The sequence below is a fragment of the Miniopterus natalensis genome, chromosome 10 (genome assembly GCF_054644295.1).
Source record: "Miniopterus natalensis isolate mMinNat1 chromosome 10, mMinNat1.hap1, whole genome shotgun sequence".
Lineage (NCBI taxonomy): Eukaryota > Metazoa > Chordata > Mammalia > Chiroptera > Miniopteridae > Miniopterus > Miniopterus natalensis.
This window is the reverse complement of record NC_142090.1, coordinates 50,234,493-50,378,671: the sequence shown is the minus strand read 5'-3', so window position 1 is coordinate 50,378,671 and position 144,179 is coordinate 50,234,493.

The following is a 144,179-nucleotide window of genomic DNA, read 5'->3' as shown; positions in this document are numbered from 1 at the left end:
TAGCAATGTCTTTGGATTTATATGATAACTATAAAGAAAATAATTTAATTCTTGCAAAATATGGTGTTGTAAAGTACTATAAAAGTAAAGAATTTTCAGTAAAAATTGATCATAGATTGGTTTTTCTAATTATGAAGGATCCCGATATATTATCTTTTCTCATGAAAGGGCCCTAGAGACTTTAGTTGGGATATTAAAATAACAGTGTAGTAAATTTAAATTAGAGCAGGAGACACGTTCTTACACTTAAAATCAATACTATTCATAAATGCACACTATGTTTATTTAATGAATTTAAAATCAATGACTAACAAAACATATATTTTATCTTGTCATCAGTCAACTGGGCAAGCACCATGAATTTATTTTTCCAAAATGGTAACCCAGTCAGTGGATTTATTGGTGCTATCTTATAATTCCTTCCTTACTATGAGGTAAATCGTGTCCTCCCAACCTTCGACCTCTTCTTGGAGCACTTGACCCAAGTGCAGTCTGGAATAGTGAGACCTTTTACTGTACAACTTTTACCTTAACTCCTTCCATTATCAACCCCATCCCCTGTGTATCCACGTGGTTAGTTTATGGTAAACAATTAACTGACACTGAACCACCCAAACAGATTTTCTAGCCTAAATATTTAAATATATGGAAAATTTAAGTTAGTTGGCTGTGATGAGTTTACTGTGAAGAGAATCAAGGGTGAGGACTGCCACTTTGGGGCAATAATAGTGAGAGGGTCTGCAAAAAAGGTCAAAAACTGATGACGTGCCTGAAGGAACAATCTTGAGATCAGAGAGAACATAAAGCCTAGGAGGAGAGAGAGCAAGTGAGTGGGAAAGAAAACTCCATGATATTCGAGTTTCCATTAGAATCAGTCAGCTGTGATTACAATAACTGTTTAATGATGTTCTTTGTACTCTCTTTAAAATACAATCAGTTTTCTAGAACTTCACTTAATAAGTTTTTATTCCCTGTAACCAAACTAAGGCTACAATACCAAGACAGTTTCATAGCAATAGCACACTCTTTGGCTATTGTGGGGCTCATTTGCGTACTTACTGACAGTCTGTAGTCTGGTGTGATTTGTGCAATCAATAGAAAATGGAAATTGATTTTTGGTTGTTTGAAAATATTTAAAACTTTTTCTCTGTTTGATTGGTAATATGTAAAAAAATATAAAGCTAATTTAATGAGAAATTTTTGTCAAGAATTTTTTGGGAAATAAAATGAAAAAGAAAATATTGGAATACAGAACAACCTATAAGGTAATATTTACAACTATATTAATGATTCATTGTAATATGAGAGGTTCTATCTAGCTGCTCGGTGCCACCCACCTTCTATAGACCTCACTCTGCCATCAGAGGGTGACTGACTCAGGGTCCCTCAGAGCCCTTTGTTCTCCTGGAAAGCCCCTACCAACACCCACATCTTTATAACAATAACTATTTTCTTTCATCTTTCCTAATCAGTCCTGTGAATATTCTTGATGATTTCTATATACTCGGAAACAATGCTTTCAATCATGTCATATCACCATTTCCACACTACCTCCTTGCCAATGATGTCATCCCCAACTTTCCTCGGGTGTTTAATTTCATGGTCATAGGTAGATTTTGCTAAAAATTATCCTGACTTTTCTAGGATCTATAGATTTTCACTGGTTCTCACTCCTGTTTTGTTCTTAAACCCAGCAAACATGGATTAGATTCCATGGATTAGCCCATTTTTCTAATAACTTCCTCATATGCCTCCCCAACTCCCTTGCAAAAATATTTCTTCATAACATCATACTGACTTTAAAGTCATGACTATCTAACATCAGCTTTGCTTTTACAGTTATAAGCAACCTAACTAAATTTCTTTAATTGATTTTCTCTCTGACTGAAATTTATTTCAGAACTTCTTCTTTTTCAAACATCTGTTAATCCTTCCCGTGTCCTTGTTCTCAGCCTATTAATTAGCCTCAGAAGCAATCAAAGAGAATTTCTAAATACTTCTCTCCACCTTTATATTACTGTGATGATTGTTATAAACCATGTAAGGGCAACCACTCCTTTCTTGACTACCTAAAGATTTTAGTATTGCAGTTGTCTCTTCTCTCCTGAAATGTCATTTTTTCTTTACACAGTAGTAGGTTCCCCTCCCCCTACAAAGGTGTTGCAATATTTTTCATCTTAAATTTAAAAATGAAAAGTAGCCCACAAAGTTGCACATAAAATGGCCTGAAGACAATTTAGTATTATAATTCCAAACAATAAGTTAAACTGAATTCTTTAAATAGTAAAATGTTCCAGAAAAATAAAGACTAGCAGTCTGTGAAAATTATTCATAACCCATCCCATGAACACAATTTTTACATTTCATTCATACACCAGTAAATTTTTCATTAAAAACTAGCAGAGAATTATTACAAATCAGCATTTTGTAGAAATATAAGAATAGCATGAAAGTTAGGTACAGATATGATATGAGCAATTTATAGGTCATTAAAGGAAAGTATCATATTCTAATCCAATGCTTCTCTTTTTACCTTGTGCTGAAATAAGATTTTTTAAAAAATTTACAACTTTTATATGTACTTAGGGTAATCTTTGATGTTGGTCTAGTCTCCCTGCATTTTTAGTAAAGCAGTTTTATTATTTTAGAGTTGGTGACCAATGTAAGTTAGCATACCTTTATATGTTCCTATTAGTCTTGACAGATTAATTTTTTTTTAATTTATTGAATGTTTATTTCTTGAAATATCATTGAAATAGATATGAAACATAATTTAGTTTCTAGAATCTAAATCCAGAATTAAAACCCTGTATTACTTGCTTTCTTTGGTCTTTCTCTGACTTTCTTAATATGTTATTTTGTTCACATACATAATCTTTCTATGCCAAACATAGATAAGAGGGAAGGTATATATGCTTTGAAATTACAAGATTAGGTCTCATTAGGACAAAAATCAGAGATTTTTATTTGTTCAAATTCTCTCCAAGGTTACTTGAGCTTTAAGCAAAGAATGTAGAAGTCTGGTCCATTCCCATTATCAAAGGTATTTAATAGCTTAATAAAATTTTATTATACTTTTGTATTTTAATAAATCTTCAATTTTGAGTGCTGAGTATACAAAGTTCACCCTTGAACAATGTGGAGAATAGGGACTCTGAAGTCCCACACAATTGAAAATCGACTTTGACTCCCCTAAAATTTAACTAATAATAGCCTACTATTGACCAGAAGTCTTACAGAAAACATAAACTGTTAATTAACTGTATTTGGTAGGTCTTATGTATTATATACTGTATTCTTACAATAAAAAAACCTAGAGAAAAGAAAATGTTGTTAAGAAAATCATAAGGAAAATAAATTTACAGAATTGTATGTATTTATTGAAAAAGAGCATGCATAAGTGGACCCATGCAGTTCAAGGGTCAACTGTATAAAGTACACAAATAAGAGTTTGTAAAATGCCTCTAAATGGACTTCTGGTTCTGGTTCTACTTGTAAGTAGATTGGAAATCACCCTCTGTCTTAACAATGAGTAAAAGTGGAACAGACTGATAAATCCACAACTTTTCCTGGATCCCTAAGAGAAAAGAGGTTACAGGACAAGCCACTGGCCCAAGACTGAAGAGACAGGTGAATACATGGCATCATGGCCTACTTAAGAAGAGATTCATGAGTGGAAACTGGTGCAATAACCAATGCTGGGTATAAAAATATGAACAGGTATCAATCAATCATTAGAAGTTCAGTGTAGACAGTCTGAGAGTTAAATATTCTAAGGATTCCCAGTCATAGAGAAATCCCATAATTTTGTGGGACTTACCTCCAAGAGCTCAACCAGGTTCCCACAGTAAATATCAGAGAAAAATCCCTGTGTGCTTTCAGCAGAAGGAGAGAAAAAGGATCCATTTTGTAATATGCCAGAGCACTCTGTTCTCACCAAGGCATGAACTCAGGAGAAACTAGCTGACCAGCACCTAACCAACTGTGGTATTATCAGAGCCTAACTGACCCAGAGGAAGGAAAATACCCAACTTCAGTCAGTACTAGTCATCTTGACTCAATTAAGGGTGGAGGGAAAAAAAAGAGACAGAAACACTTGTACAGATTATAGTCCAGAGACATAGGGTCCCTAAAAGACTGAGACCTAGTCATATGACTACAGAACACTTCCCCTCCACCCCTACCTCACCATCACATTATTAAAGGCCTATTTATAATAGTTCTTCTTACCAGGTACATCATATCTGGCTATAAAGAAAAAATTAAATATATACTGAACGATAAAAGCCCAGAGCTTTAAAGAGTTAGTGTAAGCATCAGAACCAGACATGGCAGGGATGTTGGAATTATCAGACCAGAAATTAAAAATAATTGTACTTATTATACTAAGGGAGATGGATAAAATAGGTAGCATGCAAGAACAGACTGGTGATGTAAGCAGAGAAATGGAAATCCTAAGGAAAAAAAACACACAAAAAGAAATGCTAGAGATAAAAAATACTGTAGCAGAAATGAAGAATACCTCTGATGGGCTTATTAGTACAAAGTAAATGGCTGAGAAGAAAATCAATGAACTTGAGAATATATTAACAGAAATCTCCAAAACCAGAAAGCAAAGAGATCAAAAGCTGAGGATAACAAAACAGAATATCCAAGGAGTGTGGGACAACTACAAAATGTATAATGTATGTGTAATTGGAATACCAGAAGGAGAAGAAAGGAACAAAAGAAATATTTGAAACCATAAGGTCTGAGACTCTCCCCAAATTACTGTCATATAGCAAACAATAGACCCAAAAATCTCAGAAAACATCAAGCAAAATAAATGCCAAAAAGACCCCACAAAAACCCAAACAAAACCTAGGTATTTCAAACTACAGAAAATCAATAAAAAGGAAAAAATCCTGAAAGAAATCAGAGAAAAAATATATCTTATCTATAGAGGAACAAAAATAATAATTACATCTAATTTCTCCTGAGAAAGAATTTAAGTAAGAAGAGAGTGGAGTAAAATACTTAAAGGGTTAAGAGGAGAAAAAAAGAAAACCACAAACCTAAAATTCTGTACCTGTGTAATTATCCTTCAGAATTAAAGGAGAATTAAAGACTTTCTCTAACAAACAAAATTTGAAGGTATTTGTCACCAATAGACCTGCCTTGCAAGAAATGTTAAATGTTCTTTAGAACATGACCAGAATCCTCGAAGCTCACCTTCATGCCCACTCTAGTCACCTCCTCTTTTTCCAGAGTAACCACAATGGGTCTTAATTGCCAACTGCATAGATTCACTTAGCCTGTTTTTGAACTTTGAATGCTTGGAATTACACAGTGCATTCAGTTTGTGAAAACCCATTGAGCAATACACTTAAGATGTATGTACTTTTTAGTTCAGTTAATAATGTACCAACATCAGCTTATTTGTTTTGGTATTAATCCAAAGGACTTGAAAATTTATGTCCACACAAATATCTGTACATGGATGTTTATGGCAGCTTTATTTATCGTTGCCAAAATTTGGAAGCAGCTAAATATCCTTCAGTAGATAAATGGATAAATAAACTGTGGTATATCCAGACAATGAAATACTATTCAGCATTAAAAAGAAATGCATTTTCAAACCATGAAAAGGCACTGTTACAGAACACAATCTGAAAAGGCTACATACTATATGTTTTCAACTATAGGACATTCTGGAAAAAGCAAAACTATGGATACAGTAAAAAGATCAGTAGTTGCCAGAGATTGGGTTTGGGGAAGGGGGGATAAATAAGAAGAGCACAGGGCTTTAGAGCAGTAAAAATACCCTGAATGATACTATAATGATGGAGCCATGTCATTATATGCTTTTCCAAACCCATGGAATACACAACATCAAGAACCCTAATGTAAACAATAGACTTTAGATAATTATAATGTGTCAATATAGGTTCATCGATTGTAACCAATGTACCGTTTGAGTGGGGAATGTTGATAATGGAAGAGAGGGTATGAATGAAGGTAGCAGATATATGGGAAATGTCAGCACCTCCTTTAAAGTTTACTGTGAACCTATTACTGCTCTAAAAACTAAAGTCATTTAAAAAAAAAAAGAATGTAGGCAATTATCCTCATTCATTTACAGAAAATATCAATCCTAACTTTGGCTTCAGCGTTCTGTTTAGTGAATAAAATATATCAAAATATGCAGTATGGAGTCACTTTCTTGATGTAAAAATTATTAAGTATAAATAAAGCGTACTTCTAAAATATTTAGATATTCATATAATCATTCTAATACCATATATATGCTATTTAGCATGAAAGGTTGTCACTTTGAACAGTGTAAATTTAGTTCCACATGAAAAATTAAATAAAATAAATTTTTCTTGGCATCTTGTCATTGCAAGTAGCCCCAGTACAAACTAACACAGCATAAAACTTAACGCATCAAGAGGAAAAAATTTTCCAAGTAAAACAAATATTAAAATTTTTAAAACTTAAATATACAAATTTAACAGCAACAACTAGAAGAGATAATCAATGTTTGTAAGTATTTAAAAATCATCAGTCATTAAACTTCTAATTTAAGACTTTAAATTTCTTTGTGACAGATTACCTAAAAAATATATATATATTTATTCTCACCCAAGGATATATTTATTATTTTTACAGAGAGAGGGAGGGAGAAAGAGAGAGAGAGAGAAACACGATGTGAGAGAAACATCAGTCAATCGCTTGCCACACGCACCTCCACCAGGGATCAAACCTGTGGACTGGGTATGTGCCCTGACCGGGAATCAAACCTGCAAACTTTTTTTGGTGTCCAGGAAAATGCTTCAACCACCTGAGCCACCCAGCCAGGGCAGAATTATATTTAATGTAGCATTTTTTTTAAAGCTTTCAAGTTATCCTAGAAAAATAAAAGGATTTACTAGTTAGGGAATAATGAAAGCTTTAAAAAATGGAATAGTGGAAAATTATAATATTCTAAGATGTTTCACTTCTTTTTTAAATTTTTTAATTTAATTTATTTGGGTAACATTGGTTAATCAGATTATATAGGTTTCAACTGTACAATTCTATGATACAGCATCTGTATATTGCATTGTGTGTCCACCAATGTGAAATCTTCTTCCATCTTCATATATTTGGCCTCCTTTACCCTTTACAACCCCATTGCCTACCTTCCCTCTGGTAACCACTCTCCTGTTGTCTATCTCAGAGTTTTTGTTTGTTTGTCCTGTTTGTTCATTTGTGGTTTTCAGTTGTATATCCCACATATGAATGAGATCATATGATTCTTGACTTTTTCCATTGGACTTATTTCACTCAGCATGATATTCTTGAGATCTATCCACGTTGTTGCAAACGGCAGTATTTTATCTTTTCTTATGGCTGAGTATTATTCCATTGTATATAAATACCACATCTTCTTTATCAAAATCCTCTATGAAAAGACACCTTGGTTGTTTCCATGTCTTTGCCAAGTTGAATAAAGCTGAAATGAACATAGGGGTGCATATATCTTTGTCTATAAATGTTTTCAATTTTTTTGGGTAGATACTCAGAAGAGGGGTTACTGGGTCATATGGTAACTCTATTCTCAAATTTTCAGGAGCCTCATTACTGTTTTCCAGCTTACATTCCCACCAGTAGTGAATGAGAGTTCCTTTTTCTCCACAACCTCTCCAACACTTTAATTGTCTTGTTGATAATAGCCATTCCAATAGGTGAGAGGTGGTGTCTCATTGTAGTTTTGATTTGCATTTCCCTAAGAGCTAGTGAAGTTGAAAGTTTTTCATATGTCTGTTGGCCATTTGAATGTCTTCTTGGGAGAAGTGTCTGTTCAGGTCCTCTGCCCATTTTTTTTTAAAAAATTAATTTAATTTAATCTTTTTATTTTTGTTTAAAATATTACAGATGTCCCTTTTTCTCCCCAATGACCCATTCCACCCCATCCCACCCCCTTCCCCAGTCCCTCTCGACACCATTGTCTGTGTCCTTGGGTTGTGCATACATGCATATAAATTCTTTGGTTAATCTCTCCCCTTCCAGCCACCCTCCCTCCTCCATCCCTCTTGGATTTGTCAGTCTGACCCATGCTTCCATGTCATTGAATCTATTCTATTCATCAGTTTATTAAGTTCTTTAGATTCCACATAAAAGTGAGATCATGTGATATTTGTCTTTCTCTGCCTGGCTTATTTCGCTTAGCATAATATTCTCCAGGTCCTTTCTATTTATATATTATTTTTAATGTATTTATAAGTTATGTATTTCTCTTATTTAAGTTGATCTTACATATGCATAAAGTTTTAAATAAAATGTTTTCCAAATTATCTTATTAAAATGTGTACTTAACATTAGAAAATTGAAAATATTTTGAAATGTTAAAAATCATTGTACCACTTTAGTATATAGATTTTATTCACCCCATTTCTGAATTCATAAATATGATCAATAATAATAGAACAGTATAAATTTTCAACCTATAATCCAAATCTTCCCCATATCTGTATTAAGGATACTTCTAAACCAATACCTGCATTATAACTGGTCTTTCTAATTCTAAGTCCATTCTATCCAATTCTTTTTTTTAAGTAATCTTTATTGTTGAAAGTATTACAGATATTCCTCTTTTTCCTCATTGATCCCTTCCACTCCAAACCCTCCACCCCCCACCCAGGCTTCACCACACTATTGCCTGTGTCCCTGGGATGCCTATAAGTAACTTGGTTAATCTCTTCCTGCCCCCCACTTCCCTTTGAGATTCATCAGTCTTTCTGTAGTCCAAATCCTTTAAAGAATCCAATCCAGTGAAGTTTATTTTGATTTTACTATTTTCCTTATCAGCTACTGACTCTCTAATGTCTATAAACTTAAGTTTAACTTTAGTCTTTCATTCCAGGCACCAAAACCTCTCTAACTAAATCAAATTTCAGAAGGAATCCACTTTGCTATCACCTCTAAACATGATGGTTTCACATCTTTTATTCCTGTTCTTATCATTTCCCTGTTTTAAATGTTTCTCAATATCTCAACCACATTCAACCTTGAGACAAACTCCATTCCCTGCTTTTTCCAGGTGCATCTTTTCTGTACTACAATATACCCTGTTTTCTCTTCCTCTGGATTCTCAAGAACTATATGAAGATCCTGAAATATCCATTATTATTTTGTTGTCTTTTAATTTTCCCTGTCTACCCAAATCTAATTTACAAAAAATTGAGATCAGGTAATACAGCTTATATCTCTTCACATCCTGAATTATCAAACACATATTAAGACTTCATTAAGGTTAAATAATTATTTAGTATTAAATAATTATATAACTAATTTATATTTTGACAAATCTACTTTTTAATAGGCTGTATTCCATGTGTGATGACTTCTAAAGTCACTAATGATGAATTCATCTAAACATTTTAATTTGCTGAAGAGAAAAATACTTAATTATAAATATAACTCTAAAACTAATGCTCTTTAGCTGTGATGATATAAAGCTATTAGTTATTACAAGATGAAGACAATTATTTGTATCAATCATTCATTACAACTGGGAATAATAAACAGATTTTAATTATAAGAATGATTAATAACTTCAACAATTGTCAAAGTTAGGTATGTTTTACCAAAAACAAACTAGATTTAAATGCACCCCATGTGCCTTGATTCTAACACCAAACAAAAAGACCTCTTTTTTAAAAACAACAACACATTTTATAGATGGCTTCATGCTCTAGTACTATTAATCCTTGAAAGTCTACTGTGATACTGAATGATGTTTTGACAAGGATTATAGTATGAACTCATTATATTACACTAACCTATACAATTGAAGATAATAAATTTCTTGGTGGCTATAAGTAGCTGTAGTGAACAGATCTCTTAGAGAAATACCCTTAAAAAGTTAAAATTATCATCAGTACAATCATTAATCCTCATTAACTCAATTATGAATTTAAAATAATGGAATCATTCATATGCAGAACAGGATGGGCACACTGGGGCAAAATTCACTTTCAGTCTCCTAAGAAGTCATTTCTATTAATCAGGGGTTTCATATACGGACTTCCTTTCCTCAGCCAGCTTTTTGTTTTTGCTTGTTTTTGTGTGTGCCTTTGACATGGGTTTTATTTTGTAATTCTTGATGAATGATTTGGTCAAACCACTAAAAACTCAAGTAATTCCAAACATAACATCTACTAATTGGATTGTTCAGTAGTACTGGCCTTACGGCCATGTTTTTCTTTACATTTTATTTTCTAAATAAGTCTTGAAAATAAGAGACTTTTACAAAACACATAAACCACTCTTCCTTAAATGACTCAAGACTATGGACATTTCACAAAAGAGCCAGACATTACAGTGATGCGAATTGACAATCGAATCAATTAAAGTTCTGGATAATTCTTAGAACGCTGGTTCTGTAGATTGACTTGATAAAACATGATACAAAAACACACAAATTATGTCAAAATGAGACACAAATTTCATTCTAAAGAGAACAAATAGACACAACAAGAATTTTCATGGTCAGCTATCAAAATAGATATATATTAGTATAGCTAGTCATCAAAATATAGCTGTAAATTTAGGATTACTAAGACTGTCTTAAAGTCAAAGAAAGTGAATCTAAGATATTTTGAATGGTCTGCCATGACCACATAGCTGGTAGTATATCTACTTCCAGAAATAAGGTAGCCTTCTATTAAAGAATGCATTCAGCTTAAAAGCCTTAAGTGGAAATCAACCTTAAGTTGAATGTACTCAGCTCATCAGTGGATCTTGTATTTGGAACATATGTTTTTAGTATCCTCTAAAATTTATTTTATTAAACTTAACTTGTTGCTATGTTATCACCTTACATTCCAAGAGATTTTGATAAATGACCGTGAAAATTCTTGTTGTATTTAGTAGAGGCAAATATGTTGAAGACATATATTGTCTAACTAGATCATATGCCCTCTCAACTCCATTTCCCCTCTGTTTTTACATGTAGAACTCAATACTCATCTTTTAGTTCTCATGCTAGATTTAACTTCCTCTAACGATGGCTTAAAGACTTCCAAAGATAGGAGGGCCTTGTATTCTTATAACATACGACTTTAGCTGTATCTCCCACTCAAAGAGAAATACATATTAGAATCAAGTGAGAATTTTTACCCAACTGCACCTCCATGAAATTTCTGATAAACATTCCACTAAAATGATATTTTGCTCCCTAAACCCTTGTCCCCTGCCCACCTTGATTGATAGAATCATTGTTCCAGTGGGATTGTCACTGATAAAAACATGTGTCCCCACAGTGGGTTGGAACGGATAGTAGACTGATAACCTCTGCTCAAACTTATTTCGTTTCACTGGAACCTCTTTAGGAGAGCCTTAAATTCAAAAGCACAGTCTGAAAATATATAATATATGCTTGTTTGAGGTGGGGAGGTTTGGATGTAAGGCAACCATCTTAGTTTGTCCTGGACTCTCAGTTTTAGCATTTGCAAAGTCCTGTGGCCCAGGACATTGTAAAGTCCTGGGCAAATCGAAACGGTTGGTCATCTTATTTAGATGGAAAATATTCTATTTTGTTTTGGTTGAATTTGAAACAACATTTAAAAATCAGATGATTTGACATTTTTAAAATTTAGGATTTTTAGTTTTTCTTGAAAAAGCAGATTTGGCAACTTTGCTGGTCACTTTTATGTTTCAACTTGGCTAGCGCAGTTATTCAGTCAAATGCTAATCTAGGTTCCTGTGAAGGTATGTTGTAGACTTTAATTCTGTGCATGCCTGGTCCAGTTACTTGAAAAGATTTAAGAGCAAAACTGAGATTTCTCTGGGAAAAAAAATTTATTTTTGGACAACAGCATCAGTTTCAGCTGGTCTTTCTTGACAATCTGCTCTACAGGTTTTGAATTTGTTTAGCCATTTTCCAATAATCACATAAGCTAATTTTTTAGAATAATTCCTTTCTTATTCTTCATTTGGGTGTAGGGGAGAGGGGGGGTGGTGGATTTTGTTGGCTTGTTTCTTTCCTGGCCAAAATAGTAATACTACCTGAGTATTTCTGCATGATTATGAATCATCTGGAGCTTTGCTTCTTCTTTAGAACAGGTACAAGCTCTTGAAATTATGGCATTGCAACTCACCATGGAAATTACAATATTTTTTTTAAGTTTTTTTAAACATGTTTTTATTGATTTGAAAGAGAGAGGAAGGGAGAGGGATATATATAGAGAGATACTGATGAAAGAGTAACATTATCAATCAGCTGCCTCCTGCACACCCCTTACTGGGGATCGAGCCCACAACCCAGACACATGTCCTAACAGGGAATCGAACCTGTGACCTCTTGGTTCATGGGTCGATGCCCAACCACTGAACCACACTAGCCTGGAAGAAATGACAATATTTTTCCTGATATAAAAATATCTCTATTGTATAAAAAAATTGCCTCTCCATTTCATAATTAGAGATTGAACTAATAAAAGAGTTAAAGATAATAAATGTTGAAACAAACAAAAATTATTAAATGTTAGGACAGTAAAATACCATCACATATATTACAACATTTCTGGCAAGTTTTCAGATGTAGATAGAGATGAAAATTTTGAGTTACTACTTAGGAAAGTTCTGAGAAAGAGGATAATAGTGAACATTCTTAAGGAAAGGGTCATACAACAGACTTGTAATCGGACAGGAAAAGATCTTAACTGTGGAGAATCTGATATGCATGATCTATCCTTGAAAAACCAACAATTGCAGCCAGAGTTTTAAAAGTGACAGAAAAATAAAAAGTCACTTGGAAGAGAGACTCCATGCACCCTGGGTACCATGTAATATTTTTTAAAATTTCCATTCATATTCAGGGACAGCCATGTAGGCTTATTGTGTATCCACTTGACTATACCACCAACCCCCCTCCACAAAACCAACCAATCCCCTCTCCTTTCTATCTATATATTCTCACAAGCCTTCCTAATCAATTATCTAACAATGTTTCAAGTGTTACGATGTTCATTGCTTGGTTATGATAAAAGCTAATAAACTTATTATTAATAAGTTGGGAATTCCTCATGGTTAAATTACAAGCATTTCTTCACACACTGAGGCATGCTACCTCATGTTCGGTATTTTCCAAAACATTACTTGCCAGGCTGATTTCTGTCCTTATCTCTATTCATCTTTATTCTGAAATTTTAAACTATGTCCATGTCATGTCTTTGAAAAACCATAGATTATATCCCCTGTTATTTATTCATGTCAAATATTTAGTAAGTCAGCTTACTCTTTTCCTATGTCTCTCACAGGCAGCACTTCGTTCTGATCATTTGTAGTACAAATTATTCACATTCTTTGCTATGGTCCCAATGATCAACTAAATATTAAACTCTTCCATTACATTCCTCCACTCCATGCTTGAGAATGCATTTTTCCCCCTAAAAGAAATAGAAAAAGGAAAATAAGAATAACTTTACATCATTGTATTACATTTTCCTTTATGAATACACATTCTCACTAAAAATGAGTTAAAATATTGTTTTAGAACACAACACTTACAATTTGAAAATGGTGAAGGGTAAATATTTTTATATAAGTTTCAGAGGAGGACAAGTAGATTGTCCTCTTGTGGACAATTACAGTGGACAACTTGAAAGTATCTCTCAAAATTTAATATGCATCATTTTCATCTAGTAATCCCATTTCTAAAAATTTTTGTTACAAAAGTACATACCTAAAATTTATGTTTAAGATTTTAAACTTCAAATTTTTGTAATGCCAAAAAATTAAAATAACCTGTGTCCATCAAAAAGCAAATTTTTAAAATAAGTTGGTATACCCACATTTTAAAATAAAATAGTATGACTCCAATAAAACAGATACAGGTAATAAAGTAAAATTTAAAAATATGTTTTTAATGAAATGATAATAAAGTAACATATAAAATAGTGTCTATTTCTAAAAGACATTTGAGTTCATGAAATGAAAAGATATTTAGATAAGAAGATAAATATTAAATTTTTGACAAAAAGCTTCTTGGGAAGATAGCAGAATTATAATTAAAAAAACATTAAATATTTAGTACATCTGCATACCTCTATTTTATTTGAATAGTTTTATGATATTCATAAATTTGAGATTTTCTGAAGTTAGATTAATAATAAAATATATTAAAAGAATAAATGTGCTTATAGGTGACATAAATTCTGCTAAAGAAATATATTATAAGCAAATAAGTGTAAGAATTCAGTGTTCTCAGCTAAAAATTCAGTTGGTAATCATCACCCTATCTATCTAAATTCAGAACAAATGGCTGATTCAGGTACTTTTCAAAACCAAGTCGATTTATGTGACATCATGTAGCCATGCTGACGAACTGACTGACTTTTCAAATAGGTGCTTTGTTATAGTGCCAAGAAAACTTTTTTTTTTACATTCTCAATTAATGATCCGTATAACTCAAATCCAGTAGACTGGATTTCTGAATGTGCAATGAGCCCAACTGTTTCCATTTCCACATGTTACAAAAATGAAACTTTTTAAAGCCATGGTAGGAAAAAAGATCCAGTGGAGCATCAAAGAGATAGTCAAATTCCCATTCATCTCCCAGTGTGTGCAAAGGGTTTATCTCTGTTGGTGCCAGCTACCAGGAGAATCCTCTGACGATCATCTCTCACCTGAAATTTTGATGATACAGGTAGGAAGGGATAGAACACATAGGAAAATGGGAAAAGAAAGAAATCTTAACTCAGGAAAGGTGTCAACCAGAACTAAACACAGACACAAGAAATCTATATCCATTTTAAGCACATATGTCATACGAGGGAGAAAATATAAGTTCAGATAGAGGGTGTGGTAATTTCAAGCAAAGCGAGAGTACAGCAACAGAATTTTCCCCCCAAAATGGGAAGAGAAGCCTGTAATTCAGTTTCCCAAAGTGAAGTTTTTGGCAGACACCAACTGAAAAAGCTGGTTAGAAGGCAGGATACTCGAGGTTTGAAGGCTGAGGTGGAGACTGGGGTGAGAATAGGCATTAATATCTCACTATGACCAATTTCAAGCTACCAATAATTTACCGTTTGGTAAATTTCCTGAAAATGTAACAATCACTCCTGTAAGCCAGTATGTACTTGATCCAGCATACCACTTGTGGTAGGTGTTAGGAAAGTTATACACACCCCTGTGACTCAGGAAGGAGGCAATAATGAAGTTGGAATGCAATGAAGACTATGCAAGAGGCTGCTGTCTGTTAACACAGCTGTGTAGGCAAAGAGCAAGTCCACTACTAGAAAGGGAGTGTGAAATGTGAATATTTTCTGTTAATTTATTTAACATTCCATGGGAGAATGCAGAGAACCTTGCAGACATTGATTGCTCACTGCAAATAGCTGTGAAGGGGTTCGATTGACACAGGAACGACAACTACTGCCTTTGACATGGGTCAGAAAACATGTAGGAATGTCTCTAGATGCTACCAAAGTAATACAAATATTTTCATGCTTTGAATGTACCATATAAAAACGGCAGCATATATAAAATTTAAACTAGTCCCTCATGCTCTCAGTATAGTACATACTTTACCTCCTATACTGAAAAACATAATATAAATATTTAATAACCCCTAATTCAGCCGTTGGTTAACACTGCACTGAATCAGTCTAATTGCTCAAGCACCTGGTCAAACCAATGAACATGTTCCTATTTTGTTGCTTTGAATAGGCCTTTTTGAAAATTCAGTAACCAGCCCTGGGTTTCTCCCAGTCTAACTCCCAACCTGAATAACTTAATGTAAAAAGTCTTCCTTTCAATTTAACTAAATACTAGAATTTCCCTTTTCCCTTGCTTCAAGGTCATTTCTCAATGTTGTAATCCGGCTGAAATAAAACCTTATTCTCACTCTTTTACTCCTGGTTTTCCTGATATTTTATGTCATTAGATTTCCTACTTTTATGCTGTGGCCAATATTTATTTGAGACATCCTATTTTGAAAGTTTCATATGGTAATTGCTTATATATCCCTTACCAATATCCTCTCTGGATTTTGTATAAAACGAAACAAAAGAAGAAATAGTATTATGGAAAAGAAATAGACATAGGGATAAAAGAAGATCAGGTCTGTACAGATAAAACAATAGTAACATCGTGACATTCTTTCCTAAATTGGCAAGAAAAAAGTAGAGTTACTGGGAGTTCAGTAAAATAACTATTTTAACTTTTTTTTTTTTTTACAATAAGCTAAATGTTACAAAGATGGAGAAAAAATTTAGAGATACTAGGATGTGGAAAGATGTGGAGGCCTCCACCCAGCAGCCAGGAGAACCTGAGACTGGACAACAACCACATGAATGTGCTTGAAAGCAGTTTCTCGAGCCCTAATTGAGCCTTGAGACAAAGGCAGCCTCAGCGGATAGCTTGACCGCAGCCTCAGTGAGAAACCCTGAGCTAGAGCCACCCAGCTAAGCCACTCCCAGATTCTTTACCTACAGAAACTATGAGATATATGTTCATTTTTTAAGTTATCAAATTTAGGGGAATAGAGAACTGTCCTTTTCAGGTCAGCAGAGGTGAAAACATAGCATTGTTATTTATCAATGTTGATAGATCATGTTTGGTGGGTTAGAATAGAAAACCACACCGTTTTATTAGTAATTTGAGTTAATTACCTGTTTTTTTTTACCAGATACTTTATCAAACAAACAAACAAAAAATAACAGGCAAAGGGGTTGAATATGTATGCAGTGGTAAATTATTTTGTTTACATGTGGCTTAATAGAAAATGTTTATGAGGCTGGAAATTAGAGATTTAAAACAAAGAACAAAAATGAACCCTCTTAACAAATTCTTATTTTAAACTAGACCCATGATGACAAATTGCAGAACAGACAACTGAAGGCCAAGGATAACAGATTGGATCAGACTGCAGAAGGTGGTTATTAATGTGAAAGATGCAGATAAAGCACTTGGAATGTATTATGTGCTCAGAAAGAAAGCAAAATAATGACTATCTACAATACCCTGTACATTTTTTTCTGTTTAAAATAGATTTCAAAACTTACATCTCAGCAATACAAATCTTGCTCCCTTTTAAATAGCAGCAAAATATATAACATAAGAATGCAATATATCTTATTTAACCAATATTATAATGTTGAATATTTTGGCTGATTTTTGTAGCATTTTGCTATAACAATAATGTTGCATATATTTTGGATATACGTTCAGTGGGAAAATACCCAGATGTGATATTGCTATAACCAAACATACATGTTCAATAAAATTCAATGCATATTTTCAAAATTAATGCAGAAATATTGCACCAACTCACATTCCCACAGTAGTACGAGACTGGTCATTTTTCCCATGGTTTTACTATCACTTATTATCAAAACTTTTAGCATATTTGCTAATCTGATAAATAAAACCTACTTTAATTTGCATTTACATATTTCAAATTTCTTGAGTGGAATAGAGCCACTTTGGAATGAGAGAGATAGCTTAGATGAACACTGGTATCTTTGAAACCTCAACTTTATTAGGAGAAAAAATTCTCTATAAACCATGTCACTCTTTTTATAAAAGATAAAATAGCATCTACTTCCCTGCTTTGGCAATACCTATTTCCTAAAGGAATGAAAAAAAAGGTGTTTTTACTACTTTAAGTATATTAAAAATGGGATCTTATTTTTAGATTAACTTTTTTTAAGCTCAGCTGTGTACAAATGAGCTAGAGGTACAAAAAGAAAACAACACAGAATATCTAATCAAAGCAACCGAAATCATTTTTAAAATGAAGAGGAAAAACATAAGGTGTTTTCATGGCATTTCCCCCCCCCCATAAACTATTGCAATTGGCATTTAGTTATCAGTGGAATTTATTTTATTTTTTATATATGTATTAGCCTCTAGGATCTCTTTTTCTATAAAGTGCCAGATTGTTCCATTGCCCCTTTATGCTATTTGATTATTTGCTTTTGTCATATCAATTTATATAAAATGTTTGGTATATGAGCTATTAACTAAATTTTTGTCAATGTTTAGCTTGTGTAGGTTTTGTTGTTGTTTGGTTGATTTGGTTTTAGCTATGCAGACGTTTTTTAGTTTGCTTGCATTTCAGTTGAATTAATCAATCTTTTAAAAATGTTTTCTGAGATTTTGTATCTTACTTAGAAGAAACTTCCAGATACTAAGTTTATAAATAAATAGAGAAGGAAGGGGTAGGGGTATATAGTACTGGGACTCCAGACCTGAATATATCTCATGGATAGAAGTGGAGTCAATATTGAGAGATTCTCTAATCTTGAGCCAAGTAAATTTTATTGTCCCCAAACAGAAAGCCTTGAGAAATTTTTTCTGGAACCTGCAGACTATGCATTCATCAGACAGTGAACACCACTCATCTCCACAGTGTGTTAGTTGTTCTATGGCCACTAAAGGAAGGCTTCTCATTGGCAATTGCCCAATGATTATGCCATAGAACTGATGATGAACATTGCTCCAAGATTCTGCTCAATTTTTAAAAATTATTCTTTCTAGAAAACTATATTTTTCTATAGTCTAGAAAACACACATTTTCCCAGAATTAATGGTAGGATATGGACATCTAGAGAGACAATAAAGGTGTTATAAAGAAAGCAACAGTGCCTGCATTGTGTGGGATTGAAGGAAACCTGAAAATGATGTCCAGTTTATTAAGTCAGTGTGTCACACTCTTTACATAAACTTTTAAAAAATATCAAGTGTGTTTAAAAGTATTTATTCTCATATTTTCTTTATTCATTCAGACTTCTCTTCATCAACTGCTTTTAAAATTTTATTTATAATTTACCAAAGCCATGTTTTTCCCCATATGCTTTGAAGCTCTGACTTGTGTGTCCATAAATCTCCCTCCCTCCCTCCCTCCCTCCCTCCCTCCCTCCCTCCCTCCCTCCCTCCCTCCCTCCCTCCCTCCCTCCCTCCCTCCCTCCCTCCCTTCCTTCCTTCCTTCCTTCCTTCCTTCCTTCCTTCCTTCCTATCCTCTCATGCACTTGACGTTTGTTGATTTATTGATAGTAGCCATTCTCACAGTGGAAAGTGGTACCTCATTGTAGTTTTAAGGTGCATCTCTCTGATTAGTGATTTATTTTTAAATCCTCACCTGAGGATATATTTTTTCCTTGCTTTTCAGAGAGAGTGGAAGGGTGAGAAACATCAATGTGAGAAAGAAACACCAGAGCCAGGGATTGAGCCTGCAATGGAAAGTAAGTGTTCTTGGCTGGAATGGAACCCAGGACCCTTCAGTTTGAGGGCCAACATTCTAACCACTGAGCAAACTGCCTAGGGCATGATTAGTGATCTTGAGCATTTTTTCATGTCTATTGGCCACCTTTGGAGTGGTGTCTGTTCAGGTCCTTTGCCCATTTTTTTTTTTTTTTTTTTTTATATCTTTATTGATTTCAGAAAGAGGAAGGGAGAGGAAGAGAGAGAGAGAAGCAACAGTGATGAGAGAGTCATTGATTGGCTGCCTCCTGCACGCCACCCAGCAGGGATCGGCCCACAACCCCAGTATGTGCCCTGACCAGGAATTGAACTGCGATTTCCTTGATCGTAGGTTGATGCTCAATGCTGAGCCATGCGGAGGGGCTCAGTTTTTAATTGGATTGTCTTCCTGGTGTTGAGTTGTTTGAGTTCTTTATATATTTTGGAAATTAACCCCTTATCATATGTATCATTGGCAAACATGTTCTCCCATACAGTGGGCTCCTTTTTCATTTTGGTGATGGTTTCTTTTGCTGTGCAGAAGCTTTTTGGCTTTATATAGTCCCATTTGTTTATTTTTTCCTTTGTTTTCCTTGCCCAAGAGATGTATTGGCGAATATATTGCTATGAGAGATGTCTGAGATTTTTCTGCCTATGGTTTCTTCTAGGATTTTTATAGTTTTATGACTTACATTTAAGTCTTTTATCAATTTTGAGTTTATTCTTATGCACAGTGTAAGTTGGCAGTTTAGTTTCATTTTTTGCATGTACCTGTCCAAGTTTGCCAACACCATTTATTGAAGAATCTGAATTTTCTTAATGGTATGTTTTCTCAGTTGCATTCAGCACTTAAAAATACTTTTTGTCATGTTCTGTAGCAACATTCTATGTGGTTTTAACATGAGTTAATATTCATAATCAATATCTTTTTTCTGAAAAGTGAAAAAAGTAAAGTGTCAAGGAACATTGAGTTATTTACATATTCTTTCATTCTTAAGATAGCATGATGGCTGATCCTCAAGTTTTTAATGTCATAATATTTTGTCAGCAAAGTGAAAGAGTAAGGTATCAAATTATTGAACATATTTCTAACTTATACAGAATCTATCACTTCAAACAAGAGAGTATATCTCACTGGAGAATATTTGCCTTAAGATACATAGTACTGCGTTTCAAAGTTATCTGACAAAATATACTTTCCTGCATGTATATGTTAACCTCATTTTTTTCTTTTCAATTTTTATAAGTCAAATATGTAAAAGTTATATGATTATATTAAGTAAAATTGTACTAAAATATTCTCAAAGTCTTGCTCTCATTCCTATTATCACATGTAATTGTTTGTTTTTCCCATCTTGAGTGCATGTATAAATTTGTACATGTATATGTGTGTGTGTGCAAGCATCTACACAACATAAGCAAATATAATATCTATATAATCTTACTTTCCCTTTTTTGTTACAGTAAGAAGACACCTTACATTTTTTTCAAATAAGTACCCTTTCAATGCATAAATATTAGAAAATCTATTTTGGAATGAAAATAATAGAGCATTTGGGCAACTCCTTTAATTCAACAATCTCTTACTTGATAACAGAGTTTTGATAACAATGATTTACAACTACTTTATCCAAGTAGTTTACCTGATTGCAATGAGAGAGCAAATATTTCTTGAGTGTAAACAAGCAATGGAAACGAAAGGTAAAATTATAATAATATCCAACATTTTTTAGTGTTTAATTGCCATCTACCATTCTGAGAAATTTGTGTATTTTATCTCTTGAAATCCTTACAATCACCCTGTGAGATAAATGCTATGATTAAGCCCCATTTTTAGTTAACTGGGTCAATGATAGGTTTAGTTACCTGCACAGTGTCACAGAGTAGAGTACAATCTAAAGTCTTAACATGTAATTATACTGCATCCCAATCAATGCTGAGTTACAGAAAAAAAAGTATACATATTTTAAATATATATAATAGTAGCTTAAATATATACGGTAGTAAATTAGTAGCAACAACCAAATTGAAATTTAGAATTAACATAGCATCTTTTTTTGTCTTTTAAAATTTTATCTTTATTGTTGAAAGTATTACAAATGTTTCCATTTTTGCCCCGTCATAAACCTCCTGCATCCCACTCCTGCCCCCTCCTCAGTCCTTCCCTGCACTATTGTCTGTCCATGGGCTATGCATGTATGCATATAAATTCACTGGTTAATCTCTTCCCATCCCCCTTTCCCTCTGAAATACATCTTATAAGTTTAAGTAGTTTACTTTTAACCATTTAAAAATCATACTGATAGATGTTTATTAAGACAATAGAAATAGCAATTAAGTTGTACATAAATATTACATATGTATATTTTATATACAATCCACAGTCTTTTTATTATAGGTGGATATACATGTCCACCTGACCTTTTATACATTCTCTGTAGAAAGTGCCAAATAGAACCAGATGTAAGAAAACTACATGATCAAAGCTTAAAGAAATTGAATTCTTAAATAATATACACAATAAAAAATAGAATCCAGCTGTATGCTATTGCAAAAGAAGTGAGCACACAAGAATAGTTTGTTTCACTCTACTTCATTATTATTATTAACCCTGTAAAATGAGATTAGGCACTCCACCTTAGTATTTGTTTTCTTGCTAGAATTGTACCAGATGGAAGAATTTCATGTAATTAAAAACATTGATTGGTATGTCCTTCTGTTAAGATACATTATCACCAATATAATTCTACTTTTTTTTTTGTATTTCAACAAGTATTATTTTTTTCTTTTTATGTCATGCCATATAGCTCTTTTTCTATTGTTATTATGTCATACTATGTAACCATTTCAAAACAGCCTTTTCATATATTCAGCACATGTCTTTTCAAAGCCTTGCAACCCATGAGTAATATATCAACACTGAATACTGAAAAAGGATAACCCAAAATGCAATCACATAACCTAACCAATCTGCTATGCAAGAAGCCAAGGATATAGTAAAACTGAAAGGCCTGCCATTATATTCTCAAATAAATATTTATGGGAAAAAGTTTGGGGTAAGAAGTTTCTAGAGGCTCAAAAAGAATGCTATAAGGAGACACTAAACTTAACTTCATTTAGATGTGTCCAAAGGGATATGGGGAATTGAGAAGTCAATACATCAACTGAGGGGTGCAAGAAGTAGAAGTGGGGGTATGAATGGGAGTACCTCATGAAGCAAAAATGTAAAATTTCAAATCACAGTTTCTTTAAACCTCAGATTCAAAGAAAAAAATAACTTGGCAAGTTCAACGCTGTTGGGCGTGCATCATCATATGTACACGGATAGCATCAAGCAAAGGATTCATGTGTTTGTAATTATGGATGGTTATGGATAGATTTATTAAAATCTTTAATCTAAAAAGGTCTCACCCATATATTCCAACAGACAGGAATACACTACATTTAACATTTGCAGACATAAATGGAAAATCTATAAAATACCAAAGATAGTCAGTGCTCAGGTATTCCGACTTCATGGTATAAATTAATTGATTACATTTTTGTTTCGTTTGTGTCTTGTTTTCTTTTTTTTTTACCCACTCCTTTACTTAACATAATTTATTATAGCTTGTATTATTTTCTTATTAAAATCTATAGAGGCTCACTAAAATAAATTACATGCAATAAATAAACAAGCCCATACTCATAGGAACAGAGACCCAGGGGATAGTTCCAAGAGGGAGGGGATGAGGGCATGGATGAAAAGTGGAAGGGAAATAAAGTCAACAATATTGTGATAAGTTCACATGGTGACAGATGGTCACTAGAATTAGTGTAGTGATCACATTGTAAGGTATAAAAATGTTGAATCACTATATTGTACACCTGAAACTAATATAACCAATATAAGATTATATACCAACTATACTTAAATAAAAATAAATTTTAAAATGTTTATCAATAAAAAAGAAAACATTAAAACTATCCATATTACCACCCAAAAACAATTGTTAACAACCAATTATATAAGTACACACATGCATGTAAGTTGCTACTGTATGTATGTATGTATGTATATATGCGTGTATGAATGCACAGCCTTATTTCATGCAAGGTCATTCTTAATACATTTGATCACTTAAAAATAAACAGCATAATATGCACGTGTTTCCATGATAATAAATACAACTACTTACTGTTAAATGTAACCTAAGTATAATTGCATAGAATTAGAATTGTTAGATCAAGAGACATTTTTATGATTTTCAGCATTTTTTTTTTTTTTTTTTTTTTTTTGCTCCTTGAAAGACTTTGCCCTCCATTATCCTCTCACTGGAATGTAGTAGGATAGTCTTTCCTCTGCATCCTTGATAACCTCTTAACACTTTTTCCAATATAATGCAAATAAAATATTTTATTTTAAATTGTATTTTTATTATGTTTTTGAGTATTCATTTTTGTTGTTCTCTTTTTGCAGTGTTTGCTAGTGCCTTTCACTCATTATTGACTTGAAATATTTTTCACTTTTTGTTTTGTTTTGTGAGCATGTTCAGAGACATTTATTGTTTAGAATAAATTAAGCAAACAATTTCTTTGGTTAATTTTTTAAGATTTTATAGTTTGTGATTTTTTTTACTCACAGACAACCAATATAAATTTTTATATAGTTAAAATAATATTTTCCTTAAGATTTTCTACTTGTGCAATTATTCCTAAAAATATATTGACATATATATGTATATATATCTTATATGTCAAGATATATATATTATTTATTTATATTATAAAATAATAACAAAGTATATGCTTACTTATCAATTTATACAGTTTGCTTAATCATAACATAGTCTCCTCAATCATTTGGCTTCTTCAACTTGAACTAAATTTTTACATGTACATTGTTGCTACACTTTCTCTTCTTGTTTCTAATAAGTACAATCTTGCAGATTATTAAACATCACATGATTATAGCTCTTATTTATTGAAAACTTACACTGAACCACACTCAAAATTGCTCTCAATTTAGTTAAAACTCACCATAAACTATAAAGTGTGTAGTAAAATCCTTTTTTACAGATAAGGAAGCACAGCAGATTAAATGATTTAAATGGTTAAATGAGGTTTTGATATAAGGTCTGTTTAATTTTTTTCTAAACACTATGAAACATTGCCTTATAAGCTATTTTAGACATTTTAAAATAAAAATCTATAAGTTAGGAATGTTTTAGACATTTTTGAATAAAAATCTGTAAGTATATTAATAAATAAGTAAAATGATTCTGATTTGTGGTATAATTTATGGATAAAGTCATATTTTTTCTTGTCTAACACTGATCCTTCCCACAAAACCAAGGAATTGCCTTGAATGCCATTAAAGTTCCTAATTGCTAACAGTAATCAAATAAATATGCTATTAAGATATTAAATTAGAAAGCATTTTGCCACATTGTCTGATAATTTATCATATACACAATTATTAACAAAAATATTGTAAAATTTGGGGGGAAGATGTTGTGTAGATCTTTGTATGTTCTATAGTGAATAGAGCTTACAAGCAAATAAGGTTTGTTAAATTAGTGAATATGGTAGCAATAATGACTTCATTGATTTTTCTACAATACACAATTCTGGGAAAACCAAAATCAGTTTTGACCACCTACTTTCAATGCACATAAGCAATTTTTAATGAATAAATTAAACTAGTTCTGTTAATATTAGATCACTTATTTAGTGGAGGCTGTTGATCCAATTCCTCTCTATTTATATCTGCAAAGCAGTATTTTAGTCTCATTCAGTCCTTTCTTCCCTCCTATAATTTTTTTCTTTCCGTCATTATTTATGCCTGCCATACCCTTTCCCACCTCCACCCCTCCATCACCCCCTGCAGTCTCCACACTGTGTCTGGGCTCATGAGTTCTTTCTCCTTTTTTGCCCAATCCCTCCACCCTCACCCCCCCCAACACCTCCCACCCCAGAGAAAGTTCACAGGATGCAAGCTATCCATGCGGCAGGTATGTACAGTAACGGAGCAGATGAATTCCAGCCCCGTGGGAATCTGTAGTGAATGAAAAGGCTTTTATTATCCATCTAGGCAACCATTCAGATGAATGTCAGAATTCCTGATTTTAAGCTTATAAATGAGACAAACTAAATAAACAACTTTATCCCCAACATCTTAAATAGAAATCTGAGGAAGAATAACCCAAGAAAAACCTATGAAAGAGTCTGTATAACACAGGAAGGAATGTCAATTTATAATCTACTTGTTTTAGAAGAATCATTTCTGTTACTTTGCTTCTTGTATAATAAATAAAGAGGTATTGGAAAGAAATTTTAAGTATGAGAAAGTTTAAAAATCTTTGCAATCTTAAAGTGTAGGAAAAGGCCAGCAAACAACAAACAAACTCTGAAGGAGTTGGGTAGCAAGCTTCCCCAGAATCGCAGAAATCCCCTTGAAAACGAGGGAGACATTTCTGACAGGAACTGAAAACAGACCCTTATCGATCTGGGAAGCTTGCCCCCAGGAGGGTTATGGCCTTCAGAACAAATGTGAAGCATTAGCACAAAACAAAGCCATTTGTTTATGCGCATTTTATAGTTTCTACTGATCACTATCTCTCACACCTGCCTTTCTGTAGCTCACAATAAAAATCGCTGGATGGTGAGGAGGGTTGTTGCAGCGCCTCCAGAGCTTCAACCCTCTGCATCTCCACCTAAATTCTACATTCCCCGTGTCTCTAGTTTTCTTCGCGTCCCGCGAGCACAATTGGCGCAGCGAGCAGGGTCCATAGCGAAGGTCTTGTAAGTAAGTCAGGGGGAACCGGAGAGGGAAACGTGCGCTAGAGGAAAAGCGAGACAGGGAAAGAGGAGGCAGAGTCATGGGGAACCCCCATCCGCCGAGACGCAGTCCACGAGATTGTTACAGAGCTTGCTGGCGAGCTCTGGGGTAAAAGTGAAAGAGAAACAGTTTAAAGAGTTATTCATGGCTGTAAAAAGACATTGTTATTGGTTTCAACCAAAAGGTAAAGCACAATTAAATTTGAAAGTATGGAAACAAGTTATGCGGGCTCTTAGAAGAGCACAGCAGTTAGGGGACCCTATTCCTATGGGGGTGTGGTCATTATGCAATTTCATCTCCACGGCAATTGCCCCGTTTCAGTCAGACTCTGAACACAATATAGATTATGAGAGACCTGTTTTTGAAAGGGATAAACAAGGGAATGTTCTGTCGGGAAACTACAGATCGGGCCCCAAGGCCCAGGGCCCTGAGGAAAACAACATGGGCTTCCAACAATGCCAGTCTCAGGGGGAAATCAATTACCCCTCCATGCCCACACCAATGTTTCAGAACTAATGCATGCTACCCAGGGGAGTGCTGCACTGGGCCTTCCTAGTGCACACAATGTTACACTAGTCCCGGGTGCAGGAGCTCAGAAGTTGCAGACTAATGTGTTTGGGCCTATTCCTAAAAATACTGTAAGACTATTGTTAGGTAGAAGTAGTTTGACAACACAGGGAATTTTAGTGCATACTGGAATTATTGATTCAGACTTTTTAGGTGAAATCTTGGTCATGATTAGTGTATCTAAAACTACCAATATTAATGCAGGGCAAAGGATTGCACAATTGCTTATATTACCATATATTAAAGGGAAAGCTGCACCACTCCAAAGACAAGGAGGGATTGGAAGCACAGGCAAACAGATCTTCTGGCATACTGTCATTAATGATATATGGCCCCAAATAAAATTGAGGGTAAATAATAGGGAATTTGAAGGGTTGTTGGACACAGGAGCAGATGTGTCTATTATAGCTTATCAGAATTGGCCAAAAGAATGGCCTTTGTGAACGGTTAGGACTCAATTTACTGGGATCAGCACACTAACCAATGTATATCAAAGTACTAAAGAATTACAGTGTGTCGGGCCAGAGGGACAGATAAGACATTGTCAATTTTATGTGGCTGAGATTCCTTTAAATTTGTGGGGAAGAGATTTGTTGGCTCAATGGGGAGCCACTTTAGAGATTCCTACTATATCTAAATCTGAAAGACAGTTCATGCTCAATTGTCATAGTTCTGCAGCCAGAATAGCATTTCCAAATTTAGAGTAGGAGCCCCTGTACAGCGCTTCGCTTTACAACTCACCTGGAAAACAGAAAAACCCATCTGGGTGGAACAGTGGCCCCTTCGTCAAGAGAAATTAGAAGCGCTGCATGACTTAATACAAGAACAATTATAAGCTGAACATATCGAACTTTCCTCTAGTCCTTGGAATTCTCCTGTGTTTGTGATAAAAAAGAAATCTGGAAAATGGAGAATGCTGACTAATCTTAGAAAAGTTAATGAATGTATTCAACCCATGGGCCCTTTACAGCCAGGAATGCCTTCACCAGCTTTAATTCCACAAAAATGGAGCATCATTACTGTAGATCTAAAAGATTGTTTCTTTACAATTCCCTTGCATCCCAAAGATAGAGAAAAATTTGCCTTTACCGTCCCTACACTTAATAACGAGATGCCTAATGAAAGATATCAATGGAGGGTTTTGCCACAAAGCATGTCAAGTAGCCCTACTCTGTGTCAACAATTTGTGCACCAGCCCCTACAAAAAATCAGAAAAGCTTATCCTGATAGTTTAATCTATCATTATATGGATGATATTTTGTTTGCTCATCCAGAAATGCCTGTTCTACAACAGGTCTTTAACATGGCTCAGCAGGAATTAACAGAATACAGGTTAATTATCGCTCCTGAAAAGGTTCAAACTACAACACCCTTTAAATATTTGGGTCAATTAATTGAGTCTACTACTATCACACCTCAAAAGGTGACCATTAGAAGAGATAGTCTAAAAATGCTCAATGATTACCAAAAATTATTTAGAGATATCAATTGGCTACGACCATCCTTAGGGATCCCTACATATGCATTGACTCATCTCTTTTGAACTTTAGAAGGCCCACCAGAACTAGATAGTCCACTGGAATTAACCCATAAGCAGAAACAGAATTAAACTAGATCGAACAGCATGTTCAAAGGGCTCAGATACATCTTACAGAGTCAATGAAAAATTTCCAGTTGCTAATATTTCACACCCCACATTCTCCTACAAGATTGCTAGTACAAGCTATGAATATTATTGAATGGGTATTTCTGCCACATCGTAGTCAGAAGAAAATGGAAGAGTATATTTCAAAAATATGTTATATAATTATCCGAGGTCGCAATCGTTTAAGAAATTTAACTAGGAGGGGCCCTGACATAATTATTGTGCCATTCAATAAAGCACAAATTCTAACATTGTGGCAATTAAATGAAGATTGGCAAATTGCCTTGTCTGATTTTCTTGGAAAAATTTCTAATCAATATCCCAAAGATAAATTATTTCAATTTCTAAAGAAAACACAATAGATATTATCTACTATAGTTCAAAAGGAACCCGTTAAGGGTCCTACATTTTATACTGATGCTAATAAGGCTGGAATGATTGGGTATTCTGGGGAAAATATTTCCAGAGTAGTAAAAACCTCTCTAACCTCTGTCCAGCAGGCGGAAATATCAGCCATTATCCTATTACTGCAAGAGCAAGAACAAACACTTAATATAGTTACTGACTCACAGTTAAACATATAGAAACAGTCACTGTTATTGAGGATTCCTCGCCAATTAATTTATTATTTTTGCAACTACAGCAATTAATTCGTGCACGTAAATGCCCACTCTATATCACCCGTATAAGGGCACACACACAACTTCCTGGACCCATGGCAGCAGGTAATCATGAAATAGATCAGAAATTGATTGGCTCAGTTTTAAGGGCCACAAAGGCTCATGCCTTGCATCACCAGAATGCAAGGGCCTTAAAAGATGATTATCATATTTCCTGGAAGCAGGCTCGTCATATTCTGTGTCACTGCCCTATCTGTACACAAATCCAAGGGCCACGAATGCCAGAAGGGGTGAATCCTCGAGGTGTTGCTAGTAATGATTTGTGGCAAATGGACGTAACACATTTATCTGAGTTTGGAAAGTTGCGATATATACATCATACTATAGATACTTATTCTGGATTAATTTGGGAGACCCCCTTGCCTAATGAAAGAGCTGATGCTGTTATAACACATCTTCTTGAGGCTTTTGCAGTGATGGGACTTCCTAAAGCCATTAAGACAGACAATGGGCCTGCATACCTGGCAGGCAAAACGCAACACTTCTTTTCTAAATATCATATACAACATGTTACAGACATTCCTGATAATCCACTGGGGCAAGCAATTATTGAACAAGCTAATAGAACCCTCAAGGAGATGCTGCAAAAACAAAAAGAGGGAATAGGGACTCAGTCACCTAGACAGAGACTTGCAAGAGCTCTCTTTACTATTAATTTTTTGAATAAAGACACTCAGGGTGCTACTGCAGCTGAAAAACATTGGACTCGCAAGAGTTCTCCGGAAGTACATCAACCTGTATTTATAAGAGATGTTTTAACAAATACCTGGATCCCCGCTGAAGTTTTGCGGTGGGGCCATGGTTATGCTTATGTTTCCACAGGTCAACAGAAGTATTGGACTCCCGTAAGGGAAATCAAGATTAGACATGAGCAAGTGAAGGGGGAGTGAATTTAACAACTTAACTCGAAGCATGCAGAAGTTAGATCTTTATGCACAAACCATCACTGTCCCTTTGCCCCAAACGCAAAGGGCTACAGTTCCTACTTGGGGCCAACTAAAGAAGATGAATCAGAAGGCTAAACAAGCGTTGCAAGGGGCTGGACAGCCAGTAAATACAACTACCCTTTTCCTTGCCGTGCTTGCTGTTATTTCCACACAGGTAATGCCTATCCAAGCAGAAAACCACACTTATTGGGCATACGTCCCTAATCCACCCCTAAACAGGGGAGTGGGGTGGCGGGATTCTACTATTCCTCTTTATACTAATGAAACATCCTGGATGCCAGGACCTTTTGATACCCGAGGCCCAATAGCTCCTCATGAAGAGGGGATGATTATTCCCTTTTATGAAGTAGGAGTAGAGGGTCTACCCATATGCACAGGAGTTTCTGAGCATTGCTTAAAAGTACGGACTGCTGCCTGGGTGTCTATAGTCCGAAATTCTACTTGGAAAGATGAAAAATCAAGGAAATTATTTTTACTCCAGGGAAAAACCTTTAGTAACAACATCAGCAGCAGCAGCCTGCCCTCTCCTGAATGGCCACCATGCCGTACTACAACATCTTTGAGTGATTGGGTACATTGAGAACAATGTAGAGGTGAAGTAGCTCTGGTTCTTATTAATACTTCCTATGGGAGTGTCATTGATTGGAGCCCTCATGGTTCTGCCCAAGCGAAGGGTCAAAGTTCAGACTTACGGTGGCATTCTGATGGTCAGGGTAATATATCTACACATGCTAATGGCGCCATCCAATGGCATGAGGGAGGCATGTCTGCAAGTGCCCCACATCTAATCGGTGGGCCCTTTCAGTCCCACCTATGGAAACTAATGAATGCATTAAACCCTATGTATGCTTGGAATGGGAACATATGGCAAAACATTACAACTAATCAAACTCAGTTACAGTTTACAAGGAACTTGACGCATTGGACACAGGCTTGTGTCCAATTGCTATATGAATGGGCAGGTACTATGGAATTCTACTAATTATACTCTAACTTGTCATAATTGTTCTTTTTATACCTGTGTGAATTTCCCCACCCCCTTTAATAGTTCTTTACAGGACATTTATCTGCTGAAAGCGCGTTCTGGGATATGGATACCAGTCCAACTGTCCCGTCCTTGGCAAGATTCTTCAACCATGATGTTGTTTCAACAATTGGTAGAATATATGAAAAGAGGCAAAAGAATGATTGGCATGATCATTGCCCTTATCATGGGGCTTATAGCTGTCACTGCCATGGCAGCTACGATGGAGTAGCCTTGCACCAAAGCAGGCAAACTGCACATTATATACAACAGTGGCACACTAACTCAGCAGTTATGGACGTCTCAGAGGCGGATTCACTCAGAAATTAATGCTAGACTAGGACATTTAGAACTACCTGTAGTTATGTTAGGAGATCAAATAGTTAGTTTACAACGTCAGATGCACCTTAAATGTGATTGGAACACATCTACCTTTTGTGTCACTCCTGTTCCTTGGAATCAAACACACCTTCCTTGGTCTATAGTACGAAAACATTAATATACCACTCACATAACATGACTGAAGAAATTGGGGAATTACAAAAACATATTTCTACTACTCTTCAAAATCAACTACAACTAGTTTCTGGGGCTGATTTGATACAAGGGATGCAGGAAGGCTTACAAAAGTTAAATCCGCTTAATAGTCTTACAGCACTGGGAGGAGGTGTGGCTGGAATTTCCATTCGCTGTTGTGTTGCCTTCTGTCTCTACACAGTCTGGAGAGGAGCTCGCCGATCGCAAAACTTAATCACCAAAGGACAGCAGAAGGCAGCTGCCTTCTCTATCCTGCTTCACCAAATTCAGCAAAAACAAAAAGGGGGAAATGTAGGAAAAGGCCAGCAAACAACAAACAGACTGAAGGAGTTGGGTAGCAAGCTTCCCAGAATCGCAGAAATCCCCTTGAAAACGAGGGAGACATTTCTGACAGGAACTGAAAACAGACCCTTATCGATCTGGGAAGCCTGCCCCCAGGAGAGTTCTGGCCTTCAGAACAAATGTGAAGCATTAGCACAAAACAAAGCCATTTGTTTATGCGCATTTTATAGTTTCTGCTGATCACTGTCTCTCACACCTGCCTTTCTGTAGCTCACAATAAAAATCGCTGGATGGTGAGGAGGGTTGTTGCAGCGCCTCCAGAGCCTCAACCCTCTGCATCTGCACCTAAATTCTACTTTCCCCGTGTCTCGAGTTTTCTTCGTGTCCCGCGAGCACAACGTTAAAGAATCGATATTATTTTTCTAATTATTTTACTGATGAATAAATTGAAGGTTACAGTTAAAGAGCTATTTAATGGCAAAACTCTCAGCTCATATCCATATTTAATATTAAAAATGCTCTTCCACTTTACCATAAGGACACTTACAGATGATTCCATAAAAATAGAACTATGAATATTTGCTAGCTGCACACAAACTCATTTTAATGACATTACAATAAAAGTTCATAAAAGATCATAAATTAGAATGTCCTAAAATATGTTAAAATAAATATGAACAAATAAGATTTTTTAAATGCACCAAATAATTACGGCAACTTCCAAAATTTACAGTCCTTTAAACATTCCTTGCAACTATTATTTACTGCTACCTACTAAATATAGCAGCAGTCATCCCTAGAGCACTTTATTCTCTAGATGCAAAAACAAACAAAAACAATGCCTTTTTATCCTAAAAATTTTAGATAAATACAAAACATACTAAGAGCTAGGACTGGACCTTCAACATTTAACTAGAGTTTTGTAAGATTTAAAAAATAAGCATAAAAATAAAAAGGAAATACCCAGAGTTAAAGTATCATCTTTCAGGTTTTAGCTGTTGACTTTATGTTATTCTGGATCCTATTGTCAGATTCTCATTGTATGAAGGTCAAAGTTAGGAAGAAATATATACATATGTCAGGAAGTACATACCTGTGCATAAATCTCATAGAAACATAACATATAGGATGCATGTTGTAATCAAAATGTCTCCCAATTTGCTTTTAAAATGTGTTTAATTGATAAATCTTTTCCTGTAGCACTGGGTGAAATATGGGCAGGTCTCTCCACTTTTTCATTAATTCTTTTTTGGTAATCAAGTTTCCTATATTCTCTTTTGGTGAATACAGAGAAGTTCAAATCAAAAATTGAAAATATCCAGTCCAAGATGTCACTTAATCCATAAATCTTTGTTATAAACAGAGACTTATTTTCCACCTTGCCAGTAGGGGGGTAGTCTGACAGCTGGAAAGAGCAGTGCTTGGCTTTTCAACCTTCCCGTCTGCCTCCCTCCAAGTACAGGAGAGAGGAGAGTAGTGGGAATGAGAGAATTTCACTTCAACTGATCACTGTTTGTTGCTATTATAAACTAGTGCCAGGCCTGATGAGTATTTAGAATCATCTCTTTTCCTAGTTGGACATCTTAAAGGTTCTTCTGAAATTCTCCTGGTGTTCTTTCTACCTGTATGTAGTTCCCTTGACTCCGAAAGCTAAATCCCTATTTCAGAAAGTAGTTTGTAAACCCTCCAGAAGCCCCTAGAAAGCTTCATATCCTCTGCCTGCTTGCTGCTTGGGTCTCTGCTCCTGTACATGAGCAACTTCATTGGCCAGGACCCAAGAAGATTCCACACTGGCCTAAGTGCATGGCTCATTTCTGGTTTACAAGAAACACACATCTTTTGCTCCAACAAACTCAGAGTAGCCTCTGATTCCAACCCTGCAGCAGCTATCCTGGCCAAAAACCATAGAAGTGACTCACTCTCTTTATCCTCAAGAATTCTTGGGTCAGACATTCCCCAAATTATAGTGGTCACACACCAAGTTCTTAAGTGAACTAGTTAAAGCACCACCGCCTCCCGCTAGGCTTCATGTGACAAAGCTGGCAAATGCCCCTTTGGGTGGAGTAGGAAATGTAGCTCATAGAAAAACTTCTTTAGGAAATTCACTACCTTCTACATGTTCTAATCCAGCTTTCACATACTTGATTTCACTCAGTTTTCTAGGACATGCACTTTTAAGTCCCACATTTTGATCTGGGCTTATGCAGCACCTATTTATCTTGGTACCAGGTGGAAATTTCATTTATAACATTGGGTTGCACAAAAGACTCACAACTTCCAAAAAACAAGCTATTTTGATGAAATGAGGAAAATACAAAAAAAATACTTTTAAAAAATGAGCTTAAAGCAAGTCAGATATTTAGACCTTCATGATGATCTAAGCTAAAGATATTCCTAGAGACAGTACATTGATAAAACTCATATACAGTTTGTATATAAGATATTTGCGGAGAAAATGTTATTAAGAATCATATCATGTAAAAACTGTGTCAGTGCATTCTCATTGATTTACTTCAACCGGAAACAGATTAAAATACAAACAGACAAACTATTAACTCTCAAGTTCTAAGCTAATTTGGGAATAACAAAGATAAAAAGCACAGGTGCTTATGTTCTTGAAATGTTGCTTTAGGCTATGCAGGCAATTGGTGTAGGTAGACATTTAGAAACAACAGTGAGAGTATTTGGATCTGCTGGATATAATTTTATGATAAGGAGGAAATTGTTGGCTAAGTAGAATTGAAATAAGAACCAACACCACACCCTTTCCAACCTTCTCATTCTCTTTGGCTTTTTTTTTTTTTTTTTTCCTGTCAGGAGGGTAAAATAATTGCTCTAGTAGGACTACAAGGTTTTTACTATACTAGCTTTATATATATATATATATCTTTATTGACTTCAGAGAGAGGAAGGGAGAGGGAAAGAGAGATAGAAACATCAATGTTGAAAGAGTCATTGATCAACTGCCTCCTGCACTCCTTCAACTGGGGATGGAGCCCGCAACCCGGGCATGTGCCCTCACGGGAAACGAACCCCGATCGCCTGTATCCTAGGTCAGTGTTCAACTGCTGAGCCACATCCAGCCGGGCATATAGTAACTAGTTTTATTCTTTCTTTCTCCATGACAGTCTCAGAAATACTGTGAACATTGCTAATTCATAGTCTTTCTCTTTTTCAATCTCTCTTTTTCACAGGTAAACACAAACATCTTTTTGTGCTAACTCTGCTTTATTTACGTCTTTAATAAATGTCTACAAATTACAATCCCGAGATAAATTTGTGTCTAGTATGTTCTGTCAGCAGGCTGACTCTGAATCTAAAGGTAGTCTAGATAGATGACCACGATGATGTCCAGTAGTTGACCTGATGGTGAGCAAGTGCTTACAAAGTGTGACATGGTCAGTGTTACTGGAGCTGAGGAAAACGGTGCCAGGAGGAGACATAGTAGCAATTATTCTGGTCATGACTTTAGAGAACGTACCTATATTGGTAACTAAATCATGCAGTCTAACAAAGTTTATAGCTCTTAGCTGAAACTACGCATTTTTTAATCATTATAGGCCCAGCACAGTGTTTTAATTTATTAAAATGAAAGCACCAATTTTTCCCAGGCCCCTTCTAAGCTCTAATAATATAACATTGAGCTGAGTTAGTGTCTCTTCTCATTTATTATTTATTTATTTATTTATTATTTATTTATTTATTTATTTACTTATTATTTATATTTCAAAGAGAGGAAGGGGGAGAGAGAGATAGAAACATCAATGATGAGAAAGAGTCATTGATTTGCCGCCTCCTGCACACCCCCTACCGGGGATTGAGCCAGAAACCCAGGCATGTGTCCTGATAGGGAATCAAACTATGATCCCCTGGTTCATAGATCGATGCTCAACCACTGAGCCATGCTGGCCAGTTCATATAACTTCTGTTTATTGAATAAAACAATGGTAGAGATAAAAATTAATATTTATTGAAAGTTTTATAAATGCATCGTGCATTTAACATGCACCACATATTTTTGTAGTATTTGCTAAGTACTAGGTATATATGTTTAGAAAAGCATGGCTTACAAGTAGTTAAAGTCCTAGGCTAGACTGCTTCTGTTAAAATCCTAGTGCCTTTGCTTACTCTGTGACTTAAGCAAGTCAAGCTCTTTGCGTCTTAGTTTTTCATTTGTAAAATTGAAATAACCATATTACCAGGACCAGGAATTTATCATCAGGACTAAAAGATAGAACACCTGTAAAGAGCTTAGATCATACCATAGAATATTAAATTCTAGCCATGATTTAACCTATGTATATTAATAAAAGGTACATGCTTATATATATCTTAAAAGAGGCATCTTAAAATGTGAATTAGGAAGTTAATAAAAGTTGTGGAATGTGCAGCAACAGTCCAATGTTTTTGCATTAGTTAAAAATATTCCTGAAGCAATTCCTGCTATTTCCTGATTAATGGGCATTTCTTTAGGCTATATAAATATACATTTAGAGAAAATTTGTATGTGTAGATAGATAGGCAGATAGATAGATAGCTTCTTAGTTGAGAATTTTTCTCTCTTAATTTCTTTCCCATCTAGAGTCTTCTAATTTTTAGAGTAATTTAAAAAATTATTTTCAAATGAAATATGTGGGATATATATTTTCTGAACTATTTTTTTAAATTTCCTTAAATATTCTGTGTTTACGAGGAAAACATAACTTGCCTAGTACATGATTCATTTGCCTGATATACGATTTTTAGTTTGGAAGAGTGAGAGATGCTATTCATTGTCTTCAAACTCTTATGGTTTCAAATGCAAAGTCTGAGGCCAGGCAGAGAAAGTAAAGAATACCAATGTTTTTGGTTTAGGCAGTCAAGAGAAGAATAGGGTTCCCATTTACTGAGATGAAGAAGAAATTTAGGAGGAGCAAGTTTGGGAGGAATTACTAGAGATTTGTTTTTGTTTTTAGATGTGATAAGTTTATGGTATCTATCAGACATTTACATGAAGGTGTAAAGCCAGCAGGTGGATATCTGAGCCGAGAATGCATAAGAAAGATTAAGCAGGAAATATTTGAGATCTAGAAACCTATAAATAAAAGCCATGAGGCTAGGTGAGATGAATTAATAAGTGGTTGATGATGGAAAAGAGTTGTTTCAAGGACTGAATCCTGTGACATCAACTTTTGGTGACCAGAAAGAAGAGCTGAAAAGAAGAAGTGTGAGGAAAGGAACGTTGAGGAAAACTAGGCTAGTGCTGTGTACCAACGTCAAGTGGGAAAAAAAATTGTCAAGACTTCAGCAAATTCTGTTTGTAGATCAAATATGGTGAGAAGAGAGAATTGACCACTGGAACTATCAACATAGAAATTACCAGTCTCTTCATCAACATCACTTTGGATAAAGTGCTGGAAGAGAGTGAAAGTCTAGTTAGAATAGATTTAGGAGACAAGATAGGAGGGAAACTGAAGACAACCAGTGTAGATAATGTTTTCAAGAGCTATTGATGTCTTTTATACAACAGAAAAAATGTGCCCTGTAGATTCCTATTTGCCAAGCTCTTCCCATTCTCTGCTCTCATGTCTGATCATGCCCTCCATTTGCCCAGCCTGCCAGTGGAGCAAGCTGGTACTATTTCTCTCTTCTAATCCTCATTTCATCACAACAAATATTCAGATTTCACTTATACCTTACTGTCCTGGGATGTATCAGAAATAAACATTTTTAAAAATTTAATTGAAAATTTTGAATTTGAATCATAAAAATTGTAGAAGTAGAATTTAGAAATTATTTGTTCTAAACCAGTGATTCTCAATATTTCCCCATCACAATGCATACATGTAGATGAAATAATTTGTACATCACATTTATGAACCATTTTTTCTCTCACTCCGAGGACCAAAGAGAAAATTTTCTAATTTATTTGAAACATAGAAGTAAATAATTTCAGAAATTATTAGATTCTGGTTAGTAATAAATTATTTCCTCCCTACTTCACAGCTAATCATGGTACTCTATGTGTTGACACAATGTGAGAACTGCTTTTATTAGTGATTACATTTGGAATGTGAAATATGTGATCTGAAGAGCTAAAGCAACACACTAAAGCCACCTAACTCTGAAAGCAAATAGCCTGGACTACTGACTTAGCTCTCTTAGAAGACAGAGATAGCAGAAGTTGCAGGTAGTGAATCCTGAAGGAAATGAAATGAGCTTAGGAGTCATTTCCTGATGGGAAATTCTTTTTCTGAGAGGGAATTGGGAGCCAAATCTGATTAAAGCAAAAGGGTTTTTCTGAGATCTTTAACCTTTGTAAAGTAAAGTAACTAACAAAGAACTGTTACATCTGGAGAGGGAAATCAGGCCAAAGCTGCATGCTGCATTTGTGCTAGAAAATGCAAATATCAGAAGCTAATATAGATCCACAGATTTTTTTTTTAAGTCCCAACAAAGGACTCCATGTAAAATTATAATATTTTACAGCTTAATAATAGAGCTTTCTAGCTTTCTAAAGGTTTTCACAAAATTTTATTTGATCCCCATAACAAACTTTGAAACAGGCAAATTTTAACTTTTTCATCTCACTAATGAGAAAATAAGACACAGGATATAAAACATTTGTCCAAGATCACAAAACCAGCAAATTGTAGAATTGAGACTGAGCCCAGCTCCCCTGATTATAAGTCTAGCACTGTTTTCACTAAATAGAGTTGTAAGTCATAACTGAGAAATGGAAGACTGCCAAGAGATTACATGATTGATATAGCAATTGGTAAAAGTAATCTAGGGACAATGTCTAAAATTTAATTACGTTAAACCTGTAGCTATTCATCTTCCAACAAACTAAAATAATATATCAATTGAAGTTACTGTGCTCTTTCGTTTTCTACTCTGGAAAACAGGCTCTGACTGCTTAAGTCAGCAATTTTCAACCTGTGTGCTGCAAGAATTTTTAAAGCATGCGATACCTGACTATTTAGTCAGGGGCACTGACCTCTTTTCCTTTAGATAGTCAAATAAAAAATGACAACAGCCAACACAGCAATAGCCCTCTGGTATAAATGAATCAAAATTATACTTATGTTTTTGTCAGATCAGCAAAAAATATAATACATTTTTTGATGTTTCACAGGATTTTAGTAACTAACTTTCTAAATTTATATATACCATGAAATGAAAAAGGTTGAAAGTTGTTGACCTAAGTAGTTAAGGGGATAATTTGGATTTTGTATATTAACATAGGCCTGAAAGATTTCTCTGCCACCCATTGCCATACTATTTCACCATTTAATAGCTCTATAGCCTTGGATGTATTAACTAATCTTGATTCAATTTTTTAGTCTTTAAATTAGAGAGAGTTTTAGCTACCACAAACCATGGATATGAATAATAAAGATTAAAAATTATAAAGTAAGTACAATAGAGGGATCAATTATAATTAATGGTTACAATAATAAAGGTAATCAATTGTAATTGATCAATTGTAATGGATGGTAACTAGACTTACTGTGGTGATCACTATGTTGTGCATACAAATATTGAATTATAATCTTATACACCTGAAAAACATAAAATTTTGTATATCAATTATACCACAATAAATAAGTGAGTACAATGTTTGTTATAAATTATAAATGTTCATCAATAAATGCAATTATTTCAGTTTGGACCCCCAGTCACACCACAATGGCTATACCAGTTTAGCCTTAAAGGATATACATATGCTGAAGATTCTGTCCTACAGCAGTCACAGTAAAACAATTAGGAAGAATGGTTTAGACCAATGAAAATTTTAAATTGAGAATTTGAAAATTTAATGTAGAAGAAACAAAATTTCAAAGCAAGAAAGAAAAGACAAGCAACTTTAATATTAAAAAACCCTGAGTAATAAGGGAAAGTCATATAATGCCAAATAAGTTATTTTATCTTATTAAATTTTTTTTCTGATACCTTCAGTCATAATTTCCAAAAATTCAATGAGACAATAAAAATATATAAAGCTATATTTCAATTTTGTTTTATTCATCATTTATACTGGTAAGTAATTCAGGTTCTCTACCAAATTTCTGGTCATCCTGAATTCCTCTCTTTTTCTCACAATTTCCATCTAAATCTCAGTAAATCTATAACTTTAATGTACATCAATAATAGGCCACATCTACCTCTAACACTGCTAACAATCTGCTCAGCCATCATTCTGAGCCTTCTGTGGTTTTCCTGTTACCTACTCAACTCCTCACTGCCCACCTCACACTCACCAGGCTCAGGACTTCAAGGCTATTGACTTGCCTTTGCTGCACAATCTTAGATGGATCTTCCCAGATGGTTACACAGTACATCTCTTCTTTTTCATAATCTTGCTTCTTTGTGAGGCCACCTTGAGTTCTCAATTTAAAATTGTGGCACTGCATGGCTCTAATTTCTAGAGCCAGTGCCATAGTACCATATTTATATATTTATTTTATTTTATTTTATTGTTAAGAAGTAAACTTCTATAAGGGCAGGAAGTTTGGTCTGTGTTTGAACTGCTGTATGCCCACAATATGTAACAGCACTTGCCCAGTAGTAGACGATTAGTATTTTTTGAAACACATCAGCTTTTAAAATAATAGGAAAAAAAATAATTTTCGGAACAATATAAATCTTTACACATCTACTAGTTCATTTCCATGTTACATTTTCATATGAAATTTTCTACCATTAAGTATTTATTGAAATTATCTTTAAGGATACCTCTACAGAAAAAAATCATTTTAATTAAATTCATTTTCTTAATATGTTTATATGTTTGTTTATATGTTTGTTTTCTGAGGCAGTATTAGCCTGAGGTGTCAGATGACCTTTTATTTATGCTTTAGTTGTACTTTAGAGGCATCTAAACTATAAAACTATTAAGTTGGTATACAATTAGCTGTGGGGACATACCAAAAAGTAAATACCAACAAATCAATGCCCCAACCTGAGGACATAATTAATATTTCACAGAGGTTGTTTCATGTTCGAATCAAAGATAGATTAGACATCATACACATTTGGATTTCTGAGCTAGGAGCAATGGCTTGCAGAAGCCATGCTTAAAATTCAAATTGATCTTTGTTATCTGGAAAAGGATCATAAATAAACATAATGAAATTAAGTTACAAGGCATTGTAATACATCTACATAGGGGAAAGGAACTGAACAAAAGAGGGCAGAAAATACAATTCAAGAAAAAGAACAAAATCACTTAACCTAGACTATGCTATCTATTAGCCACTGTCCTAGACAGAGCATAGGATATACAATGAGTAAGCCATAAAACGTACCCCTAAGAGCTTTTTTTCCCACTGCAAAGAGGCAGAAATAAGCAACAAAATAAAATGTAAAATGCAAGTTCAAAAATGACTTAAGTACAAAAATAGAAGCATATAAACAACAGGAACACAATGGAAAAAAATAATTATCAGCGAGACCATTAATATGTGACTTTCCTCTTGGCTGCAGCACAAGCAGCCATGCCATTATCCCTGTCCCCTTGTTCCAAACTATCAGGACACGCAAATGCACTGTCTCCATTAAGTCAAAAGACTGGACACCTGCTGTCCAATTCTGCTCCGCTTGGCAAGGCCTCAGGAGCGAGGGCTGACACAGAACAGCGCGCTCACAGGCGCAGTTCCCGAAGGCGGGCGGGTGCACTTCTCCCAGAGAGGGGTTTGAGCAAAGCAGACCCCCAAACCCTGAAGCTTGACAAAGGCCCTCTATATATTATCTCTCAATGCTGAAGAGAATGGATGAGAAAGTGCAGAAATTCAAGCCACTGGCCTGCTTTTTCTCCCTTAACAGGCACAAAAAACAGTATTCATCGCTTATCCAGTCAGTACGCTGGCTCGTTTCTGCTGCCCACTTGCACAGTCAGCACACTCCTCGGGAGACTTTGAGCCCCAGAGAATGGAAAAGAAGATATTGTGCTTGAGTCACGGGGAATGTTCAAAGATAAAAACAAATTACAAATTTTAAGAGGTTAATCTGAAACACGAGAACAACCTCTCTTCCATGATTGGGCTCATTATTCAATGAGAGCAGCAAGATGGGGAAGATTCAAAGCTTTAAAGGGAACCTCATTGTTATTTATAGAAATAGGTTTTACCTGAAACAAGGAGGGGTTTTTTCCTATAAGAGCAAACAAATTCAAAAGACATTAACGATACTGAGTGGAACTCACAGAAAATGCAGCAAATATAAAATGTAAGAAGTATTTCTGACATAAAGACCTAAAGAAGGTGATTTTTAAGTATAGTAGTCATAAAACAGATATGAGGTAGAACAACACCAGATTCAAGTATCTATCCCAAATTCTCTTGTGGGCCTCAGGTAAATCACTTAGAAATCTCAGCTGAGGGAACCTGCCATTCTGCCGAATGACGAGGAAATGACTAAATGATACCCCAGTGTCCCTACCAGAACTGTTATTTCTGTGAAGAAAAACTAAATGTATCAAATCAATTCTCAGGATAACAACTTACTCTTTACTATTATTTTAGTTTCGGCTTTATAATAGAAAAATTCCTTTTATGGTTCCAAAGCAATCTTACTACTGCATTTTCCATACGTCGTTTGAAAACGTTTATGTTTGGATAGTTAACAAGTCCCCAGGGACTTTGTGGATCAGAAAAAGCACCACCCTAACAGTAAGCCCATGTTTTTATAAAGAGTGCCTGCTGTTTAAGGTCATAAGCTGTGAAGCTGCGGTTAGTGAAGAAATTAGTCATGAAAACACAGCCTAGCACAGCAGGGATTTATTATGCATGAACTGCTTCCATTTTTTTGTTTATTTGAAATAAGCTAGATTGTGAAAGTGTTGAAATTTCCTCCTGGTACATAGCTTTAGGGGAGTGCCGCTCTCTATCCACAGCACAACATGCTAATGAGATTATTCAGAAGATTCGCTCTTCGTCCAAAACTAAAAGTAAGCAAGGATTGCAACACAGGGAAAATTCCAAATGTGCAAACATGAAAGCTACCACACCCAGAGCTGAATATTCGGTTTGTTTTCCTGAAAATGAGAACACATGTACTTCTGAGTTTTAAGCTTAGAGCGGATATTCCTCCCCAAACATGAGTAAGAAATACTGAGTGTGGTGCAAGCAGGCCCTCTCAGAATTTCAGATCCTAAGTGGGAAAACTGAGAAAACACATTCAGTATTCCTCAGAGGAATAATTTGCAGGTTCCTGTAAAGCTTTTAACATACTAATAGGCTTTGGAGGAATTTAGTAAACGGCTTAAAGCTTTTAGAACAAGTTCCGAATAACTCTGTTGAATTTGTAGTTATTATTTGTTTTCTTCTACACTGCCCACGGTTCAAGCACATCTCCTTTCCAAGGGTGCACAAGTGCATCTCCGCTTTTTTATTTTAATAGCATCTCAATACACTCAGAGAATGGACACCTTACTTTAGAGTACATTGTAAAATATTTCATATCACATTATCACCTCACATTGTAGTTATATTTACTATTCTGTAAAAGAAATTATTTTTCAGCTGTAACTAACGTAAGAATCATGAAAGTCTAACCTACCTTTATAATGATGAAGCGAGCGTGTTCTGTCATGTGTGTTTTAATAAATAATTCCCTTCTCCCAAATTATACTTTCACCTCATAGGTTTCTTCTTTAAAATGCAGAAATTGTTTTAAAAGTTCCTTTTTAATTTTAGAGAGTGCAAATCCTACAAAGACAGTAACATTAAATCAGGAACACCTTGTGGGCATAAGTTTATATGAATCTCTTCCTTTGAGTCAAGGTTAGAGTTGCACGAGGGCATGGAAGACTGGAAGAAAAGAAAGACTGAGGTGGGAAAAAGATTTAGAAAAGGAAATGGAGATACAAAGGTTATAATGCACAGTGATTTATTATAGCATTTGTTCCTTAATTGAGACAAAGTAAAGTTTACCAATAAATTATGATATATTCATATAGTAAGCACCCTAGAATAATGGGGGAAAATAAGCTGATCATATATATGCAATGTATATCAATTTCAAAGATATAATATTGAATAAAAGAAGCTAGAAACAAAAGAGTACTTATTGTATGGTTTCACTCATATGAAGGCCAAAAAGACAAGAAAGTAGTCTATAATGGTAGAATTCAGAAAAATTATTCATATGCTATATTCATATAGAATGTTATCCCATATAATGATATATAGTTATATGTAACTAATTTATCTTAAATACTCTGAGAACCAAGTATGGCAGACAGACTTTCAGATTGCCTCCTTTGGTCCCTACCTCTTGCTATTTATGTACTTGTGTAATTCCTTCCCACTGAGTGTGGAGTGAACCTAGTGACTTGTTTTTAATAAATATGTTTTAGAAAATTACTTCTGTGTTTAGGTTACGTACACTATTGATTTCAGCCTTGCTAGCAGACTCACTCCTTGCTGACTGTGTTAAAGCAGATTGACACCTTGGGGAGGCCCTTGGCCAGGAACTGAGGGTGACCTCCAACCAACTACAAGAAAGAAACTGAAGCCTTCAGTCCAAAAGCCCTAAATTATGCCCAGATTCCTGACCCATAGAATAAGAGATAATAAATGTGTGTTGTTTTAAGATGGTAAGTGTTGGGCAATTTGTTACATAGCAGTAAATAATACACAGAGCAAACATGTCTGTAACCTAAATTAACCAATAAGCTGCCAGTTCTGGACAACTGAAAAGTATAGAATGGTATAAAGCAGATTATTTGAAGTCACTTTTTTCCTACAATTATGTTATAACTATTAAAGTTAGATGTACAAATAGTCATACTTCGAGTTTGCCTTAGAGTAAGGAGTTTCCCAGGATGTGTGTCTTTCAGTTTTTTTGTTTTGTTTTGTTTTGTTTTAAATATATTTTTATTGATTTCAGAGACAGGAGGGGGAAAGGAGAGAGTTGAAACATCAATGATGAGAGTCATTGATCGGCTGCCTCCTGCACGCCCCCAACTGGGGACCCAGCCCACCACCTGGACATGTACCCCAACCAGGAAACGAACCGCGATCTCCTGGATCCTAGGTCGATGGTCAACCACTGAGCCACTCCCTGCCAGGCATGTCTTTCAGTTTTAAAAGCAGGATGGTCTTGGGCAAACCAGGACAGCTCTTCACCTTATACACTGACTATAAAAATCATTTTCTCTGTGTATTCTGTTCTTAAAACATAACAGAAGTTTAATATTTGTTATATGGATTAATTTTCCAAATAACTATTTAAAAAACAAATGCTTCTGGTCTAAATTACGAGATTCAAGAAAAGGAAGTAAAAAAGATTCTTTTTCTTTTTTCATCTTTTTTCTTTTCATTCTCATTCTCTCTTTCACTTTCTCACTTGGCAAGAAACCAAGATATGAGAAATCAGTGATTACAATATTTCAATAAAATAAAACTGTGGGGCCCTATTTTAGAGAATCTGTCGGAATACATTGCTGTTAATGATGACAAAGCCTTGTGCTGCGATGTCATGAATCAAGTAAGTAAAGGTCACTTTTGACCAGAGTTGTCATCACTAGTCAGTCTCAGTGCAACAATTTTCATTTTGATGACATTTAAGGGAGGAAAAAAGAAATAATGAGCTCTCCAAGCACAACTGTTCTTATAAAGAAAATAGCATCTTCTACTATAAAACTTATAGAAAAAACTAAGTTATTTATTTGTCATCATCTTCAAACACACAATCCATCTCTCTCCCTCTGTCTCTGCCCCTCTCTCCCCTTCTGCCATACATATTCACATAAACACACATATACTCCAAGAACCTGTTTTTTAATTTCACATACCTCTTTATTACATGTTTTAAATATGCACATGCACTCTTACTAAGAGTAGAAGGCAAACGTTAATTGCTCAATGGTTGCTATATATCCTTACTTATAGTAGAAGAAAACACAAGTAAATCAAAAATGAATGACTTTAAATTTATGTCAACCTTCCAAACATATATGGTTTCATTTGTTTGTTTAAAAAATAGTGTATATTATTGAATATATTGAAGCTGATGACTTTCTAAGAGAGCTACTAATTTAACTTAATAATGACAATAAATGTGGAGTTGAAGTCTCTCTGCACTGGGTGATTTGGATAGCACTCAGTCCAATTTTCTTATTTATTCCATTAACCTGAAGGTTGTCTGAAATTACTACTACTATTATTTCAATATCTTGGGTTGTGATATTAGAAACCAGAGAAAATTAACAAACCCTATTAAAATACAGTTAGATCACTTGGGAGAGAACACATATTTAGCCATGATTACCCATTCACTCATTAGTAAAAACAAATTAATCATAAATGTCCTATTTATACCCTGGAAGAGAATAAAGCTGGAAAATGAGAAAATAAGATCAGTGCATTTTTCCGAGAAGGAAAATGTGAGATATATGTGGCTTTTTGCTGGAGGATGACATAGGAAGCATTAGGAGCATCTGAAAACTGGTATGGATGATTCATCCCCAGAGAGGACAGTATTTAATATTAAACATAAAACACTTGCTTTATATTATTCCTGAATTTTAAGTTTTATTAATACATTCTTCACATGAATTCTTCTGTGATATTGGATTCAGTTATGCACAGGTGGAAAACAGAAACATAGTCTTGAATCCTGACATAGAAAAGTTCACTTGAAGGGGGGTTGGGATCTCCTCAAGAATAGTTAATATTTCAACACATGTTCATAACACCTTGTAAATACTCATACAACCTCTGTTTTTTTCCAAACCAAGCAGCACAGTCTCTGATCTTCCTGGCAATCTGGTGAAAGAAAATCATTTTCCTTTCTGAACTAAATTTTCAGAACCCTGGAGTACACAGGGTTAACATTTTAAAAAGAGGTTTAGATCCCTTGGAGCTGAAGAAACTTAAAAAGACAAATTACATTCCAGCAGTAGCATTATTAAATTATCTAAAATAATTCACAATATAATAATCTCAAGCAAAAGCTTTTGAGTAACTTCCTTGATGGATTGTGATACTTACCTGTACCCAGTGTAAAGACATCCAAGTAGCTCTATGAGAAGTAAATGATCACTGTCATTCACAAAGGAGTAGGGAACAATGTACACCCTGCAGCACCTGGAGCCACTGCCAGGGTTCACTGTCCAAATCTGTCAGTTACCAGCTGTGTGTTCTTGGGAAGGTCACTCACCCTCTCAATTTCCTCATCTGTCAAGAGAACCACACTTGTTAAAAGTCTGAATGGATTAAGTTAGCACTTAGTAGGAGCTTCCAATTGAACAAAATGGCTGAGTGGGGAGGGTAATTTGTGAAATTAAAACTGTGCTCATCTCAAAGCCTGATAGGCACAATCTTAAATGGAAAAGTAAAGGATCTGAAGGAGTAGACAAAGAAATATAGCAGATTAGAGAAGTATACTATGAAAAGAATGGTTAATAATGGTTATAGTTACTGCATATAAAAAAAGAAATGAAAATTAAACAGATAATTTGCTAAATTTCTAGAGAACTATACTGACAACAGAGAGACCATAAGAAATTATACCCTAAAATAACCACTGGACCAATCTTCTAAGAGCAGAAAGCAAGCTAAGAAAGCTGATCAGCCTTCAAGGTGCATTTTGTCGCTTCATAGTCACTTCAAGTGTGGCTTACAGATGAAAATCTCTGAAAGAGAATGATGAAAAGAAAGCTACTTTCACTGTGCTTCACCAAAAACTCAAAGGACGTTTCCCAGCAAGCCCTTAAAATTCCTGCCCAAAAAAGATTTCAGGATTTTCAACAACCAGTTTCTGCTGTTTCTCTGATTTTTCTCATTCTTTATAGAAGTATTTGTTGAGTTTTTCCTGTCCCTGTACCACCATTATATATCAGCTGTGTTGGTGGCAGCACAGCTTGTGTTTTTAGTTCAAAGTTCAAGGAGAGCCATATGTGAGCCTCATTTTGAGACTACTGGGCATTATCCCCACAGGTGGAGTCTGCTGTGAATTACCCAAGGATCCTGGACTTTGATCTTGATTTCATGATTGAATGGGGCTTTTGTCTTTTCTTCTCTGAGGAGAGAGAGTGTATTTGAAACAAAAGCAAACAGAGAGAGAGAGAGAATGAGAGAGAGAACATGATGCATTGATCAGTTGTAAAATATTAGTTCACTGAGTTATGCAGCTCTGCCAAAGAAGAATGTAAGAATGTTGACACATTTTCTTACACATCACCGCCAATCTCACCAGATAAGTCATTAAGTATTGAGAAGCTATCAAGTGTAAATTAACAGAACAAGTTTCTCCAATTTTGTTGGTTTTTTTGTTTTTCTCACTTAGAAGCTCAAGTTTATCACGGGCAACAATCATTGTTAAGTCTTGTTAAGCCTCTGATTCTGTTCCATGGGAGTAGCTTTCTTGTTCGTAATTCTTTCAGAGATTCTCATCTTTAGCCACACGGGGAGTGACATATGCCCCTTGGAGGCCATACAGCTTTCTTTGCCTGCTTTCTGCTCTTAGAAGCTTGGTCCAGGAAGATAGAAACAGTGACTCCCTTTGGACATAAAAGAACTGGGTTTCATAAACTCAGGATTCCTCTCCTGTGATGTAAATCCCTGTGAGTGCAGGTATCATCTGGACCTCTTGCCATTGCCTTGTGGGAATACAGATAAGGGGAACCAGTTCACGCAAATGCTCATACTCTGCTTTCTGCTGTTACTGTGAGTAATAAATTGAACTTTTATCTCTGACCCAGGAGTCTTGTATTTTTCTACTCTTTAAAACTGACTGGCTAATTTGTTAGCTTCAAGGAGAATGAAAGTCTCAGACTCGTCGCAGATTGTTCCTGTTATATTTAGGGCGTAACTGATGTCATTTGGTAGGGCAAAGCATAATCACCTCATAAAAAGTTGTCACATGAAATTGTATTCTCTGATTTTATCACCCTATTTACTTTTATCATATGAATGAATTCCTACAGACATGTGCTGAAGCAAAATGACTACATCATATACATACATCAGCTCAAACCTCATCAGTTGTTTTAATATTCCATATCCTCACTGATTTTTAAAATTCTTCATTTATTCATTATTAGAGATGCTAAAATCTACCAAATAGATGCATTTTTATAACACTATTTTAGTTCTGTCAGTCCTTTGCTGTATTCATTTTGGCCTGAATTAATTGATATGTAGAAATTTTAAAACTTTCATTTGTGAATAAGTCCTTTTATCATTATGTAGTGACCATCTTTATTTCTTGATTTGAAGTATAAAGGAAGTATACAATTAGTATAACTATATCATCTTTTTTGATTAGTATTTAACTGATAAATATAAAAAATATGCATTTATATATGTATATGTGTATGTATGTGTGCAATTGTTTTACTCTCAAAATTAGCTTACCTTTATAGATGTGTTTCTTATAAGCACAATATTGTATCGATTTAGCCCTAGTCTAAAATATTTTTGAGCAATTAGACTCATTTATTTGACACATTAATTGGGGTTTATTTCCAAAATATTGCTGCATGTTTTATTCGCCCTTCTTTTTCTATTTTATTTTTTAAATTGTTCCTTCTCTTCTTTGTGGTTGATTAAATAAGTTTTTAATTTAATTTTTCTCTCTCCTAGTTTGTTATACATTCTATTTCTATTCTTTTTTTGGTTTTCTTAGAAAATTTAACATGACTATTACACATCAATATTTAAAATTAATTAATAATTTTACCCTCTATCACATCACTATGAGAATGGTAGAAAACTTTAAGCTATGTTCATGGCATCCCAAGTCACATTCTATTTTTTCTACTCTTTTTGCATTTTAATCTTTAAAGACTTTAAAACTTGTTTTGTATGGAAAATGTTTATCTATGCCCTGATGTTTACTGGTTTCCATGCATTGTTTACTCAGCATTGTTCTTTGTACCTCACATCTCCTGCTAGAATCCCATTCTTTTATTCTGAACTGTAGCTTTTAGTATGTCTGTTATTGGTGGTCTTTAATGGCAACCCTTATTATGTTTTAGTATTTTCTTGAAATAATTTTATTTTTACCTGTTCTTTTATCTTTCCCTTGTTCCTTTTTTGGAGAAGTAAATTTTACAATATATTCAATGCTAGATAATGGATGTTTCTCTCATCACTTTGAAGATTGTTTTCATTTATCTTTCACTATTGTTGAGAAGTCATTAATTGTCATTCATGTCTTTTTATGTAATATGTTTTTCTCTTTGGTGGTTTAAGATCTTAAGATAGTATTTTTTTCTTTGAGATTTTGAGGAAACACTAAGCTTTTTCTGTAATTGTTTGTGTATGTGTGTGTGGTTAACCTGCTTGGGCATTATTTGACTTCTTATATCAAAATATTGGCATCTCTTATCGATTCTTGAAATTTATCAAAAGATATTTCTTTAAATACTGCCTCTCCACCGTTTCATCTCTCCAGGCTTTGGAACACTGGTTAGATATTAAAATTCTTCACTCTATTCTCCATGTAACTTAATATCTCCATATCTTATGTGGTAGTCGGAATTTTATGACAACCCCAATATCTCTGCCCCCAGGGATTACAGACATCCTGCATAATCCCAGGGGGTAATCACTGACATGATTAGGTTATATGGCAAGTTGACATCAGAGAGAGAGAGAGATTAACCTGGATAAAACTGGTTAAATCAAATAAGCTTTTCAAGGGAATGGGTTTTCCCTGAAGAGTTATAAGCTATAGAAGCATTGGACACAAGGGAGATTCTCTGTTGCTGGCTTTGAAAATGGATGGTGCCATGTAGCAAGGTATGCAGGGAGCTTTTAAGACCTGAGGGAAATCTAAAGCCAGCAAGAAATGAGTACTTCAATTCTTATTTCTGCCAACAACCTAAATGAGCTTTGAAGAAGACCTCAAACTCCAGGTCAGAAAACAGCTGGCCAGCCCCTTGATTTTAGCCTCTGGAGACCAGCATAGAGAATGTTGTTATGCCACGACTGAGCTTCTGACACACAGGCTGGGAGCTAACAAATGAGCCTTATTTTAAGCCACTAAGTTGGTGGTAATTTGTTACTCAACAAAAGAAAGCTAATATATTTATTTCCAGATAATTCCTTCACAGCTGTATTTCAACTCATTATCTCTTTAGTTTTGTTTAATCCCCTGCTAATAATCATAAATGTTGAATTTATAATAACAATTATAATATTATATTTTTTCATTTCAAAAGTCTTAGTGTTTTGTTATTTATTTATTTCACTTTTTATGGTTTCTCACATCTTAATGATATATTTTAAATTCCTTTAAAATTTATTTTTAAACACAAAACTTTATCTATGGAAATGTTGAAGTTTAGATTGAAGACTGGTTCTTCAAAGAAGAATTGCTTGTTCTGCCTAGCCCTTGGAGGAATTATCAGAATGAGAGTAATTTCAACTGAATTTTTGACTTAAAAATTTGAGTACCACTTAGGTGCTATTGCTTCTACTGAAATCCTGGGTAAAGATTGGCAAATGGTTACAAATTCTCAGAGGACTCTACTGCTTCCCCAAGCAATACAAATGTTTGAGAAAGACACTCTACATTATTGCCCTGCTGGCAGGATCGTGATTAGGGTGAGGAAGATGTAGCCCTAGTTTATTCTTACAAAGAGGATATAGCCTTTTAGGCTCTAAGCTTTATGGAATAAACTCTTCTATTTGATTCCTCACATAGGATTTGTTTCCTATCCCCTATGTTCTAACTTAGGTTGTGAAAACACAAGTGTAGGTCAACAACCTTGAGAAATTAAAGAAAACTGAAATCAGCTACATGGGCATTTACCATGAATAAATCCAAATTTGTTGCTTTGTTTATCATGACAGATTCTAGTCCTTAGCTGCAGGTTTTTGAGATTTTTTCTTACTTTTCTTAAATGAAACTATATTTCTTTGAGTAGTGTTACTATATTTCTAGGTTTTAGAAAACTAATATGATGATCATCTGCACAGTTTCTATTTCATTCCAGCAATTCATAAAACATATACACTAAATATTTACTATATAATATTTCAATGCCTTAAAAGTGACATTGATTGGAAAAATAATATTTGTTCTTTATATATTGATAATTTATTGATTTTATTACTTCTAGATTCCAATTTTTAAAAAAATGGGGAAAAAATAATTAGCATCTTTAACAATAAGTTATTAAAACATGAAACCATAGTTAAAATACAACAGGCCTTATACTTACCTGATTATAATTTGTATATTCTGCGTAACACTGTTGTCTTTAGTAAGTGACCATACATTTTTTAAAAAAATTAATGAATCTTAGCAAATCAATTTTCATTGCCCTAGAAATGAAAGAAAGAAATATTGTTGGAAGCTATATCAAAACATTTTTGAAAAAAGAAAAAGTCAGTCTTATTTTTTACCAGATCAATCAAAAGATCAATCTTGCTATATTTGCAAGAGCATGGCAGTAAACTGAGAGAAATTCAGCTATAAGAATATAGTCATGATGTTGAAACAATACCCTCACTCTTCAGTGAGAAATAAGAACCAGAAGATTATAAGTCCCCAAACTAAGAACTGAGTTAAATGTTGGGTGTGCTGCAGAGTGGTCCAAAATGAAGAGCTGTGATGATCTACGTTGGGGTTAAGAGTATTGCTTAGAATTTTAGAAATGGAGAATGATGAAAAGAAAGAGTCCAGCTTCTCTTGGCGAAGGCCAAGAGAATACCTTTAAGACATGAGGATACCTAGAAAGGCCTATCTGTAACAGCTCAGCCTCTGTAGATAAAATACTAAGACTGGAAGAAAGAAGAATTGTAAGATAGCCCTTGTGACTAATCTACTAATGTGGAGGCAGGAGGATGAAAGTGATGCAAGAGAAGAGAAGGATCCTTCTCAAGACAGGTAAAGTTAAATGAAAAACTAAACAGTTGCTTAGAATTGACTGCTTTAGTCCAGAGGCCACAGTTTAAAATGAGTATTTTATTTATTAATTATAGAACAACTCTGGTAATTATTTGGATTCTGGTTATTTTCATATTTCATTTCAATATATTTTGTGTGCATTGTCTAGGTAGATAGGTAGGTAGTAAGTAAATACTTACATGTATATATACATTCATATACATACACACAAATATAGAAAGAGAGAGTAGAAAAGCTGAAAGGCTAAAAAGACACACGAATACTCTAAGATGGAACTTGAAAATCTCAATAGAAAAGGAAATTTAAAAATGTAGGTTTTCAAAGTTATAGAACAAACTTCACTTCTAATATTAAATGTCATCTGCCTCTTTTTCTTCCCACTCTCTTTCTGGGATAGTCTGAGGATCTTTACATATTCAAAAGGCAGGTTTAGACTGCATATCTGCATTTTATTTTCTCATAATCTAGTGGTTTGAATTTACTCTGATACCCTGCATTTGACCTTCATAAGAGAAAATAAATTTATTTCCTGAATTATTTACTCACAATTCTTTAACACCATATAATTTGTGGATATTGAAGAGGTTTAATTCACAAAGATAATATAAGTTAAAATAAATGAAGGGACTCCTCTCATCACACCTAATACAATCTAATTGAAGTCTTGGAAAATAATCATATTGGATGATAAATATCAAAACACATTAATATTTTGGAAACAGTGCAGTATGCACATTAGCATTCTAAAGTTGCATATCAAAGGAATGGCATCAACTGCTCAAGGGCATTTAAATACCTAACCACATAGCTACAGTTATATTTTATCCACATGTTGCATTCCTTTGACTTTTGGCTTTGTCTATTGCTAAAAATGTATTCCAGATGCCATCATTATGGTTATAGATTCATTTCAAACTTTAGAATACCTAAGCTAAAGGAGAAGAATATTTTAAAATAAAAAGTTTAAGGTATGAGCAAATAATTTTAGGGGAAAATTTAAGAGATTGTCTTGCATTTATTTCCAATTTTATGCAAATACATAAAATATAAATGCATTAATTGCTTTTTTGAATGTTTATAAGGCTATGATGTATGTTTTCACATTTTTACCAGTGAACATTATTTCACAGGGTAAAAATAATTTTTTAAAATTTTATTTTATTTAATTTATCTAGGTGAAGAACAATAAAAAGTCTTGTTCATACAAAATTGTAAATAAAGTAAAGGAAATGTTAAAATAGTATTAAACAAAATTAAATGCTAAAGATTTATTGTTACTTCACTATATGCACTATAAAACAATGGTTAAATTTATTAGCATATACTCATAATAATGCTTTGTAGGTTGATACTTTAATCCTGGTATTAAATGATAAATAAATCATCCTTCTTTTACTTTTAAAGGAAATATTTGACATTACAGCTATAATAAATGTGTTAATAGGTGTTTTCATTTCAACTCTTTAATTTGCATTACTTCCCATATATCTTTTGGTGCATCACAATTCTAATATAAAAAAAAAAAAAAATGTCAGAATTACTTTTTATTTATTAGGGCTTTTTCTATTTATATAATGAATTAAAATATTCAATATAAAGCAAAAACTAATGCTAATTTTATTTTTTAAATGGTTAACTTAATGAAGTTTTCATTATGTATCTGCAAAGTACCCAGTACTATGTAAGTCTGAATAAGTTCAAAGAAACATTTGAATAATAATAATTGAACAAGTTAAGCTTTGTTGAACACTTAATATCTTCCAGAACTGACCTTCTAGATGTACTAAATTATCATAATAACTCTATAAGATAATAACTCTTTTGTCTCCCATTTTACAGATAAAAAATAGTATTTAAAGATATTGTAATCATTTATTACATAAACTAAGTAAATTTACTCTCATATATTATTTATTTTGTGCTCTTCTGGCAAAAGTGACATTTCAATCCTAAGGTAGAAAAGGTCATTAGCTTTGACCTATTGAGGATTTTAGTGAGAGACTGAGATTATAACTGTCATTTTTTCTACAATCATGCAAAATTATACACTTTTTTCTGCAATACAAAATTATAAATCAAAGTAACTTTTTTTTTGTACAAAACATATACTAATATTGTATATGATAGTCTAAGAAACTAAAGAAACATAAAAATCATGTCTCCTGCTATCAATGTTGGTAGGGGAAAGCTCAAAACAAACAAATGGAACAGTGTGGGACCTGGTTTAGTCAAGTAGCAGATTTGCTCAGAACATTAATAACATTTGAGTTTCTTTGCAGGTGAACTGACTAATAATGGGAAGTCCAAGAAAAAATCGTGTGTGTTGACACAGAAAAGTAGTCAGTATGTATTTTTTAAAAAGTAGTCAGTATCATGACCTGAGCCTCTTAGAGCTCTGGGAAAAATAAGGCCTCAGTTTTGGAGAAACCAGGTTAAAGACTAAGTTACTAAAGCAGGAACTAAACTGTAAAAATATGGGTGAAGGAATCAAGACCAGATACTAAAGAAAAGGACTGTATTACCAGAAGGTCAATCCAAAAACTCAGTAATTAGATATGAGTTCTAAGTTCAGATTTGTACTCATTTTTTATAGTGAATTTCATTCTAGGTCACCTAAGGTGAGTCCCTTAACTACCCAGAAAGTGAGGACAATGACAACAGGGTTGAGTCTGCTGAGGTGTTCAGGTGATCTCAGATGAGGTAAGTGGAGGGAATGGAATATACTTTTATTGTTTGGGACTAAAGGAAAAATAAAATTTAGACTAGCACAGAAATAATGGTTTTCAATGAGATATTTCTTTCTCATAATCTAATAAGTAACAAAATTATGTACTTATATAACCAATAACTCTCTTATATGGAAATCAAACAGAACAAAAGTAAAAGACAGATTTCATATACACATAACAAAACTACTATCTTAACTTTTTACATGGTAGTCCACAGATTTGCTATCTTAATTAGGAGGAATGTGGTGGGTGGGTTATGGTAGTTATTTAAGTGGCCATTCATTCCTTAAATATTGAAGTGTTAATTCAGTTAAGTATTAAATTAGCAACTGCCAAATATGCTTTAAGAATACAAAATAAATATTAGTAGAAAGAGCATGGGACTGAATCCTAATTTGCCCACTTCCTAGCTAGGTAGCAAATTCAGACCAAGTTGGACAAGTTGCATGACTTCTGTAAGATCCAGCTTTCTTGTCTCTCTCTCATAAGGCTGTTTTGTGAGACTGAACAAGGTAATGGATTCCAAGGAAAAGCAGGCTCTTTATGAATGAATGGTTGTCATTATTAGAGTGCTGACCTTGAGTTTCCAACTCATTAGATCTGACTTTATTTTCTGATTTACCTTAAAACATATTTTTATTTTTTATTTTCATCTTGTTAAAATAAAACTTCTTATTAACTTCTTTTATTTAAAACCTATACTCTATCCCTCTAAAATTCACCATCTCTAAATACCTCTCTTACCACAATCCACATATCCAGTTAGTTGCTAATGTCAATCAAATGCAACTTTGACTTAACCTATATTTGTTGGTTGGGTCAGTGTCCTATCTGTCTTGGCTTTTCATTCCCATTGCTTCTGACATGGTCTAGACTACTAGACTGTTCAGTAGATGCCTTTAATTTTTATATATCAGTTCTCTCCTTGTGTTACTGTTTTATCATAGACAAAATCATTCCACTGTGGAACATGGGAACTCCACTTACACCCACTGCCAGGAGAATAAGATCCAGAGGCATGAAAGCGAGGGGCAGACTGAGGAATCTCAGAGGGAAGGGGGAAGGGGCAGGAAGAGATGAACCAGAGAACTTCTATGCACAGATGCATAACCCACAGACACACACAATATTGTTGTGAAAGCCTGGGGGGGAAGTGGGGGGATCAATAGGGGGAAAAGTGAACATCTGTAACCCTTTCAACAATAAAGATAAATTAAAAAAAAATAAAATAGAGTAAAAACTTCAGTAAAAACTTCATGATCTTTGTAAATGTTCAAATTATTTTTTGACCTTAATTTATCTATATATTTTTATTAACCTACATTTCCTAAAGTACCCCAGTCACTCCCTGGCTTTAAGCATACTTAATAGTATTTAGCCCTATTGCCATTATTCATCATTTGTCTATTTCCAGCCCAAATATCAGCACATCTTTGAAGCTGATCTCAGGGTCAGGATTTATTTGCCCTCCTTCTATTTTCAAACAACAAATTATCCAAATTAAAAGGTCACTTTATTGTGCCTTTAATTTATTATCTGTTCTGCCTTCCATATTCTGTTATATGCTCATTGAGGCTAGGGAGAAACTAAGAAAATTTTTAAATTTTTAATTCTTGCACAATAAGGCATCTGATAAACATTTGTCAAACGGAACGGTATAGATGAGATCACAAGGTCTTCAATAGTATTCTAGGTCAGTGGTATTGTAAAACAATAAAACTAATGAAAATATGAATTCTATTTATGATCTTAAGAAAGATAAAATAAAAACTAACCATAAAATAATTGATAAATTCTATTTCATTAAAATTCAGAATTTCTGTTCAAAGAAAAACAAATTAAGACAGTAAAAAGGCACAACTGAGACTTGGAGAGTGCATTTAACATATAGTATAATATAATATGATATAATATAAATTATAAACTTACTCATATAAATTTATTTATGTATTTGCTTACATATAAATATATACTATATGTGTATGCATACATATAATCTTCAATAAAGGACCATATCCAGAATACATGAGGAATTCCTACAAATCCATAATAAAAGAAAACTCATTTTTTTTAATGTGCAAGAGTCAAAAAGAAAGTTCAAAAGAGAGGATATCCAAATGGATAATCAAGGTATAAATATATACTTGCAATTTATTGCTATCAAGAAAATAAAAATTAAAAATTATTATGACACCATTCCATGTACAGAAGGAGGCACAAAACCTGACAGAAAGATAACAGCAAGCTCCGATAGGAATGTGGAACAAGAAGGAAGTGCAAACGCTGCTGCTGCTAATATAACAGCAGGCAGACACGCGGGAAAGTTGATTGCGCCTACGGAACTTGAACACATGCATCCTATGACCTCGCAGGGCACTCTTGGGTTTGTGTAAAACCCAAATGAGTACATATACCTACCAATTTACAGACACAAGAATGCTCATATCCACTTCATTTACAATAGGCCAAAGCTGGAGCTAATCCTCATGTCTTTTAAATGTCTGTGAGTCTGTTTCTATAAAGTTTGAGAACAGTCAAAACTAATGTATTGGTGATAGAATTAAGACTTAAGACAAGAGTTTATCTCATAAGAGGACAAATTGATTCATAAGCTTGAACTATCACATGTCAATCAAGCTGCTGATTACACAGACATACACATATATTAAAATTCAACAAATCATATGTTTAAGAAATGTGCACATTATCAAATATACATTATACCTCAGTATAAACATTTGACATAAAAGACTTCACATGTGAAATACATTATAATCTCCCACTGTTATTAACACCCTTTCAAAAGTAACATCTAAAAAATAAATAAATAAATACAATTTATTTATAAAAAAACAAAAGTGACATCTATTTTTTTACAACAAAAATTTACTATCCTATTATAAGATTCTTAGATTATATAATTAAACACAAAAATTTAAGAAAAATACTACCTTAATTTAATATAAAAACAGAGGAAAATGAAAGTAAGAGCAAAAGTAAAGTAACATTCAAAATATTAGTGTTTGGGGATGATTAACGGGAATACATGTTGAAGTAGTCACATGCTTGAACTCTTATGTTTAAAATGCAAATACTATCAATGCCAACTGATTTAGCTGTGTAGACAGACACCAGGCATTGCTTTATCTGTAGTAAGATGATTTGTGAAAGTAAACCCTGGTAAAGTTCCAAAAACTAGATAATCTCCCCTTTATTATACATGATACTTACATTTCTAGGATTTTAGTGTACATAAAAATTTTTCAACATTTATTTTATATTAATGGAAAAGACAAAAGGGATCCAGACTCATGTAATTATAAGTAAATGATTTACCTACGTAAATATTACGATGGCAAATTGAAAGTAATGAGGGGACTGTGCCAATCATTTCAGGAAGATTAACAAATCTAGCCCACCCAATCTTTAAATGCCACAATGAGCCTGTTCACTGTAACCACCCCAAACTCTTCCTATGTATTAAATGGCCTCCCTAGGAGGTGATGTACATTACTGAGAATGACTGCTTTATGAAGTATCACACAATAGACTTACTGTCATAATATCTTTAATACAAATTAAAAGTCCATAGTACTCCTATACTTATTCTTCCAAGGGTGAATTCACTAGTAAAATATAAGATATACAAAAGAGAAATGACTTGAGAGTAGAGTGACTTTCTACACCCGAAAATTTATAGTTTTAAATAATCTGTAGGATTGTGATAAAAGTACATAAAAATAAAAACACATTGGGAAGAAAAAGCTTGAAGTATTGTGATAAGTAAACATGCATTTCAAGTTTTCTTCCTTGAAATTGTTACTTAATAAGTAGGTTTAGTTAAAAATTTTATACCACAAAGTTTATCAATAAAAACAATGAAAATAGATGATGTTCTTTACATTTTTAATGAAACTATATTTTATTTTGTTGACATTTTTGAATGCTTAAAAAGATTCTACATAGCTTTTGTTTATATTTTCTGATAAAAATTTTATGACATACTTTTAAAACAATGTAACTCAACAGTATATTATTCAAATCCATTTTGATGACATGTTTATATGTAGCTACATATCACAGTAAATATAACTGCAAAAGGTATTATGTGAAAGGTAGTGAAAGAGCTACTGTATGTCAACTGTAGCATTATAAAGAAGAAATCAGTTACAGTATGTTTAATATTGATCAGACACAAATATCTTTTTGAACAGGATCTAAAGGTATAACTTGCACTCCACATGTGCACACCACATGAGCAGGTGCATGAATGAATGCAGAAGTGTGATGACAGTTCTCTGCCCCAAATCAAATTACTCCAATACGTATTTCTGCAACTGTTATAAATCTAACATTTTCTTTTAACTAGTACTTTCAAGATATTTAAGCAAATTAATTTATGTAGTTAAAAGAAATGTGATCTATTTTTCTCCATATATTTTTGTATACCATACAAAGCTGCATGCAAATACAGTATTGTGGAATATTTAATCTATGCAACTCAAAGAGTTAATATAATAGTATATTAATTTAGACCATAGATGGCAGGAATAGTAAAAGCAATGTATGGGAGCAATTCAATTCTATATCACTGTCCCAAATACTGTAAATATCTTTACTTTATTTGCAGGTATGTCATAACATTGAATATATAGTACTTATTTTTTTCACACAATTTGACTCAACCCATTCACTTAATTAAATAATCACACAGTTTGATTCTTAAAATTGAATAGGTTTTTTTCCACCTTACAATCTGTTGGTGAAGAACTGTTTAGCTTATACAGTCAAACTAACCCCATGAAAATCTACCTTGGTCTTTTCAGTAAAAGTGATAATAAGCAGTGTTAGCTTCAATTTTCTTGAATGAAAAGGCCTTTAATTCTTTAGCAGATCTTTTTAAAAAATCTCCAATTATTATGAAGTCAGATTATGGAATTGTCAATGTTTTAACAATTTGAATTACCCTTGAGTTTTATAAATTCTATTGGAAGTTAACTGTGATATAGAACATGCAAAAGACTTTATTTTTTTTCCAGTTATTAAATTAGGGGTAGCACTCATTTATTTATTTTGAGTAAAATATGGAATAGATCAGCTGTTTTCTGTATACTAATTTGAGATAATATAGTGGAAAACATATTTGATTATATATACAAAATATTTCAATATTTTCTCATGTCATTAAAAAAAATATCAACTTCTTATAGATTTCATTTGATATGACTCCATAAAAATATTTCTTGTATTGTGCTTTTGAATAGGGCTATGGAGTGGACCTGAATGATATAAATTGATTTGTCAATGTACATAAAATCACTCCCCACTTAGGCCAATGCCAAACTGAATGAAATGGCATAGATTTCACTGGCTCCTTAAACATACTAATGGTACTAAGATAAAAAACTATTAACAACTATGATCTCTTCAAAAGTTGAACTTTAAGACTAAAATAAGACAAATATATAATATTCTCTATATGTTAGGCATGAAAAAATACTTTAAACAATATAATTAATATAATTATTTACCCTGAATTTATAGTTGTGATATCTGATAATATATGCCTAATAAGTAAATCTTTAAAATAGTTAAATCTCTCTCTCTTTCCCTCTCTCTGTCTTTCCATATATATACACACACACTCACACAAATAAACACACATATATACTCTGGTATATATATTGCTATAAACTTATACATGAATATAAAACATATAACTTAAAAATATGTATATTTTATATATTCTGGGATAAAATAAATATATTTTTTAGTTTGATCAAGCTATTTCCCTTATGCTAGTAATAATCACTTATATCACTATTATTAAGAACTATGATAAATCATTTTCAATTGTATGGCTGGGAACCAACCTACACCAAATTTATAGTAGACAGGTGTTGAGACAGTAGTGCTTTTGATGATATAAATATTTTAAAAAGGAAGTAACCAAAGTGGCACTGTAAAAATCAGAATAAAGAAATTTCAAATAGACTATATTTATCATCAATTTAACTTGAATCTGTCACCCAATGTGCTTTAATATTTTTGTTAAAGTTTTAAAAAAATACCCTGTAGCTTCAAAGTGACAGCTATATATCCTGAAAACTGTATGCAAATAGACCAGCCTGAATGAAAAAGAAGGATTCTATTCTGGCACCACATTTATCATATCTGGTGAGAGCTATTTTAAAAAACTGACTATAAAATAAATGTATTGATTGCCAACAAATTGGATGTATTTCCAATGAATTGGATAAAGAAATTTGAACTCAATTTTATCAAGCTTAAATCAATACACAATACACTTACACATTTGCTTTATTATTTATTATTTATTTATTTATTTATTTATTTATTTATTTATTTATATTTATTAAATTTATTAGGGTGTCAATGGTTAATATGAACATATAGGTTTCAGGTGTGGGTTTATATGTTACAAGACCTGTATTTTGCTCTGTGTGCCCACCACCCAAAGTCATATCTTCTCCTATCATATATTAGGACCCCCTTCACCCATACCCTGTTCCTCTGGCAACCACCACACTGCTGTTTGCATCCACAAGTTTCAGTTTTATATCCCACATATGAGTGAAATCATATGATTCTTAAGTTTTTCTGGCTGACTTATTTCACTTAGCATAATATTCTCAAGGACCATCCATATCTCAAATGGCAGTGTTTCATCTTTTCTTATGGCTGAGTAGTGTTCCATTGTGTACATGTACCCCATCTTCTTTACCCAGTCTTCTATCGTACGACACTTTGGTTGTTTCCATGTCTTGGCCAACATGAATAATGCTGCAGTGAATATAGGAATGCATATATCTTTGCGAATACATGTTTTAGAGTTTTTCAGGTATAAACCCAGGAGAGGGATTGCTGGGTCATATGGTAGCTCTATTCTTAAATTTTTGAGGAATCACCAGACTGCTTTTCATAGTGGTTGTATCAGTCTACATTCCCACCAGCAGTGAATGAGGGTCCCTTTTCTCCACAACCTCTCCAACACTTGTTATTGCTTGTCTTGTTGATAATACCCACTCTAATAGGTGTGAGGTGGTATCTCATTATAGTATTGATTTGCATTTCCTTAATTCTAATGAGGTTGAACATCTTTTATATATCTATTGGCTGTTTATATGTCTTCTTGGGAGAGCTGTTTGTTTAGGTCCTCTGCCCACTTTTTGATTGGGCTGTTTGTTTGGTGTTGAGTTTCATGAGTTCTTTATATATTTTGGAAGTCAAGCCTTTGTTGGAGCTACTGCTTGCAAATATCATCTCCCATCTGGTTCACTGCCTCTTTGTTTTGTTGTTAGTTTCTCTTGCTGTGCAGAAGCCTTTTAGTTTGATATGGTCCCATTTATTTATTTTTGCCTTTACTTCCCTTCCCTTTGGGGTCAAGTTCATAAAATGTTCTCTACCACCAAGATCCATAAGTTTAGTACCTATATTTTCTTCTATGTAACTTATTGTTTCGGGTCTGACATTTAGATCTTTGATCCATTTTGAGTTAATTTTTGTACATGGGGACAAACTGTAATCTAGTTTTATTCTTTTGCATGTGGCTGACTTAATTCACAAAAGAAAATCAGGAGGGTACCAGAATTAACTAGTTTCTAATTCTCTGTTGTGCCTCTTGGTTAACTCACAAAAGAGTAATGACTTACTTAAAGGTGCTTATACCTTGGAAGTACAGACTGGAAAATGAATTAGACTAGCAAAGTATACCAATTTTTGCCCTTGGAACCAATGAAATTCAAGCCAACATGGAGCCAGAAATAACTTTTCTTTCAGAACCTACAGGAAATCAAAGGCAGAGCTTCTAGTCCCTTTTGAGTAGGAAATGGATATCATGAGGGGCTGGTGGAAAAATCAGGACAATCTGATTTAATGACAGCATTTATGTAATATGTACTTATTTTAAAATTTAAAACTGCATTAAAGAAGAAACTGGGCTATTTTCACCACCTCCTTCCACATGAGAACATAGCTTAGTAAATATTTGTTGAATAAATGGATAAATAATACAGGAGCAAAGGATTCAAGAAGAACCACTTCTTTCTCATTGATCCTTTGTTCCTTCAGTCTCTCCTGCAAGTGTCTCCAGATTTCTATCATCAGGTCTTTTCTCTTCTAGCTCTCTCCATGAGACTTAATTTATTTCCATTACTTCAACCTCTTCTTATATGGATATTTCTCTTAAATGGATATATCAATCTTGACATTTCTCTTATGTGTCAAAGTCATTTGAGTGTTTTTGCTATAACACAATATATGTGTGACTGAACACACTTCATATTCTGCAAAATCATGCACTAAAAATGACAACACTTAAGGGAAAAATATGGTTGGAGTGTACCACTAAAAAATGATTTTACTAGCACCAGAGCTCTAGCAAAACTATAATAATTCCAATAAAAATAGCTAGCAGTTTAAAAGAGATGTAAAATTCCCAATAAATTGAGAAATATCCAGATAATATGGGATGTGGCCTTTCAAAATGGCAAAGTAATTTTATGGTAGTTTAGAAAGGTTGAGTCTGCTGAATTACGGGGAGTTGTCAAAATGAAGGGAGTAGAGAAACACTTTCAAGGAAGAGCATGCGATCCAAAGAAGCATAGAATGAATGACCATCATGTAAAGTAATGCATTTAGCTGAGTTAGTGTACATTGTATTCAGGTGCATTTTCTTTGCGTTGAAAAACATTAATGAGTGGGAAAAATTTCCTTGTGAACCAAAGCAAATTTTGTGTTATAATCACATACATTCTACTTAAGCAATAGAGTGAAAGCTAGTTTGTGTTACGGAAACAGTAACTGAAACAGAACAAATAAGATTTCTGTTTATGAAAAAATTTCCAGCTAGATATTTGATAGGCTCCTCAAACTCAAATGAGCCCAGGGTGAAATTCATCCCTTATAGATATATTATTTCTCATTTACCACTTGCCTGGGGAATAGCATTACTGCCATTTAGGCTTGAGATAGTGCACAAGCAAGAGTGGAAACCACTATGAGAATTGTTGGAGTTTGACCAGGTTTACTCCCAACAATACCTCTATTCAATTGTGAGCAAATCATATTATGTCCATAATCGAAATCCACATCTACTAAAAGGGAATAACTTTTATATCATTTTTATTGTTAGCAGTCAGTAAAATTATGTTTGAAAGCATTTTGACACAATGCCTAACATTTAAATGCCCAATAAACAGTAGTGGTGATTACCTTCAATTTCACTTTATTACTGACATGATGAAGTGCAATATGTCTTTCACTCTACTTCCATTACCACAACTATAATATGATGCTCATGGTCTATCTCCTAAACAATTATTGAAATAGGTATCTAAATTATCTTGCCATAATGATTTCTACCCTTCCAACATACATTTTCAATATTTTTACATTATTCTTTTTATTTAAAAAAATCTAACCATGGCAGTCCCTTGTTCATGTTATTTTACACAATAATAATATTACATTGTTGACACCAAAAATCTGAGCTAAATTGCAAATGGTCTATCTAGATTATGATATTTATGTGCATCTTTTTAAAAAATGTGTAAGCCAATGAAATTAAGAACACTTGGGTTTTTTATAAACTATTCTTTCATGCTTTTAAAATCAGAGCAAAAGAAATTCTTCTAAGAATAATTTATTAAAACAAAATTAAGATTTTCAGAAGTCTACTGAGATTTAAACCAGATGTTTTTTTAAGCATGTGCAACTATTGTTAGTTGCAAGTTTCTCTTATGTGGTTTCATGAGTAGTATCAATGACAAAACCCAATGTTTGAAAGCATGGAATCAACATGGTATTAAAAGTAACTCAGGGAAATGTCTTCCACTTTCTGTTCTTCATCTTCTATTTTTGATTTCCTCCAACATATTAATATGGAAGCTTATGTACACACATTAGTTATACACACATTGTTTCCATCAAGAAAAAAAAACACCTCTGATTACAAGACCTGGGAGTACTGGCTTTTTCTAGCATTAGAATTAACATAAAGTCTAAGAAATTATTATGTGAGGTACCATCTGTGAACATAATTAGATAAATTTGTCTATCTTCCATCTATTCCCTAAGAGCCAAAGTGACTTTCAGAAATAATGTTAACATGTGCTCACTAAGATTATATTTTAGTGAACATTTAAGTAAAATTGAAAAAAATCAAGTAAAAAGAATCATTTTTCAAGTTGAAAAATATATTTATGAGTGAACTTTTAAAATAAGATAAATAGATAATATGTTTTAAATTAACTTTAGGTATGTATTAATGCTCATTTTTCACATGTGGTTCTTGCAAATGTCTGTGCTGTTGGTAAGTAGATCTAACATAGAAATTGTCATTATGTATTATCTTAATTAGTTAGTATGTGCACCTCCATTAACAGACTTTTATTTTTTTGACAATAATATGTTTTAATTATCATGACTGAAATAGAACCTTGAGTAAAACTGCTATTTATAAGTGCTTGCTGAATAAGTGAATAAATGATTCAATGGAAAAACAAAATTATCTGCTGTCTTAAATGATTGCTATCATAAGATTTCAGCATATGTTAAACTTTGGCTGAGTTTTTATTTCTTATCTCTTAGTATAATTCATTTTTTAATGCAAGTAGATCTGTCTCTCCTTTTGGGATGAATCATAGTTAAAAGTAGAATAGAAAATGAAAAAGGAATAAGCAGTGTGCTAACCAAAGTATGGGCTTAAAATTCAAATATTTCTGGTACAAAATAAAGACATGTACAGTCTCTCCATTTTGTCTTGCCTCCAACTCTAAGGAGATTATGTTTAAAAACAGATACTAAATTATGTGCAATCAAGGGTGTCTGCTGTTATAATTTTTTTAGAGCCCTGTCAGACAAACAGGACCAAGGAGTAAAAATTATAAGGAGCAGTACCTGATTTTAGTTCAGTTTTGTTAAAGATTGCACAGCCAATACCTAGAATAATATTTGGCATGTAGTGTACATTTAATAAACATTTAAAAAATATTTTTCAAGATCCTTTATGTTGAAGAGAAATAAAAACCTCATTAGGGACTTCTTCGTTTCAGCTCAGACATGTGAGGAGCTTAGAATTCTCACTCCCATTCTTAGGAGTAAAAACTAAAGAAAGTCAATGACTTTTCTTGGAGCTATCAGAAAATTGAGTTTACCAGACAAATTTATACATTAAAATCTAGACAGATAGGCAAATCCACAAATTCACAGTGAGGATCTGCTTATCTGAGGCAGAAGGCCTTGGAGCTGTACAGTGGCAGGAAGATTTAATGGTAATTTTCATGACTTGCTAGAGGCTGATTTTGGACTAGCATGAGAATGGGAAACTCCTTGGGAACATGTTTGTAAGGGTGTTCCCACACTTTCATAAGATTTTTCCCCAGGAACTTGATCAGGGTCTCACAATGAATAGCTACAAATGATCCCCTGGAAGGTTTAGCAGGTGAGAGGAGAGAAAGAATCATTGAGTTTACATCAGAGCATTCTCCTCTCCAGGTGAAAATATTTTTACCAGATTTTTATTCTACCAGGGGGAATGGCATGTCTCCCACTTCAGTCCCCCTTCTAGCCTTCCTGCTTCACTTTAGATGGAAAAATACTTAGAAACATTAGTAAAGATCACAGCCCAAAGGCAGAGGTCCACTAGAAGACTGAAATTTAATTATAATCACAGGACACTTCCTTTCCCCACACCTTACCACCACAGCCAGCGGGGTACAGTAAAATAACAGAAAAAAAATAACCAAGACACAAACTTTCAGGAAGGGTATCTATGGAAGCCCAAAACCACAAGGGAGATAAAAACAAGGACAACAGGAGGACATTGAAATCTCTGAAATATGTAATTACAGCTAACATTTAACAGCACAACTGCTTGCATAATTAACATAAAAACTCACACTAAGACCTATTACTCAGTTCCTGTTACTCAATGCAACATGTCTGATGCTTTTTTAAAATGTTTTTATTGATTTCATAGAGGAAGGGAGAGGGGGAGAAAGAGATGAAAACATCAATGATGAGAGAGTCATTGATTGGCTGCCTCCTACATGCCCCCCATTCTGAGGCACGCCAGCTGGGCAACTTGTCTGACTTTGAACAAAATATTACAAGGTATGCTAAAAGGCAAGAAAAAAAAAATCAGTCTCAAGAGACAAAGCAAACGTGTGAACCAGATTTAGATATTAAACAAGTAATGGAATTAGCTTACAGGGATTAAAATAACTATGATAACACAAATTATTTATATAAATGAAAAAGGGGGACATCACTACAGATTCCATGGACATGAAGAAGATAATACAATAATATTATAATAACTATGTATCCCCAAACTTGGTAACCAAGATAAAAGAGACCAATCACTTGAAAGACACAATCTGCCAAAACTCACACAAGAAAAGATAGATGTCTGAATAGGCTTATATTTATTAGGGAAATTGAATCAATAACTAATAACCTTTCAAAACAGAGAGGACCAGGCCCAGATGAGTTCACTGGTGGGTTCTACTAAACATTTAACAAATAATTTATGCCAATTCACTATAATATCTTCCAGAAGATAGATAGAAACAGAGGGGATACTTTTAAGCTCACTCAATGAAGCCAGCATTACTCTATAAAACAAAACTGGACAAAGGCATTACAGGGTAAAAAGAGGAAACTATAGACCATGATGAACATAGATGCAGAATTCCTCAACAAAATATTAGCATGTTGAATCTAACAATATATAAAAAGAACTGTACACCATGACATAAGTATTCAAGGTTGGTTCCACAATAAAAAATCAATTAATGTAACACATAGCATCAACAGACTAAAGAAAACACACATGATCATATCAATAGATGCAGAAAAGCAACTGATGCTATCCGATATCTATTCATGATAAAAAACTCTCATTAAACTAGAAATATAGAACTTTTTTAACTTGACAGAAAACATTCACAAAAAACTAAGAGTTAACATCATACTAAATGTTGAAAAACTGGAAGTTTTCATGCTAAGATCAGAAACAAGGAGACAACACCTCCTCACACTACACCTTTTCAACATTGTACTAAAATCTCTAGCTAATACAATAGGTTAAAAAGGAAATAAAATATGCACATATTGGGAAGAAATAAAAATGTCCACAGAAGACATGTTCACCAATGTAAAAAAATCTGAAATAACTGACAAAAAAACCCTCCTAAAACACATAAGCAATCATAACAATTTTGAAGAATACTAGGCTAATATACAAGGTAAATCTTTTTTTATATACCAGTAACAAAAAATAAAATTTTGATTTTAAAAATATATATATAATTTACATTAGCATCCCCCAAAATGAAATAATTGGGTACCAATCTTGTAAAATATATACAAGGTCTATAGAAGAAAAACTACAAATCTCTACTGGAAAAAACACACACACAAAAACTAAATAAATGGAGACATACTCCCTGTTAGTGGGTAAGGGACTCAAACATTTCCAAGATATCAGTTCTTCCCAAATTGATCCATAGCTTCAACACAATCTCAATCAAAATCACAACAAGGTATTTTGCAGATGCCAATAAACTGATTCTAAAATTTATATGCAGATGTAAAAAACAAAACAAAACAGAATAGTCAACACAATAGCAAAAAAGGACAACATTTGACCTCTGGCACTACTAACTTTAAGACTTACTATAAAGCTACAGTAATCAAGTTAGTGTGGTATTAGCAAAAGACCAGAGAAATAGATCAATGAAAAAGAAGAAAGAACAGAAATAAGCCCACAAAAATATAGTTAACTGATCTTTGACAAAAGAGCAAAGGCAATACAATGAAGCAAAGATAGCCTTTTCAACAAATGGTGCTGGAACAACAGGACATTCACATGCAAAAAAAAAAAAAATGATTTTGACAAAGACTTTCCACTCTGCACAAAGATGAACTCAAATGGATTATTGACCTAAATGTAAAATGCAAAACTACAAAGCACTGAGAAGATAATGTAGGATAAAACCTTAATGACCTTGAGTATGGTGATGACTTCTAAGGTAAAATCTGAAAGATATGATTCATGAAAGAAAGAACTGGTACACTGGTTTTCATTAAAATTAAAAACTTCTGCTACCCAAGCATGCTGTCAAGTGAATAAGAAGACAAGTCAGAGACTGGGAGAATATATTTGCAAAAGATATATCAAATGAAGGATTGTTATCCTAAATATATGAAGAACTCTTAAAATTCAACAATAAGGAAACACACAACCCAACTAAAAAATGAAAAGAAAAAGACTTGAACAGAAAAAGACCAAAAAAGAGACACAAAAATACATATATCAATCATCACATTATATACTTTAAATATTGTCTGTTTGAGCCACTATAACAAAATATCACAGAATAGGTAGCTTATAAATAGAAGAAGTGTATTGCTTACAGTTTTGGGGGTTAAAATTCCAAGATCACAGCACTGGCATTGTTGGGTGAGTGCCTTCTTCTGGGTCTCAGATTTCTCATTGTATCCTCACAGGGCAAAAAAGAGTCACTATTATAAGGCACTATTCTTATGCTTTTTATCTTAGAGGCTATTTTTTATGATATTAATATAGAGACATTTTTGAAAATTGATGTTTAGATGGTTTAACTTTTTCCTACTTTTATTTTCAACCTTACATTTAAGTTGGCACATATTTTAAATATAGTCATATTTTTAATCAAGTCTGAAATAGTTCATCTTTAATTGAAGCAGTTCTTTCACATTTAATGTAATTATTGTGCATTTAATTTAAATATAACATCACTGTATGTGCATTGTATTTTCCCAACCTATATGTTCTGTTTTTCTTTTTAATTATTAACACATGTTTTTTATCATCCCACTTTCATTCCTCTTTTTGTTTGGAAGTTATAAGCACTTTTATTTTATCAATAATCTTAGTCACCATAACACATATATAATGTACTGTTGACTTACAAAAGTCTACTCTTATTCTTTATTTTTTTCCTTTACCTATAACATTTAAAGTCCCTCAAAACATTTTAATTCCATTTATTTTTTTACTGATATAAATACCATGATTGTAGGAATTTTATTTGACATAGATTAAGCCCCATATTACCATTATTGCTTTATAGATAATTGTTTATATTCACACACATTTATCATTTTCTTTTCTGTTTCTTTCCTTCATACAACCCTGTTCTCCCATTCCAGATAGTTTGTTTATGTCTAAGAACTTTTTTTTAACTTATCTTTATTATTGAAAGGATTACAAATGTCTCCCTTTCCTTCCCATTGATGCCCTCTACCCTGTACCTCTTACTCAGGCCTTCACCACAATATTGTTTGTGTTCATGGGTTATGCATATATGCATATAAGTTTTTAGGTTAATCTCTTCTCCCCACCCACCTACCCTGCCTTCCCTTCAGCCTGTTCCATGCTTCAATATCTCTAGATCTATTTTGTTCATTGGTTTATTTTGTTCGTTAGATTCCACATATGAGTAAGATAATGTGATACTTGTCTTTCTCTAACTGGCTTACTTTGCTTAGCATAATACTCTCCAGGTCTAACATGCTGTCTCAAAGGGTAAGAAATCCTTCCTTTTACAGCTGCATAACATTCAAAAGTATCAATGTTTGAGAAGATGTTTTATATGATTTCAAACTTTTTGAACTTGTAGAGACTTGTATTGTGTCCTAACAAATGATCTATCTTTGAGAATGTTCCATGTGTACTTGAGGAGAATGCATATTCTGCAGCTTTGGGGTGAAATGTTTATAAACATCAATATAATCCATCTGATCTAGTGTGTCATTTATAGTCACTGTTTACTTATTGATTTTTTGGAAGATCCATCCAGTAAAGTCAGTGGGGTGTTAAAGTCCCCTACTATGACTATATTGCTGTTGATCTCTCCTTTAAGTCCTCCAGAAGTTTGTTTTTTTCCAATTTTTTTTTCCCCAGTCTGTGTGAGTCTTTTGTTCTGAGGTAAGTCTCTTGTAGACAGCATATATTTGGGTCTTGTTTTCTTACCCATTCAGTTACCCTATGTCCTTTGTTTAGAGCATTTAATCAATTTATATTTATGGTTATTATTGATATATACTTATTTGTTGCCATTTTTTTATTTATACATATGTTTCTTGTTCTCTCTATTTCAACTTATTATAGCAGTTCCTTTAACATTTCTTGCAAAGCTGGTTTGGTGGTGATAAAGTCCTTTAGCCTTTTTTTGTCTGGGAAGCTATTTCACCATCTATTTTGAATGATAGCCTTGCTGGATAGAGTAGTCTTGGTTTCAGATCCTTGCTTTGTATTACCTTGAATACTTCATGCCATTCCCTTCTGGCTTGTAGAAATTCTGATGAGAAATCAGCTGACAGTCTTATGGGAACTCTTTTACAGGTACCAAATTGCTTTTCTCTTGCTACCTTTAAGTGGAAGCTACACAGACACTCTCCCAGGACCAAAATGGAACTAAAACATAGAAAAACCACCCTGAATAATCAACTGAAGACTAGCCTCATAACCCAGGACAAAAAGTAGAGACCACATAAAGACTGGTAGGAAGTGTGGAGGCCCGAGAGGGGTGGATGGGCTCCCATAGGCATCAGCTGAAGGTCTGGGGGGATATCTCAGCTGTGGGGGGTTCCCACTGAGAAATCTGGGACCTAACTCCAAGCTGGATTTCCCAGCCCAGAGCACTAGAACTGAGAAAGGTGCCCACAAACAACTGGCTGTGAAAAGCAGCAGGGTTTCTGTCTGTCAGAGAGAGATTACTGGAAATTAAGGCACCCTCTTAAAGGACTAACACAGAAGTTGTGTGCAGCCACTCACCTTGGGCTTTGGTGGAAGGAAGGCAAAGTGGACTAGGGCAGTGTGAGGAGAATCCAGGGGTCCTGGCTGGGGGAATGGGGCTCAGAGGGCAGCCATTTGGATTCCTGTGCTGAACCATTCTCCCATATGGCAGAGGACATCTTTCTCAGGCAGACATTTACCTTCTAAGCAGCTTTTGCCTGGGGGGAAAGAAATTGCCCAACCCTGCTGGAAAACATCTCTCCCCACCCTGTAGAGTTTTTACAGCCGGAGGCTCATTAAGAGACTGAATAACAGCCTCTGTATGCTTTGAGGCTTTGCCTGATTTGTTTCTGAACCCAAGGCTTGGAAAGGCAGACCTTGCTGCATGTCTTGGTTCTTTGCAAACACACCCAGCCCCAGCAAAGAAAACCACAAGCTGTAGAATGCAGAAAACTTCAAATAAGATACTCAAGGCCAGTCACAAGCAATCTCTGACCTTGGCCTGCACAAGAGACCACCCAAAAGACTGGGGTCCTAGCAGATCTAACTAATAAATAGAAACAAATCCAAACAGGCAGCCAAAATGGAAACAAGAAAACTAGCTCCAAATGAAATAACAAAAGAATTCTCCAGAAGAAGAGCTAAATGAAATGGAGATAAACAATCTATCAGATAGAGAGTTCAGAATACTGATCATAAGGATGCTCAACAACATGAGAAAAGAAATGGAAACTGAAGAAAATTAAGAATGACATAGTAAAAAAATAAATAAATAAATAAAAAATTAGAAGGAATAAATAGGCTAGCAGAAGCTGAGGACCAGATCAGCAAATTAGAAGACAGGGTAGAAAAAAAAATCACTCAATCAGAGAACCAAAAAGAAAAAACAATTAAAAAACAAGAGGGTAGTTTAAGGGAGATGTGGGACATGAAATGTAACAATATTTACATCATAGGAATGCTAGAGATATTGAAAGTAAGCAGGGCTTAGAAAACCTGTTTGAAGAAACAATGGCAGAAAACTTCACTAAACTGGTGAAGGAAAAAGTCACACAAGTTCAGGAGGCACAGAGAGTCCCAAACAAGAAGAACCCAAAGAAGCCCATGCTCAGATACATCATAAATAAAATGCCAAAAATTCAAGACGCTCTAAAATTTCTGTAGTGATGGTTGGCTGATGGTAAAATCGTTCAACTTTTGTTTTCTTAAATTATTAACTTTGTTTTCATTTTTTTAAATGTCTTTATTAATTTCAGAGAGGGAGGGAGAGGGAGAAGGAGAGAGAGATAGAAACATCAATGATGAGAGAGTCATTGATTGGCTGCCTCCTACACTCCCCCCCCCCCAGGCCAACTGGGGAAAGGAGCCGGAAACCAGGGCATGTGTCCTGAGCAGGAATAGAACCTCAACCTCCTGGATCATGGGTCAATGCTCAACTGCTGAGCCACACCAGCCAGCCTGTCTTCATTTTTAAAGAATACTTTTGTAATTTTAATTTATAAGTGGCTATTTCTTTTTGTAACTCTACTGTTTGTGTCTTATTATTGCTTTGTAAACTGTCAACCTATTCTCTTCTGAAATAATCTTTTTTTTCTCTGGCCCTTTGGATACTTTCTTTGTATTACTTTCTGGCATTTTCATTATGATATCTGTAGGCTTTAATTTTTTCTATATCATCCTGAAGGATTTTTTGGTTTCCGAAATGTTTATGATGTTACTCACCAATTTGAGAATGTTCTAAGCCATTATTTCCACAAATGTTGATTCTACTTCTATTTTTCTCTTCTCTCTTTCTATAATCTGTTATAGAGACATTACTCTTGGCCCCTTTTATCCTTTTTTCCATATATACACCTTTCCTTAAAGATGAAAGCAGACAATTTCCCTTAAATTGAAAGCAACAATTTAGCTTTGTGGCATCCACTGTAATATCTGATAAAACAGAGAAAGAAGAAAGATGAGAGAATGACCCCCAAAGAAGAAACAGTATTGTCTTTCTATCAGTTTCTATGGACTGAGGCCGATCCTAAAGAAACTTGGAAGACTCTGCCCTTCCTACTCGGCTGAGCAGGGCTAAGTTGCCACCAATGATCATGGGAACAGATTCAGGAAAGTGTAATAAGATTTCAGAGACCAGGCCTGAGTGTATTCAACATTACACATCAGTGTTAGCATGTATACTAGAAAACTTAGCATTTATTTATTTTTTTTAAATATGTCTATTGATTTCAGAGAGAGAGAGAGGAATGGGGAGAGAGCTAGATAGAAACATCAATAATGAGAGAGTCATAGATTGGCTGCCTCCTGCACACCCCACACAGGGGATCGAGCCCACAACCCAGGCATGTGCCCTGACTAGGAATTGAACCACTATCTCCTGGATCACAGGTTGAAGCTCAGCCGCTGAGCCATGTAGGCCAGAAAAAACTTAGCATTTATTAAAACATACAGGAAATCAACTTATTACAAATAAGACAACCCTACAAGTAATAGAGTATCCAAGTCCTGAACTGAAGTTGGTGAATTGTTGTAGCACCTCCATCTCTCATTGGTTCTCTAAATACATCTAAGAATGGTGCTAACTGTTTGTCGAGGCTGGTGTCTCAGAATTATATTCACTGAGACAAGGCAGCAGAAACCATTTTATCATCAACCAACCTGTGACCTTTGGATTTCTCATGTCTACCCTCTTAACCCTTGATACTTTAGTTTTTTGAATCACCATCATCATTTTGTTTTTCATTATTTACTGTCAAATTTTCTTCTCTAATAGTCCTAGTTCCCAAAAGATGACTTTTGTTTTCCTGACTCATGCTTAGATTAGGATTGCACTCTCGCCCTACAAAAGTTTACAGCTTTAGAGAGCTACCTTTCAGGAGGCCAAATATATGGTGATGGAAAACAATTTGACTTTGGGTGGTGGGCAGATAATGCAATATAGAGATCATGTATCATAGAAATGTACACTTGAAAGTCACATAATCTTATTAACCATTGTCACCCCAATAAATTTAATTTGAAAAATAAAATTAAAAAATAAAACAAAATAAAGACATATCATTTTGGTGTATCATTGCAGTCTCTTCCTCATTTTGTCTTTTCACATCTTTTGATATCTTTCAATTCACTAATTCTCTTTTCAGCTGAGATAATATACTTTTAAGCCATCTTTTTATTGTATTTTTCAACATAATTTTACTTGCTATTTGTTCAAATATGCAGTGTTTCTTTTGATAATTTCCACTCAAAAATTTAAATTTGGTTTTTATCTCTATAAACATAAAAAACAGTTTTTTTAATAATCTGTGTCTAATAAAATGATGTCAATATCTGAACTTATTAAAGGTGTATGTGTGTTGCCTCTTGGTTCTGTTGAGTGATTTATTTCCTTTTTTTTTTTTTCATATCTACCATTATATTTGGTTGTTTGCTAGGTACAGTGTTGAAAAAAATACTTTGAGACACAATTGAAAGACTAAGGTGCTTTTCTGCCTCAGAGAGGATTTTTGTTTTCTGTTGTGAGGCACCAGAGGGCACTAGCAGTCCAAGACCAAGGCTGGTCTTTGGTTTTGTACCCTGACTTACCAGGTCTTACTTTCACAGTACATGAGACTGTTTCATCAGGAGCCTTCTCATTGGTAGCAGCTGACTTTAGTTCATGTTCTTTCAGACTGCTAATCTGCAAAAAGAGTAGCTCCATCTCTACATTGGCAAAGGCTCTTGAGATAAAAGCAGCTATTGGGGTGTAGAGGATGGGAGAGAGCTCTCTCTGACCATCATGGGAATAAAAGGGGTTGGATCCTAACCTGTCATGACATTGAATTCCGTATTATCTCAGTACAGGGGTCCCTCGCTCTTTGATTAACGCTTCAGGAAACATTTTAAAGAGAGAAGTGTTGATGCAACTACTTAGTCTGCGGCAGGTTAGCTAATCAGAATTGTTCTTCAAATGATTAATCTGTCATTTCAGATTGAAACATTACTGACTGCCACTTGGAATCAGTGCTTGGCCCTGCTTCAGATAACGTTTCTTGTGGACAAATACCCTCATGGTCAGTCCCAGCACTGTAGGATGATGAGTGATCACTAGGGCTGCCAGATAAAATATGGGATGCCTAACTAAATGTGAGTTTCATATAAACAATGAATATTTTTAAAATATAAGACCCAAACATTGCATGTAACATAAATATTTTAAAATTTTTCATAGTTGATCTAAAATTCAAATCAAATTGTTTTTTTTATTTTAATTTGCTAAACCTGGCAAACTTAGTGATGGCTGGCAGGATAAAAGTTGGCTCCAGTGAGAAACATGTTTCTAGGAATTCCAGGAGTTAAACACTTATTTAAATTTATTGCAGCAATTAGCAGTGAGATCTAGCTATAACATATGTTTAGTGATGCTATAATGCAATGTTTGTTTCAAGTAGAATTAAAGAATCTCAGCATATAAACTACAGAAGTAAACTAATATAAACTATTAATGTCCCAATTAAACAATTTTAAAAACTAGATTTTTGAGAGGTTCTGGGTAGAGATTAAAATGTAGATATCATGAAAAGATTGATACCATTTGCTAATACTAAAATAATTATAAAGCATTCCATGTTATGTCTGAAAAAATTATATTGAACCACATTTTGAACTAAACTACATTAAAAAGACTTTAAGAATCACCATAAGAATTCATCCTAGCAAACCCAATCCTCCTCTCCCACCAAACCTCTCACCATTCAGGAGAGACACTGAATAAGAATTTGGAATTTTTCAGTTGCGCTCAATATCTTGTGTCAACTAGTTTCCAAAATATTCCCTTTTCTTTCTCCATGTAGTTGTGAATTAATTATATCCATTAATGAAATTATCTTAGATACCAGTTTAAGGTCTGCCAGTCAAGTGATTATATTCTCAAGGAGGTATGCACATGAAGAAATAATTTATGTTATTAATTCTATGAGGGTAGTTTTTACTTTGAGGTAAAGTAGCTACAATAATTTTAATATAGTCATGACTTTAAAGATGATATTTCATATTTGTAAAATACATTGTCTTTTTATTTTAAATCTGAGTTTATTTCAAACTTTGCATGTAATTTCTTTACCATACAAATTACACCCTGTCACTCCCTTTGCCTTGCATTTACTCCAGCCTTCAAATTTGTGTATCATCAAATTAAATATATTTGCAGTTGGTCTCATGTCCAGATCACTTATACAGATTAGAAACAGAAAAAGAGCTGAAACCTAGGGATCTTTTGAATTCTTCTCAGTATTTTTAAAGCTCTGACATACTTCCTTTAAATGTATTAGGCTTTATGTTTTAGAAAGTTATTTTTCTATAGCCATGTTTGCCCTAAACAATTCAACTACCTGTCTCCCATCTCTCTGTTTAAAATTGTTCAGTGTGGCAAAGATTGAAACCATAATTAAAATATTGCCCACCATAAAGGAAAAGACAGTTGAAAAGAATCATAGGTTTAATTTCAGTCCAAAAGTCTCTAATTATTTTTTAATAATTGAGAAAGAAAGGTCTTTTTGTTGTTGTTTTCTAGTATCAATGCTTAATTATTATTAAGTAAATGCAATGTCCCTAGAATCCATTCAAGATGACGCTATCTGAAGGTGTATTAGTTAAGATACAGATTTTAGCTACGACAACAAAAATGCAGATATTACAATGGTTTAAGAAAAAATTTTTCTCTCATGTCAAAATAGGAGGTAAGTAAACTATGCCTAATATTTACCTCTACAATATTAAGAATACCAGTTCCTTCACCTTTTTACTCTAACATCCTCAATCTGTAGCTCTCATTTTCTGTTCCAAGAGTGCCATGCCAGTTCTCACCATCACACACATGTCCTGGCCACTAGCAAGGTAAGAACTTGCCCTTTCAACTTAAGGGCACAACTCAGAAGTTACAGCTGTGCTGCTTACATGTCATTGGCCAGAACTCAGTCATGTGGACAAACCTAGTTATAAGGGAGTCTGGAAATGCTTTTCTTGACATTCATGTGCCCAGCAAAATTAAAAGTATTCTACACTAAAGGACGGGAGAGAAGTGTATATTTGGAGACCACAAGCAATCTCTAGTGAAGTAGAGGTAAATGCTTTCTTCATTTACTTAAATTTGTCAAATATTTATTATTTGCTCTTATATACCTGGTACAGTGCCAGATGGCTGAAAAACAAAGATCACAAAATAAGGTTCTTATTCCCTAATAGATATTGTTTCCATCTAGTTAGTTAAACATATGCTATTTAAATAAAATACAAATCAGTTACATTATAGATTAAGTTTTATATGTAAAGATTTTAACAGGGAATCTTGAAAACAAAAAGTAAGATTGGCCAAAGAAAAGGGGAAAATCTTTCCATGGAGAGAGAACAGAATAAGTTAAAGATCTGAGAATAAAATAAATTTGACTTATTGATAAACTTAAAGAATGTTAGTGTGAGCTATAGCAAAAGTGTCAATGTAAAGATTATTTTATTCTTTTCTAAAAAATAAAAATAAGGCACTGAAGAATTTTTAAGCATTTCTTCTTTGTCATCCGTTAATCTAGTCCACCAGTGAACTTCTGCATTCACCAAATTAGGCCTATAAAACCCTTCAAAGATGTCGAAACAAATTTAAGATCTCTACCTTATTTGGTTACTAAATACAAAAATTTTCAACACTTTACTCATCCTTGGATTTTGCTTTTTTATATTTTATAAATGTTCTTTCAAAATATGGCTGTGCTGATCTTTAGACGCTCTCTTCAGTTTATTGGCATTATTCATGGTTATATAATCAGAATATTATTTTTTACTAGTTGTGTCTTGATCTCTTCATTAAAAGCCATCTATCTTTGAAGTCTTTTCCTAAATGTTGGGACTAAATCTGACTATATTTAGAATTCCTTGATATAATACAGTCACTTTCTCCAATGTTAATTTCATAAAATGCACATAAATTTCCAGAATATTAGAAAATTCTGAAATTGAATAAATTATGTTTGAAAACAAAGTGCAAATGTAGTAACTTCAATAATTAAGGATACATTTTAAAAGTTGTGTAGTTCAAAATTAACTCAATTTGTAATTTCATAAATTAAGTTGATAATTTGAACATTGAAAATAAGGTAATTAAAAATCACCTTTTTATGGATAAATAGTACAGTGATGCTTGTTAAATCCAACTGGTTTTAATGCTGGCAGCCGCAAACCTAAGTGAAAGCAGAGTTCCTTATTAATCCTTTGGGATGTATTGGAACCCTTGGTCCTCACTTAAGCATCGTAAATAAATAATTTACTGCTTTCACCAAATCTATAAGGGAAGGTACAAAATCCAACTCTATTTAAGCAGAAGATTCAAAGGTAAAAACAGTGGGGGGAAAAAAACCCACATCTTCTACTGAGCTCTTAAAAATTATAAAATGTGGGTTAAATGCCACCCAAAGAAATTGTTGTGTTGAAAATATTCAAGACTACCTGGAGAGAAAAGCTTAAGTGTTCTTAGTACAAATTTTATAAAAATTCTCAAAATTTTTGAGCATTTACAAATAATTTTCAAAGCCTCAAATTATTTGTGTAAAAATATTTAATGACCATATACCAAAGGTTTCTTTTTCTTCTATTATTTTTAGATGTATTATTTTTAGAAAAGGGAAGAAGTAATATATGACACTAAAGGAAGGTATATGTTTGTAGAATAATGAATATATTAAATTTATAATCTTGGCAACTCATGTTCCCAAATCTGGCTGCATATAAAACATGAACAGAACACATTAATGCAAGAATGCAACAGCACAGGTTCTTGCAGCCTAGATTATTGACTGTTCAATTTTAACTGTATTTTAGCCCTGTCTCCATTTCACGTAGCTAACTCTTCTTTTTCTCTCTAAGAACTCAAATTGAACATATAGTTTTAATAAAAGGCATCTGTTTTCACTTTTTTCTCTGTTTCACAAAGACTTCTAAGCTTATGAAATACGAACATACCTAGGAACTGAACATCAGAAGTATACGATAGGATTCCTCTGATATTTATTAGTTTTAATAGATTAATCACCATTTTGCACCAATGAACAACACATTACTTTGCTAATGATTGAATATATCTCTGGGCTAAAAATAAAAGAAAAAAATCAAATTGTAATTTACTTTTTCAACTCTAAAATTGCACAATAACAAAGTTTTAAAAATTTTAAACAAAATAACCAGGAAAGCAATCTCTAACATTCCTATGACACATCACACTATTTTTAAAATTTAGTATATGAGGAACTGTTTAGTATATGTTTTTTAACATTCAAAAAAAAATCTTTGATCTAATTAACCTTCAACCAGTATTTTTCTTGGTAATAAAATATATACATTGATATGTATAAAATATATATACAGATATATATATAAAATTTATATACTAAAAATGTACAGAATAATGGATATGTTAACTAATTGATGAGTGTTTTCTTTTTTTTAATTAATTTTTTTCTATTACAGTTGATATACAATATTATATTAGTTCTAGGTGTACATCCCAAAGTTTAAACATTTATATAATTTTTGAAGTAATTACCCTGATAAATCTAGTACCTATCTGACACCATACATAGTTATTACAATATTATTGACTATATTCCCTATGCTGTATTTTACATCTTCATGACTATTCTGTACCTACTAATTTATACTTATTAATTCTTTCACCTTTTCACTCATTTTACCCAACCCTCCTCCCATCTGGCAACCATCAAAAGGGTCTCTGTACCTAGGAGTCTGTTTTTGTTCTGCTTGTTTATTTTGTTTTTTAGATTCCACATATAAGTGAAATTGAAATCATATGGCATTTGTCTTTCTCTCTCTGACTTATTTCACTCACCACAATATCTTCTGGGTCCATCCATGCTGTCGCAGATGACAAGATTACATTCTTCTTCATGGCTGTGTCGTATTCCATTGTATGTATGCACCACTTCTTCTTTATCCATTCATCTATTGATGGATACTTAAGTTGCTTCCATATCTTGACAATTGTAAATAATGCTGCAATGAATATATATATGTGCATATGTCCTTTTAATTTAGTGTTTTGGGTTTCTTTAGATAGATACCCAGAAGTTGAATTGCTAAGTCCTTCATTGTCTCTTGTTTTAAAGGTTTTGTTTCCTTTGTTTAAAAATATATTTTGTCTGATATAAGTATTGCTAACCCAGCTTTTTTTGGTTTTCATTTTTATGAAATATCTTTTTCCATCCATTACTTTCAGTCTGTGTGTGTCTTTTGATCTAAAATGAATTTCTTGTAGACAGTATATGTAAAGGTCTTGCTTTGTTATCCATTCAGCCACAGTATACTTTTGATTGGAGCATTTAATCCATTTACATTTAAAGTAATTGCTGATAGATATGTGTTTATTGCCATTTTATTATTAATATTTTTTATCTTTCCTTTTTCTTCCTAAAGAAGACTAACATTTCTTGTAATACTGGTTTGGTGTGATGAACTTTTTTAGCTTTTTATTGACTGGGAAGCTCTTTATCTGTCCTTCAATTCTAGATGATAGCTTTGCTAGGTAGAGTAATTGTGCCCGTAGGTGCTCGATGACTCCACATCTTGTGTCTGTTGCTCATGGAGGTGGTTGGGTGGTGCTTCAGCAAAGTCCGAAGCTGTCCAACAGATGTGCTTGCCCCGGGCCTCTAGGGAGGTGCAGGCCAGGATCAGCGGCTGCCTGTGCCCTGCCAGGGGCTACTGAGAATGAGCTACAAAGCTATCTGCAGGTGGCTGCTTCTTGTGCTGAGCTTGGAGGTGTCCCAGAGAAGCCAAGCTGTGAACCAAGGCCAGCTGCCGCTAGTGCCAGGCCTGGGGCAATTTAGCAAAGGGCATGCTGAGACCAGATGCTGCTTGGTTGAGGTTTGTGAACCTTTGAGAGATTTTAGGAAAGTCTGCAGCATGAGCCAAGATAGGATGTTTGTATGGATGAACCACTGAAAATGGCTTTGGTAAGCCTGTAAATTAGGTGGGGTGGGGCCTCAGGGCATCAGCAAGCCTGGGCAAAGAGTGTTAGCCAGGTTGATGTTTTATGAATGTGGGGAGCGAACTCAGCAAGGAACGATGGCTTCTGCCAGCTCTTCTGTCTTGGAGAAAACTGTCCTTCCAGCCCTCTTACCAGTGCCAGACTATTCAGTTTCTCTCCATATGTCCCTGGCATCTTTTGAGCTGCCATCGCAGTGCTAAAACTCAGAGCGAATGAATCCAAGTCAGTCCATGCTTGGACCCTTTATGAGTTATGTCTAGGACTCCAGCAACCAGCCTCATCTGTCTCAATGAGTGTTTTCAATGATTACTTAACACAGCTTAAATAAACGCCATGTTTCATCTAATCTAAGATGCAGATTTTTTTCACATTTCTGAAATCAAGGTATGTCTTAACAAATCACACCAGACAGAAAGTGATTGTGACATAGTTGTCATTGCCTTCCCAGGTGAATCAAAACAAGCAGCAAGGTGATTCAGGCTTGAAAGTGCAGAGATAACAGAGAAGCACACTTTTAAGAAATGTTGCATCATCAACACTCAAAGTCACACAGCACAATTTACATAGAAAAACAAAAACATTGACAACTCTGGATCAATATACCATTCAGAATTGTCCAACTTTGAATAAGAAGAAGTTTTACAAATACATTTTCTAATTTATTTTACCCACACACACATGTGTAGAGGGTGGGAGAAATTTAAAAATCTATGTGTAAAAAATCTAAAAGTTCCTCCTAAATAACTATAAAATTTGATGTCTTAGTGATTTTTAAAAAGAATTATACACACAGTGTAATTGACAACTTTATTTTCTTCCTTAGTAAGAAATAAAATACTGGCGTATCTTTGGTACAGTAGGCAGTTGGGACACCCATCCCCCAACCTCTTGATCTAACTCTGATTTTACCTGCAGTTGTAGTAATGGTATTAGTGCTCATTGACAATGTTCAACCTAAAGATTCTGGCTCCATTTTTGGATTAACCCAAACTAAAACAGACAGTATCCTATCCTGGATTTGATGACTTGATTAATTATGATAAATGAAATAAAGAAGTCTATTTTTTTTCTTTTCTAGACAAAGGTAAATACAACAGTTTATATAGTAAAATAAATATATCTGAAAATTATCCATTCAAATTACTCTTTGCTTATAAAATTCCTGTTAACATAAAAATATTAAAGCCAGCTGCAATAACTTACTATTCCCACCCCTGTAAATGCCAAAAGTGTACTTAATCTCTGACATCTATTATAACTAATATCTCCAATTAATGGAGTACAGGAGTGATATATAATTTAAAACACTTGAATATTATACAGTAATAGGATACAGATTTTAAAAGCACATTTATATGTGCTATAATCACAAACATTTCATAGTGATAAGAAAATGCCTAAAATAGTGAGTCATTTGTAAAAAACAAATTCTTAAGCATTGCACTTTTTTTTTTTTTTAATCTACCTCTACCCTTTCATCCTGGTTAAACATGGAAATCAAAGACTTCTTCAGATGTGCTTATAGTACACACATTTACCCATAGTAACATGACCAAAAACATGTGCTATGCCAGTTTCATAATTTTCACTTAACATCAACAAATTCCTTTTGCACATGTATCATGTTCAATGTAGTATGTGCTATAGAAACTTCTAATGAATGATAAGAAGCGGTCATTATAAGCATTCATGTTGCCCACTGTCGATAAATGGCATAAAATAATAGAATACAACTTTCAAAATATAAATAAAATGTTATTAAAAATCTAAAATGAATGTCCAATGAAGGAAGAAATCATATCTGTTTTGCAAATTAAGGAAGCTTTTCTGGAGGCTGTGACATTTCAGCAGCAACATAAAAATGAGTAGACACTAGCCTGGCCTGGTGGTTCAGTTGGTTGGAGAGGCATCCCATAGGCCAAAATAGTTGCTGGTTAAATCCCTGGTCGGGGACCATAGAAGAGACAACAAATCCATGTTTCTCTCACATTGATCTCTCTCTCTCTCTCTCTCTCTCTCTCTCTTCCTTTCTCTCTAAAATCAATAAAGATATCCATGGGAGGATTAAAAAAAAAAAGAGTAGACACTAGCCATAGGTAGAAGGGAGAAAAATCTGTGCTAAAAAGATATGAACTGTGAGCAGGGACGCCAAGATGATGGCAGCAGGAAGTTCAGCAAACCCAGAGCTGCTCAGTGCTGCCAAGACACGAAGTGAGAGGAGATGAGAAACGGTGGTGAGGACCTGTCACAGAGGCCCTGCATGTGAGACTGAGGGACTGGTGTGACAGGGATGGGCAGCAGGAGGTGAGTAGGAGGAGTGCTAGGTAATGCAAGATAAAACAGTGTCAAAGGAGAGGGGTATCTGAGGAAGAGGAAGATGATAATGTCAAATGCCACAGAAAAAACTGAGGCTAAAGGTGACCGACAAAAGGGTCCTGGCTTCAAATGTCTCTGTTCTCTTAGAGTAAAACTTTATTTATAAAAGCTGCCCTTCGGGACAGCATGGATGGACCTGGAGAGGATTATACTCAGTGAAATAAGCCAGTGAGAGAAAAACAAGTACCACATGATCTCACTTATATGCCAAATCTAAGGAACAGAATAGATTGATGAACAAGATAGGACCACAGACATGGAAGCATGGAACGGATGGACACATCTCAGAAGGAGGGCAGGAAGGAGGGTGGGAAGAAATTGGCCACAGAACTTACAAGCATATGTGCACAGCCCATGGACACAGACAACGGACAAGTGGGGACCTGGCGTGGGGTGGGAGATGGGTGAAGGGGCTAAAGGGGAAATGGGGGACATCTGTAATACTCTCAGCAATAAATAAATAAATAAATAAATAAATAAATAAATATTCACTATGTTCATAGATGGAAAAAAAACAAAACCACTCATTCTAGAATATTTCTTTAGGTTAACTAGATTATTTTTAGGTTAATTCTTACATACATGTGAAAGCTTTTATTATGTATGCCTTGCCATCCAGAAAATCTGTACCAAATCACACTCACACCACCTAACACCCTTGCCGAAACTGGATATTTGGGGAAGGGGGTTGCTCTTAGATATTCTAACTTGTTAAATTACTGTTACTTAGTTCTTTAAGATGAAAGGAATAAGAATTGATCACTTTAATTTTAAATTTGAAATGTTATTTTAAAAGGTGAAGAGATTACGCAAAAAAATATATATATGACACATATATATGATACATAAATAAATATACATATGACATGTGGACAACAGTGTGGCGATAGAGAGAAAGAAGGGTGGTGGGAGGTGGATCTGGGCAAATGGGAGGATAAGTGTGGATGGAAAGAGACTTGATTTTGGGTGGTGAGTGCACGATGCAGTGAGCAAATGATGTTTTATTGAGTTGTACACTTAAAACCTGTATGGTTTTATTAACCAATGTCACACCAATAAATTCAAATAAAATAAGTAAATAAAAATAAAAACCAAATAATTTCTGTTTATTCCTAGAGGAGAAATCTTCATCCTATTTAATTCTTATTAAAAACTTTCCATAAATTAAAATTAGAAGAAAAGTGAAAATGATTTGAAATCTTATTTCAATTCTAGCATGTTTTCTCTAAGAAAGTATGTCTTTTTGTTGATCACATTTGAAAAAACTGACACCTAGAACAGTGCCTGAAACATGGCATCTAATGATATCCGCCAAAGGAATGAATAACGTTAATTTTAGTGAGCATTCTTTTTGTAGATCTCTCAATACATACATATATACACATAATAGAACAGATGCTTTTAACCATATTTGCTTACATGACTTTTTGCCTCCCACCATGTTGTTCTTACTTTCCATTGCACCTGGTGCCTAGAGAACATTCCTGTCCATGGCCTGGTTAAGTGTATTCATATGCACATACTGAGAACTATAATTGTTTAACAAAACCACTTTTCTATTATATAGGATTCTCAGATTTGTTAACTTAATTTTTGTTCTTCTCTACTTATTTCCACTAGGTACTAATGTTGTTTTGCATATCTGTTTGGTCATTTAAATTCACACACATTCACAGTTTTCTGGATCTTTCTTCCTTCTTCCTTTCTGTATCTCCACAACCTTCCCCACTGGTGGATGGTAGGGGTATATTTACTTCTCCCTCTCCAAATATTTCCATGCTGCACAACTCTAGCAGATAACATTGATTGAAACCACTATATCAACAAGCACCCCCAAAGCCACACTACCCTAGTCATGAATTCATTCCTGTCCTTTGAAGTATCAACTTATTCTTTGGAGGATCTCTTATTTGTCTCCCCCAAAGTCTTAACTCTGCTCCCATTTTCAAGTCTGACAAAACCAAAGTACACATTTAAGTGAAATCAAAAGAACTTTTTGTGCATTAGGGCTTTTTTTCACTCTCTGGGTTCCTTTTTGTGTTGATGTTTGACTTGGTGAAGATTATGATCTTGCCAGCTATTTAAATGACTCAAAAAGTTTAAATAAGAGGTTACTTACAAACTGCTCCAAGCCTATCCTGATTCCTGACCTCTCTCTTCTTCTTCTCCTCCCTTTTTGCCCCTCCATCCTTAACTATTACTTGTTGCTTAGAATTTAGTAGCCTTAGTTTCTTATCATTTATTAGTTTTATCCTTACAATTAGTTTTCCCTTGCAATTTGTTTTTCACTTGTATTTCAAGAATCTTTATTACAACTATAAACTCATATTCACTTTATTAGTATTCACTAGATTTTTTAAAAATATGTTTTTATTGATTTTTAGAGAGGGATAGATAGAAACATTGATGAGAGAGAAACATCGATCAGCTGCCTCCTACAAGTCCCTTACTAGTGATCGAGCCCCCAGCCTGGGCATGTGCCCTGACCAGGAATTGAACCAGTGACCTCTTGGTGTGTGGGTCAGTGCTCAACCACTGGGAACACTGGCCAGGCAAGTATTCACTAAATGTTTTTGAAAAGAATATTAAATTAACAAAATATTAAAATAATGTTCATGAAACCAGTACAAAAATACATTGCCTTAAAGAATTATAATGTAAATTCTTTATTTTTTGAAAAGTAAGTAACAGGCAAATTTGGAATCCCTAGATGACCCTCATAGGTCCAGTCCCCATCCTCTATTTTCAGAACAGCTACTATCATTAATTATCCAGGCCATTTTTTTTTACTTCACATAAGTGTATTTGGAAATAATATTTGGCACTGTGTTTTTGTATCATATACTATAAAACATCCTATAATTTTCTTTTTCTTTTTCACTGAACATTTGAGCTCTAGCCATGTTGTTAAATATAAATTTTATTTATTCATATTAATTGCTTTAAAGTGTTCCACCACACAAATATGCTGTAAGATATATATTCATTTTCTTATTGATGACATTTGAAATGTTTCCCATTTTCACTGTTATGTGTAACAAGCTTGCAATAAGAAGTCTTCATATGCATATGTGCCAGAATTTCCCTTGTATATAAACCAAGGAGTGAGATTGCTGGGTCATGGAATTTGCACATTTTCAGCATCTATAAGGAATGCTAAGCTGAAGCCTACATTACCAACATGTGCAGTACAGAAACATCCAGTTACCCCATTCTTTTTTATCTGACTTAATTTTTGAAACTCTAATGAGTGGGAAATGTTTTGTTGAGAATTTTTATGCTAATTACCTTTCAGATTTTTTTCTTCTCTGAACTGTTTGTTCATCATCTATGAGTTTAGGATGTCTAAGTTATTTCATGGTAATATACATTAAGATCCACTGAACTATATTAAATAAATCTTGAATCCATGCATGTTTAGTCCATTTAAGATACTAGAACAAAGTACCACAGACTGGGTAGCTTATAAGCACCAGAAATTAATTTCTCATGGTTCTGGAGGGCGGGAAGTTCAAAATCAAGTTGCCAGTATGGTTGCATTCTGGTGAAGACCTTCCAGGTTAACAGATGGCAACATATTGTGTTTTTCTTTTGCATGGGAAGGAGCTAATGAGATCTGTGGGGTCTCTTTTATAAGAATATTAATCTTATTCCTGAGGGCTCTACCTTTATGACCTAAGGACCTTCCAAAGGCCCTGCCTCCTAATACCATCATATTAAACATTAGGATCTCAACATATGATTTTGGGAGGGCACACAAACAGTCAGGCCATACTACATGTTTTTGCAGTATCATATATTGAAAAATTGGAAAATACAGATTCACTCAGTTTCAAAGTATTTCATTATACAACATAAAAACAATACTCACACTATTAAATTGCATCCAATCAAAAAATACATTAATTGCTGAAAAGTTCTAAAGCACAAAGTGACAGAAATACATTTTCTAAAATTCTAATTTTCACTTGAAAGTTTAAATGTTATCATTGGCAAACATGTCAGTTGTTTTTCTTGAAAGGATAGGTGTACTTTGTTCATTGTTTAATTTTACAGAAATATGTGCCAAATACCCAATGAAAAATGGTTAGTTTAGATGGCAACTCAATCACAAAAAGTACTTTTCTTTAATACAGACATTGCATTTCACTATACAGCAAAAAGGCTCTATGTGTACTTATTTTGCCACATGGATTGTTTAAAAGACTCATGTCCTTCAGCATTAAGATTTAATAATTTAACATTTGTACTGCTTCATCAAGAATATTGAGTGAAAATACTCTTTTACTGTGACTGCATGGCACTCATGAATATAATAAATTCATTTGGTTGCCACTGTAGTGTTTACCTACCATAGCTTGCACAGCACCAGTGTAGATATCAACACAGAGAAAAAAGGCAAATAACATGTTAGCACTACTATGAAATAGTTTTAACCTAACAGAGCTTCATGGGTCCAGGGAACATTCTATGATCTTTACAACTCTTTTATCAATACTCCTATTAATATATCAAAGCACAGGTCTTTCAGGGAACATGTTTTGAAAAAATTGTGAGATCCCAGAGAAAAACTCCAGTTGTAAATTCAATTCCTTGATCCTTTAATGACTTTCCTTCTTAAAAAATAAAAAAATTAAAAAAAAAATAGTGTTCATAACTTGAATCCCTTGTTCCTAAGGGCTATTTATTTAAATTTTCTGTTTACTTCTCCCTAAGTACTGAAGGAGATTTAGCAGCATAGACAAATTCTTACTCAAGATCTTTAATTTAAGATCTTACCAACTTACCCATTTGTATGTATGTCTACCTTATGTATTTAGGGACACTTGAGTTCCTTTGTTTTTCAAAATTTACAGAAGAAAAATATTTACAATCTAAATGAGCAAAATACTTTTTACAGGACATATTTTGGCAAAAGTCATTTCTTATAGCTAATCTTAACAGTTTCAACATTTACATTCACCATCTATAGAAATGTTAAAATAACCCTTTTATCGTTACTTAAAAGCTCTTTGCCTTCCTTGACAAATGTACTTAGAAACTCAGATCTATGAAGATATAAAAAATATAAATTTAACTTAAAATGTATAGTGAAAAAGGAATGCAATAGTTTGCTAACTTTTTTTATTGTCTACATAAACCAAATATATAGGCTAAGTAATGGTTTTGTCTTTTACAAGCATCTGTGTCATTGTCTTTCACATTCTATTCAAGGTTCCTCAGTAAAATCTTAACTGAAATCTGTTTGTGGCTTCAGTTGTAATTTCTAGTCAAGGATAAATTAATATAGAAGAACTTATATAAATCCTTTTCTATAGTTGGGGATTTTCCAAGAGAAGTTTCAGTAGAGCAACCCCAGCAAAAGCCTATTGGAGAGAGATGTAAAGGAATGGGAAGAGAAGAGGTAGAGTCAATGATTATAAACATCTTTCAAAGTGTTTTACTTTCAGGAAGAACAAGGGGAATGTGGAATCAAGGGAGTTTTTTGTTGTTGATATTTCTGTTTGTTTTTACTTTTTAAGACAACATGTTAGTGGATATAATCATGTGGAGGGGAACACAGTACAAGGACTGAGTGGATACCAAGAAAGAAGTCCTTGAGTAAGCAATACAGGGTGGGTTCCAGTGAGCAAGGAGTGGGCTTAATAATCATATAGAAGTTTATCTTTGATGAAACAAAACTACGTAGAATGGGATAAGGAGTTTGAATTTAATGGACCAAAAATCAGTACAAATTATAAAAACTAATCAGAATGTGTGATGTCACTATTGAAAGGTTAAGTTAGGATGTAGCTTTTTGGCAATCACAAATCCCAGAAGGTAACAACTACGGGGGGGGGGGGGGTTGACAGAGCAGAAGAAAATGCCTATGAAATGGTGAAATAAAGAAAATGAAGAACCTGGTGCTGGATGGGCCAACCACATGGATGTTGCCAAGAATGATGTTGCCTAGGAGGGGAGAGCATGTTTATAAGACAAAAGCTTATTAGTGAGTAAATAACAATGAGCATTGTCAGGTGACAAAAATTGGAAGGTTGCGAGGTTAAGAAAGTGAGTTAGCATATAAACCTCAATCTGATGGGTATGTTTCAAGATGGAGGGAATGGGATATTTTGCAGGACTCCTTCTGACTCTCGGGTCAAGGGGTAATCTTTGAAAAACACAGTCCAGAGCACTGCAGTGTAAAACAGTTGTAACATTGGTGGGCAGATTGTAGCACCTCTGTACTGCAGTCAGAGGTCTGGAACAGCGGGAGCATGTGCTCATAAATGGAGCAGAGTCCAAAGTATTTTCCAAGGCCTGGCTTTAATAATTAATAGGCAGTGAAAATCAGCTTTTGTGATAGACTAGTCAGACACCTGTGGATGGGCAAAATTGTGGAATTTTGGGGGGTGAATGGAAATCTCAAAGAGAGACATTTCCTCTTACTAGAGCAAACAAACAAGATCTTTAGTTATTAATATAAATAAATGAATGCATTTCTACTTTGATTTTTGTACAGCTTGTTAAAACACTTATGTATAGATATGTACATATATATTTCCTAAAATAGCCTCAAGGATCAATAATCCTTGGCGACTACATATCTTTGTCACACAGAAGCATATCAATGTTGTGCCAAGAAAACTGGTCAGATATTAACCTCATTACACATCATGACATTCATCAACATGCTATTCATTATTATTTTCATTTTTATTAGTTTACTTTAAAGAAATATCTTAATTGATGCTTTTTATTTTATTTCCTCAAGGCTTAGGGATTACTTATTTCAATTTAAGTTATTTGTTCCTAAAAATATTCATCACTTGTACTTTATTATTCATGTTCTCTCGGTACATCTTGGGGAAAATACATTATGCATCTGCTATGAACTGCTGTTCTAATTTCCAGAGGATACTTTTTTTTGCTATATTGACACATATCCCAAATGCTTTATTTTAGAAAGTTTTACTATTTCATAATCAGTAATACAGTAGTTCCAAATTGAACCTAACCTCAATATTTACCAAGAATGATATAATTAAATTTAAAATATGATTCCCTCCCCTGATTAGAGGCACAATGCTATTAATCTTACTGGCTTCTAATGTGAGATTTTAAAATTGATTTCACAATCGAGTATGGACAACTGTGAAGTAGATGCAATTTTGCAGCTTCCAAGGAGAATTTTACTTGAGAATCAAAACTTTGCTCAGCATCATCTCATTGGTGACAAGATAACAAAATAATCAACAAAGAGGCCAGTATTAACAATTCTTACAGTGCTTTGTTTCCTTTAGGAGGCAGATTTTGCCTCTGCAGACATATAAAGCTTGGTTTTCATATTTTCTTCTATTTGAGTAATTGTTAAATATCTTATTATTTAAACTCATATGTCTGATTTTTCTACATGTCAGGAACAATTTGCATTTTTTATTAAGTCTCCTGTCACTCACTTGTAGAAGATGCAATAAATCCCTTCCCCCTCTCTGTGTTTTTACAATAAATTCTTTAGTTTTGAGTATGTAAAGATTAGGAATCCTAGAGAGGATAGATCAGAATACAGGGACTCAGGAAAGCTAGTGCTTGGCTATTCATTTTTCAGAGCTTATTTTCTGACATGTTGCCTTTAACATTTTAGAAAGACAGAGCCAAATCTCTGGCCCATGGCTAAGAATCCAGATGGGGCTTCTGCTCCTCTCTTGTCAGACATAATTTATCTCCTATTTTCCTGCTGTTCTATATCTTAGAATCACGTGCGACATTATCCAGTCTTCCTCCATGGCTCACCCATTTGGATATAATCTGTTGCCCTGACAGTTTAGATCCTCAAATTCTCCCAGTTCCCCTATAGTTTGCCTTCCTTGGCAGTAACTCAATTGGAAAAATACCGACTTCACTCTTGGCCTCTGTGCTTGGCAAACTTGAGTTTCCTGCTTTGTATAGATGGCTTGAGTTGAAATATAATCCTGGCTTGAGTTGCAGACTTTGTGTTTGTAATTATCTGAAGAGTTTGTTCTCAGTAAGGTATGCTACTGACAAGCCATGCAGCAGTCAGCCTAGTTGACACAGTCCTTTCTTCTGGGCCAAACTAAGCAAGATGTGATCTGATGCCTGCCATCTAGAGGATGTAAAGAACAACTTTACAACATTTTTTTGGTGAACTTAATTCAAAATTTATATGCTGACTGACGGACAAAACAGAAATCCTTTTTATAACTTTAATATGTGTGCCACACCAGTTTGTAACAAATGTCTGTATCTCTTTGCTATTTTTCTCTACTCTCAGCCTTTCAACTCTGAAGTCCCTGCCATTTCAATGAAATTATTTTCCACAAAGCTACTCATAATGGCTTTTCAAAAAATATAACTAATGGTTTGTAGTTCATACTTGACTTCTCAAGGCATTTACCAACACTGGCCAGTCTCTCTGCTGTGGTCTGAAAGTTTGTGTCCCTCCAAAATTCATGTTAAATCTCAATGCCCAAAGTGATGGTATTAGGAAGTGAAGGTCTTTGGGAGGTGATAAGGTCATAAGGGTGGGGATCTCATTAATAAGATTAGTGCACTTATAAAAGAGACCCTACAGAGCTCCCAGATGCTTCTGCCATTTGAGATATCACAGGAAGTCTGTCACCAATAAGAGCATATCATCCAAACATGCTGGCACCTTGATCTCAGATTTCCAGTCTCCAGAACTGTGGGAATAAATGTTTGTTGTTTATAAGCTAGTTGGTTTGTGGTATTTTGTTATAGCAGCCCAAACAGACTAACAGAGCCTCTTTTAAAAAAACATTTTTTCTTCCTCCTTAAAAAAAAAAAAAATCACAGTCTTCTAGCTTTCTTCAGATTTACCTGACACCCCCTTAAAGGTATGTTTTCCTCTTTCTACTCCTCAATTATTGGATTCTTAAGAGTTCCACTTGAGCTTCTCTTGTGTTTAAATTGTATGCACACTTGACCAATCTCATCCTTTCTTATGTCTTAAAATACCATAGTTTTGCTAAATGTGTATGTTCTCTCAGACATTCTCCATAGGAAATCCACACATCCAACTGCATTCTGAGCATCACCACTTGAATGTATACAATAAACTGACTGGACTTCTCTTCACAAAAGTGCTTTCCCCCAACATTTCTAGAAGCATTATTGGTCAAATCAGACACCAGGTAATTATTATTCTTCTCTATTGTTCTGTCATCTAATAAATCACAAGCCTTGCAAATTTTATTTCCTCAGTGCCTGAAATCTCTCTCTCTCCCTTTCTTTGACTTTTGTTTACTGCCAAACCCAGGCCTCCATTATATTTTGCCCGAGTTACTCCAAAATTGGTAACTTATTCCACTTTTAATCAGTTCTGTAACCAAGTAGAGCTTTCAAAAAGAAAATTGTAAAAACCTTTATAGTTTTCTCATAAAGTCAGGATACAGTCCTTAATCAGGGAAATGAAGGCCCTTTCTGCACACTTTTCCGGTTTCAATTTACCACATTCTACCCTCCTCCAAACTCTTGCCTTCTTGAACATATATACTATCACATGTGAACTTTCCAACATGATGCACTCTCTGATTGGCATTCCTCCCTTTACAACCAGATATCTTACACACACACACACACACACACACACACACACACACACACACACACACACACACACACACAAGGGACTCCCTCCTTCTCACTGTGCAGGCCAATTTCTACTGATCTTTCATGTCTCAACTTGCATGTGACTTCCCTTGAGAAAACATTCCTTGATCCATTAGAGACCCCTCTTATTTCTAATAAAATAGAACTTACTTAAATGGCTGTGCTTGTTTTAAATAGTTGTTTTCCAACCAGATTGTCAGCTCAGTAAGGAAGGGTTCTGTGTATCTTTTTTGCACTCTCATGTTTCTAGTTCAGTTACAGACACTTAGAACATTTAACAAACCTATTTTTTTAGTAAATGGAAGAATTATATACCTTCCCAAATAAGATTTATATAAAAGCCCACAAAAGTCTTTACTTCTTACTGAGGAAAAAAAAGCCAAAGTCCTTAAATTACAATACCTTACAATATCTTTTGCTCATTCCCGAAGCAACCTCTGTGCCTTTCTTAAATACACCAGGCATTGCTTTCATGGTGGTCTGTTGGGTTTCCCTCTGACTGAAATAATGTTCCCATTGATGCCCACATAGCTTTCTCCCTAACAATGTAAGATCTCTGTATCTCTCAGCTTTTCAATGAGGTACTTTCTTGCTCAGTATTTAAAATTGCAATTTGTCCCCACCAAAATCCCACACAAATATATACAATGTCCTGATTAATTTCCCTTGCTAACAAAGGCTCATAGATGCAAAGAACAAACTGATGGTTGCCAGACCAAAGCTGGGTGGGAGGATGGGTGAAAAAGGTGAAGGAGAATAAAAGGTACTAACTTCCTGTTATAAAGTGAATAAATCAAGGGCATGTAGTGTACAGCATAGGGAATATAGTCAATGACTTTTACAGTGATAGATGGTTACTAGATTTATCAGGGTGATCACTTCTAAAGCATATACATATTGGATAACTATGTTGTAAACCTGAAACTCATATCATATTGTACGTTCACTATACTTTAATAAAAAAAATATGTCCCCAGTGTCTGAAATATGATTGTTTAATAAATAAGTTAACAATAAATCAGTTAACAATAAATAAATGTGCTGGTAAAATAAGTAACAAGTTGGTAAAACTTTTGAATAAATAATTACAGGTTAGTTTTAGCTTGTTTATAAATTTGTTCTTTAACAATTTGAATACTATTTTATATACAATTTGTGCTATTTGACAATTTCAGGGAACATCCTTCACAGGCTGTGTGCTAGCTTCTACAATAATTTCACTTCCATTGGACAATTTTTATGTCTATTTTCTGTTATCTATAGATCACACTAAGATGCAAAAAATAATTTTTTATTTAAAATTCATTCTTAGTATCACTATCTGAGATTAATTCATGGTATTGCTGCTCTTATTTTTGAAAATTTGGCTGCTTGGTACATGCTCTCCTCTAATTAAAAGACATTTTATCAAAATGTCTTTCTTAGAAACAAAAGAAATAATTTATGAAGATACTGTATCATAATTTCTACTTATCGGAATGCCATTAAATTACTTCCAGTAAAATTGGCCATTTATGAATTTGGCTATTTTTAATATGATTTGACATGCTTAGAATATGTCTGTTAATGTTAACAGAATAGAGACTGCTCATCTCTCTTTTTTTCCTTATAATGAACATATGGAGTTCATCTTTTGCCTGGGACCTGCTATCTTGATGATATCCACTGACCATCTTGATGACACCAAAGAAGCCCAGTATATTTCACTAGAACAAATCTTGCCCTTTACTGTGTTCCACAAAAGACAAGTAAATGAAGCAATATGGTTTCTAGGTCTTATTGAAACATGATTTAATTGAGTAATAGCTTGTTCGAATTCATGTTTACAGCAAATGACACACAAAATTGACAGCGAAAGACATCCATAGCCCAACTAGCATATATTGTCCTTGAGGAATAATAAGTAATAATGTAGTGTTTCAAAGACTATGAATGCTCCAAAGCATCTGATGTGGTCTAATATGCTTTTTTTTTTTTTAGCCCATGCCTATTTATTTATTTATTTATTTATAAATATATCTTTATTGATTTCAGAGAGAGGAAAGGAGATGGAGAGAGAGAGAGAAACATCAATGATGAGAGAGTCACTGATCGGCTGCCTCCTGCACGCCCCAGACTGGGGATCGAGCCCGCAACCCGGGCATGTGCCCTGACCAGGGAATCGAACCTCAATCGCCTGGATCCTAAGTGACGCTCAACCGATGAGCCATGCCAGGCCGGGCTCTAATATGCTTTTAAAATATCACTTGTTTGTGAGTCTGGATTCCTTTGACTGCAGCCAGTGCTACTCTCTTGATATAGCTACTTAGCTGATGTTGCCATCGACATTCCACTGAAGTTAGAGCAACCTCAGGATGAAATTTTCCAGGTGCAGCACAACAGGTGAATTGCACCTGATGGCTACCATACATTTATTGAGAGATAAATGGTTAATGATTGGACTCCCAAGTGGCTTTAGATGTGTGTTTTAAATAAACCTGACTCTTACCTTTAGTTCTGACACCTCACAGGCTTACAGCTGTTTAATTAGCATGCATCAAAAGAGTCCTGAATCTCCAGAGGTCCATGTGAAGTATAGTACTTAAGTCTGATATAGCCTACTTCCTGCTTAATATTGAAACATATGACATATGAAAATCCCCTAACTAGACAAAATCATGTAGTTACAGACATGCATACACACATGTTAACATTTGTAATGCAATTTTTAGGATTTCTGTCTACTTGGCAGGCTCTATGCAGGAATTCATATTTTTCTGATTTACTTAGTTCCTTATATTGGAGAGAAATTATGAAATTCAGATTACAGCACTGTATTCTTTTTCTTTAAGTATGATCCACGAGCCAATCACCCAGGGTATGTCATAAAATTTTAGTTTTCTGGAACCCACTCAATATTTACTGAATCCCTAAGGTTAGAGTCCAAGAATCAACATTTCTACCTGTGCCAGATTATTTAAACTGCACAGCCGTTTGAGAGCCATTGGTTTAGAAATGCTTGCTGGAGACTCTACCTCAGTTTTTCCACCAGGTATTTAAGTTTACGATTGTAACTTCTATGGTTGCAATAATTTCAAGGTACAGCAAAAGTTCCTCCGAACAAATTGCTATTTATTTCAACAATAAACTATACATATATCATTCTGTAGATTCAAAAGAACATTTTATGGAGGAAGGAAAGTTATCTTATGGCCCATAAAATGTGGCAAATACAATTCTTTATTTTTTTTTTTAGTTTAAATTTTTTTATTGATTGATTTTAGAGAAAGAGAAGAAGGGTGGGGGGAGAGAGAGAGGCAATGTGTTGTTCCACTTATTTATGCATTCATTGGTTGCTTCTTGTATGTTCCCTGACCAGAGATTGGACCCACAACCTTGGCATATTGGGACTATGCTCTAATGAACCCAGTTACCCACTAGGGCCTTGCTATTTTTTAAGTCTTCCTCAAGTGTTTCCCATGGCTACAATGGGTCATTCTATTGGCTACTATTATTTAAATGACAGTTTCTCTGCTTCAAGTTCATGTGTGCAGACCATTTGAAAACACAGACATGCATGCACACCTATGCCCTTATATACCTATACAGGTACCTACATAAGAAAACACATGTACATATAGATGTGTTGATACATTTTATACATGTATAAAACACAAATGTGCAGACACATATAGATATACACCTCTATACATAAAGCATGCAAAAAGTGCATACACATACATGCTCTTGAATACACACACATGCATATACATAACATTTGTAAAAACTACTTTATACTGGAAATGCTGGTGAACATTATGAAAACCTATGTTTACTTATCATTCATTGTTTTCTCTCTACAGTAATCTGTGTTCTTCCCTCAAGTCTAGAATAATTGATAGTGTTAGAAATATCTGTCCATACCTTTCTCATTTAGGTAAAATCTCTAATGACTATATGGACTATGTATTTTACTTTGAACAAGGTGATAGCTAATACTCTAGCACGTGTATGGATAGTAGGGAAAAAAATAAGGGGCAGCATAGAATAAAGAAGTGAATCAGTGATTTGGAGTAACAAACAGAAAGGGATGCCAGGATAAGGAACATCAAAATGTGCAGGCTTCAAGCCAAGAGCAACAGATTAACAGTGGAGAATCCTTTAAGAAGAAACTTGAAGAGCATGCATCTGAACAATTGCATATAACCCTGATTTTTCTTGGAATTAGTTTTCTTTACTTTAAATAATGATTTTTGAAGTTTGTCATTTTTACAAATAAATACTCCATAAACGATATTGTCACATCGCTTTTGTATCTCAAAGTGTATCTTTGTCAATTCATTAAAATAAGAAGACTCTCCATGAGTATATTGTATTATGTGAATTTATTTTTCTTTCCTCTGACTTCTTTCAACCTAAGGCAGTAATAAATAAATTACTTCTTATTCCATCTACTTTTGCTTTAGTTTGACGAGTTCTTATAAATATTTGAATATATTTCTATAAAAATGTTTAAGTTCCTAAGATTTGTTATTTTTCTATAATATCATAATATGTAAACCTTAGCCAAAAATTAAGGGAAATCATATACTTTAATTAAGCTTCAGTTACTGCATTGAAAATTGCTGCTATTAATTTTGAAAATTAAAATAATATTTCCTTATTTACACATAATTTTCTTACTGCAATATACTAATATATTGAAAGAAAGCCCATGGACATAAAATATTATAGAAAACTTAAAAATAACAAGAATGAAAAGTAAAGCTGTTGGTATCAAGGATGTTTTCAAATCTACCTCATTTATATAATTTTGACATGTCAGTAGTCTAATTTAACAAAATTAAGGTAGTCTAAAAGAAACCTATTATTGCCAGCTTTGTGACAGTTCTAAAATAAGAGTGCTCAGTTACAAATTATTATAAATGTAATTTCCATTCGATCCATTTGTCATGGCACACTATATTTTTATATTTGTATATTCTAAGACCCTTCATACTGGTAATTTCAGAATTAAATTTCACAATTTAGTTGCCAAACTTAGTAGATATATTTGTTTTTGTTTCTGTTTTCTTGCTTCAGAAAATAATTTGTCCAGCAAACAGTAACAGAATCAGACTATATAGATTTTCGTATTTTAATTTTATATTCTTGTTATTGTTTTCTCTTGTTATTGCTTTAACAGAGTTATCTAGTATTTGTCATGCAGTACACATATTAGGTACCACAGAGTCATATACTAAGACGTTGATATCTAGTAATAAATTTAATCCTACCAGTAGAGAGAGTTCCATCAATGGGGAATCTGGGGCTCACTTAAGTAACTCCCCAGGTTACGTAGCAGATCATTAGGACCTCCAGGACACAAACTAAAGCAGTCTGACTTGAAAGACTTATTTTTCCTTCCCCTGTTCTATAAGCTATTCCAAGTAGTCATAAAATCTACAATACACTGTTATTATTTTGTTTTAAACTGTCACTTAACATTTTTTAACTTTATATTTTAAAACAATTTTAGATTTACAAAAGAGTTTCAAAGATAGCACAGAAAGTGCTCTTATACTTCTCACCTAGCTTTCCCTAACGTTAACATCTTGCACAACTACTGTGCAGTTACTAAAAGTAAGAACTAACTTTGGTATAATATTATTAACTAAACAATAGATTTAGTTTTTTCATTTCATCAGTTTTTTTCACTAATATCCTTTTTCTGAGATCCAATGCAGGATCCCAGAATGCATTTAGTTTTCCTGTCTTCTTAATCTTCTCCAATCAATGATAATTCTTCAGTCTTTTTTTATCCTTAATGACCTTACCACTTCTAAAGAGTAATGGCCAGGTACATTGTAGAATGTCTTTCAATATGTGTGTCTGATATTTTCTCTTGATTATGCTGAGGTTATGGATTTTGAGAAATATCACAGAGGTGATGTCCCTTCTTAGGGATCAATAGGGGCTGCATGATACATATATGATGTTACTGGTTATATTAATATTTACCACTTGATTAAGGTAGTATCATCCCATTTCTTCACGGTAAAGTCAGTATTTTTTCCATTTGTAATTAATAAATATTTGGGGTGATATACTTTGAGTCTATAAAATTTGTTTTCACCTTAAGCTTCTGTTCTCTTACTTTAGCATGCATTGGTAGATCTTACCTACAAAAATTACTGTAGAGCTCTGATGATGATATTATAGATATTATATTTCCCACATCTCTTTTATGTTTAATAATTAGAACTTTTTGCCAGAGTTGCCTTTTATATCTCCCTATTATTTTTAAATAAATGAAACAATTAAAAAAATTGTCACCCACATGTTTGTGGATGTTGGCACTCTCATAAATCCATGTTTCCATTTGGAATAGCTTTTTGTCTGCTTGAAGAAATTCTTTTAACATCTATTACAGCACAAATCTGTAGAAAACAATGTTTCTCATCTTTGTTGGTCTGTAGAAGTTTTTAAAGTTTTAAGCTTAATTTATGAAAGATTTTTTTGCCTGGCTGGCGTGTCTCAGTGGTTGAGCATGTACCCATAAGTCAGAGTTCAATTCCTGGTCAGGGCACATGCCTCGGTTGTGGGTTCATCCCCAGTAGGGGGCGTGCAGGAGGCAGCCGATCAGTGACTCTCATCATTGATGTTTCTATCTCTCTCTCTCCCCCTCCCCTCTCTCTGAAATTAATAAAAACATATTAAAGAAAAAGATATTTTCACTGGGAAAAAAATTTTCTGTTGAGTTTTTTCTTTCAGCCCTTTTAATGATGTTTTCCCCATTATTTTCTGGCTTGCACAATTTCTGAAGAGCAGTCTACAATAGTACTTATCTTTCCTTCTTCATACCAGGAGTAAATATTTTAAGTTTTGTGGGCCACATACTATTTCTGTTGTAAATTCTTCTTTAAAAAAAAAAAAAAAAAAAGTGTAAAAAATATTCTTGGCTTTTCAGCCATACGAAAACAAGCCACAGGCCAAATTTGACATGGGTCACAGTTTATTTAACACTGCTTTAAGGCTTCTCCTTCCTCTTCTCCTCCTCCTTCTCCTTCTCCTTCTTCTTGTGATTATTATTACTATTTTCAGTAATTTAATTAGGAATTGCCTTGGTGTAGTTTCTTTCATATTTTTTCTTGGTATTTGTTGAACTTGTTGGGTCTGTGGGATAATATTCATCAAATTTGGAAAAATTAGGGGAATAATTTTTCTTCTTACCTCATTTTTTTTATCCCAATTTAACACATATTATACTAGATTGCTTAATCTTTCCCCATAAGTCTCTTTTTTCTGTGTGTGCTTTTTTTTCAGTCATTTATATCTTTCTACTTTATTTTGGATAGTATTTGATTTGAACTAATATTGTTTTTCTGTAGGGTCTAATCTGATACTAATTTTATCCAGTGAATTTTTTATTTCAGATATTTATAGTTTTTGTCAGAAATTCCACTTGGTAATTCCATTTGTCCTCTCATTATATTCATATTTTCCTTTAAATCTCTGAGCATGTTTAAAATTGGTTTTAAAGTCCTTGTTGATAAATCCACCAATTACTATTATTTCTGAGAATGTTTACAATGATAGTTATTTCCCCTGGGTATAAGCGTCATTTTCATGTGTCTTCTTGTGTGTAATTTTTTTCATTAGATGCTTGTGCATATGAAGTTTTGACATTTGTTTTTCCTTTAAAGAGTGACAGACATTATTTTGGTAGGCAGTTAGGTTACTTGTTGATTAGTGTGAGCTTTTCAAAACATTTTAAATCCCTTCTAAAATTTATTTTTTTAGAGCAAGTCTAGAGCAGCATTTCCTCTAGTGCTAACTTAGCCCTAGTCCTGTCCCTGTATTAATTTGAGTTTATACTACAGATGATTAGGACTTCAATAATTCTCAGTTTTGTGTGATCCTTGAGGACTATTTGGCTTACAACTCCCAGTAATTGTTTTTTCCTTAGAAGTTCTATGCCTGCATTTTGGGCTTTTATTCTTAATGTATGTATACTGGAATTCCACCAAAAACTCAGAGTGGTCCTTATTTAGATTACTGGAACTATTTCTCTGTGTATCTGTTTCTGATGTTTTCTGCCTTGTAAATTCTAGACATCTCAGCATCCTAAAAGTCCAATCCTAATGTTGTCAACACAGCAAAACCACTGATGTCTGTTTGGATTCTCTGTCTCTGTGCTGAATCGCACAAATTTTATCCAAACATAAAGCTACTGTGATTTGTTTTCATAATTCCAGGGATAATAGTTCTGCACTTCTGCTCTCTAAAATCTATAATGCTTGCTTCATATAATTTGTCCAGTTTTCTAGGTGTTTATGGAAGCAGAACAAGGCCTTATTATAGGCACTCTTATACTCTTGTGTCTAATCACTGGAAAGCTTTGAGCAGAATAGTGATGCAGTTAATAAAACCTGATGCTTGTTCCACCAAAGAGTCCTCTTTCTATCAGTCAGTGAAATAAGCAGGGCCTGCTCTGTCTATGGCCAGTGCTCTCCTGTGACCTTTCCATCTCCGTTCTTCTGATTAAAACTATCATCTATATTTTCCTTTTAGTGTTAAAGAAAGCTGTCAAGTACTCTGCTCTATGTTTTTCTCATCCTACTGTGGAAAATATATTGAATATAAAACAAGAAATATGTATGAGTTGCTGAGTTTTTATAGCATCCCTTAAAACTGATAATTTTTATATTGATGCATGTGTATCAAGGCTGAGCCTGAAAGAACTTGGCTGAAAAGAATTAACATCATCATGTAATGCAATGGCTTCTGGCACTCACTGACTCAGTATTTATCTATAGAATGTATGAATGAATGAATAACTATAGTCATTGGCAAGTGTTGAACTACCTAGTCTCTTAATTACAAACTATAATTTTCTCTGATTTAAAAGTCACCTAGTGCTTTGTTTTTTTCATCTCACATTCTGTTTCTCAAGTTTAGCTGTAGAATGAACTGGAGCTATAAAGTTATTGGTATATAACCTAGAAGTTATTTGTTCATTAAAACATATCACCTGCCCTGCGGGGCGTGGCTCAGCGGTTGAGCATCGACCTAGGATCCAGGCGATCAGGGTTCGATTCCCAGTCAGGGCACATGCCCGGGTTGCAGGCTAGGCATCGGATCGATGACTCTCTCATCATTAATGTCTCTCTCTCTCTCTCTCTCCCCCTCCTTTCCTCTCTCTGAAATCAATAAAAATATATTTAAAAAAAAAAAAATCCCACCTTAGTGTAGTGTAGTGTACCTGTTCACCCAAGATTGCTGGCAAAGGGCAGAAAAAGAGGGAAGGAGATGAAGAAGGGGAGTGAGGAGACAGAACATTCTTTGGTAGACAAAGTTACAAATTTAGATAAAATATATAAAACATAAATTGTGTTGCCCCACCAACCCCTCTTTAAAGCTTTCATTTTTCTGAGTTCTGGTGAACTTTTTTCCACTTTGAAAGCCTCAGAAAGCTGTAATTCCTATAGTCTCAAAGTCAAGCTTTTAAGTACCAACATCTGTCCTTTTGAGTTGAGGTGTTCACAAAATTGCAGTTAGGCACATAAATGAATAGAGGCACTCACACTTTCCACCTATAAAGATTAAAGGCAACTCTGTTCATTATACTCCTTTATTTATCCTGAAAGTGTCAGGAATTTTCCACTTACAAGTTTTACATCTTAAAATGGTAAGCATGCTCAGCAACACATAATTAACTTCTAATATTTCTGGTTTTAGCCTTCTTTGATTATTTAACACAGGCAAATTTTTGATCCAAAAATATTTTGCCTCTGTTTAATCAGAAATCAAAAAATAATGATAAAGTTTACAGAGTAAGTTATTATAATATGAGCTTATTCTCTGTTGAGTTGCCAAATGGATAAACAATATTAATTATTACCTGCAAATCAGTAAAGACAGTTATGAAACAGACTATCCTAAAACATTATTGAGAGATTTCTGGCCGTAAATCTACTCTACTATACTACTTAATCACTTAGCAGGGTCTTTCATTATGTTGTTATACCATTAACTGTCAAACATGAGACAGTAAAACAAATATCTCACTGTCACACTAAAAACAAATTTTCAGTTAATAAACCACATACTTAGATGTCAAATAAATGAATATATATATATTAATATGCATACACTCATATATATACATATATAATTATATTTATACAGACACATGCATATATATTAATTTATAATTCTACCTGGTTGCAGAAACCTAAACCTTATTAAAAAGTTACTTCCATCAGTACCCTAAACCCCAACTGGGTGTATGTTCTAAATTAGAGAAACTATAAGTAGTCTAATGCAATGTTATGAAAGTGGGATGTAAGAATGTGGTCCTTGCAGTGCATCTATCCATAGCTGGCATCTGCTGAGAATGACACTGAGAAATAAAAATAGCTAACATTTATGAAACATTATAGCCTTATACTGGCTATATATATATATATATATATATATATATATATATATGACCTTCATAAAAGCCCTATGTTTTATAAATAGGAAAACTGATACACAAACCCCAGCCCTGTCTCTTAATTGCTACATAAACTGAGCCTATCTTTTTGGAAACTTCAAAATATTTTTCCATTTTGACTTCAAAACTCTAATTTTAAAGAATTTGAGAATTATCTCTATGATAACCTCCAAACATCTTATATAAAAGTTGCTTAGTGGTCTATTCCTTTTAAAAGAGCTTGGGGGTCTTGGTGCAATTTCTAAGAAGACTAAAGGATCTTCTGTGCTTTTTACACTGTAGGAGTGTAACTGCTTAGAAACTTAATTTCTTTAATATGGCCCCTTTTTTCTCTCTTTTGTTTCCTTTTGACTCAAATTGATCTCCTCCAGCACTCTGTCTCTCACCAGCCTCCTCCCCTGCACTCCATTCCTTTAATCATTAAACCCTCAGGACAATGAGGTTCTAATCAGTATCAAATAATCTTAGGAACAAAGCCTCAGGTCACTGACCACAATCAAACTAAAGATAACATCTAGGCCTCAGTTGTGTTTCAGCTCCAGGCCCAGAAAAGGGGCAAAAACAGATGAAGTGGTGCCATGGCTGACACAGGAACCAGATGCACTGATCAACTACCCTCTCCTTAGGGTCAACCAATCAGCAGAGACCACAACCCTCACTCCCTTAGTCACCAGGATTAATGATTTTTGCTCTCTGTAACACATCCCCTGGAAGCCATCGGGGAGCCAGGTCTTTAGCATTAGTTCACCTAGTGTGGGCCGCTTCCTTAAAATAAACCCTTATTTTCTCTGTTGCAGACTCCTGTTCCTGCCTTATTGGGCTCTGATGCACACAGGCAAATGGACCCCTTTAAGTCTGCTAAGGGGAGGAAAAGTAAAATTACTTGAAAGGAGCCAGAAGCCTCTGGTTCTCCTCTCAATTCTGCCAATGACTAGCTGTGCTGCCAAGGACTAATCACTCAAGTCTTGTTCTGTGAATCATTCAACTAACATTTCTGGAGCATCATCTATGGCTTGGAAACCTAATATATGCTATTTGTTAAACATCTCAATTTTAGCACAGTCAAAAAATTTAAGTAACACATCTAAGATCCTAGAGGAATTAATTGACAAAACTGTGATTGAAGGAAGCTATGCATTATTCAATTATGATATTTCCTGATATCTAAAATCCCACCTATGTCAAAATACTCTAATTCTAAGTGGAAGATGACAGAAAAGTCTTAGCAAAAGAAAATATTTTGTTGGTAGGCTTTAAGGTCATATGTCATTTATATTTTTTTCTTGTTTTCTTAATTTTCACCCAAGGATATTTTTTCCATTGATTTTTTATTAATTATTTATTTATTTTTTAGAGAGAGTGGAAGGGAGGGAGGAAGGGAGAAAGAGGGAGAGAGAGATAGTGAAATAACTATGTGAGAGAGACACATGGATAGGTTGCCTCCCACACAGGGCCAGGGATCAAACTTGCAACCCAGGTACATGCTCTTGACTAGGAATCGAACCTGAGACCATTCAGTATGCAGGCTGATCCTTTAATCACTGAGCCACACCAGCTGGGGTGCTTTCTTTCCTCCTTCCTTCCTTCCTTCCTTCCTTCCTTCCTTCCTTCCTTCCTTCCTTCCTTCCTTCCTTCCTTCCTCCCTCCCTCCCTCCCTCCCTCCCTCCCTCCCTCCCTCCCTCCCTCCCTTCCTTCCTTCCTTCCTTCCTTCCTTCCTTCCTTCCTTCCTTCCTTTCTTTTTTTTTTCTTTTCTGTGATCTTTTGGAAAATATCATCTTTGGATAACATATCTGGATGCTTGCTAGTTAATACAGTTTACCAGCAGTCTTCTCTCTTCTTTGCACCTCTCATTTTGTATACAGTACCTGTATTTTATCATGTCTTTTAAAAATTCTTACACACACAAGGCTTCCTAACCTCTCCATAATTTGTTAATCATATCCATTTTCCTAGCAGTGGTTGTCATGGACCAAAGGAGTGGAATTTATCTTTAACTATCTCCTCAAGGGCTAACATTTACATTAGGGAATGTGTAATGTTTTCTCACCATGCATGTTGTCAGGCTGACATCAATAATGAAAAATGTGGATTAATACTTACACAAGCTAACATGATTTTTGCATTATAAAAATGTCATTTTAAAAAAGACAGTCTACAATGATAAACAATGTGTGGGCTTATTTTGGCAAGAAAATAATATAAAGGCTTTTCTAGTTCCCTTGGAGTATATATTGATTAAGTGAACTATATTACATTTCCTTTTGCACTGAAATACTGAGTTGATGTGCAAATGTTAGTGAATTTTTTTCCAGAACTCATGAATGATCATTCCTTGGCTAATTGTTAGCTGAAAAGGTATTGCACATAATTTAATTTCTTAAACTCAGAGTTTAGAGATTTGATAGTTTGCATCTGGAACCTGGGATTATTTCTTATTTAAGTGATAGAGATGAAAAGTTTAGTTGTGAGTTCTGTCAAAAATAACTCTTTTTAAGACCCATGGATCCTCTGCCTTGCAATTTAATTTTTCAAGTCCATTTTCATTTTATTTAACCAAGTTTTTCTCATTTATCTATCTTCACTAGGCAGTCTGGAAAATAATATGGGAAAGTATCATGAGTCTAGAGCAATACTGGAGAACCCTAGCATAAGTGTATTCCCCTCACTACACATAAGCTTTAGAAAAATGATATGCAAAATGACAGCTTAGTTTCCAAGAAAATTGTGTCCACACGGAAAAGAGATTATGAAAGCTTAATAGCCCCAATTTTCACAAAAGATGATTTCCAGTCTCCTTTTAGTTTTGTTCTTCTGGTGCAGTGGTTCTCAAACTTGGCTGCACATTGGAATCACCTAGGGAATTTTAAAATTATGAATCCCATAACCAGAGATTCTGATATAATAAGGCATTGCCTGGGCACCTGGATCATTAAAAACTCCCTCAAGTGATTCCACTGTGCAATCAAGGCTAAGAATCCCAGACTAACTCTTGCTAAATTCTCAAGTGTCGCTCACTCATGTTTTTGAACTGCTGACCCTACCACCGCTCCCAGCTGGCTGCCTCACTATCCCTTTGCTTTAGGCAATAAAACAGATGTTATTCTCAAGGCAATGGTGCTCTGTTCTGAGTCTGTTGCACCTGATTTTGTGTTTAAGATATGGTTTGTGCATCATTGGTCTATAGTGTTGCTTTGCCCTGAACATTCCGACAATAAGCTCATAACATGTCTGTTGCTGCATACACTTTACTCAAGTGCCTGGTTTCAGTGAAACCTCTATCTAGGCTAGGATAAGACCAGTGCTATATCTCTTGGCAAGTCAGTAGAAAAGATCTGCTAACTTTTTTTAAATTTACTTATCATTTCAAGCAGAAGTCTGAAAAACCCATCTTCTGGAGTTCATTCATAGGATATAGAGTATATCTAGTTTCATTTAAAGCTTATATAGAGTCAGACAGAAATATTTAACATTGTAAAAGGTATCCCTTTTCTAGCAGTAGGGAAATGAAGAAAAAAACAAAGAGAGTGAGAGGAAAACTAATCTGCTATGTTTTTCTGGGTCTTTGAAGCTCTTTACCAGGTAAATTTGTTTAATGAGTGAGGATATTGTCTATCGCAAAGCAAAAGGACTTCAATCCATTTAGGGATTCTGAAAAAAAGTTACTTCTTTACCAACCTGGCACATAGCAACTTAGCAAGCTTGTCCAGATCAAAAAAAGAAAAACAAACAAAAAGAATGTGAAGCAGGTAACTTTCCTAAGCCACTTTCAGTCTCCAGTGACATGAACTCTGGAGGCTGAAGAACTACTCTCAGGCCTCCAAGGGATAGGGTGATGATCTCAGAGCAGAGGGTAGAGATAGGGAGATAGGTGGTTGAGCCCAGGTCCACAAATGGCAAGAACTATGTGGAAACCAAATCACCACAGAGAAATGCCCTGTACTTGTTAGTACCATTGCCTGAGCAAATGAATAAACTATGAGTTCATCCACCATGGACTTCTGCAGCAGAGGCCAACATTGCTTGCTGGAATTGACTAATGAGTAACAAACAGCTCAGATCTAAGGAACGGCATGACAGTCACTTTTACTAACTCTATAAGGAGAGGAAGTCCCTGCATTCCCTCTGGAACACATTCAGATGTCATTTAAGATCAGAGGCATGGAAAAGACTGAGTAATTTTATAAAAGATAAACTAAAAAATTGCTTAAATTTTGTGATTTTGATTAAGCTTTCACAGGATTAAATATTTAGTTTATTTTTCAGATAATATCTGTGTTTGAACTCAGAAGGATCATACGATAGCATTTTTTTTATTTAAAAAAACACACATTATACTTTCTCTGTATACAGCCATATTGTATCAAGATGGAGCCATATTAGAAAGATAGAGCCATCAAACAGAAACAGCCTTATGAACCTCCCCTCCCAAATAGTCTTGGGTTTTACCCATCTTTACCCACTTCCTTTTCACAGTGGAAGACATGTCCTGCATCTTAGCTCCTAAATCCAGTACTTCCTTACCTACTGGATCTTACTCTTTATCTTCTCCCTCCTATGACTTCATCCTTTCTTTTCTATTGCCTCTCTAAACACGTACATGCATCTTCCACCATAAAATCATTAAGCAAAATACATAAGAAAATAAAACACATAGTCCTCCTCAACTCCATATATTCTCAGCTGCTACTCGATTCTCACTTACAGCTGATTTAACTGCATTAATTCATACTCATTGTTTATGCAAGATTTCTCCACCATCACTCTGAAAATATTTTTGCCAAAACCTCTTAATGATCGATTTATTCCTAAATCTAAAGACCCTCTGCAGTCTGTCTTATTTATCCTCTGCAACGTGCCCTTTATCTTTTGCATCTGTGATATGTTTTTGTTGGTGGTGAAACAGCACCAGGTGTTAGACCAGTAGAGTCAGACTGGACCTTGGTTCAGCAACTTCAGTACTTGAGTTCTGGCTAGGAAAGAATTCAGAGACAAGATTCAAACTATAAGAGAAAGTTTATTTAGAAAGTTACAGAGGTAGAACAAGTGAGCCACAGAAGAAATGGGCTCAGGAAAAAGTTACAGAGGCAAAGGAAAGGCCCTTGGAGCTTAGGACAATGAGAGCAGCAAGGAAAGTGTGGGATGAGGGTGGGGGGGATAGGTATCAGTGTGCTCTCCAGGTGTGTCATTCCAAGACCCTGGTCTCCACTGATCTGTCAGGGCCAGGCCCAAGGGTTATCAGTCAGTACAGCTGCTACTGATGGCAGCCATGGCTTCATTGTCTGGTTTTGCTACTTTTCTGGGCCTGGGGCTGAAATACAAATGAGGTTTAGATGTGTTTGATGCAGGGTTAGAGCTTCATTGTCCTGGGGCTTACTGCTTAAGAGCTATTCTCCAAACCCCTTGTTCATTCCCCCTCTAAAGGGGTCTAACCCTCATGACTAGCAACATGCCAGGGCAGGAAAGGTCAGGGGAAGGTTCGTACCATGTGACCAGAGATATGGAAAGTCAGGTGGTCAAAACTGCATGGCCAGCAATATGCTAAGGTAGGAAAGGCCACCCTGGGGGTGAGGTCACAGCCCAGTTTTGCCCGTTGCTTGGTACCCAGGGCTTTCCTCCCTGGTGACCTTCCATACCTGACATATCATCCTTGCTCTGCCCATGTCTGCCTAACTCCTACCACATTTTCACACCTGGCTCCTTCTATCTCTCTAGCCACTTTGTTTTACTCTCTTTTATTAGCTCTTCTTCTGCAGCCACTCTTTATAAATTCAGTGCTTCCAGGATTTGTAATTGAGCAATCCCATCCATTTACATGAGTTAAACTATCTCCTGTATATTTTAATGACTCAAATTAATGTCCACAACCTTATTTCTATTCCTGAGTACAAGACATATTTATTCAAATAAGTAATGACTCTCTTCATCATTCAAGTTTAATGTACGTAAAAATCTTATGAGATTCCACATCTACTTTTGGAAGTCCTAGTGCCACCTCTATCTTCTTGGTTAGCTTTTAATTTGGAGTTGTATTTTACTTCTTTCTCGATGGCCCACTCAGTCCATTTGTTTAGAAACTATACAGGGTGGGGCAAAGATAGTTGCATACAGTTGTGAGTATACAAAACAGAGTTCATTCTTGTATTCTTGTATTATTATTTATTAGTTATTGTATTATTTTCCATACAAACAACTGTAAGCCAACCTTTGCCCCACCCTGTATTAATCAGGCCACCATTTTTACCTTAAGTACCATGAGTAACTTTTTAGTTGGTATTGTTTTACCTGCTATTAATTTCCTATAGAAAATGTCTACTTTTATCGGAGTGACTGTTTTTAAATGCAAACATGTTACTGCACTAAATAGTATTCAGATTAAAGAAAATCTCCTAAATATATTATACCAGGTGTGTCATCATCTCTTCTCAGCCATGATGAAAATTTCTACTCTGTAGTTCCACTACACGTTTTTTTGTTTTTTGTTTTTTTTCTGTCCAAAGGCTCAATTTGCCTGCCTTCTTGGTTAGTTTCACTAGCCCACAGAACTCATTTCAGGTGGCCCTTCCTCCACAAAGCCTTCCAAGTGATAAGTGTAAATTAAGTATCTCAAGTGACAAATGTCAATTCTGTATGCTTGGCAAGCACCCTGATTTTGTTTCTAAACCATGTATGTAAAATGAATCATGGTGTGTTAAGGAGTTTTCATTTCTCCCGTTCAACCATAAGTGTTTGAAGGCAAAATACTCTCTTTTGCATATTTATATTTGTATTTCCTGGAAAATTTCCTAAAATGAGCTGAAATAAATAGATATTTTACAAATAAAGAATAAACACCCCAGCAGGGCATGGCTCAGTGGTTGAATGTCAACCTAGGATCCAGGAGATCCGGGTTTGATTCCTGGTCAGGGCACATGTCTGTGTTGCAGGCTGCAGTCAATCAATGACTCATCATTGATGTTTCTATCTCTCTCTCCTTCTCCCTTCCTCTCTCTGAAATTAATAAAGATATATTAAAAAAAGAATAAACAAATACAGCTATTTCAGTATTCTGAAATCAATTTCATGTACCTGTTATAACTAGTGTAAAACTTTGAGTGTATGAGAATATCTATGCATCTTACTTCATGTTTCTATAAAGAGTAATATCCCTTCAAATCCAACATAAACCCTTATAGAAATATTGACCCTACATATTTTTAAGAATGTCAAAGGCAACCATGGAGTCCTGGCTTATGTAGAAGAAAGATTGGGGTTGATATATAGATTTTCAAAAGTATAGTTGGTATACAATATTATATTACTTATATTAATTTCAGGTGTTCAATATAGTAATTCAATATTCAGGGTTTTTTCCTTTCTTCCTTTCCTTCCTTCCTTTTTACCTCTTCCTTCTTTCCTTCCCTTCCTCCTTCCTTCCTTTCTTCCTTCCTCCCTTCTGACAAGAATAAAAACATTTGAAATGTTCTAAATTAAATTGCAGGGGGCCAGGTAATGAGAGAAAGACACAGAGCAGTTAGCCTAGCCTGTTACGAGCTGGGGACAGCTGAGAAATTAGTTTACGTTCCTGATGTATATTGGAGCTTTGAGTCAACATCCAGTGTCTACTAGCAGGCCACTAGCTGGGCCATTGTTTCCCACACATGCATGAATTTTTAGAACTGCTGCCTGACACAATCAAAGCAGTAAATATTTCTTACTTATAGACAGTGCTCCTATAGTAGAACTGCTTTATCCTGCCCCTCATATCTGTAGCCAATGTAAATTGTTTTAAAACTACTTACATCTTTCTTCCCCCATTTGATGTATGAAAACAACCTGTCATCTCCAGGATGGGGGACATGCTGCCTTTTCCCCTAACAGTGCTGCTGATGGTTTAGACGTCATGCCCCACAACTTGTCCTTTATGTCTCAATGAACCCTTTCTTTCCAAAAGTGTTTCAGCCAGGAAGTAAAGTTTTTTGTTTAACACTTCCCTCATTCTCCTTTTTCTCTCATCTTGGTTCTGTTCTTCCTTCCGTTTCCTCCTCTCCTCTCTTCTCCTCTCTCTTTTTCTCTCTTCTACCCCCTTCACATTTTATTTTTCTTTCTTTGTTTCTGGTCTGTTGTAAATCCTCTCTCACCTCAGCACCATCTGTAAATATGTAGGGCAAGAATATTCTACTCTGGAATTAGACATATTTATGAAGCCTCACTTCATCTGTCATTTAGGTATGAAGAAACAGATCACAAAAGACTGAGATAGTTCAGCAGGTCAGAGGGCATGAATGAAATCAATTATATCTGGAAGTCACCAGCAAACTCAGTGTTTTACTATTAAGGAAGCATGTTTTGTGGTATATTAAGTAATAATATATCCTACTGGTTTAATGTCTAAAAGACCAAACATCAAAATATCAATGAAATTTTACATTAGAGTTCTTCAGACCATAGATGCTAGGGAATTTTATCTTTATAACATTAGAAAAAGCAATGAGGTTGAACAGTCTTATACCATGTACAAACTTTCACTCTTCATATAAAAGTGACTAAATAAATTAATTATCAACTATATATCTAGTGCTTACTTTATTTATTTTATATTATTTTATTTTATATTTGTTTCAGTTGTACAGAACAGTGGTTAGACAATTATATAATTTATGAAGTGACCCCCCTGATAATTCTAGTACACACCTGGCACCATACACAGTTATTACAATATTATTGACTAGATTCCTTATGCTGTACTTTATATCCCTATGACTATTTTATAACTTCTTACTCCTTTTACCTTTTTCACCCATCCCCCAACATCTCCTCCCATCTGACAACCCTCAGTTTGTTCACTGTACCTGAGTCTGTTTCTGTTTTGTTTGTTCATTTATTTTGTTCTTTAGATTCCACATATGAGTACTTGTCTTTCTCTGTGTGACTTATTTCACTTAACATAGTCTTTTCTAAGTTCATCCTTATTGTCATAAATGGTAAGATTTCATTCTTTTTTATAGCCAAGTAATATGTCATTGTATAGATATACCACATCTTCTCTATCCAATCATCCATTGATGGGGCACTTGGGTTGCTTCCATATCTTGACTATTGTAAATAATGCTGAAATGAACATAGGGGTGCATATATCTTTTCAAATTAGTGTTTTGGGTTGCTTCAGATATACTCCAAAAAGTGGAATTGGTAGGTCATAAGGAAGCTCTATTTTTAAATTTTTGAGAAATATCCCCATGGTGTTCCATAGTGGCTGCACCAATTTGCAATCCCACCAACAGTGCACGAGGGTTTTAGGGCCTACTTTATATTCAGCATTATAAAATAGATGGTAGATTTAATTAATGAGTTAATCCTATAAATATTTACTAAGTGATAATATATTCAAGACACTGTGTTAAGTGATATGTAGGTGAGAAAGGCCCCAAAAAAGATTTAATCATAATTGAGAAGCAATAAAAGATAGTTGAAATGAAGTTGCTATCTTAAAAATAGTGTATATAATATTTATGCAGATAGACATAAATCTATTTAAAAAGAAGTTTTCAGTCCTTCTGAACACATAAATATAGTGTACAGAGACATGAGCTTATAGAAGGAAACAGTCTAGCTTTATTAATACATATTTCTCAAATGAGTAGTCACATGAATTAAGATAAAGGTAAAATCATGTAGCTGAAATTTTATTTCCTATTCTTTACAGATCCCAGGGGACCAAAAAAAAAAAAAAAAAAGATGCCATTCACTTAATCAGCTTCTATTTAAGTACTTTATGTTTTTTCATTTCTCAGGAACAGAGCTATTTTAGAGAGAAGGTATGAAATTTTATTTTAAGCATAATTGGAAAGGGGTCTCCTTTGTGATTTTGCTGATCAGTTCATGCATAATATCAAAACTGTTGTTCCTATTGGAGTATAAGTAACTATAAAGAAAATTATTGCTTTTAGCTTGTTTTTCAAAAGAAATAGTGCTAAATAAATGTATTATTTTATATTTTTCATTTTAGATATCTGCATAAAATGATCAGGACATAATCTAGGTGATAATCCTGTGTGTCCTAATTATGTAATTTTAAAAACTTCAGTGAATTCATCTAAAAAATGGTGGTAATATTTATATAATCCTCATAATAATTTGGTAAAAATAATAACATTTGTTTTCTATACACATTAGAATTGGAAGTGAAGACATTATATATATAGTGTCATCTTATATAAATTAAATGAGGTCATTAAATAAAGGGTGAAAAAAATATTGTTCTAATTTTAAACTTACTTAAGGTATATTTTTAATTCACTACATTAACACAGGGTTTAATGAGCAATTTAATGGTTTAATATATACTGTGTTTTTGATGATCAGAAATGAGTTTATAATAAGATTATGATACATACATACTACCATGCAAGCATGCCATGGATATTCGACTGAACTTGAAGGGCAGCTGTTTTAAAGTGACAGGATTTATTATTCTTTCTCCACAAGGTTTTACTGTCTCATTGATTTATTATTCTTTTGCCATAAGAATTCTTATAAAAAAGGAGGGGGTGGGGAGTTGAGTAGAGGGAGTCAATGGGGGAGAAAGGGGAACATCTGTAATACTTTCAACAATAAAGATAAATTTTTTAGAAAAAGAAAAAGGTAGCTTAATTTATAAAATAAACTCACAGTAACTGAATGAGGATATGAGGGTTCGTTTGGCACTAATTCCTCTCTCTAGTAAACCACTAACTGACCACATGCATTTGAGCAAGTTAAGTAACCTTTCTATGTCTTATTTTCTTCATCTATATTATGGGAATCATAATAGAACCTAATTTACACTGTTGTTGAAGAATACCTATAATAAAATATGTAAATGGCTCAGTGGCTAGTTGAGTTGACTCTCAATGAATGTTAACTATAGCTAACCAAACACATCAAAATTTATATTAATTTTTTATCAAGGTAAAGCTTAATTAGATGACTAAAGATAATAGGAAGGAGCAATTTATGCAATCTGATGTTAGAATTTAATCTGTGCACTCTCTTAACTTCAATCTTGTTTCACTATGTACATTCGATAAGTAATTTTTGAGCACTAACATATGTGAGGAAGTGACTGGATTTTCAGCATACAAAGATAAATAAGATCCTGTTACTGAGCCATAACAGTATCTCAAGGACTTAAAAATATTTATAATTGTGCTACAATACTATGATATGAAAGAATTAAGTTACAAAATGGTATATGCAGTGTCATACCTAATGGAGGTAATGACTGAGGTGAGGTTTAAAGGTAGGACAATCATTTAATTCATTAACCAACTGGCACAGCTACAGCTATTCCAGAACTGGCTTGTTCCTAGACTCTCTGAAGTTAACCAAGATTTATGATTACCCTATTTAAAAGAGAATAGGATTGTGCGGTAGCTAAGGAAGACTGTAGAAGAAACTTGAAAAAGACTAAGACCGCTTCCTACTGGAACAATACTTACTAGTGGCTGCCAAAGAACAGAGAGACTGAAAGTTATGGAATTATTTACAGATATGACAGAAGAGCCTTTAGAGTAGAATTGCTTCCTTTTTGAGTGGACCGTGAGGAAAAATTCATTTATTATTAGCCTAATAGTGCCTTGAGGACTCTAAGTCTATGCCATACATGCTGTTTGTGGCCACTGTGGCTGATGCTGAGCTTCCAAATTGTGCTGCTGAACACACTATTACTTTGCATGTAGACAACACAGTACAAACTGATTTTACCGTAAGACTGCTAACATATGCTTGGGAAATCATATTCTGAAAACACTGTGTTTTTCAATTTTCCCCTTGAAATAACCTAGAATATACTGAACTCTGTTGTGGAAAAATAAAGGAGAAAAATGTATCCTGAATCAAAGAATGGAAACTACTTGGAATATAGGAAACAAAATAAATGGTCTTGCTATTTATTCTGTTAACATCAGCTTTTTGCATCAATGCTAATTTTTAATAACATAATAGTGTTTGCTATATGTATATGTAATTTACTTTAGAGAATTTTTTAGGAAAAGGAATCTTAAATTAATAAAACACGCATTGGAAGAGATTTTTCAACATGAGTTACCATTGACTCCATAACAGAGTTTTATAAATCAAAGTTGCATTTGTCAAACATTTTTTCCCATCTTAGAGCATCCACACACTATAAGAATGCACAACAAGAATGCCAGCTGTAAGTGGTGCATGTTGCTTCCATTATGTTACAACGGCTACTAACACACCTAGCCATGAAGGAGCTTGGGAAAGAACTTATGGCTGTATGCCCAGGAAGAAGAGGGAAAAGTGCCACAGGAGGCTTCTTTAGCAATCCAAAAGAAACAAACTTGGACCAAGATGGGTAGGAAAATGGGTAGAATAAATGGAAAATATTAGAAAAGATTAATTGGTAGAGCTTGGTAATTGATTCAATATGAACATCAAAATGGAAAGGAAGACATTCAGATTTAGAGGTTGCAAATATGACTAGTTGTTAAATTAATAATGTTATTAATCAATAACATGAACTCCCAAACAAAAGTTCTAAAGCCACTTTGGGGGGAGGGACAATACACACACATTCACATACACATATGCTGGTAGATACATGTTTACATAATGTGCATATGTGTTCAGTTTTAAAAAGAAAATTGCCATGGAAAATTATTTTATTTCAAGTATATTAAAGAAGAATAGTTGTATTAATAACATATTTTCAATAAAGTTAACAATGTTCCTAAAGTTATTTCATTTAAATCCCTTTAACCCAATGCAAAGGTTAAACTTATCCCTTGCAGTCCAGGTTAGTATGCAGTAAATAAATCAAAACAGAACCCTGACTTGTAAAGTTTATATACCTCATTGCATCTTCAACAAGAACACACCTTATCTTTAACTCAATAAATATTTTGCCAAAGCTACTTTCAGCAATATTATCTATGGCAAAAAACACTTAACTTCAAACTCACAGATTTATCTTTGGCAGCATACACTTCAGCTAACCACCTAACCTTGAGAGACTCAACCTCTGGTAGTGTTCATGAAATATAAATTTTGTAACTTCATATTTAGCAAACTGATTTTAAAACACCATAAAAAACCTTTATTGAACCAATAAATAGTGACAAAAGTGAATAGAATCCTGTACATTTATTCAGGTTTAATTTTCCCTCTTTTACTGATCATTGTCTCAATATCTAATGAAAGTAACAACAACAAAATCCTAGAGGGAAAATAAATCCAGTTTCCACTAGATTGGAAAACTAGTTATGAGTTTGTTATATGGCTAAATAGTTCTAGCAATTCTAATAATATTATGAAGCAGAGATCAAAGAAAATAATGTAATGTTAAGAATATATTTCTATTAATGGAAAATGAACAGAATTGTCCTAAATATTCATGTATCAGCTCTGATTGTGCAGCCTCCCCTTGATATTGTCCTCACATGGTTATTTTTCCTGAATTTTTTGGATGAAAGATATCTTTTATTATTGTTGTTATTATTATATTTTATTTTTAATTGCTTTCTTATTAAAAATTTTTAATGTTGACATAATTGCAGATGTCCCCCTTTTCCCTGCCCTTTGCCTACCTCCACCCACCCCACCTCCCTTTCCCTTGGCTTCCCTTGGATGAGGGATGTCTTAAGTAAGATCCAAAGTCATTTTTGAATTGTGGACTCCATTCCAAAGCATAATAAATATAGTTGCCAATAATGCAAGGAACTTAAACACAAATTTCTTGAGAACCCATACCTTTGATTTAATTGATCCTTTCTTATTTCTGGTCTCTTCCTTATTATTATCATTATTACTTTTACTGAGGATCTGTCTTTTTTTTTTAAGGTTCATCTGCAGATTATCATAGACATGCAAAATTAATTGACACCACATTACAATTTTGTTTAAATTTTGAAAAATTATCCAAAATGCCTACCACTGTTGAGGGTGATATTTGGGTAACTTGCTGTTGCATACGTTGCTGCTGAGAATTTATACTATAGCAAACTATTTGGGAAATATCCTATCTCCCATCTCCCAGCTGAACAAAAAACATTTATTTTTATTTCCCTGAGGAAATGTTGATGTTCAAACATGAAATAGCCCATATCACAATCTATAAACTTGTCTGCATCTATTGCTGTATTTTGCCTTTTATTCTGGTCAAAACAAATAAGCTCAGATTCTATCTAAAATCAACCTCTCCACTGAGCTATTGCTCACATCTTTTATTATTTAATTCTTCTTTTGCTTGTATTATAAAGTTGCCTTCCCTGATCTATCATTACCATTAGCCTACTATCATTGTGAAATTTATCTGTCCTAAAATAATAAAGTCTCCTATATTCCATATGTTCATTTATTTAAAACCCTAATTAAAACTTCATTAAAAGAATTCTTAAAGGAGTTGTCTATAGTTATTTCCAAGTTCTTATCTCCAAATTTCTTCTCTACTTAATCTTAAAATATTTTACTAAAACTGGTTTTGACAAGGTTATTAATGGCCTTTTTCTGGCCATGTCAGATTGTCAGTTCTCAATTCTTATTTATCACAACACTTGATACTGTTGATAAATTCCACCTTTTGTGAATGATTTTATGCATGATTTCTATGATTCCACACTCTGCTAGGTTTCCTCCCACATTCATCTTTACTTTTTTCTACCTCCATTATTGATACGACTCTCTTCTATCTTAAAATGCTGGATTTCCCTCTGTCATAATCTATTCTCTATCCACTCATTTTAATTCCAGTTTAATGATTTTATAACAGTCTTAAATTTAGAAATCCCCAATCAAGCTATCCTTTAAGTCCAGACATGAATGTGACTTTCTACTTGGAAGGGTTGAAGAATGGGGAGAAGAGATAAGTCAGAGAAAAAAGGGAGGCAGAAACTGGCCAGATGGCACTAGGTAGTTAGAAGGAATGATGAGGGGGAAAAAAGTTTCTATCACTGTGGGACTGAATGTTCAATTCTCATTACAAAGTTGTTTGAATTTCTGGGATGTAACACCTCCCTCCCCCCATCCCTCCACTAAATCATGTATAAGGCTATGCACAAGCATTGTTTTAAATGAAAGAGGTTATCTTTGTAGACATTAAAAAAATGGGCCAAGTTCCACATCTGCGTCCATCTGACACCGAAGATGAACTGCATATGGGTAAAAGCAAAGTAATCTATAAACTAAGCTAATTATGCAAAAGTAAAAAAATAGAGCCAGAAGGGACCATGATGATATAAGATCCTCTTGGGACTTTTCAGAGATGGGGGAAAGAAATGCATGCAATGTGATTTAAACCTTTAGAGGTTGTGATGATAGCTGATTTCCAGATTACACATGTCCATTTCCATCTGGAGGTTATTGTCAGCAAGGAGAATGCATGATATGAAAATCAGATGTGAAATAAAATACTTAAATATTTCCTTTAATTAGATTCTATTCAATAGCTGAACAAACAAGTGGAATCTAAGTATAAAAATCAATAGGGACAAATGGACATAATTGAATTTTTTCATTGTGTATCCTTTACCTGGTAAATAATGAGGTACCTTATGCAAAACTGAGTGCCAAAAATAGCCATCTGAATAAAAACACATGGCCTCAATCACACTTCACACACACTTGATTTACATGAATTAAGGTACTTTAGTTTAATGTTGAAAAGAATATTAAAATATAAGAAAACTTTTTCATGTGAAGAGATTTTAGAATTGAGTATATCCAGAAACTAACCAATTTAAATTAACTATCTTAGGGTTTGCTTGTGTATTATAACTTCATGAATTTTTCATAAAGTAAATGAAGGCCAAGTTAATAAAGTGGACTGTACCTTTTTCTTTCCTAAAGTTCTTTATCAAAATCACATTTATATGCAATGTATTAAAGTAATGTGGTTGTAAAATAAGAAAACTAGAGTCCCGGTATTCCTATATACCTGTCATCCAGAGAATAGTGACCACATCTTACATTCCTTAGTTAATGAACTACTTAGAGTTGGTGATGTTTACCAACAACAGGTTTCAATTTATAAAGCCAGCAGCACTCCAGAGGCCATTACTTCATAGATATATTGATCTAGATATTGGTTTATAGCCAAAAAAAAATGCATGGGGATGTCTTGGCTTTAGTTTCAGGCTTTAAACCTTTCCACATCATTTGGGCTTTTCCTATATGAATAGGATTTTATATTAGAACAGCAAAGTAAAACAACCAAAGTAGACTATCTGATCACTTATATAAATATTAATTAAACTATTTAGAACTAAGTATGAATTAGCTAAAGTTAGGCTGCGCTCATTCTTTTTTTTTTTTTTTTTTTTTCATCTATTTGTAATCTTTGTAACTTAATTTTGAGACCCTTTCAGACTTGAGCAAAATTGACTCTCTCTAAGTCATTCTTAGTCAAGAAAAGACAGTCATATCTCAGCCCAGGTTAGTATCTAGTTCCCACACTGTTGTCTCCAGACACTCTTACATTGCTTGGAGATAAAGAGCTGTGTGACTTCCCTTATAGCTAAGAGCTGTGTTAATCTCTAGAACAGTTTCAGGTGTCTTCCCTGTATTCCTTATTAGAATTTTTGAGTATTAAGGGTTCCACTTTCCCTACAGGTAGAAGAGAAACCACTCTGGCATGCTGATTTGCCATTATGGAATCTTCTTAAATGTCATTGAAAAATTTTACTACTTAATGTTATTATCGAAATTATCATAAGAAAATTGATCACAGAAACATTGGACAAAATAGAAATGTTTAGGGGGAAAAACACATCAACTACTTAGAAGCAAGCATTGCATTCTTTTCCTGAGTCTGATGGAACAAATTACCACAGCTTGATGGCTTAAAACGACAGAAGTTCATTCTCACAGTTCTGGAAGCTAGAAGTCAGAAATCTAGCAAGGCCACGTTCCCTGCAGAGGATTTAAGGGTGAATTCATTTTCTCACTCTTCCAGTTCTTGGAGGCTTCTGGTATTTCTTGGTTTAAGACCGCATCACTCTGGTCTCTGCCTTAGAGGTCATAGCTTCTTCTTCTGTGCCTGTGTGGTCTTCCTTTTTTCACTCTCATAGGAACTCTTGGCACCGAATTTAAAGCTCATCTGGATAATCTAGGATGCTCTCATCGTCTCAAGATCCTTAGTTACATCCTCATATATTCTTTTTCCAAATGGAGTAACATTTATAAGTTCTGGAAATTAAGACATAGACATATTTTTTGGGTGTTCTCCATTCAATTCACTATAATCATTTAATATTTTAGTGTATTTTTCCCAATCTTTATTTCTCATAATATTTTTTATTATTGACTTCATACCACATAGGGTTTATTTAAAAAACACAAACAGAAAACTAAATAATATATATTTAGGAACATATTTCTATTTTGTTAAACCTCATTTTAAAAAAAGAGGAATGATACAGATAAGTCTAAAATTTAAATTCTTCTGGAAGGCAATAGCATATGGACAGGGTATGGGATATATGAGGATCCTATAAGTACCTAAAACACTAGTAATTATGGATTAGTTTTAAAATTTAGTGTTTGTTTCATGGATGTATATTTTGTATGTTATGTTTCATAATTTACTTATATGTTACATGTAATTTTGTTTTGTTTTTTATAATCCTTGCCTGAGGACATGCTTAGAGAAAAGGAGAGGGAGAAAGAAAGAGAGATAGATAGATAGATATAGATGATAGATGATAGATAGATGATAGATAGATGAGATAGATAGATAGATAGATAGATAGATAGATAGATAGATAGATGATAGATAGATAGATAGATAGATAGATAGATAGATAGATAGATGATAGATGATGATAGATGATGATAGATGATAGATATAGATAGATAGATAGATATAGATGATAGATAGATGATAGATAGATGATAGATAGATAGATAGATGATAGATAGATAGATAGATATAGATAGATAATAGATAGATAGATGATAGATAGATAGATAGATGATAGATGATAGATAGATAGATAGATAGATAGATAGATAGATAGATAGATAGATAGATAGATAGATGATAGATGATAGATGATGATAGATGATGATAGATGATAGATATAGATAGATAGATAGATATAGATGATAGATAGATGATAGATAGATATAGATAGATGATAGATAGATGATAGATAGATGAGATAGATAGATAGATAGATAGATAGATAGATAGATAGATAGATGATAGATAGATAGATAGATAGATAGATAGATAGATAGATGATAGATAGATAGATAGATAGATATAGATAGATAGATATAGATAGATAGATGATAGATAGATGATAGATAGATAGATGATAGATAGATGATAGATAGATAGATAGATAGATAGATAGATAGATAGATGATAGATAGATGATAGATAGATAGATGATAGATAGATGATAGATAGATGATAGATATAGATAGATAGATAGATGATAGATGATAGATGATAGATAGATAGATAGATAGATAGATAGATAGATAGATAGATAGATAGATAGATAGATAGATGATAGATAGATGATAGATGATAGATAGATAGATAGATAGATAGATAGATAGATAGATAGATAGATAGATAGATGATAGATAGATGATGATAGATAGATAGATGATAGATAGATAGATAGATAGATAGATAGATAGATAGATAGATAGATAGATAGATGATAGATAGATAGATAGATGATAGATGATAGATGATAGATAGATAGATAGATGATAGATAGATAGATAGATAGATAGATAGATAGATAGATAGATAGATGATAGATAGATAGATGATAGATAGATAGAGAGATAGATAGAGAGACATCGGCTGCTTTCCCTATGCTTTCCAGCTGGGGATCAAACCCACAACCTAGACAAGTGCCCTGACTGGGAATCGAATCCAGTGCACAGGATGATGCTTAACCAACTGAGCAACTCTGGCAAGGCTAATCTTTAAACTGATAAAACATTAGATAGTTGAAGTCTTTTAAAGAATTTTTATAGGATGTTTTCAGAATAATATCAATTTTCTCCCTAGTAGCCTCAAGAGCACCTATCATGCTACAGAACACCATCCACACTGCGTTCAGTATATATATATATTTTTTCTACTTGATAAAAAGATAAATGTGTTATATCTTAATTTATATATTTATACCCTTTCTATTTTTCTTCAGGATTGTCTTGTATTTTCTTAAACATTTATTTTTTCACATGTATTTTATAATAAGTATCAAGCTCCTAAGAATATTTGAATTTTGATTGGAACTGCATTCACTCAATATGTAATTGAAAAAATTAACACCATAAAAATGTTAAATCTTCTTAACCAGGTATACAATACAAATCTCCATCTATATAGTTCTTCTCTAATAAAATTCAACAAAAATATAAATTACTTCTCCATAAATGTCTTGCACATATTTTTATGTTTATCCCTGTTGCTGGTATAAATATTCTTACTCTTTCATAAGCTTCTTTTATTTCTTTGAATTTATTCTATTTTTCTATCAGTGAAATATCATTTTTCTAATAGAATAATGGCATAACTACCTTTTAATAATCAGAAGATTACATGTTTCCATGTGTTTACATAAATCTCTCTCTCTCTCTCTCTCTCTCTCTCTCTCTCTCTCTCTCTCTCTATATATATATATATATATATATATATATATATATATATATATATATAATCAAGATTTTAAAGTTGTAAGTAAACTAAAGCCAACTAAAGGTAGCTCAAGCAAGTTTTATATATGGTAAATTCCTGAGCTACAACTGGCCATAGAAAGGACTGGATCAAATTATGTTGCTGGGCTCCTTTCCCATTTCTGGAACTTTATTGAATTTGGTTTGATAAGTTTGTGTTAAGAATTGTTGTGTTTATATTAATTCTGAGGTATTGATCCATAGTTTTGTTTCCTAATATATTTGTCTGGTTTTAGTCTCAGAATAGTTCTGGCCTCATAGCATAAGTGGGAAAGCAGTCTTTCCTCTTCAACTTTTTGAAGAGTTAATGTAAAATTCATAGTATTTCTTCTGTATGTGTAGAATTCTCCAGTGAAGTTATCTGAGCCTACAGTTTTCTTTGGGGGATGGGTTTTAACTTCAAATTCAATTCTTAAATAGACTTAGGTCCATTCAGTCTAACAATTTCTTCTCCAGAGAACTTTCTTTTTTTTCATTTGTGTATCGCTTGCAATTTGTCAATTTAATCTAAGTTGACAAATTTATTGATAAAATGTTACTCCTAATATTCCCTTACTCTTTTAATATCTCTAAAATCTGTAGTGATATCACTATCCCTATTTCTCATATCGATAATTTGTGTATTCTTACAATTTTTTTCCTATATAAGTTTAGCTACCTGAAAATTTTAAGTGTTCTATACATCTTCCATGAATTTATTTATCTGTTTAATATTTCCTCTAGGTTCTAGAAAGTGTGAGATACATTTATATCTGTGTATACTTGTTTTTATTATCTGCTTTATTTATAAGTCAGTTTCAAGTAATTATTTTTCTCCTCCTCATGGGTCATATTTTCCTTTTCTTCTGAATGACTGATAATTTTTATTGGATGACAGACTTTGTGATTTTACCTTGTTAGGTGTTAAATTGTTTGTATCCCTATAGATATTCTCAAGTGTTATTCAGTAACATAGTGTATTACAATGAGCAGTTTGATCTTTTTAGGTCTTGTTTTTAAATGTTTTTCATCTGAAATGCATAAGTATTTAGCATACGGCTAACTTTCCATTTTTCTGAGACAAACTCTTCTGGATACTCCACCCAACACCTCATGAATTACAAGGTTTTTGTACTCTGGCTAGTTAAAAAAGGAATATTCTTAGCCCTGTAAAATCCTCAAAGACTGGTTCCTCTAATCTTTTAAAGTAGTTCTCTCTTCAGCCTTTACTAAGCTTCCCACATAGATGTACTGATTAATGCCATTTCTTTCATATTTCTTTCTGGTATTTAGTTGTTTTAGTCTAGTTGGCAATTTTGATACCTGTTAATATATTTTAGCTAGAAGAATACATGTTTGAACTATATTTTTATGGGCAATTATGATCCAAATGTAATGTATTTATTTTACTCTGATGCAAAATCAAAAATTCAACTATAGTGCAAAGGTCAATATGTTTAAAGGTCATAAAAGTAGAGTACATGATGTACAAACTGGAAAATTGGGCCATTTCCTTTATGATGTGACATTATACTGCCACTGAGGAACACAGTTAAAATAACACTGCTGAAATGAACTGAAACGTGTCACAAATATGACAATAACCATGTATGCCTTCAAATACCTCCCTTGGAATTGACTCGCCATCTCTAGACATCAGTATGAGGACAATTACAATTCTATTAAAGAATAAAAAATCATACTTTTGAAATTTCACTGAAAATTTTAAGGCCAAGACATTTTGGGTTCATTTCACTTAATCTCCAGGGTCAAATCTTATGCTTTACTCAAAATCATATTAAGCCTTTAATTTAAATCCCAACCCAAACTGATGACCTTCTGATTGAAATTCTTCTCATCATTTTAAGCTGACAGGGTCAGTTTATATCTTAGTTTAAGGGTCTGACTATAGCCATGTGCATTCAGGTAGGCATTAGTTACTTTAACCAAATGCAGAAGTTCTACAATTAGACTTGTGTTTATCAGTAGTTCTAATTAGGTGTTGTCACTAACCAGCTGTCCAAACAAGATTTATTGAAGTTTCAATTTTCTCATTAACGTTCTTATTGAAAAAGTTTTCAAATTTGTTAGCATCATTCACATGGATATGAGTGTAAAAATCTGCAGATTTGTGACCAGGCTAAAATTACTCTGACAGTTTGAATTTGACCCTGTCAGAACTCCTCCGATAGCCATAAAGACAGTGTTCAAAGGCCATCCCAGTCAAGCCATAAGCTGTTGGTCTAGAAAAATCTCTAACAGTATTACTTCCATGACTGACAAAATCCTGTTTATAGGAAGCCTTAAATTTTCTGTGTTTGGTTCAAAGACCATTTCAAGAGCCACTTGGCAACCATTAGTCAATTATTTCTCTAAATTGGTTTCTGTCTAGTAAGTATTGTCCTTATTTCATTTGTGGATGAAGCTACTTAATCCTTCCAGTGATAGATTGGCTATTCAGCAGCAGTAAGATTCCTTGGTAAAAAGGAGCACACATTATTGGACCATGCATAGTACCCATCCCTACCTCTGTATACGGAGTCATTGCTCAAGCATTGGGGTGGCTGAGACTGGCATACATCCAGTGGATAAGGCCCACTTTCCACCTGTTGCTGAGTACCTCCTCTGTTAAAGATTCTTTCTAGTGCACACTGATATGAGACAAAAATCCACAGACTTTGTGTCCACCTACACAAGTCCATCCTATGCTTCTTCCTGAAATTACTTTCTTATTATTTACAGGCCCCTGCTGAACCAGCCAATACATTCAATGCACTTTTGGAGTCTGTGCATATATTTACCTCAGATTAATTATTTTTTATATAAAGTTGATAAGCAATGAGTTGTTCATTATAGAAATAATATGATCTATTAGTCATCACTATAGATTCTGGCAAATGAAAGTCCCAGAGTTGCCACTCTTTTCTTGCCATTATGACATCATATCCACTTTGTCAACGATGATTATGCATCATTGCTTGTTTTTTCTTATCATGGGAATCTATCAGCTCTATTGTTAATAATAAGAAGAATATCTCTTACTATCAGTTTTATAATACAGATGACAACTAACATTGAGCTCTTCAAAGATGTTGGTGTTCCCTCACTGGTCCTTTCCGAACAGCCTTAGGGGAAAAAAATGACCTCTGGGTAACCTGGATAACAATCTGTTCCAATAGAATACTATACTTAACTTTTAATATTCCCACTTTTCAGAGCCTTCTGATATCTACCTTAATACTTTGACAAGTCAGTTTGACAAGTCTCTACCTCAATTTTACTAGTCCATCATCATGTCCAGATTTCAAAGAACCACGTTAGTAGAATTGTGGTTCTCAAACCTTAGCGTGCATCAGCATTACATAGAAGGCTTCTTAGATCACTGATTTCTGGACTGACCCCTTCCCCTGCATTTGTTTCAAAAGTTTGGGACAAGACACAATAATATGTGTTTCTGAGAAGTTCCCAGATGATGCTATTGTTTCTGGTCAGAGACCACACTTTAAGAACCATTGGTGTAATCAGTACTGTATCTTCTACCTGTATCTCCTTCCAACCCAACACAAGTGAGAGTCATAGGAAATGTGAAGCTGAAGCATGCCTGGGGTTGTCACCATCCCACTTAGCAAGTATGTTATCCTTAATGCCATATGACTGGTGGGTGATCCAATTCCAAAATCTTAACTTGAAGGGAAGCTTCTTAGACTCTAAAGAACTAGCTGTCCTGGTATGGGTTCTTTCTAAAAGCCAAATTTGAGACAAGGACCTGGAAGGATATAGTTTATTGAAAAGGCAATCTCAGAAATTGGAGGACATGAAAAAAGTAAGATGAAAAGTGTTAATTGACAATAAAGACTATGTTACCAAGTTGGTTACTACTGTGAGCAACTGACAGACTATCCTTTTGGTTACTCTCTGAGATATAATGTAGAACTTGCCAAACAATTAAGACATCAGAGAATGGGAATGCTGGGGCACCTAAGTCTCCACTTTCATCCCTAATTATATTAGAAGGTTGTCCCAGGGACATTTCTTTCATTTCATGATTGAGCCATCCCATGGGTAAATGGCATTTTTGTGTGGAAACAGAGTAGTTAGATGTGGAACACTGGCAAACATGCATACAATGTCCACCAAGTGAGCTAAGGAGATGTGAAATGCTGCTTCACAAATGCTGCTGGAGCATACTATTTAGATATATGGAAGTAAAGACTAGAGAAAACAGCTAAAATAATTTAAAATACTTCATTCGAGGAACATTACTCAGAGAGTTGCACACTGGGAAGAAAGTGGGGCATTAAGGGACTTTAGTTTTTTACATTATACTCTAGAGAGCAATTTAACTTTAAAAATTATGCATATGCATTATTTCAATTAAAAACTAAACTGTATAATTGACAAATGCATGGACTATGAACTAAAACATGGGGTTTGGTATTCCTTAAAAGTTGAGCTAATGCAGCATCTACTTCTTAATTTTTTCTTTAATATATTTTGTTTCTGTTCTCTTTTTTCCCATTGCTTAAACTAAAACATAACCTAGAGAGAACAGGTTCTTTTAAATTTCCTTTTAACAGATGGTTCTGGATTTATTTGCCAAAGACCCACCCAGGAATCCTGACTCAGTGAAGAAGGGTGGAGATTTTCTGAGCTAAGGGAGGTTGTTTTCTCTTCCACCTCCTCTGAGGCAACTCCTGCAGCCAAATCTTAAGGCCAGAATCAGATAATAGGAATTCAAAATCTGACTTCACTCTGAGTTACAAGGTCCAAGACCTCCAGCATCTGCCAGTTTCACTGAGTTACTCATAGTTTAGGAAGTAAACAATGTTTTTCTGTTTTGCTTTAATGAAGATTAAATGAGAATTGTTATCACATTATAAAGTTTCTTTTCAAAATTAAAGTACATAGTTAGTCCTGACGATTTTTAGTTGGTGGCAAAAATCCAAGTGCTGAATCCAGAAGTAATTTACCATATTATACTTCCCTGTAATATTCTGCACATGTTTCTCTGTGTGTAGCTGAGACTGTACCTTTCCTGGGAACAGGCCCTTCACCTCTTTCACCTCTGTACACGTTTTCTAACCTCTGAATATTGGACATTATAATTATTGATAATTAATGTCTAATAATATTGATACTTAATATTTTTGCTGGAATAGTAATGTTAGTTAATGTCCATGTTTTAAAGACAAATGGAAACTCCAAATTCTTGTCCTCATTTTTATACAGATTCCAAATTGCACTTTAACAAACCATCTTGGTAAAAGGTGCCTTAAAAGTTGTGTTTATTATTATTATTTTTATTGTGAGATCTTCAAGCCAGCAGTGCGACTGGACAGATGGAGAGAAGAAACTTATTTGGGTCAAGAGAAACTATTGCACTTCACACAAATCATACCACAATAGGTACACCCTAGTTTGTCCACACTGCTGACCACTGCTCTCTAATAAGATCACTTCTTTGTAATTTATATATATATTCTGTACCATCAATTTCAATATTTGTCCTTCAAAGGAGAGGCTGAAATAGATGTTTTGCTAAACAACAATTTTATGAAATTTCATATTCATAAAATTTCCAAATTGAAAGAAAATTTATAACTATTAAATCCAACCACTTACTTCTAAAAATTAAATAACTACAGCCCACTGAGAAAATAAAATAGCCCAGCCGGGCGTGGCTCAGCCGTTAAGCTTCGACCTAGGATCCAGGCGATCAGGGTTCAATTCCCTGTCAGGGCACATGCCCGGGTTGTGGGCTTGATCAATGACTCTCTCCTCATTGATGTTTCTATTTCTCTCTCTCCCTCTTCTTTCCTCTCTCTGAAATCAATAAAGATATATTTAAAAAAAATAAAAAATAAATAATAAAATAAAATAAAATAATAAAATAAAATAAAATAAAATAAAATAAAATAAAATAAAATAAAATAAAATAAAATAAAATAAAATAAAATAAAATAAAATAAAATAAAAAAGTTTCTTAAGTGAACAGGTGCAGAGTTGATATCTGATATGGATCACTCATTGACATATTTTTTTCCTGAATTTAACTGAAATGCATTTGCTGGCTGGTGAACTTGACAACCAGGCAGACTAAGTGATCTGTGAATTATAATATTTCATTTATAGTGTAAGCATAAAATGTCAATTCTGGTTGCTGGCAAAGTAAACCAAGATGCTAGAACTTTAATAATAGATGATCTCTAAAGGGAAATTAGTAATTATTTCATTCAAGAAATGGCAATGGCATAATAGGTAACTACTTTTCATGAGAATAAAAATAACAATATTCCTTCTCAAAAGGTTAGAAACTTTGAAAATAATAATTTTAAGAAAATGTGTGAAATGCATAATCAGGTGAAGAATGGGTTCGATCAAAGGTTCACAGTAGCAGTAACAAATTTGTGCAACAATTTATATTACAACGGACATTCAGAAATATTACCTTAGGCCCTGGCCAGTTTGGCTCAGAGGTTGGAGTGCTGGCCCGTGGATGGAAGGATTTCGGTTTCGATTCCCGGTCAGGTCAGGAGCACCTACCAGTTGCAGGCTCCATCCCCAGTCTCAGTTGGGGAAGTGAGAGGGAAGCAACCAATTGATGTGTCTCTCACATCCATGTTTCTCTCTCTCTCTCCCCCCTTTCCCCTCCCCTCTCTCTAAAAAAAAAATCAATGGAAAAAATATCCTCGGGTGAAGATAAAAAAAAAGAATATTTACCTCAATTAATCTTTAAAAGCCTAGGAATATTATTGTATTTTCTGTGTTTTTATCATTTAAATAACCAGATTCAGAGGCATAAGGAGGTTTAGCAAGGAAAACAACTGCTAAGTGCCAACTAAAAACTTAAAGTCAAAGTTTACAAACTTAAAGTTTACTGCCCATAAAACTTTGGTTTTGTTTGTATTTGTTCATTCATTTGTTTCATTTAGCTACTTCCCAGCAGTTAAATTATACTCTGTTGCATGAACATTTCTAATTAGAAAAAAAATTAAGAGGAAAAAAATCAAAATATGAATATTACTAAAAAACATCTGAATTATTCAATAATTTTTAAAGCTTCCCAAGCAGGCATAACTTCTGCAAAATATAACAAATATTTAAAATGTAACATAAAAAAGTGTTTAGAAATGCTAGAGTAAATATCACCATTAGTTCTGTTCATTTATTTTCAGTTTGAACGATTTCCCATCTGTTTCCTAAAGGTTATGATGTTATTTATTTCTAAATATTTTACTATTTTGCCCTGGACAGTTTGATTGAATGATTAGAGCGTTGGCCTGTGGACTGAAGGGTCCAGGTTTGATTCCTACCAAGGGCATGTACCTTGGTTGCAGGTTCATCCCCGGAGCGGGTCGGGCAATGTGCAGGAAGCAACCAATCGATGTGTCTCTCTCACATTGATGTTTCCCTCTCTGTCTCTCTCTCCCTTCCATTCTCTCTGAAAAGCAAAGGAAAAATTTCCTCCAGTGAGGATGAAAAAAAATACATAAATAAATACATAAATAAATAAATATTTTATTATTTTAAAGCAAAAGTTGTAACTAAATAGCTAACTTATATTACTTGATTTTTCCAAAGTACTTCTTTCATTCAATAAATGTTATATAATGCATGTTTTTGTTTTATTTTGTCTTACCTTTGGAAGATAATTACAGCTCTCATTAGTCACCTACTCAAGAACATCTTAGTGATTTAAAACAATCATAGAGTAAGTAGTAAGTAAAATACATGAGCTGTAATCATTAACAAGGTAGAAATTTGTTTTACATGTGCCATTAAGAAGCTAGCAAATAGGTACGTGCATCCAGGAATCTAGGCATGGATCAGGCAGGAGTCTTGTGAGAAACAGAAGTGGACACCCACAAACAAAGGAAAAAAATAATACACTGATATCAAGTAGCTCACAAAATTAATGGAGAGACTTGACAATATATTAACAAACAGGGAAGCACCAAGACAAGCTAGAAGAAAGGAGTAGAGCCAAGGCCAGGCCCAATAATATTATCAGTATGCTCTTAGTATTAGTAGAAGTGAGACTCTGCCACTGAGCGCCCAGTGCCATTAGTGGGGTCACAAGGCTACCATCGCTACCATTAACAATTTTGAAAATATTTCTACATCTTACTGTCACAAACTTATGATCCAAAGTCTCCAGTGAGGTTATAATCGGCCAAGTTTAAGGTACATGTCCATGCCCTAGTTTATCATGGGTCAGAAGAGGCTGTAATTGTCTCCCGTAGCTTACTTATTTAGTTAAGGAATACTTCTCATGAAAAGTCATACCAAGGAGTATTTTTCCCCAAAAAACACAAATGTTCACATGCCTGGTGTAAACAAAAAGACAAAGGTTTGCAAAGTGTATCTGTATTAAGAATTATAGTTGAAACTTCTTCAATCTCTATCAAAATAAGAATTGTTTTTCTATTGGTGCATGTTATATTATTATTTTGGATTTTCATAAGTTCTTCTCTTAGTCTATGCCACTCATCAGTGGCACAGTTTTTAGAAATAAAACCGATTATAACTTCATTGGAGAATTTGGATCATAAGTTTGTGAAAGTAAGATGTAGAAATATTTTTATTTCTAAAAAGGCCAGTTAAAAATATCATTTTTAATTAAACACTGATTTTTGAACAATTTTATGTTCAAAATAAGCTTTAGGGAGAAAATAGAAGTGCATATACATATGTTTATGGTATGGAAATATGTCAAGAAGAGTATTTATAGTAGTTAAGTCATAAAATATTATGTTTGTATAATTGAAAGCCAGCAATAGAGACAGTCATATATGTATACATGTATATATTAGCACTTTTATCAGTAGCACTTCCTACATATTCATCACATATATATATAGCATTTTGGAATTTTGAGGTGAGCTTATATACATTATGTATTTCCATCATTGAAACAAATCAGAGAGGAAACTGAGGCTCAAAGACATGATACAGTGTTAATATCAGAATATAGGCAAGAGATATTTCATTGCATCATTTCTCACACTTTGCTGAATACTGTGGAAGCAGAGATCCATCAGACTCAATTCTATCTACCTCAATTCTATCTGCCATGCATTCATCTTCTAAGGCTGTAGATAAAGTGTTCTTTTTCTGAGCACTTTATAGGAGTTCAAATGTGTAATCAGGAGCAATGCCAACGTGGCCCAGTTCCAGTGTTGAGGGGAGTTTAGAGGCATTTTTCTGCCATGAATTTTTGCCCCAGGTCCAGAAGAAGTGAGGTTCTATCTTTCCCATGAAGTGATATCCTCCACCAGTACTCATTCTCTGCCCCTTTATCTGCTCCCATTCAGCAGGAAGTATGTGGACTTATTAAAACAAACCAACAAACAAAACAAAACAAAAAACAACCCTATGTGGTAGCTATGGAAGTTCTTTCATTTTTCTTTTTAAGTTTCCTAATCCCTCTAATTTTAATGATGAAAAAATATTTTGGTCATATCATGAAGTTAGCCTTGAAAGCCTCCTGATGTTCATCACTAATCTAGATTGGACCGTAATTGCCCTCCTCACATCCCACTTAAATCCAGAATCAGGTCTGTGACAATACTGTGGGTTGGCTAAACCTCATATTCCAATCCAGCTCCACACTTGCTTCTCAAATTTTCTGGCAGCCAGGAATATGCTCGCCAATCAGACATCAAGTGGAGTATGGGTAGGAAGCTGTGAAACCAGTCATTTTTCTAAGGGTGAAGAATGTATGTCATGTCCAAGGAAGAGAAAATTTAGATCTTCCTTTCATATTTGAAACAAACTCTTTCTCAAGTTAATTCTAATTTAGCTGAAATTGATAACATAATCCTTGATGTAAGCAAACAATCTCCAGGGATCAGGAGTGACTAGTAAAATTTGAATGGAGACAGGGTCTACAAGCCAACGTATTACATAAATCATATAAACACTTCATGCTGAGACTCAGCAATGCTGCCCAACATCATTAGTGCTATTCGATTCAGTCAAGAATCTCAGGCTACTATAAGGATCGAATCTGTGAATTTATCTGAAAGTTATTGGAGAACTGTAAGCCTCCAAATACAAGGCAGAATTCTGTTACTATCTTTTCTTCTAATGACCCTTAACCTTTCACACTTCAACACTTGACTCTATTTTCACCACCAGGGTTTCTCTGAGTAAACATTGACAGTTGTTGAATTTCCATTTGCTCTAAGAGTAAACAGCCTATCAGTGGCTCTCTCTAGTTCCCTGTATCTAGACCACATCTTGGCATCACTCTCAATTGGGCAGAGTTTGCTATGGGAGCTCCCAGTTATCTGCAATCCTATGTTTAATTCCCTGCTAGGTCCTTAACTGGAAAATTAAAAGGCTGTTTAATAAGGGCTTAAAGTGTGAACTTTTCAGAAACCACATTCAGGACAGTAACAAATGATGGTGTTTGACTGATAGTCAGTAGCTTGGGAAAACTCACCATCTAAGCAACCAGCCACTGCTCTGTCTGCCCCCACAGCCAATTCTGCCTGTGGGGCAACATTGCTGAGACTTGCCTGTGATCCTCACTGAAAATTCCTATTCAACAAGTTCTTCAATTGTACATTTTCCCCAGGGAAGACACAGCCTGTGGACTCCTGAGATTTAAATGCACCATTCAAATGAGGTTTCTCTTTTTCCCACCCTTGCTGCTAATTATTTCATGGTGGTGGATTTGGCACATTTGCCAGCCCCACAAGGCGTACAAATGGGTTCTCCATGGAGATGAAATTCTTTATTGTTGCCATTCCAAAAATGTATGCTTTGAAGAGAATGTGCTATGTTCTCTAAATACCTCTCTTACCAACACAAGTTTATATCTTAACTACTGGAGTCTGAACATTTTTTTGTTAATGGAGGCACATAAAAAGTGACCTCTCAAAGTATAAGTGTCTACATCTGACAGGCCTGCTTGCAGACACAGCTGAGCTGACCTTTCTTTTTTTCTCCTTTAATGACGCATCAACAGCTGGTCTCCTAAAGGGATGGGCGAACCCGGTCATATTTTAAGCCAGATAACTTTTCAAAAAATTTGTCAAGTATTTTGCCAAATGCTTAAACTTCTCTTTCTCTAAACCCTTGTGTATTTAAAGAAAAAAATTTAGTCCACATGTTTCTGAATAACTTTAACTCATCAAAATATTTCATCAGGAAAAAAACCAAAAAACTATCATCCAAAAAAGCATATATTCAATTAACTTGTTTATAAAATAAATTTATATATTATATTACAAAATTTGGTTTGAGGCTCAGATTGCATTTAGTTCAGGATGTTCTAGACTGAAAAATAACACATTGATATGAATAAAATAAGGTTTTTATTCTGAGGGGAGGGATGCCTGTATATACACAATTTATAGCTTTCTCAGTCCTCCCTCCCTCCTTTCCTTCCTTCCTTCCTTCCTTCCTTCCTTCCTTCCTTCCTTCCTTCCTTCCCTCCCTCCCTCCCTCCCTCCCTCCCTCCCTCCCTCCTTCCTTCCTTCCTTCCTTCCTTCCTTCCTTCCTTCCTTCCTTCCTTCCTTCCTTCCTTCCTTCCTTCCTTCCTTCCTTCCTTCTTTTCATTCCATGAAAGTGGCATTTGTGTTATTTAATTTGCTAGAGTGCTGCATTAGTTACATAGTTTCTGGAAGGCCATTCTCATTCCATCTAGCCTGCATACACTGCACTCCCTGGATCTGTGTACAGCATAACCTGCAGTCCTGAAATCCACACCCAGGAGAAGCTACCCAGATTCAAAGTATAAAATAGTAATGAATTAGTTTAGACTGGTTACCTTTCTAATAAATGATAATACAGCTAAACTGATAATAAATGAGCACAAATTTATAACAGATACTGTTATAGATTTAGACTATTTCAAAAGAAGAAGAAACAATTTCAGTACAAAAGATAATGCAATTTTTCTGACTTTCGTTCTTGGGAAGAATGTGGAGGAAAGGAATAACATGAATTATTGACCTCATGCAGGAACTTTTTGTTTCAGGCAAACAAGGAGCTTTGCCTTATTGTCTAAACATGCGGTGAAAGAGAAGCCAAGGAATTCCACAGAAAATCCTTTCAGGCTAGAGTGATCTTTGACCACTGAACTACCTTCGATTGTTCTCTAGGAGGTGGAGGAATAGAAAGAGTCAGTTCTAGTTGCATCATAAGAGCTTTTTTGTTCTTGGTGTTTGTTTTCCTTGGCTGGCAGTGCACAGCTTCTTATGGAAAATAGCCCCCTTGGTCATGTTTGTCTTTCTTGTATGTGTGTGGGGCTGTCTGACTCAGAGCAAGTTCAAGCCAAACCAAGAGTTCTGGTGTGTGACGAACCTAGGCAGCCTTTACCTTCAACATAAAGAACATGGCCCATCAATTCGACCGGCCCTTCCAGAATTTCACCAGTGATGCATGCAGAAACCCATCACAGAGGAATGTATCACTTCATTTCACGTGGATCCTTGCCCAGAAACTTAGTAAAACCTCAGTCAAAAATTCATTCAGGAGTATGTTTGATAAAACATGAATATTAGTGACTATGAAAGAAACATAAGAAAAATAAGGAAGTTAAGCTTACCCAGAACTGCCTTTATCAATTTTCTCTCAGTTCATACCTTCCCTACAAATCACATTACATTGCTTAAAGTAGTCAGTGTAAAACTAACAATCATTAGAACTTATCAGGAACCAAACAATGGTATACAGGCAAACAATGAAAGTAAGAGATGTGAAAATAAATAAGGCATCACAAGTGTTTCATTGGCTTTTGTTTGTTTGTTTTAAGACTTACAAACTGTAATTTCATGTGGAAATCAAAGTCTCAACTTGACAATGAAACAATGGAAATTTCTCAAATGCATTATAAATTAGCAATATGAAGATGAGAACGTTTGAATACCACAAATCTACATATGAATTTTTATGTGAGCTTGTACCTAGGTATGGATATGGGAAAGAAAAAAAAAAACACAGACTATTTTAAGATGACTTTCCCATGAGCATAAAAAAGTAAGACTGTATCAAAAACTTAATAATGTAATAATAAAAGTTTGATGTAATATTTTTCTTTCATTCAGTAAATATTACTTTTATATAGAAAGTTCATTTTATAATGTATTTCAAGTCCTAAGGGTGAGATGGGAGGCACATTTATGGTCTTTATTATTATACCATATGATGGATTAGTTTAGAACACAAAACAATTTGGGCATCACATAAATTGGTTACAAAGGATCATGGATATTTATGTCTTTCCTTAAAATGTATAAGCTATAAAGAGTCAATAAGTTTCAGCCCCTGGCTTTGGATTGTGATATTAAATATTCATGGTAAACTTTCTTCCTCATTTGTAGAAAATAATGTTCTGATATTTTATAATATTGTCCTTGCTTAAATATGAATTGTCAGTGCAATTGGTTAAGAAAGGTGGCATAGGAAGACTTGAAGAATCTAGGAATTTAACAGGGTTTTAAAAGACAGCTCTTTTTTTTAATCTTTATTGTTGAAAGTATTACAGATGGCCCCTTTTCCACCCCATTGGCCTCCCTCCAGGCCTTCAACACACTACTGTCTGTGTCCATGTGTTATGCTTAATATGCATATAAGTTCTTTGGTTAATCTGTCCCCACCCACTCCCCCATCCCGCCTTCCTTCTGAGATTCCCTCAGTCTGTTTCATGCTTCTATGTCTCTGGATCTATTTGGTTCATCAGCTTATTTTGTTCATTATATTCCACATATGAGTGAGATCATGGGATACTTGTCTTTCTATGACTGACTTATTTCTCTTAACATAATCTTCTCAAGGGGAGGGTCTCGGGGATACACTTCCCATCAGTGTTCATGTAATGCATGTGTGTTGCTTGGTTTGCGCATGGCTCTAAATCAAAACAGAATTCTAATGGGACTCAGTGGAAGAACAACTAGGTTCAAGCTGGTTTTCCTAGAAGTAATTTCTTAACAGCTTCTAAAATTACCCTTTCTTAAATAACAATTACCAATGATCTCTTTAAGAGTAAATGCTCTCACTTCATACACTCCTCGTTTGCTGAGTTTTTAATATATAGCAAGTATTCATAATAAATAAACACAAAGTTCAAATATTAAAATGTTTCCTCTATAATTCTCCTTATGTTTAGATGTCAATATAATTATTTCACATTGTAGAACGTTACTTAAGTAGATTACATGTTAACTGTATTATACTTTAAATTTAGAGACATCTCAAGCCCTACATATAAACATATTTAAATTAAATGGTTTAACTTGTTTGAGTGACATTTTAAAACTCTTGCACTGTTACACTTTTTGAGACATCCAGTGCCCTGGTTAGTTTTACGTACTAGCTTCTGTGGTTGAGCAGATGGTTTAATCTTTATTCTCAGTTTTTACTTTGCCCTGGGAGTAATAATGTTACCCTTTATATAATGTCAACCAATGTCAGCTTTGAAGCTGAAATGTGAGAATAACAAAGGTAGGCATAGATAAGTATTTAAACACAAAGTTGTTTGTTATGATCTGATTAATATAGTACAATATGAGTAAGAAAGTATTGAGATTTGTGCACAAATGAGTTATTGTAATATTAAAGTTGACATAGTTGAGGATACTTTTTCATATAATGTTTATAAAAAATGTTTATCAGTAGAATGTAAATATGCTGTAAAAGGCCTTGAAATTATAAATTTTTTCAAGTTTTAAAATTTGTACTTAAAAATAATTGATTGAAGGCAATAACTAGTAAATCAAACCTAGTTTCTGCAATTTAGAAATTTCTGTCTATGATACTGGAAATTATTTCTGTTTGAATATGATTGTGGTTGTACAAGACACTGCTTACCAGTGTTCCTCCCCCAAGTTTAGAGGAGAGGACAGCCAGCAAGGAAATGGAAACATTAAAGAAGGGAAATCTGACCATTAAATCTAAGTACAAATAGGGAAGGCAGTATTCCTGGAGAGTTTTCTGTAGACATAACAACTATCTGATAGCTTATGACTTGTAATTTATGATGTATTTTATAGTGCCTTAGAGGACCATAGAAATGTATTGATTCTGTAGAAGAAACACTTCTTGAACTACTAGCTATTTTGACTGCTGGGTAAGAAAAGTATACTAGAAAATGCTCCCATGGAAAAGATGGTGTGTCAAAGTAGGCAGACAGCTCTGGGGGAAGAGGGGGAGATTGGGAAGGTGACGGGATTGAGCAAAAAAGAAAAAAAAAAGAGAGAAATATGAACATGGACAGTAGTATGGTAATTTTGGGGGTGGAGGGGGAAGGGTGGAGGTAGAAGAGGGCATAGAGGGGATAAAAGGTAATGGAAAAAATAAAAAAATAAAAATAAATTTTGAAAAACAAAAAAAAGAAAAGATGGTGTCAACTAGATCTGAATTTGAGTCTTATGTCTCCTTTTGTTATTTGTTATCTTGGGCAAGTGGCTTAAGCTTGTTTAGGTCCCTGTATAAGAGAATAACAATACCAACTCATTGAGTTTTTGTACAGATCAAATGAGTTAATTTATATACACTAAATATGGATTTTTGGTATGTAGTATATATTCAGAATATGCTAGTGATTATTATTATTATTTATCTATTAAATCTGTTAACTTGTCTATGTCTATTATATTTTATCTGTTATAAAATGTGGCAGTGATTTCTGACTTCCCTTTGTTAACTGAAAATTTATTTCATATTTGGCCTTCATATATGGCAAGTAGAGGGAAATGACCTAAGCCTTGTGGTCCAATACAGGACAAGGACTGATTTCTCCTAGTCATTGCCTCAAAAGTCAGCAATAGTTTTTCCTCTCTCTCTCTCTTCAATGCATGTTGAAGAGTTATATTCTTTTTGAGGTATGATTAAGTTATGATATATTAATTTCAGGTGTAAAATGCAATGATTTGAGATTTGTATATATTGGGAAATGATCATCACAATAAGTCTAGTTAACATCTGTCTCCAGAGTTATATTCTTAAATATAAAGAATAAAATACCTGAGAATGGGAGCCCATCATTTCCAATGTCTACTGCACCCTAAGCAGCCTTGTCTTTTAATCTCTGAAAGAACACAGATAACAGGTGATGGTAACCTGATGATGCTCATACCAATAAAAAAAGTTGTATTAAGAGTCACTTTAGCTCACTAAGATTCATTTCTGATGAATTTCTTTGTTTCTCTTTCCTTCTTCTTATTTACATTTATTTCTCACGTTCCCTGGATCCTGGTCTCTCTTAACAGACCATAATATGGAACTCCAATATATTTGAAAACATTTAACACATCGTTTATTGATCTTCTTATTGCTTTTCAATTGAATTTAATATAATTTATTTTTTCTTGATTTTAGAGATACAGAAGGTGAGAAAAACACTGATCTGTTGTTCCACTTATTTATGCAGTCATTGGCTGATTCTTGCACTCCCTTTGACTAAGGATGGAACCCACAACCTTGTAGTATCAGAATGTTACTCTAACCAACTCAGCAATCTGGGCTGGGCATAATTTAATATATTTTAACTGCATTATGTGAAATGTTTTTCTTTCCCTTTGAGCCAGACAATAAAGACAAAAATATCCCCTTCCCTTGTTCTATCTAGAACATAGTTTTAAAATAGTTTTCCAGTGATAAATAATGAGTACTTCTTTGTGTTTGCTTTGAAGTGAAAATATGTGTTTAAATAGGAGGCTTTCCATGTTTTTGGTATGATTCAGAAGGAAAAATTGTGTATAATTTTAACATTTTTGTACCTCACTTTCATGTTTTAAGATCATTTATAAAACAAATGCTTTAGCTACAATATAGAGCCAGAAGTCTTTCAAACAATAGAAACCATGGAGGATCATTTTTGCTAACTCCTAGCCTTCATGCATGCAAATTTCATTACTTCCATATTAAAATTGAGGAGACTGAGAAGTAAAGTGTTCAGTCAATTGACTTTTTTGCAGTATTTGAAAACAGAGTGGTCATATTCTGAGACCCATTAACTTATGATATCTTGATACATACTTGATACTTGAACATTCAGTCTGAAGTATTCAGAATGTATCAGATGGTTTAGTAAATGAAATATCAACTCTTGGGTGGACCCTCTTGTAGTTGATCATATGATGGCCTTCTGAAAATATATCTACCAGAACTGTGAATGTGACCTTATTTGGAGGAAAGGTCTTTGCAGATGTAATTTAGTTTTGAATCTTGAGATGAGATCATCCAGGTTATTCCAGGTAGGCCCTAAATCCAAGGTTAAGTACCTTTATAAGACACAAAAGAAGGAAACACAGATATAGAAGAGAAGTTCAAGATAGAGATGCAGAGGAAAAGGCTATGTGAAGACATAAAGGGTAAGACCATGTGAAGACAGAGGCAAAGATTAAATCATGCTTTCATAAGCCAAAGACTACCTGGAGACATCTAAAGCTGGAAGAGGCAAGAAAGTCTTCCACAAGGGTTTTTGGAGGGAGTGTGGCCCTGCTCATACCTTGACTTTTGACTTCCAGTTTCCAGAACTACAAGAGAATACATTTCTGTTTTTTGAAACCACCAAGTTTGTATAAATTTGTTATAGCAACCCTAGGAATCTAATACATCATTTGGCTTCTACAAGTGTATGCCTGAACAGCAAATTAACATTGTTAATGAAAATAGTAGAATAGAGCTAACTACTTCCAATTTAAATTTATAGATATTAATAATGGCAAAATTGAAATAGATTCCAATTCTCAGACAGTTTTCATAGAAAATATGTTGACATTTGCTAACTTCCCAATCACCTTTAATGCACTTCAATCTAGTTTCTATCTCTACCACTTCTTGAAAAGCACACGTCAAGATTATCAGTAACCTCCATACTGCCCAAACCAGTGAATCGTTCCCTCTTTTCACATATTAGACCTTTTTTTAAAACTAAATTTATTGGGATGACATTAGTTAATAGGATCATATAGTGTTAAAGTGTACATTTCTATGATACATGATCTGTATATTGCACTGTGTGCCCACCACCCAATGTCAGATGATCTCCCCTCACCATATACTAGGCACCCTCCACCTCCAAGCCCCAACCCCATTCCCTCTGGCAACCAGCACACTGCTGTCTGTGTCCTCAAGTTTCAGTTTTATATCCTACATATGAGTGAAATCATATGATTCTTAGCTTTTTCTGACTGACTTATTTCACTTAGCATAATATTCTCAAGGTCCATCCATGTTGTTGCAAATGGCAGTATTTCATCTTTTCTTATGGCTGAGTAGTATTCCATTGTATACATGTCTCACATCTTTTTTACCCCATCCTCTATCAGAGGATTTTTTCTTTTGAGTGCAACTAATCTCCATTGTCCTTTGCCAGTTCAGACCTTTATTCCCTCCCCTTTTATGTTTTTGTTGTCACAAATTATCCCTGTTTATGTTTTAAGTTGGTTGGTGATCTTACTAGTAGTTTTGTTTCAGGTAGAATAACCCCCTTGAGTATTGCTCTGGAGGTTTTCTGGAAATAAATTCCTTCAGTCTCTGTATGTCTGAAAAATGTCTTTGTTATTCCCTCATATCTAAAGGATAACTTTGCTGGATATATTATTCTTGGCTGGTAATTTCTCTTTCATTCATTTGAATATTTGGTTCCACTCCCTACTGGCTTGTAGAGATTCTGCTGAGAAATCTGATGACAACTTAATGGATTTTCCTTTGTAGGTCACTACTCTTTTTTTCTGGCTACTTTAAGAATTTTTTCTTTGTCATTAATTTTTGACAATTTTAATACAATGTGCCTTGGAAGGGGCCTCTTTGGATTAAGGTAACTAAGTGTTCTATTTACTTCTTGGATTCAAGGATCTAGTTTATTCCATAGTTTTGGGAAGCTCTCATCCACTGTTTGAATCAGCTCTTCATTCCCTTCTCCCTCTCTTCTTCTGGTATGCCTATTATTATTACATTGTTTTTTTCTGATGGAGTCACATAGATTTCATTGAGCTCTTTCATTTTTTTTAATGCTCAGATCTATATCTTCTTCCCTCTATGTCATTTCTAGGTTCCTATCTTTGATATCATTAATTCTTTCCTCCATCTGGTCGGATCTGTTTCCTATGTCAGTAGTTCATTCCTGATCTCCTTAATGGAATGCTTCATCTCCAGGGTTTCTCTTTGATTCTTTTTCAGATTTTAATCTCTTTGGCAAAGTACTCATTTTGTTCATTAATTTGTTTTCTGGGTGTATTAAAACACCTGTCTGTATTTTCTTGCATCTCACTGAGTATTTTCAGAACTGCAATTTTGAAATCTCTGTCATTTATATCACATATTGTCCTGTGTCCTAGTTTGCTTACTGGGGATTTTTTATTTTCTTTCTGTGCTGCCTTGCTACCTTGGTTATTCATAGTATTTAAAAAATATATTTTTATTGATATTTTTATAGAGAAGGGAAGGTAGATGAGGAGAGAGAGAAAAACATCTATTGGCTGACTCTTGTGTGCTTCCTATTGGGGATTGAGCCTGCAGCTCAGGCATGTGCCCTCACTAAAAATCAAACCAGTGACCTCTCAGTGACCAACCAACTGAACCACACCAGCCAGTGCTGTTCATGGTATTTGGTGGGCTTCTTCTCTGTCTAGACATCTTGTATTGATATCCCTCTAGCTGCCTTCTATGAAGAGGTCTTTCTACTATTTTCCAGTAGGTGGCATTGAATCACAATCACAAGTTTTTTAGCTCCGTGAAATCCCAAAGCTGACCTCCGTGGCTGCCTTCAATGTAGCTGTGGTGCTTGGGGTGGGTTTTGTTTTGCTCTCTTGGTAATAGTGATTCCAGACCTCTGTAGACTTCCCCCATGTACCCCAACCAGAGATCAGTCACAGAAGGAAACAGCAATTCTTAGGTATGAGATAATGTGCTATGCAACCTGACACCAAGGGCTATGGGAAGGGAGCTTTGGGAGTCTAAGGGGCTGCAGG